The sequence below is a fragment of the Aphelocoma coerulescens genome, chromosome 3 (genome assembly GCF_041296385.1).
Source record: "Aphelocoma coerulescens isolate FSJ_1873_10779 chromosome 3, UR_Acoe_1.0, whole genome shotgun sequence".
Taxonomy (NCBI): Eukaryota; Metazoa; Chordata; class Aves; order Passeriformes; family Corvidae; genus Aphelocoma; species Aphelocoma coerulescens.
Window position 1 is genome coordinate 101,452,708 of NC_091016.1, and position 113,478 is coordinate 101,566,185.

The 113,478-nt window shown below is 42.7% G+C and overlaps 7 protein-coding genes and 2 long non-coding RNA genes across 19 annotated transcripts in view; 7 read left to right on the plus strand and 2 right to left on the minus strand.

Moving 5' to 3' along the window:
• LOC138108579 (glutathione S-transferase 3) overlaps positions 1 to 7,922 on the plus strand; it is a 9,027-nt gene extending 1,105 nt beyond the window's left edge. Inside the window, exons 1-8 of one of the 2 annotated variants that reach the window (XM_069011452.1) lie at positions 14 to 489; positions 772 to 875; positions 1,345 to 1,451; positions 3,266 to 3,317; positions 4,057 to 4,189; positions 5,326 to 5,467; positions 6,472 to 6,603; positions 7,153 to 7,922. In XM_069011452.1, the coding sequence (XP_068867553.1) occupies positions 1,365 to 1,451; positions 3,266 to 3,317; positions 4,057 to 4,189; positions 5,326 to 5,467; positions 6,472 to 6,603; positions 7,153 to 7,296 (690 nt within the window). In that variant the 5' untranslated portion in view covers positions 14 to 489; positions 772 to 875; positions 1,345 to 1,364 and the 3' untranslated portion in view covers positions 7,297 to 7,922. Of the gene's footprint in view, positions 1 to 13; positions 490 to 771; positions 876 to 1,344; positions 1,452 to 3,265; positions 3,318 to 4,056; positions 4,190 to 5,325; positions 5,468 to 6,471; positions 6,604 to 7,152 lie in introns of those variants that run through there. The other variant, XM_069011451.1, reaches the window with a different exon arrangement.
• Positions 7,923 to 19,314: 11,392 nt separating this feature from the next.
• LOC138108581 (glutathione S-transferase A4-like) lies at positions 19,315 to 30,525 on the plus strand. Its single transcript, XM_069011457.1, has 7 exons — positions 19,315 to 19,398; positions 23,607 to 23,713; positions 24,404 to 24,455; positions 28,319 to 28,451; positions 28,779 to 28,920; positions 29,948 to 30,079; positions 30,213 to 30,525. The coding sequence occupies exons 2-7, from the start codon at positions 23,627 to 23,629 to the stop codon at positions 30,333 to 30,335; spliced, it is 669 nt and encodes a 222-aa protein (XP_068867558.1). The 5' UTR covers positions 19,315 to 19,398; positions 23,607 to 23,626; the 3' UTR covers positions 30,336 to 30,525.
• Positions 30,526 to 30,620: 95 nt separating this feature from the next.
• On the plus strand, positions 30,621 to 42,561 carry LOC138108583 (glutathione S-transferase-like). 4 transcript variants are annotated; one of them, XM_069011461.1, is made up of 7 exons: positions 30,621 to 32,978; positions 34,786 to 34,899; positions 35,559 to 35,610; positions 39,705 to 39,837; positions 40,617 to 40,758; positions 41,720 to 41,851; positions 42,171 to 42,561. In XM_069011461.1, exons 2-7 carry the CDS (start codon positions 34,813 to 34,815, stop codon positions 42,291 to 42,293), a joined length of 669 nt encoding a protein of 222 aa, XP_068867562.1. In that variant the 5' UTR covers positions 30,621 to 32,978; positions 34,786 to 34,812; the 3' UTR covers positions 42,294 to 42,561. The 4 variants fall into 4 exon arrangements, with proteins under 4 accessions (XP_068867562.1, XP_068867561.1, XP_068867563.1 ...); XM_069011460.1 differs by lacking the exon at positions 30,621 to 32,978 and adding an exon at positions 33,643 to 33,725; XM_069011462.1 differs by lacking the exon at positions 30,621 to 32,978 and adding an exon at positions 33,647 to 33,725 and having other exon boundaries at positions 42,152 to 42,561.
• A 97-nt stretch (positions 42,562 to 42,658) lies between these two features.
• Positions 42,659 to 44,776, minus strand: LOC138108584 (uncharacterized). Its single transcript, XR_011150015.1, has 3 exons — positions 44,643 to 44,776; positions 44,368 to 44,466; positions 42,659 to 43,606 (listed from the first exon to the last, which is right to left on the minus strand). It is a non-coding gene; the product is annotated as an uncharacterized lncRNA (long non-coding RNA).
• A 58-nt stretch (positions 44,777 to 44,834) lies between these two features.
• LOC138108580 (glutathione S-transferase-like) lies at positions 44,835 to 51,767 on the plus strand. Of its 3 annotated transcripts, none has more exons than XM_069011453.1 (7): positions 44,835 to 44,901; positions 45,962 to 46,075; positions 46,735 to 46,786; positions 48,848 to 48,980; positions 49,763 to 49,904; positions 50,926 to 51,057; positions 51,358 to 51,767. In XM_069011453.1, exons 2-7 carry the CDS (start codon positions 45,989 to 45,991, stop codon positions 51,652 to 51,654), a joined length of 843 nt encoding a protein of 280 aa, XP_068867554.1. In that variant the 5' UTR covers positions 44,835 to 44,901; positions 45,962 to 45,988; the 3' UTR covers positions 51,655 to 51,767. The 3 variants fall into 3 exon arrangements, with proteins under 3 accessions (XP_068867554.1, XP_068867556.1, XP_068867555.1); XM_069011455.1 differs by having other exon boundaries at positions 51,377 to 51,588; XM_069011454.1 differs by lacking the exons at positions 44,835 to 44,901; positions 45,962 to 46,075 and adding an exon at positions 46,123 to 46,462.
• Positions 51,768 to 53,575: 1,808 nt separating this feature from the next.
• LOC138108582 (glutathione S-transferase-like) lies at positions 53,576 to 60,093 on the plus strand. 2 transcript variants are annotated; one of them, XM_069011458.1, is made up of 7 exons: positions 53,576 to 53,642; positions 54,702 to 54,815; positions 55,475 to 55,526; positions 57,588 to 57,720; positions 58,500 to 58,641; positions 59,252 to 59,383; positions 59,703 to 60,093. In XM_069011458.1, exons 2-7 carry the CDS (start codon positions 54,729 to 54,731, stop codon positions 59,823 to 59,825), a joined length of 669 nt encoding a protein of 222 aa, XP_068867559.1. In that variant the 5' UTR covers positions 53,576 to 53,642; positions 54,702 to 54,728; the 3' UTR covers positions 59,826 to 60,093. The 2 variants fall into 2 exon arrangements, with proteins under 2 accessions (XP_068867559.1, XP_068867560.1); XM_069011459.1 differs by lacking the exons at positions 53,576 to 53,642; positions 54,702 to 54,815 and adding an exon at positions 54,885 to 55,202.
• Positions 60,094 to 62,317: 2,224 nt separating this feature from the next.
• Positions 62,318 to 72,287, plus strand: LOC138108585 (glutathione S-transferase). Of its 2 annotated transcripts, XM_069011465.1 has the most exons (8): positions 62,318 to 62,374; positions 62,417 to 62,472; positions 65,613 to 65,719; positions 67,110 to 67,161; positions 67,378 to 67,510; positions 68,077 to 68,218; positions 71,058 to 71,189; positions 71,946 to 72,287. In XM_069011465.1, exons 3-8 carry the CDS (start codon positions 65,633 to 65,635, stop codon positions 72,066 to 72,068), a joined length of 669 nt encoding a protein of 222 aa, XP_068867566.1. In that variant the 5' UTR covers positions 62,318 to 62,374; positions 62,417 to 62,472; positions 65,613 to 65,632; the 3' UTR covers positions 72,069 to 72,287. The 2 variants fall into 2 exon arrangements, with proteins under 2 accessions (XP_068867566.1, XP_068867567.1); XM_069011466.1 differs by lacking the exons at positions 62,318 to 62,374; positions 62,417 to 62,472 and adding an exon at positions 62,509 to 62,690.
• A 1,816-nt stretch (positions 72,288 to 74,103) lies between these two features.
• On the minus strand, positions 74,104 to 82,326 carry TMEM14A (transmembrane protein 14A). 3 transcript variants are annotated; one of them, XM_069011468.1, is made up of 5 exons: positions 82,243 to 82,326; positions 80,916 to 81,001; positions 79,156 to 79,257; positions 75,667 to 75,754; positions 74,104 to 74,686 (listed from the first exon to the last, which is right to left on the minus strand). In XM_069011468.1, exons 2-5 carry the CDS (start codon positions 80,989 to 80,991, stop codon positions 74,647 to 74,649), a joined length of 306 nt encoding a protein of 101 aa, XP_068867569.1. In that variant the 5' UTR covers positions 80,992 to 81,001; positions 82,243 to 82,326; the 3' UTR covers positions 74,104 to 74,646. The 3 variants fall into 3 exon arrangements, with proteins under 3 accessions (XP_068867569.1, XP_068867570.1, XP_068867568.1); XM_069011469.1 differs by lacking the exon at positions 82,243 to 82,326 and adding an exon at positions 81,933 to 82,050; XM_069011467.1 differs by lacking the exon at positions 82,243 to 82,326 and having other exon boundaries at positions 80,916 to 81,021.
• A 267-nt stretch (positions 82,327 to 82,593) lies between these two features.
• Positions 82,594 to 85,940, plus strand: LOC138108587 (uncharacterized). The gene is made up of 2 exons (XR_011150016.1): positions 82,594 to 82,682; positions 83,982 to 85,940. It is a non-coding gene; the product is annotated as an uncharacterized lncRNA (long non-coding RNA).
• Positions 85,941 to 113,478: the final 27,538 nt, after the last annotated feature.

Genomic DNA, 113,478 nt, shown 5'->3' on the forward strand with positions numbered 1-113,478 from the left:
AGCTATATTACAAGAAGCTCCTGTTTCATTCTGTTCTTTTGTGTAGTTCACAGTGATACTTTTCTTCAGTCTTTTTGTATGTTTCTAATTCACTGGTATATTTATCACCGGTAGAGATACTACTTGGCAGTGTTTTAGTTCCCTGTGACTTACCTAAGAGCAGTCGGAGGCCCCTGAGCATGCGGGGGTGGAATAGCCTGGCTCGTTTGAATTCCCATGTTCTGATGCCATCTCGTATTTTGTGTGCTTTTTTCATGCCTGTTGGCTAACAAGCAGATCACTCTGTGCGTGCTCAAGGTCTTTTTTGCCTCTGCTTATGAAGGAGCTCTTGGAACATTGGAAACTGCAGATCATTGTTCGCATGCCAACAGCCTCTTTTTCAGAATTACTTGAATTGTGGATTGAAGTGACAAACCACCTTACAGAGGGAAAACAGCTCTCAGTTGCAGCAAGGACTTGCTGTTATGGAATTCTGCATGTGAAATGCCAGTATGATTAAATTTGGTTGCTCTCTTGGCTTATGGCTCTACAGTGGAATCCAGTTCCTGCTGAGGCCTAAACAACAGTCTATTCAAAAAATAACAATTAATAGCCTCATTTATTAAGTCATTAAAGAACTAAAATGCTGCTTGCAAAGCAGCATTTGATCATCTGAAAAGTCTCTAAGGCTTTGCATAGCAACAGGGTTTATTAATAGAAAGAAATGTGGCCTGTAGAAGGGTAAGTAGTTCAACACTCTGAAACTCTGTATTTTAATCTGGATTATTACAGAAGAAACAGGCCATTCTTCTGAAGTTTCTGCTGATCCTGGATCACATATTGTGATACTTTTGAAGTTTCTACTGACTGCTGGATCACCACAGCTAGAAAAAAAAGTGAGTGGCTTAAAAATACATTCCCATGCTTCACCTAAACATGTGTAGAATTACTGTTTAGATACTTTTGGCATTCCTTGATACAAGGTCTGCCAGTGTTGCGAACCTGGTCTACTGCCTCTTCTCTTTGGTCATGACTTTTAGTGGTGTCTGTGTAACTTTAATTCTAAAACATAAATTTTCTAAAAGTTTTAAGGATTTTCTTAGTGGTGTTTTTTTTTATTTTTTCTGTTATCTCCTGCTTAGCAACTTGATGCCTACTTTTCCTGAATTTCAGGGGGATGAAAAGTCTATGAAATCATTTGACTTTACCGTGCAGCAATAAAATCAAATCAGTTTAGACTGAAACTTTGCTGAAGTATTTTGTCAAAAATTGACTTTAATTTTTGTTCTGTAGGTGAACCATTATTCTAGCTGCCATCAGATATTTGGATTATTATTAACTTACTATCTCTTACAACTGTTTTAGGTAACAGGAAGTTTGAAGTCATGTCTGGAAAACCGAAACTTTACTACTTTGATGGAAGAGGCAAGATGGAGTCGATTCGTTGGTTGTTGGCTGCAGCCGGGGTCGAGGTTTGTTTTAGAGTTTTTAACTTCTAGCTGCACATTGGTAAGCTTGTCTTTGAGGCAGATCACATGTTATTAGTCAAAAAAGAAAAGGCATCCTGAGATGCAATAGCAAATGAATATTGTCTGTTTAGTGTAATTAAATACTTCAGGCACACAAAAGCATGGCTTCAAGTTACGTGTCTTCTGAGCAGTGACACTGTAAACCAGGTTCTTGCTTAACACAAGAATGTCTAATCCTTAATTAAGCCCTTGATTACTGACCCAGAGCTGCTGAGCTGATAGATGTGTTCCTGGCATAAAAAGTGTTATCTGTGCCAAGTAAAACAGTAATTTACTTTCTCTAGTCTTTCTGTTTTCAGTTGAACGCTCACACAGAGATTTTTGTTTTATTTTTCACTCCACTGCCTGCATCCTGCATAATAAGCTGTAACACAAAATACATTGTGTCTTGCATCATTTAGATGAAGCTTAGCAGGGTGAAATGGGCAAATTGACCCACATGTGTAGGGAAATTAGAAATCTCTGCACTTGGGTAAAACAGAGAAGGAAGATACCACTTTAAAGTATTTTTTTCTGATGGTGTGTAATTTACTTATTCATTCACTATCCATCTTGGTGGTAAACTGGTAAATACAGTTTGAGGACACAAAGGACAAATACTTCCTCTGAGTGTCCTCTTTTATACAATAAGCTGTTACAGTACATACAGTTATTTGTGTACTTAGACAAGGAATGCAAGTTTTTTAAAAAGACCACCAGTCTTTATTTGAAGGCCTTGCAGAAGACAGAACTGTCTGCTTCCCTCCATCATTTGGTCCTATGTTTCAAGTCCCTCTCTCTTCTTTTTTTTTTAAATTAAAAAAAACACTGTTGATGAGTACCAATTACTACATTTTTCCTTGGAATATTCTTTTCTCAGCTTCTCATCAGCAGAAGCCTGGGTTCTGAATTTAAGACTGTGATCACACTTGCTGTGGTTGAACATTGGCAGTATATTAATATGCCTGATCATCTGGGGTTTCCCTAGTATAGCAAGTCTTAATTACTGACATGAGTGGCACAGATGTCATGAGAGAGGCTGACTGAGCAAGGCACTTAGGGATTGGTAACATCAATCATTTTCTAGTCTCCATGTTCTGCACTGACCATAGCCATGTATGGCACATGCAAATACATACATGTAGATGTCTAACTTTGGTGTCTTAATCTTGAACTCAGTTTCTCTGTAAGTAACACTGACTGGACCAGCCATCCTCAGCTGTATTGAATATAACTACATCCATCTGATCGCCAGCAATTCTGTATCTTTTTGTTTCTCATCTTGTGAATAATTCATCTTCAGGTGTCTGAAACATGCATCTGTACTAAACTTCCTGCAGGCTTGCTACTTGTACATTATTTTGTAAAAGCTTTGTTTTAACTGCCAAAGAATTTGTTCCTGTCTAGCTCCCAAATCAAAATATCCCACAGCAGAGCTTTTTTCCACATTCCAGAAAGCATTTTAAGGACAGCCTAGACTGTATTGTTGATTGTTTCACATTAAGTTGACTGTTCAATATCAAACAAACCATCCTCACTCCAGTTCTTATTGCCTGTTCTTCTGCTAGGGTTGCCCTTAGCAGCATTTATCAAGTGTGACAATCCAGGAGATTTTGCCAGCACCTCTGTTCTTGGTGTGTTCTCCCTTAGAGCCATATCTGGAATGGCAGGAACCATGATGTATATTCTTTTCCTTTTATGGTGCTTAAAAAGTTTATCTCTTCTAGAAATGTGAAAAGATTCTTATTTCCTCTTCTTCCTCACTCTCCCTTTGACAGTTTGAAGAAGAGTTTTTGGAAACTCGAGAGCAGTATGAGAAGCTCCTGCAAGGTGAGTCCATGTGAAACCTCAAGAAAAGTGTAACCAGACATAGAGAAGATGTGTGAAGTCTTTGAAGACTGTATGTGACTTCCTTTCCACACAGAAGAGTACAGCTGAGAGCTGTGAGCAGCTGCAGAAGCGGATTTTTTCCATATGTGGACAGATGAAATTTCAAACTGAGTATCTTTCCAACCTGGAGGGTTTGACAGGCCTCTGGATTCTTCTACTCTCCATCTGTCTATGCATCCCACCTTGTCCCACAAACTTAACCATGGGCTTCAGTAACTAGAAAATATGTATCCCAAATTTTCATTTTATGTCCTGATAAAGCTTAAAGATTGGTCATAAGAGAGAAATCTGTGAATCTAACATTTGCTTCAAATACTGTTTGAATAATGGAACAGAACTTTTTTACATTGTTTAGAACTAGACACTTTTTACTCAGTTGATATGTTTAGTGTGCTTGTCTCCACTGCGCTTCAATTTCATTTTAAAAGCTGCTGTACACAGTCCTGACTGCAACTATAGTGAAATTTTTTTAAAGGAAGGATGGTAACCCACAATAACTGTGTTTTTCAATTTAATTTGTCTGCATCACTGTAATTTATTCTTTGCATGGAAGAACTCCATTTTAATATAATAACTGCCCACAGCAAGCTCACCATAAAAGCAGTGGTCCTCTGAAGACAGCAAGAAATCTGACGTGGACTTACTAGATCAGTCAAATAATGTGTGTCTTTCCTTTTAGGTGGATCCCTGCTGTTTCAGCAGGTGCCCATGGTGGAGATTGATGGGATGAGGATGGTGCAGACCAGAGCCATCCTCAGCTACATTGCAGCAAAGTACAACCTCTATGGGAAGGACCTGAAGGAAAGAGCCTTGTATGTAACAGTATTACTCTTCCTGAATTTAGTATAGTAGTTCAGATGCATCAAAAAGTAATTGCATAGTCACACACACACACAGAATCATCTGTGGGCCTCAGTGATACGCAACTTGCAGTGAGCGTGAGAGGCCACAGTTAGATGTAAGCCAGCTGATTTGTTCTAACTCAGTTACTTTTCACATAAAAATATTTGAGTCAGGGGTTTATTGTGCCTTAGTGAAAGCTTAATACAGGTATTCGAGAGGTAACTGGCATGTAGATGCTGAACTACTTTTGTAACCAGAAAACTCTGGAAAGAAATGGTTAATTTCTAACTTCTGGCTGCAAAATAAGAGCTATCATTGACATTATCTGTGGTTGCATGATGTCCCACTGCACTGTAAAAAGTGCATGGTTTAGATCTTTGGGAGCTGGGGAAAAAACAGCTAAAAGCTGTTGAAAAACTATTGGTTTAATCTGAAATTACATCCATATGAAATTACATCTTGATGTTATGTCTGTGAAAGAAAAATACAATTGGGCTGTCTCAGTATGTAGCATTTTAAATGTCCATCTACAGTATGAAACCTGCACTCATAGCTCTGGAAAAGGGACAATCTGAAGAACTGCTGTACTGATAATTTAGCTGGATGAAGAGCCTGGTATGCTTCAGACTTCCAACCTCATTATTTATCTATTTGGCACTACTTGGACTTTGGATTAAATTCTGAAGGTGGGATACATCCAGACAATTCAGTCAGCTGGGAGTGAGTCCTTGTGGTGCTGTGTTTCTTTGGTGATTGTGATCTGTAGCACCAAAGTTACACTCTTAACCTCTGTGCAATCCTGTTTAAACCTGCACAGTGACACAAGTAAAGAGCCCAAACCACTACAAATACCAGTAAACTCAGACTGTGACATGTTTTTTTAATTGCAGAAATAATTTCTATGAGGGGGTGTCAGAATGAGTGTGTTTGAGATCACTTAAAAAAACATTTTTCAGATCACACTGCAGCCTGGAAAGGAGGTAGGGGGAATACACCACCACAGGGGGATGGGAAATACAATTTTTAGTATCCTAAAACAAATATAAGGTAATTCTGCTTGTGAAGGTGCCTTCTATTTAAGGTTTTTGTTGGCTTTGGTTTTAAGGATTGATATGTATGTTGGAGGAACAGATGACCTTATGGGCTTCATTTTGATGTTCCCTTTCTTATCTGCGGAGGATAAAGAGAAGCAACGTGCTTTTATAGTTCAAAAGGCAACAAGCAGGTATTTCCCAGTATATGAAAAGGTATGTAGGAGGATCATTCTCTTCCCTGATTCTGTAGGGATAACAGTGGGAACACTGGTATTGAAATACCACAACCAGAAGCTAAAGTGTCAGTGCAGTACTTTACACCAGGACATCCATACTGTCTGTTGGCTGGAGATGGGTCAGAGCAGTATCAGAAAAGTTGGGGCAGGTCAACCCAAGAGCCTTTCATTGAATTTTCTTCCCCATGCCCAGGTGAGGAAGGGAGTGATAGAGCAGCTTTGATGGGCACCTGGTGCCCAGCCCGGATCAACCCACCACAGTAATTTGCATTGCAAAAGCAGTGCTAATTATCTTCTTTGTTTAACATTTCAAATACATCTTGTTGGGTTTTTTTTAAACACAGTAATACACAGCTATCACTGCTGACTTCTAGCCATACTGGAATCTTGGTGTTTTTCTGACTATAGTTTGAGAGATAGGACCCAAGAGGTACTCACAATGGAAATTAATATGCATGGACAGGATGATCTGGCAGGAATAGATCCTTCTCAATTTTAAAGACTAAAGAAAAGACAGTTTTCCACTCTGCCAGGTCTCCCATACATGGTTGCCAGGGTGCATTCTGCCCTATATTCCACTTCTTGTTCCACTTGTCTTAGCCCCAGTGCTTTAGGCTGATCACCTCTCTTTCATACTCTCTTATTTTCCCATTGAAGGTGTAACAATGTATAGAAAAATTCCATATAAATTAGACTTGAAAGATGTGAATACCAAGAAGGTATCTACTGTACTCCAGTACACAGGGTTACCTAGGGCTATAGGAAGGACGGACTAATAAGAGAAACCCTGGGATTCTAGATTTCTGCTGTAAAATCATCAGTGACTGCTGGCACATCCCCTGTTCCCTGTGTTAGCTGCGTGGGAGAGAAGGGTGAAAATGAGACAGTAGTATTGTCAAAGAAGGTGTGCCTGTGCATTTTGAAAACATGAACCTCAGCTGGCTATCCACACCTGAGTGTTTTCATTTATGACATTTCTAGGTTTTGAAAGACCATGGGCAGGACTTCCTTGTTGGCAACAATTTTAGCTGGGCTGATGTTCATCTTCTTGAAGCCATTTTAATGGTAGAAGAGAAAAAGTCAGATGTGCTCTCAGGCTTTCCTCAGTTACAGGTACCTTGCACTAACAAGATGCTCATACGGCTGTAATTGTGATAAGTGATATTTCAAAGTCTGTTATGTGTAAATAATTCCACAAAACATTTGTTACTTTTTCATTCCAGTCTTGCTCTTCTTGCTTTAGGAAGAGCCTTGTAAGATGTTTCATTTAAAGAAACTTATTTTCTGGAGTAACCCCTGTACACATCTGAAGAAACGTACCCTCTCTTTTTTTGCCTCTCCTCACCAGTTCTGTGGTACCGTTAAGTGGAAGATAGTTTTGGATCACAAGAACTGATCTGAGTAACGTACATATCAGAAACCACAGATAACTGTTAACACTTCATCCCCTATCAATACAAGACAGAGGGCTGATTTGTTACTGTGGAATATAGAAGGGTTGAAGTGAGTGGAAGTAAAATTCATCCATGGTTAAAACCATATTTCCTGTCTCATCTCCACATGCAGCTTGTTAAAGGATGTTACATAAACCAGTAAAATAGGGGGTTTTCTTGTGTTATTTTCTGTTCTTTAAATACCATCTACTTACTGTTTACCTTTTAGGCATTTAAAGCAAGGATAAGCAGCATCCCCACAATCAAGAAGTTTCTTGAGCCAGGAAGCCAGAGGAAACCTGTTCCTGATGATAAATATGTGGAGACTGTCCGGAGAGTTCTCCGCATGTATTATGATCTAAAAGCAAATTAGTTTGCCTGGCAACAGGCTGTAAGAGAACTGCCAGATGGCACGTGGCCAGTTATGCTGTGAAGGAAGGCAAAGGGGTGTTTGGGAGGTGTTTCAATGGGCAGGAAGTCGTGCCCTCACACAAAATACAGTAGGCAGGTATCTTTTACAACACTTCAGTACTAGCCTATTTTCTCTTTCATTCATCTTGAGGTTTTTCCTGGTAATTTTAAGCAAGTGAAATAGCAGCAAGCACACTGTCTTCCTAGAGACTTTGTGGAATAGCAAAAAAGAGAAATGTGAATTGCTGACTGATAGCTTCAGCATGTCATGCTATTTCTAAGGACTTTTTTCTAGATCTAGATGAGATTTTTATATGATGATTGCTCCCAATGTAGGTCTTTACTGTTCTTTAATACCACTGTTGTCAAATGAAACAAGTGGTTTTTAAAGACAGTAGGAGTGAGGTCTTTCTCCTGCCAGTTTTACTGGACATTAGTGACTTGTCTGAAATGTCAACACTGTGCCTTTATAACTATGCTGCACTTTTATTAATGAAGTAGGAAATAAACTGACTGCCAAATGACATTTTTGTTTAACTGCTGCATCTAGAGGACGTGTACTAAACAAATAAACTTTTTATGTAGTCACATTGTCCTGCTGGTCTCGTGAATGAAGGTTGGGGCTTGCAAACATAATTTTTACTTTTCTTGTAGCTTAAATTCTTTGTATTTGATACGAGGAGGGTCCTTGTTAACCCATGCGCCTCATGGGAAGGCATATTTTGTTTGTGTTTATAAACAAGAGAATGGAGATGTGAGAGGTAACAAACCATCACACAAACCTGATACAGCTCCTGTCTAGTACCAACCAAACTCAAAATGTTGTTTGTTCTCCTCTTTTTTTTTAACTCGATGGTTTCCACAGACAACTACACAAAGGAATTTAAAGTTTTAATCACTTCAACAAATGGCACTTGGGTTTTGAAAAGCTGCTCTGCAGGATGTTATCTTGGGGTTTCATATTTGTTATTTATAGTTCTACATTAATGACATATCTTACAAGAAAAGACTTGTGCTCAATCGCTAATGGCAGTGGTTTATTCCTGTGTTGAGAAATATGATGCTGCTTGACACTGGGATGTAGTAAGTACACTCATCTGATACTTGATGAACAAGTTGCCCACTTGAGAGCTCGTCAGGCTCCCCAGCTTCAGTACGATCGAAGTTCTCAGTGCTACAAACACTTTTCCCTCATTGCCAGGTATACAAAGTTTGTATTGACCTACCGTAGTTCATTAGCTACTGTAATGTCAATTGCAATTACAGTTCAGTCCTTGGTTTAATCTCAGATTAGTTTAACAGAAAAGTCTGGAAGACCCTGTAGCTGTTCATTGTAATTCCTTGCTCAGTGAACTTTTTCTCCACAATATGAGGAAAATTGTGGCGTAATGCTGTTCAAGAGGTCCATAAGCAAAGATGCAGCAGATGTAGGAGGTGCCTCTGTCAGTACTTGTTGGTAATAAGCCTAAGAGCTGCTGGTTATGCCTTTTAGTAAATAGAGTGGTACAGCAGCAATGAATGTGAGCAGGAGAACAGTTGGTACTGAAGCCTTGTCATCAACACTGTTTGGCACAGGGTTACTTCAGCATAGCTCAAGAGGGGTTGTGTGGAGTGAATGCCACTTAAACAGCATTTGGTGCACTCTCGGAGCACATTTTTCAGTTTAATTTCATCCAGAAACAATCCAGTTTGTACACTCCAAGATCACTCTGTGATGGGAGCCAAAGTACAGTTAAGAAATTAAATTTTAAATCATCATCCTGTTTCAGACCACTAATGTAGATAGACCCTGCAATGCTCCACGTCTGGCCCAACTGATGGTTCATTTCCTGATATTTTAGTAAATTGTTGATGAGAAGTTCTATTTTGTTTCATTATTTTTTACTTATCTTCTTGATTTGCTTTGAAATGTAGACACCTTAAAAGTGTTTATACATCATGTGGACTTCTCCATATAAAATCTACAGCCGTGTTTGCTTATGCTGCGGTGGCAGAGCTGTATGGTGTGACAGTGCTGTGGGTTAACCCTGCCTGATAACCTTATTTTGATATTCCCATGCAGGTTTGTCAGTTTACTTTCTAACCTGTAAAGAGCAGCAGGTTTACAGACTATTACTGTGATCTTCCATATTCTGGGCAAACTAGGGATGAAATCAGCTGAAATCTAAGTATCTTACAAAACACTTTTTTTACTGAGCAACCTTGAGTCCTGGTAAGTGTTGTAAACGAGGCTCAGACTTTTGAAAGGAAAAGTCAACTCGTTTACTTATTAACTGCTGAGAGCGGGAACTCAGGATAAGCCCAGGCTCTGCGTGACAAGCCACAATAAAACAATACACAAACAAGACAGTGAGACCCACTGGGTGCGTCCTTGAACCCCAAGTTCCGCAGGAGGACCCCTCCCCCCCCGGGTGCAGGTAGCTTTTAAAGTCTCTGGTGCCACCGGACTGGTGCATTTCTCAATTCTCGTGCTGATTGGTCCCTTTCCTGTTCGCTGGTTGGTCTGTACCTCCGTGCATTCCTCACCAATCATTTTCAAACAAGTCCACGTCATTGGTTGGCTCGTTCTCCAATCACAGTCTAGGGTGTCGTCCTCCTCGTACCCTATGAAGCAATGTACTAGAAAGTTCCTTCCATTAAACCCATTGGGTCCTTGTTATATCCCCATCCAGTGGTTACATTCCAGCATTACACCCGTACAGTCTCACAACTTCCCTTCAATTAACGTGTCTATCTATTCCACCCTCAACTCCCCTCTTTTATATCTCATCTAAACAGTAATAACCAACATCCTGAAACCAATTCATTTATTACAGTAAGCACTCTAGCAGTAATTATTTAGGGGGGTACCTTACTTCAGTATTGCTTTTACAACACATCAGAGCTTCTCAGTTCTGTTACCAGCCTTCAAGACAGTGGTAAACAAGTAAAATGTGCAGATGCTGTTTGTCCTATGTCTCTCAATGTTGCCAGCCCAATAATTCCTGGCTAAAAATTAGTTAAGAACACATAATAACCTCAGGATTTGTTTCACTCTTAACTGTCACGAAGTACTTAGGTGTTAAACAGGCAGTTTTGATGTGCTTTCAGGAAGGACTTGGAGTTTTCTTCAACTTTTGCTCTGGTAGGACCTATTTATGTACAAATCAGCCTGGAGCATCATTCTGCTAGCCAAGTAAATTATGCTTAGTGGAGGTAAGGGTTGTGATCCTAGGTAACCATTTTTGGTTTAAAACACTCTCTGGTAATGGAATGACAAGTTCATTTCCATTGAAAACACTAGGATAATTTGTTGAAAAAGTTCTTGGACTTAGGCAGGGGAAGACATTGCAGAACAACCAATATGATTTATAAAAGCAAGCTCCGTTTATTAGCAATCCAGAGGCACTTATATAGTATACCAGCTTGTTAACTCTTAAGTGGCTTAAACCTATCCAAGTGCATTTCTGCTTCTACCTAATTAGACTACATTGGCAAGCTTCTACTAGTTATGTATGATTAAAAGAATTCAGAGTTCACCTCCCTTCTGTCCTGGTTAGCACATCTTATCAGGACAGCTGCATCATTTCAAAACTCCCTCTTTGTTTTCCAGGCCTTTTCTCAGACAAGAATTTTCTCATGGAAGTGTTTTTCTCACACAGGCCTTTTGCTTGCAGGCTTCTGCTACAGTTCTTTTATTGATCCCAATAATTCTATTTCCCAACAATAATTCTCACTGATTTAATAGCGAGTACAGGACATTTGCTTTAGTACATGTTATGGTTTCTGATGACTGTATGGGATCTTTACTCTGCATTGTGCTTGTTGATGTTTTGGTATATTGCAGTTAATTCCAGTGGAACTCTACTATTCGGATGAGCACATCTGAACGTGCAAAAGAAGAACCAGCTATTCAAAGGAATTTTTCAAGTCGCCTGCATGCTTCCTGGGGCACTTCTAACTAAAAAAAAAAAAAAAAAAAAAAAAAAAAAAAGCAAGATGCCAAATTTAGGGAAAACTAGCCAGGTCAACTGACTGAAGGATTCCTAACATTGCTTCTAGCAGGCACTTAACAGATATTCCAATGCTTAATATCACTTGCCAATTGCCACCATAGGAAAAACAGACTTGATTTGGGGGAAATGTCTTTATTACCAATTAATTTAGTTGGTGAGAAAGAAAAACAAAAACTTGAACACCTTCGCTCCCACTCCTCTTCTTCCCAAGCTCAACCTCTCTCCTTTGTTCCCAACTTCTCTGCCTTCTCCCTTCCTTCTCCTCGTGTGCAGGGCATTTTCTTCGCTGTTTTTCCCCGGCACTCTGCCATGCAGTGTTTTAGCCCTTCTTAAACGCATTCCGCAGTGCCACCCCGGTCGTGGGCTCAGCTATGCCCTGCGGTGGGTGGTTGGATCCGGCTGGAACCGGCTGTTTCCGGCTGGGGCAGCCCGGCCTCCCCTCACGGAGCCCCCGCTGAAGCCAACGCCCCGTACAGCTGTGTCTGGTTTAATAAGCGGGTCCCTCCGCAGGTTTCCAAATGGGTCGTGGGGATCACTGGGATCTGCTGGTGGTGGCCCACAGCCTTGCGGCCCAAGAGGGGAAAAGTTCGCGTTCCAGAGGCGTGTAGGACCTGGACACCAGGGCGCCTGGGCACTGCTGGTGCAGAGGAGTTCTCAGGAGGCTTCACTCGGAATCCGAAATTCAGAATTTGCATTAAAGCCCACATCCTGCTCCTAGGAAAGGCTATTTTATTTGCTGCTGGGGAAAATTTGAGACGTAGGCAACTCCTCGGCATGTCCGCGGGCTCCCTTTTAACAACTCGGGAGCTCTCGGCATGGAATTAGCCTGACAGTACTTTTCCTGCCCCCAGGTGGAGCCCTGCGCTTTCGGCAGGTGCCCTCGGTGGGGGCTGGTGGGAGGGAGGCGGTGCATCCTGCAGCCATCTTCAGCCACAGAGCCCGAAAAGTACACCCTCCGTGGGAAGCACCTGAAGGACAGACCCTGGTGCAGTAACTGCAAACCTCGAAGCACGAGATGCTCCTTTTTAACATGTGATTATTTTTGGAGTCAGTGGCAACAAATAATATTATCAGAATGCAATTTATCTGTAAAGCATGGTCAACCTCTGAGCAGCTGACTGGAAGCATGTCTACAAGCCACCTTGGAGTGCAGAGCAGAGAAAAGCATATATATACACATTTCCAGCAGCCCTTTCCAGGCTTTGTTTCAGTGCTGATGTCTTGTTGGAATTTCCCGTGCTACAGCCTGTGCCTGTTGTCTCTTCTACTTTCAATATGGTCCTCCAAGGACAGCCTGGTCCTGGCCCCTCTGCAGCTACATATTAGATAGGTGAAGAGAGTAACTAGATCCTTGGCACTTCACTGTTTCACATTTTTATCAAAGGGCTAAAAGAAAAATTAGCATGTTTCACGGTAAATAAAATAAGGTGCCAATAGGTAGGCAAGTTGAAACTCAGTGATCTGAATCAGTATGCAAACTGGGAATTAATAAACCAGAGGCATTTAGTCTTGTTAAATGCACTTTGCCAAAATTCCCACTGATGTGAGAAGCAGGAACTCAAAGGAGGAGGAGCTGAAGAACACAGTGGATAATTAGCCATATGCCATCTTCCAGCACACCACTGGCATCTGAAAATGCTGATGTGACCTTGGTGTATAGTGGAAATTTTCAAATAGCATTGTACGTCTGACTCTGACATTGACCCAAAAACTACCCAGTGGGTATCACTTAATCCTAATCCCGAACTGGGGACAATTTTCTAGTTATGCTGCAGATTTGTGCTGCTTACCCTACAACTACTACTTTCCATTTAAGACCAATTTCAACACTGCAGCAGTAGCATTTAATCTCACACCTGTAAATGTTATCCAAGAGAAGATGGAATGGAATGTTAGCCTTTCTGGCAAGAGAAAAGGAGCTTCACCTCATGGTTCAGCCTCGGATGCCAGAGCTTAGTACATATGACCCTAGCCTTGCCAGCCTGCTTGGATAAACTTTAGTTCAAGCAGGGAGTATCTTTCCACTCGCTTTCTCAAGGAAGTAGTTACCTTATTTAACTCTTGCTATTATTCAGCAGGGTGGTTTTGCTGCAGAATGTCAGTCAAGGGGTGATCTGGGAGACAACTCTTCTGGATTCCTTTGAAAATCTAATTTGAACAACTATTTCTGAGAAAGTTCAGAACGGGTTTGTTGGGGTTTTAGCTCTCCTCCTGTTTTTTTTTTTTTTTTTTTTTTCTCTTAAAGGAATTTTCCCCATACGTGTTACCAGGGGGACAAATTACTGGGTGCGTAAGAAAAACAGAGGACCTGGCCACAGAAGGAGGGGTTCATCTCTTTCACCTGGGTTTGTGGGCAGTCAGTTCCTGGCGTTTGGACAGAGAGAGACAGGCTGCTTCTTCAGCTGCTTCTTCAGCTGCCTTCCTTCTACTAGAGAAACCCCGGGACCCCAAGTCTGCCTTCCCTGCCCCGCTGGGAGCCGGGCTGTGGGCGCCCTGCCCCTGCCATTGCTTCAAGCCTTCGCTACTCTGTAGCCCTGCTTGCCCTGCCTGCCGAGACCGGGGCGGGGGGCGAGGGGGGGGGGGGGGGTCCCTCCACAGCTCCTGAGTTTGGATACATCTCGTCTGCTACCCGGGATTTTTGCTCATCCCTGCCATTCCAGTCTGCCATTCCAGCCTGCTGTTCCCGAGGGTCCGGCCGGACACCGGGATCGGCTGCCCAGCGGTTTGTGAAGCCTTTGTTCCACCCTTCCCCGGGATCCCAGGTGACCGGTGCCGCGTGCTCCCCGAGCTCGCTCCGGAGCGCCCCCTGCAGCCGCGGGGGAACCATCGCACCTGCCCTGCTCACCGGGAGCCGCCAGCGCCCCTGCCGGCTGCGAGCGGAACTGCACCCGAGGGGAAAGGGCCTGACAGCCGAGAAGGCTGGGACTGGGTTTGTGTTTGCTGTTACTGCCATAGTTATTGTTGTTTGTTTGACTGGTTATACACATGTAGATATATAATAGTAAAGAACTGTTATTCCTGTTCCTCATATCTTTGCCTGAAAGCCCCTTAATTTCAAAATTATAATAATTTGGAGGGAAGGGGGTTGCAATTTTTTTTCTCTTCCATCCCAAGGGAGACTCCTGCCTTCCTTGGCAGACACCAGTCTTTCAAACCTTGGCAGACACCTGTCTTTCAAACCAAGACAGGGTTGCACAGAGACAGCTTTGAAATAAGCAGTGTGACTCTCATACTTTTCAGAGTATTTTGTTGTTCTGCATTCTCCCGAAATGTGCCCACAAAACAAAACAGAGGTGTAACAGAAGTGTGTATGTTTTAATTAAACAAGCACACTATTTTTCTAGTACCGTGGTGCTTTTTTGCTAATAGTAGCAGTTGCTAAAATGAAGACGGTGTAGGGCTGAGGCTGGAGAACGTGTATCTCCAGGATTTGGGGGTAATTTTTACCCTACAAGACAGACAGAGTAAGACTTCACTAGTTGGATAGTGTCCTGGCTCTCCTTGAAGCAACAGGGATGTCTCTTCAAAACAGACAACTGAACTGTAGAGGTTTGGGCCCCAAAGATTGTTGTGTCTTTTCTGCTCATTCCAGTATAGAAGATTAGGAATCTCCGCATTCAGCAGTGAAACATATCCCCATTAACACTTTTCTAACATGAGTGTATGTATGGTATTTTATTACTACAACTTTATTACCTTGTGTATAGAGACCTTACACAGTTTCAGCATGGTTCTCAAGCACACCAAAGTCATCTTTCAGTATTTGTGATATGGTAAGGACACTTCAGGTCTCTGTGTACATACATGCAGTTTAACCTGTCACCATGCCTGTTCACCAGGCTGATGAAAAGAGGCTTATGTATGTGTAAGGGAGCTCTTGCCTTTGTGAACTGGGCGCTGAGGTCTATAGTGCTACTAACTAGCTGGGCAGGATGGGCCAGATTCCTATTCCATTATCAAACTTGCATTGAGAACTTCCCCTTGAGAGCAAAGGAACAAAAGCATATGAAGGTTTGTCTCTGACCCAATGCACTTATCTTTCCCCTCACTTTTTATGTATCTTGTACAATATTTACAGTTTCTTCTGATATTTTTCATTTTTCATTTTTATGGAAATGTAACAACTGTTGTATATGTGCAGCTTACAGAACTGACTAAGGATGCAGAAATAAACCTGAAATGAAGGTTTAGATTGTTAATAACTTCATCAACTCTTTTCTGGAGCAAAACTCAGAAAAGTCATTAGTTTTTTAATTCCTGTAAACATTTTTCTTCTTGAATCAAGCTGGTTACAATCTTTCATACCTGTCAAACTTCTGTGGACAGAAGTCCAGCAACTGATGGAAGCTATCCTGATGGTAGAAGAGAAAGTGCCCTCCATTCTCTCCATGTTTCCTTTTCTGTGGGAAATTAAATTGAATAGTTATACACACATATACATTTCAAGTTTTGGGGAAGACAAAATGCTTGGCAGCTTCTTGCACTCTTACAGAATGCAGATGTAATCAAGAGAGAATTGGGAAATAGAGCCAACAGAGTAAAATACAAAGAATAGAAGACAAAAAAGCAGAGATGAGAAATGCATGTGAGAAGTGAATTACAGCTCAATTAGTTACAAAAATTACTAGATAAATTATTTTTATACATGTGATTTCAGTAAGAGAGACAGAGAAGGGCTTTCATCTCCCCTATCTTATAATACAAGCAATGAAAAGCAACATTTTCACAATAAGACAGTGGATCTCGTTGTTAGAGGATGTCATTGAGACCAGGAATTTAATTGGATGAAAGTAGTATGAAGGATAATAAACGTGGTGAAATCTTGAAAGATATTGAACATTTCAGAGCTAATCAGCTCTCTCGTGCAAAAAGATTAAACTTGGAAAGGCAGGTTATCCCAGCATTGATCACTGTATGGTTTTATACCTTGCCTCGTAGGCTTGTACCATCTGACTTGCATCTGCTTTTCTCTGAAGTTGTACCATCTGCTCTTAGGAAATTGCCTCCTCCCTCATGATCAGCCTCGAGCCACCATCTGATGAAGCTGATTTCACAGGCTTTTGTTGGCTTGATTAAAGCTTTCCCCACCCCTATTCTTAGTAGTAGAAAATAAAAAGATTCTTTAAACCTAAGTTTAGATTATTAGTAGTTTTAGTTGTAATAATGCACATAAAGTGAGAGTCCTAGAAAGACTCCAAGAACATAAGAGATACCAAATAGAGGAAACATACACTCATACAAGTTTCTATGAAAATATGAAGTAATTATAATACATGATCTATTTAAGTTAAATATTTCTCAATGAAATTTGTACTGCTAAAGGTATGTTTCATTTGCCTTTGAAACCTTGATCTTGCCTACCACATGCCTTGATAAATCAGCCCTTTGACCATGTTGAGATCATGAGATCAATAAAGACTTAACAATCCAAACAACAATGTAGTCTCCATTTAAACTCTCCTCACAGCACTACAGCAGGTCTAAACCAGAATTAGGGTTATTGTTTTCAGACTTTCCTGTGCCAGTGGTCCGGCTGAGAGCCAAAGAGCTCAGAGAAATATGTGTGAGTGTGACTAGAGACTTGGTTAACCTTGCTTTGGGCATTCAGTAAAACTTCCTGCACAAAACCAGAGCAGTCACTGAAGGTTTGCAGCAAGTCTAGGCTTAAGAGATGCATGACTTGTTGTACCTACTCATGTGGACTCTAATTTATCACAGTGGTGTTGCGCTTCAGTTTAGGAGTGCAGTAAGCATCGTGGGGAGAATCCTCCTACCCTTTTGTGTTTAATTCTTTGGTGGCAGTTTGTGATGTACCCTGTGCCCACCTCTGAGAGGATGCTGCAATCAGGCATTGTTCCCCAAGCCAACTGCTTAGTGTTTTGTGAGGATTGCAGGTAGATACATTTTGAGAAGACTTTGAACTTGCCTCATCTGCAGCACAAGGAAGTGTGTCCACAGAGCAGAGTGGAAAGGTGACATGCCAGGACATGGTATACTCAGTAGTTAAAATCTGCCTCTGCCCAACCCCAGATCACTTCAATGGCACCTGGGCCCCATGCCTGCTGCCTGAATACTCGTGGGTGTGGCTTAACAAATAATGTGTAAAAGAAACTTAGTTTCTTTTCTGCTCTAGAGGTTTACAGAACACCTATTCAAGTTATAGATAGCAGCAACCTCATTGATATGATTACCTTCAGATTCCAAAGGAGCTTTGTAATTACGTTATGAAAGGCTGTGCTGGAAGCAAAATAAAAAAAGAACAAGGGGGAAAGTCTTCAAACAGGAATGTGTAGAAGGGGAACAACAGTCAAATCTGGATGTGGCTATATTCAGCAAATCCAAAAAGCATCAGAATGCTTTGCTTGACCACTCAGTCATCCCTGAGCCTTAAATTAGGGACCTCTCCCTCCCATTCTTCTTTGCCACCAAGCCTACTGCTGTCCTTGGTGGCATCCAAGACTGCAGAGACGACAAAGAGACTTCAGTTACATGCATGCCCTTCAGTGTTCTCTGTTCCTGAACAAACTCTTGCACTCAGGTGCATGCTGATACCAAAGGCCTCAAAAGCAGGAATAGATTCATCTTGATTCAATACTGCCATCACGGGTAGGTATAAAGAAATGCTCCTTTCTTACTCAGCCATCTGTGTATGTGCCACATTCCTACTGTAGCCACATCTGCATTGCTGGTTTAGGCTCATGGGGATCATCATGCCCATGCTTGGTACGGCATGCATTTACACATTGCTCAGACCTTCCAAAGTAGGGTATGTATGCTGCTAGCTGGGAACCGTTCTGGGCCTCTGCTGTACTTCTGACCCACATTTAGGAATTTTCTGTACGGTAGCCTGGTAGTAACTAGGTTTGACATAGAAAAAATACAGAAACATGCATTTAATGTTACCCTTCATTCAGTACATCATGAACTTAAGAGAGAGTTAGAATTAGGCAAAGTGCAAAGAAACACCATACAGTTTTGCTGACAGCATCAATCTCTGTAGCACATAAATTACAAATTTGCAGAAAGCCTCTAGGGGAAGTGCATCCTCTAGAAGAGACTGCCAGCAATTTCCAGGCAGAAAAACAAAACTCCAGCTGCGAGGAAAAAGTTACTTGGAGATTTTTGTCCTGAGATTCCCCATAGTGAGGTGCTATGTTAGTACAGTCATAGCTTTAGACAGACAAATACAATTTTGATAGCAGTGTGGGTTCTGTGAACAGATCTTCAGATTAGTTGTACTAATGTCTGCTGCAGGTATGTAAAGCAATGCCCAACATCACATGTGGGTCTGTGCCAGAGTAGAGAACCTTATCTTAGCACCCAAATCCCGTTTTCCATTTGCTATGCTGTCTTTGTGTCTGTTCACATCCACTTTCAGTTTTGGGATTTTTAGCTGAAATACAGATAGAAAAGCTGAAACAGTTACTTCTCGTGGGTAAGAAAATCACAGTTTATTTCATCTCTGAATATTAGCAATGTACACTCAATTAAAAAAATTAATGCTATTGCGTTGAGGCATAGGGTGAGTTGTGACATAAACGGTCATCTATTTTTTATATCAAGTAGGCTTGATACTGTATTTCAAAGTAATTGAGCCCTGCTATCCCATACTCTGGATAACTTTTCCATCCGATACAGCAGCAAAAATAAAAACCTGCTAAATAATTAAATAAGCCTAGAAACTTAAGTGGTTTTTCTATAAATGATTACTATTACCTTAAATATGACCCAGAAAAAAATCTAGAATTTTCTCAGTGTTTTTAAATGTCTTACTGTTGTATTTGGGTAAAATGCCCCCAAAATTCCAAGAGAACAGTTTGAATAGATGGCTACCATAGAAACTATGAGGTTACCATCATGATATAGTCAAAGCAGCAAACGAAGACTGTCTCTGCCTTGGGTGTCAGTTTTCAGAGCCATACGTCTTTAAGCTGGATAGCGTCAGTTTAAGAGCATTGGGATTTTTTTTTCTCTAATTGGGCACAGCTGGAAACTCCCCCAAGCTGCAGAGTTTAAACAGCCCTGGGGAACCTGCCTGTGCTGGGTGGAGTCCGAGTTAAGGTCAGAAGGTAAGTAAGAACTTACAAATTCGTTTTTATTAAAGTGTTTGCTTGACTTTTTAAAAGCGAAACTACTTCTAAGTTTTTTAGGGCATCTGCTGGTGTAATGTAAATTCTTTTTTCTCTTTAGTCTGTCCGTGTGCCAGGTACCCTAAAAATGGCTCAATAGTTATTCACCAGCTGGAAGCTGCAGAAAAGAAAATGCCAGAAAAAGATGTGTTTTAACCAGGAAATTAATTCTGCGGTGCAGTCCAGAGCTGACCGGGATGGCCATGAAACAGCTGAGGGGACAAAGTGCAAGCCTCTAGCACTGTGTTGGTTTCTTCTAGGTTGAAGCAGGAAAGCTGACCCGTGGGATATGCTGGACTCTGATCGCAGCTCCAGGGCTAAAGAGCACTTCATGCTGAGTGCTGCTGTTTCTGGAAGATGATGATCTCTTAAATTGTTCTTGCATCCCTGAGATGCATGCTCAGAGAAATTCCAGACAGGTGTGTTACTAAGGCTCACAAGGAAATAGGATAGAAATACGGACTTTGGACAAAAACAATTTAAAAAAATGTATATAGTCAAATTTTGTATTGAGGTCTTTGCTAGATATCAGGGTAGTGTATGCGAGATGCAGTCACTTATTTGGCTGCAGCATAAATTCATGACATGAATCAGTTCTTCAGCAGTGTCTGGGTTAGTGCAGTAGTCCCCAAATGCCCGGAGTAGTGAGGTATTTTGGCTATGGGAATCAAGTATTACTTAAGTAAAATCAGAAGGTTTTCCATGTCTGCTCTCCACATTCCCTGGACATTTGGCTGTTTGTACCTTTTGCAAGAGTCAATTTTCTTCAGCAGGAGCAGTCAGACAGCTTTTCAGGAGCAAGCAACACCAGGTCAGATCATTGGACTGCTTGTAAGCCCAGTAGTTTGTACTGCTGTTGTGCAATATATGTTAGACCATTTCCTATCTCTTTTTTGTCCTTCTGCTGTATGGTCTGGCTGAAGAATGATAGCACAATTCTCTGGCAATTGTACAGCTTTAACAGTTCAGTAATTCATGGAGCATTTGATATTTTACTTCCACTAGAAGTCATAAGTCCACACAGCTTCCATAACTGGCCAGTGGCAGGGCATATGCCAAATGCATATTAAGAATCAGCATAAATATTTACAGTCTCTTCTTGGAACAGCTGATAGACCTTTGTTAATGCAATTAATTCAGCTGCTTCTGTGCTCAGCTTTGGACTGAGTGGTGAAGCTTCCACTACTTCGTACACAGTAGTCATTCAGTAACCTGTATTCCAGTTGCTGCTCAGATAATATGACCACCCACAAATAACAATTCCAGACTGGGATTTAGAAACAGTGCATCTGTTAAATCTGCTTGAGCCTTTTAGGCTTCATAGATGGTTTCTACACAGCTGTGATGTCGTTCGTTCCCTGGGTGAAAGGAGTAATGTAATGGGATTCAGCATATTAGTTACTATCCCAGAGGCTATTCCTTGCCCTTCTTGTTCAAACAAGGTAAAAGGTTTACCACAGTCTGGCAGTCCCAGGGCAGGTGCAGCTAGCTTCAAAATATTGAATATCTACCTTGTGTGTTGCCCAGTGAATGGGTTCTTCATCATCTTAGGTTATCAGTATTGGGTTTTTCTGTTCCTTGAAAGAGCTGTCTGGGGGTAGCAGAATCCTACAGCTCCTGAAAAGTATTTGTTTTGAGTAGCTGGTCTTGGAAGATTTTGAATTATTTTAATATCATTTTCAGATAATCGCTACTCCTCTTTCTGAAGAATGTAACACAGATATATTCTGATATATTTCTCTTACACAAAGTGTAACTTATATAGAAAGGTCCAATGATGATTTTTAATTAAAGCAAACAGTAAGGAATGGGTGACAGCTATACAAGATTACTTGGCTACTAATACAGATCAACATATTCTATCAAAAATGGATCAACTTTTTTAAACAGTACATCCTGAAAGTCTTTTATTAGAACTAGAAAAATAGTGGAGGTCTGAGCAAAATCCTTAGGCCTTGGCTCTGTAGGATGTATCTTTCCCCAAATATATGCAAAAAGATGTTGAGAGTCTGGATGAATAGGTTTGCTTTCTTAAGGTAGAAGTTGCCCAGTTTCGAATAAGTTGAAGGTTGTAGCTTCTGATCTTTAGGAAATCTCAGGTGTCAGTACTCACAGGGGAATGAGTAACTAAAATGAGCCCACTGGACAAGGTCCAGACCCACTAACTGAAAGTAGCTGCCTGTATGTGAGCTACAGGTGTCAGGTCCTTGTATAGTCAGTGGAGATGCATTCAGTGGATCTAAAGATTGAGGCAACTTTTAACCAAAACCCAAGAGGGTTGTTTTTTTGTTTGTTTGTTTGTTTGTTTTGGTTTTGTTGGTTTTTTTTGTTTTTTTTCTGTGTTGGAAGCTTAAGGTAATTAAAATCCACTCAGAGCTGATAGTGTTATTTTTAATTTTAAAAAATGATCTTATGACAAGTTTTAATTCTATGTTTGTCATTCCTCTTCTTGCATAATTTAATGCCACATAGAATCTCTTGTTCGTGTAAAATAATAAAATGATACCTGAGGCTTCTTACTCTTTCTACTCTTCTTCTGCAAACGAAAGATAATGTTTCCAAGAGGATTAAGTTTCATATACTTGATATTTCAGTCGTTGGCTTTTTTACTTAAAGGAAAAGTCTTACTGTAAGTTTCTGTGCATTACAAGTTGGGGCAATGTGTGTTGAAATGATACAGAAGCAACGTAGCTGAAAAGTGTGATAATGAAAGAAGCACTAGCTAATTGTTGTGAACTATGTTGAAAAGCTGCCCTGCAGTGAAAGCTAGTCACACAAGGTGCAGAAACTAATAAAACACTGTCCTTTAAGCCAAACATTGTAATTAGGAACAGCTATTCACACTTTAAAACTGAACATACTTTTTTCCTTAATGTGTATTTGGATTATATTTACTAAATTACCCAAAATATCCCTATATATTCTAGTAGCATGACTCAGTTCTTACTGGAATTCTCAAGTGAGAACCCTCAACCTTGTTTTTTCAAGTCAAATTTTGGCAAAATATGTTCCAAATGTACTTTAAGTACACCTACAAAGCACTGTGACTTGAAGAAAACATATCACTAGAGTGTACTGAGCCCGATTCAAATAAGAAATATCAAGTGGATGCTAGGTGTGACAGATGTCATGTTGCAGCTTTGGCTTTTAACTGGGAAAACTGGAGTCATCTGGAAATTCTTTTAAGTGAGGCACTCTGAGCTTTAGGATATCTGTTTTAAAGGGTCTTTTCCCTTCTGATCATTAGTGTATGATACAAACATCTTTATGAAGGGGAGTGCTAGTCATAATCTTTTAGTAATTAGGGCATAAGCACAGAGGAATTAAGGCCTGGATGCAGAAATCCTGCTCGTGTGTGAGCACTGCCAGTCCAGCTGGGTGTCCCTTCGTATGAAACAGCCCAGTACAAACGCGCTCTGGGAGAGGCACAGTTACAGCAAAGCATTGACAGCCTCGATGTGCCAGTCCCCTGGACATGCAGGGCCCCTGTGCCCGAGGGGGTACTTCTGAGGGCACCTGAAGCCAGTGCAGCTAGGTTCCACATCTGGCTTCAAGGGACACCTCAAGGCTGCCATAAGCAGCAAGGAAATGGGCTGTAGCCATGCAGAATGGCTAAAGAAGCTCATTCTGTTTCACGGAATAAAGGGAATATCAACAATTCATTTGCCCCTATTTGAGGAAAGAAATGGACTGCATGTGAAGCTGCAAAATGCACATATGGCAAACAAAGCAAGACGAATTTCAGCTTACTGGTAAAACGTGTTTTCCTTCTTTTAATCTTTTCAATGATGGTGACAATGAGGCTAAGTGAGTAGTTTCCCTGAGATGTGGTGGCATTTTCAGTGGCTTTGTATAATTGTCTTCATGGGCAGCAGTGTTCCCCCTGTAGCTAGGGACTCATACCATTTGTTTAAACATGTCTGTATTTGCTTTCAATCATAAGAAACCCTCCCTGGCAGCACTGGGTAGGCTTTACAGATTCACACATCTTTCCTTTCCTAGCACTGGCTGTCTCTCATTTTATGTTTTGAACCAAATAAGTTTAAACTTGAACAGGCACAGTGAGAATAAAAGGTGCTGTCTCCCCTCAAAATAATGGTGCTTACACCAGTTTTATGAGATATTGTTTTCTGCTTAATATCTTTCAGGGAACCAGGAGCTCAGGAACATGTCGGGGAAGCCCAGGCTTACCTACTTGAATGGAAGGGGCCGGATGGAGCCCATACGATGGCTGTTGGCAGCAGCTGGTGTAGAGGTTGGGTGACATTTTCAGTAGAGTGTTACAGACCGGTGTTCGCAACTTTCCTCAGTGAGGGACAATTTAACGTGCGTGTGGACGATAAAAGCTGCACGAGAGTGGCTAAATTCATGTGTCCAATAGCACTGCATGTTTGTAACTACATTGTTCGGTGGTTGATACGTGGGATGCAAAACTCATTGGCATTTAGAGTTTATTAGCAGTAGTATCAATCTCCTGAAGTAATTAACCCTAACGGGACAAAATGGGGATTTATTTAAAGGACCTTTATTAATCGTAAGTTTTGTAGCTGTGCTAAACCTCCTTAACTCAGTCTTATTAAATGTGCGGTTATGATGTGTGTAAGCTGGGGTGGGGTTAGAAATATTTGATGTGCCTTTTTTCCCTTGGCACTGGCCCCAGCCTGTCTTGTTTCTGTAGATGCCTGCACTCTGTTTCTGCTTGGTCTTGATTTATTTCTGTATTAGTGCACTGATGCAGAAGTGGCCAGGCCCTCCTCCTGTTCCCCATCAGCTGTCAGGGAGTGTGGGATCCTCAGGACATCTGTACCCAAACAGTGTGATTGAAGATCTGGCCCATTACCTTTTGCTTGACTCAGTAGTTCTGTGCATGGTTATGTGCTATCACTTAATAGAAGAAAGTTAACAGAAGAATAGCAGTGTGACACTATTCTCACTCCTTTTTCAGTTTGAAGAGGTGTATTTGGAAACAAAAGAGCAGTATGACAAGTTAATCAAAGGTAAGAATCCTGACACATGAGGTGTAGTCCTTCAAAATATTTGTCCAGCCTAGCTAAATTTGTGTTCAAAAATAGTTTATTTAAACGAGGGGAAACTTCTAGGTGCACACCTTGAATAGTGCAATACTAGTTTTGAATAACCTGTTATTTCCAGTGCCAAATAACTGCTATAAGCTAAAAGCCAGAGCATCTGTGATTGTGTTTATTGTAGTACATTAAGCAGGCAAACACTTCTATTTAGTACAACTTACTTAACTATGCTGTTGAATTGTTAGCATGGTACCTGGCACAGTTTTCATCCAGGACAAATAGAACTCCCTGAGCCTGAGATATGAAGCTTCCCCTAGTTAAAAAGCATGGAGCCAGCAGGGAGACCTGTGGAAAGCCTGACATAGTCCAAGCAGCATGCCACAAAGGCTTCATGCCAACCTTGGGCAAGCAAGACCAGTTCTTCCCACACACCAGTACAGACCCCTAGCCACTGCCCTTGATATCTGGTCAGAAGAAATCCAGCAGTGAACCCCTCTACGGACACCCTGGAAGGAGAAGACCTTCCTGCCAGGGTGGGGAAGGAGTTGGGACTGTGAGGAGCAGTAGAGAGTGCACATGCCCCACAGTTTACCTGCTGCCCAAGACACGTGAGAGAAACCTCAGAGCAGGCTGAGCATGCCAAGCTCAGGAGACTTGGAAGAGGGCTTGCATGTATTGTGGCTGAACTCAGAAAGGAAAAGCTGTGTCTAAAGAAATTCCGTCAGGGAAAGCTAAAGTGAACAAAAATAAAACAGAAGTGGTATTAACTAGATCAGAATTAAATTTGCAGGTCCAGTTGGCTGGGACTCTTACAATGTGGGAGGACAGTGCAGTGTACACAAACCAATTATAGCTCTAAATGTAAGAGCACAGGTCGTGAAAGCCCAAGTCTGTAAATCCTTCACAAGAACAGGTTATCTAGAAAGAGTGATACTGTAACCAGGATTGTATCTGAGCTTATTGATATCCAGAGAGAATTAAATTATGGTGAAAAGGACAGGGAAGTTTTATAAAGAAGATGAAGTGTTCTGTGTCTATATATTGAGCTTAAGACAGTGAGAACACAAAGAAAAAAAAGGTGTGGTTTAATAGAATGGGTTGAAGAAAGATAGATAAATTAGTCATCCTGATAAAGGGACCTCTGGAATGTTGCCAGTTGTGCAGGGCAGGACTCAACAGGAGTAACTCCACGTTACTTCTCCCTTAAACTTTTTTTCTCTCCCTACCAATATGCTTTTTGACAGAGTTTCCTGTGTTTAGACACTACCACATCGTTAGACTGGCCCAGGCATGATTTTGGTGTGTACCAGCTGATGATCCTCCAAGCAATGCCCCAGCAGTGTCAGGATGATGCCTGGGCCGGGGGCTCTTCCCAGCAGGCAGCTTGCAGACAGACAGCTGTTTCAGAGGCAAAGAGAGTTAAATAACTTTGGCCTGGGCAGACCTGTACCTATTGGCCTGAGGGATAACTAACCTGGCACAGTCTGTGCAGCCAAATGTTGGCCAAGTGCTACCTGGGTATTGACGAGCTCTGCTGGTTGGTTACAAATAACAGGTTGTTGAGCTTTTCATGGGGTACCCTTCCTTCCTGGACCAGGGTAAGAGAGTAGAGGAGGCTGATGTTCTGCTAAGTTCAATAAAGAACTAATATAGTCTCATAGCTTTCTTGAAGGCAGAGTTCGAAGGGGGTTACATGATAAAGGCAAGCAGCAACAGCAAACAGCTTCTTCTTCTTCTATATGCTCTATACTCTATATGCTCTATATTTTTTCTTACAGAAGTGTGGATTATATTTGTTAGCTGACCAATAAGATTAACACACAATTCTAGTTTTCTTTTTCTTATCCTTGTCTAATTTTAACAGTCGTAAGTCTTACACAAGTGTTACACATGTATTACACAGATTTGCATATACAGTTTCTATCAGTTCTTGTTGTTTATGTGAACACTCCATCTAAAATATGTGAACAGTATCATTCTATCTATATTTTGTCCTAAAGTAAAGAATTCTGTGAAAAGGTACCACTGCTGCAGCAAGAACTGTGTTTAAGGTCTCTGCTACAGATTTTTAATGTTTAAGGCACTTAGCATATATTTCTACTAAAAGTTAAAAATCTGTATTTCTATTTCACTTTGGTGTGGCTTCATGTATCTCAGCTTGTCCAAAGGTTTTAATTCAACCCCTGTGCTTTGGCTTCCCTCTGAGCCTGAGTCCAGAGGAGCTTTCACTCCAACAACAGGTGATTGATTTTTTAATGTGTACTCCACAGACCACCTTTGGGCAGCACAATCCAATCCCTGAAATTACTGGCAAATTCCTTTTAATCCTGCATATGTGTTCTGTGCTGTGGTTATGTGAAGTGGTTCTCCCTGCAAAAAAAGGGAGGAGAGGCAGTCCACTACGGAGTTTAAGAGGGACTCCTCTTTTCTGTAGATAAGAAACAAATGGTGTATTTAGTTCAGTCATATTTGCTACACTGCTTTTTGTCAAGGGCCAGAAAGACAAATTTCATTTTTCACTTCACATCTTTCTGCTGAAAAATATTCTTCCCAATCTATTAGTTTTCCCATTCTGTTGTTTCTGCTAGATAGATACCAAGTAATGTTTCTTCCTTAAGATGCAGAAATGTGTTCTGGAAAGGCAAGAACACGCACGATCTTTCTGTGAATGTTTAAAAGAAACAAATCCAGGCTATTTGTTGCTGCAGAGAGAACTAATTTCTGAATTTTATATGTAAATTAATAATATAGAACAAGCGAAGAATCTTTGTTAATTCTAGCCTAGCAAGGTATTTTAACAGCTGTATTTTAACAGCTCTGGAGAAAGAGGCAGGCAGACCTGCCCGTTAGAATGAACCTTTATATCTGAAAGAAGGATTCACCAAACAGATAAAAATTGAGCAATTAAAAGAAATCATTAACTTTGAGCAATGCGAGTGGCAGCTGCCTGTTTGGACTTGGAGTTCTGCTGTGGTTATAAACAAGGCAGGATTGTTCTCTGGATGCCCTTAGTGTGTAAATGGAGGTGGGAGTGTCTCTAAAAACAGTGAATTAGTCCAGCAGAAAACTGGTCTAGAATAGACTGACTTTGCAATGCTAAATCTCTGTGTCTACTTAGCTCTCAGAGCTCCCTCACTGAAAACTCAGACAATTGCTATGACCATCACCAGCAGAAAATGGGACTACAAAGTTGTTTCTAAATAGGCGTGAATTGTTGTAGAATGACACTAAGGCTAGGCCTGTAAAATCTATGGGGACTCTCAAACTTGTCCTGGAGTGACTGTGTGAAACTTATTCAAACACCAACAGCTGTCACAGGCTCTGCCTCTGGCTCTGTGGCTTCAGGATGTTCAAAGTGGCCTGACCCCTTCCTGTATTCTATCAGCTTGGCCTTGCTGCAGTACTACTCATGTGTATGTCCCTGACAGGGAATTGAGCTGCATTCTAAAGAACTGGAATTTTTTAAAGTTCAGATTTACCACATATCTTTATTCTCCTCCTATTCCTTGGGCTGGAAGTGCTGCTTCAGGCTTTTCCTGCCAGCATGAGGCAGGCTCCAGAAGTACAAGCAGGGCCAGCTCTCACCAGCCGGTGAAGCTCCGGCAATGCTGTCAAGCCCAGGCCTCAGCTGCACCGTGGTGACCTCACTACAGGAGTGTGATGCAGGCTTTGATCTTCCCCACAATGTTAGCTGGGTGCAGTGAGTCTTACAGTTAGAGCAAGACATCAGTGGTCTCCTACACTGCAAGAGAAATGTGCTCAGTGCCTTGATCTCCTGTACAGCTTGCAGTCTAGGAGGAGCTAAAAGGCTTTCCTTCACCTCTCCACCCTAGATGGATTCCTGCTCTTCCAGCAAGTGCCCCTGGTCGAGATCGATGGGATGAAGATGGTGCAGACCAGAGCCATCCTGAGCTACATAGCAGGGAAATACAATCTGTATGGGAAAGACCTGAAGGAGAGAGCCCTGTATGTAACACTTCCTATCACTTACGGAGCAGTTTGTTATTTGATAGCTATTTGATATTATATAAACCAAATTCAATCCTGTAAATCCAGTATAAAGGCATCAAAAAGACTAACAGTAAGTTTTAACCACTGCTTCTGAAATGTTCCTAAACAGAAACAGGCTTTTATTCCTTTTGAAAAATATTCATGTTTATTTCATGCTTGGTTTTGGCTCTGAAAATTGGCGCTGTGTTGGTGATATAAAATTCCTATAAATTGCCTTAGTTAATTGGAAAACAGATGAAATAACTTCTGTGCTTTTTTCTACCATCTTCCCCTGACCAACAGGATTGACATGTATGTGGAGGGAATAGCAGATCTGATGCAGATGATTTTGATGTTTCCTTTCTCTCCACCTGATGCAAAGGAGAAAAATCTTGACTCAATTAAGGAGAGGGCAACTAACAGGTACTTTCCAGTCTTTGAAAAGGTAAGTGACAGCAAGTATGTGTCTATCAAACTTGCAATTATCCAAAAAGTTTCTGCAAAATAAGAATGCACTTGTGTAGGTCAGTTCCCAATCCTCAGCTTTCTTGGCTGTCTCAAAGAAGGAGAAATACAGCAGCACATTTTCCTCTATTTGATGGCTTGTGTTGTCAGGGCTGTGGTATTTGAACATCTGCATAGCAATGTGTTCTCAGCTGTACAGAAAAACTTTTCACTAAAGTGAAAGCAAGCACATGAGATTATTTTTGTTGAAGGAACACTCCTATACTTACATTTGTTTAGAGCCCATCTCTCTGCCATGCTTAATTTCATTTGGAAAAGTTTCACTGGAGGAATGCAAAAATCCCTTGCAAATAAATCAGATAGAGAGATTAGGAGTACTTTGGTAAAACAACAGTCATAGATTTATAAAACAACAAACCCAACCCATATGATTCATGCATCTGGCAATATTTCCCACTTTTGTAATATTTGTCTAGTTTTGGTGGAAAACAATAATAAAGGCTGAACATCACAGAACTTTTTAACACTAAAATAAAATAACCTGTTCCCAAAGGCAGGGATTTTCATTACTTAGCTGTTGCAACTCTGCATTTCTAAGTTTGCTTCCTGATATCAACATTGGACATCACTTTACATGAAGCATCTAAATGGGAGTTCTATGAATTCCTTAAATTGCTTGTTACTTCTTCCATTATCCCTATTTCTAATTCTAGGACTGTTACTAGTCTACTTAAGCACGTGGTTTTGTTTCTGTTCCCAGTGCCAATCATCGTTCATCATTACTGAGTGACCAAAGTTTGTAGTCTATGTACTAGAACATGAAATGAATAAAACTTCATTTGTTTTCCAGCAACAGTGAAATGATGTAGGCTCAGCTTCAGCTGAAAAGTCCACCCTGAAATTTCAGATAGAATTGCTGCTCAGCTCTGCAGCTGTGCTGTGAGGCTTAGCTGCCAAGGATGCCCACATGCCCCACTCTCATCTGCAGCCCATGTTTTCTTCTCCAGGTTTTGAAACAACATGGCCAAGACTTTCTTGTGGGCAACAAATTCAGCTGGGCAGATGTTCAGCTAATGGAAGCCATTTTAGCAGTGGAGGAGAAAATTCCTGCTGTGCTGTCAGGGTTTCCTCAGCTGCAGGTAATTTTATTACTGAGCATGCTGTATTCAGGAGCTGGAGGTCAGTCCTGAAGTAATCATCCCCCCAGGCTGTCTAAATCACATTTTTGTGGCCAGAATTTCTCTCTGATTCTGTTTTTTAATTTTTTTTTAGGCGTTTAAAACCAAAATGAGCAATATGCCTACAATTAAGAAGTTCCTGCAGCCTGGCAGCCCAAGGAAGCCGCCACCAGATGCCCATTATGTAGAAACTGTGTTGAAGGTTTTTAAGAAATGAAAGCCTTGCCACCTTTGGTGAGACCCAAAATGCTGGGAGAGCAGGGGAGAGCAGAGCAGCAACTCCAAACCCTAAACCAAAGGAGAAGGAAGCTCAGTAAATTAGTATTGTTTTAGTTAAAACCAGTGCTAGAAAAACAAAGCAACCCATACCAGAAATAAAGCATTCTATTACTCTGGCAATGTGACAACAGCTTTGTCTTTATTGATATTAAATGCTTGGCAAAACATGAAAACATAGGCATATGGAGGCAAAGAACTATTTGTAGGGTAGGGAATTTATTAATTTAGAGAAAGAACAATGCATTGTTCGTATTGTCAGAATGTAACTTGTTGAAGAAGATACTTTCTACATGAAAAGAAGCTCAGAGTAAGACCTGTGGAAAAGAAGAAAGAGAAGACTATTGGCACCACTTACCCTTTAAAGAAGTAGACTTGTTTCAAGTTTCCATTCTTAAATTTAAGCTTGTGGGTGAATTGGATTTTTAAGGTCTCTCAACAAAGTTTTTGCAAAACTGATTATTTTTCTCTATAAATCAAGTATTTCAAACCTTTTGTATGATCATACCAGCTACTCACAAGCATGTTACAAATACATTACCTCTTGAGAGCAAAGTGTCATCAAAGAAAGGTGCAGTCTGTTTTGCAGACTCTGGCAAGGCAGAGGGGGTTTATTTCTACACATTTAGGACAGAACACAGAGCAACAGATACTTAGGCTTCATTGAATTTCAAATAAAAATATTTACAGCAGACAATAACAGCCTTGTGAAGTGGCCTGATGCAACAGAGAAGCATCTGCCTAGAAGGAAACTTGTGTTCCAACAACTGTCAGTAACCAGATCTGATGCTTAATATTCTATGACATGAGTGAAGAAAAAAAGAAATTAGAAAAAAATATAGGAAAATGAACCTGAGGGAGAAAACAGAGGAATACTGTTTCCCAAACTAGCTCATTGAAGTGACATTTCCAAAAGTCAAGTTAGGAGATAGACTTATTTGGACTTATTTGCCTGAAATCTCAATGGATATTCGTGACTGTCCTGGGGTGACTGTAGGATGCTGTATTCCCTATCGTCTGCCCTATGCCAGACATGAATCCTGTGCCTTCCTGTGTCTTTAAGCTGTTTCGCAGGAGAGCGGGGAGAAAAGCCAGGCGAATTTTTCAGAGTAGTAAGTGCTCATGCACACACACTCCCTTGCATTCCTGCTGCTACAGAGCCGAGGAAAGCACCTTCCTGGTTTTCGCCAGCTTTCAGCTCTGTTCCTCAGGAGAGAGACAGAGAGTTAAAATTCTTTGCTTTTCAGCTAGCCTGAGGCAAGAAAGTTTGTCCCTGGGACTTTGGCTTCTTCTTTTATTCTGGAGTGTTCAGCAACACCAGAACATCACCAGCAGGCCTTACACTGCAGCGGGGGGGGCCATGCCGAACCCCAGCTCCGGAGAGAGAGAGCGAGCCACACCCACAGAAAGGACTTGGAATCTTCTCAGGTCTTCTCCACGGCGAGAGGTTTTATTATTTAGCGTTATTCTTTTTCTGTGCCTGCGTGCACTTTGCTTGTTAAATCAGTAGGGTTTTTTTCACTTACTTCTAAGGCATTTCTTTCTGAACCTGGTGGGGGAGGGGCTGCTGAAATCTGCCTTCTAACAGAGGGACGTTCATTTTGGACGTTTTCCTCCAAATTTGTCTCAAACCAAGACAGTGACAGGACAAGAAATGTCAGTGTTGGGATAAATCACCCTCTGAAGAGTTGTGGTCCTCTCCCCTACTTCTAAGGGAAGGCCGAAGGGACTGGCTTTATCTAAACTTTTAACTACCTCAGTTGAGACAGAATCATTTTGAGTAGTTTAGCTTTAACTCAAGAGCATGCTGAGGGATTCCTCCTGAATTTCAGCCTGTTGGAAGGAGACTAGACAGCTAGACCAGATGTAGGTGTCTACAAAACTAGGTGAGATGAGTTTTCCTAAGTTTCCTACACTAGCTACGCTATTTCTACATTATTAACTTTCAGGCTCGAACTCGTGTTTTCCTACAGTGCAGTGCAGACCCAGGATGTCTCCTAGAGTTTATTATGGCCAGGCCTACAAATGGTAAATCCAGACAGCCTACCTATAAGAGCGAGTTTGGGTTTGTGAAACACCACCAGATGCACCTTGGTGCACATGTCGATGTATTCCACATTATCCTAGATTCTGCATCATAAGTCATATATGTCCAAAAACATGGGAAACACTCTCCAGCAGGTCAGAGGCTGGACAGGAGACCTGCCCAAAATATAAGGAGGGGATAGAGGGACATAGAGCCCTAACCAGAAGGGGGAGCTACAGGAGGTGCTCTCGGTAAGGGGTCTCCTTTTGTGAAGCCTGGCTGTCCTTATGTGCCATATGGGGTACAGAGTATTCCACCTGGGGACTAGGCACCTCCTAAAATACAATACATTGCAGTGGTGACGCTTTTGATGCCTTGTCCTTCTGTGGTTCTAGTTCTAAATAAATTATTGAGCTTATTTTATTGTCAGGCATGGAACACATCGATGTAACAGGTACCAAGAGTGATGGCTGATGAGGATCATTTTCAGCTACCAAGCAATGAAGTATGTGTACAGGAAGGACCTGAAGGAGACAGCTACCTCTACTGTAACTGCAGGTGATGCCTCCATCACTATTAACCACGTAGATTAGATAGGCAGGATGGTGCATGGGAATGCATGCTGTATTGACTTTTTGAAATCAATACAGTTGTCCAAAGAAAGCAGTCAAGAGTGCAGAGGGCAGTTTGCCTTCTGATACCACACTTCACTCACTGTCTCTTAAGTTGTCTTTGGTGTGTATTTTCACTGAGCCAAATTCAGGGAAGCATTTTGATTGTAAAAAAAAAAAAAAAAAAAAAAAAAGTCCAACCCAGAAGTCCAGAGATGAAATTCAGCAGAAGTGTCTTGAAGGAATACACCCTAAGCAAGGCTTAGAAGGCTTGTGAAAGATTTGAGCTGAATTAGTTGATGTGTTAAAAAACCATAAAATATTAGAATAAAAGTGTGATTGGCATTGCACTATTCATTTAAACTGAGTGAGCTTTTCGGCTGTTATAATTACTTTTAACTAGCATGTTGCCAAGCAATGAAAATGGGAGGCATATTACCATTTTGTGCTGGCACAGATGTTCCAATGATCATGATCTCTCATCTATCTTACATTTGTCCGTAGTCAGCATGAGGCAGGAATTTATTTTCTGTAGCTGAGAAGTGGCTAAGCAGAGCTAATTGGTTTTGTTTGCTTAAGAGAGAAGTTTCCGGTTTGCAGAGAACTGTTTATAACTCTCTGTGTAGGAGGGGCTACAGAATTACGTAATTGCAAGGCAGGGCTGCTGGGAGCTTAGAGTTACACTGTGCCCAAGGTAAGTGGGGTTTTTTCTTTATTTTGGACATGCAGGGAATTGTTGTACGTGAAACTCTGTGAATGGGTTTTATAGATTAAATGTGTGTGTGTGCTTTCTTTATTAACATGGTTTTGTGCACCAAATGTTAGATTCTTAATCAGCTGCTTTTGAGGTGTACAGAATTAAGAAAAAGAAATGTAGATCTCAGAAGTGGGGCATGTTTCCTCTCACCTCCTTCTTTCTTCCTACAGTAGAGAAGCTGCTGACATGTTATTTACAGGTGGAATGTGGTGGGGGTTTGGGCGTTTTCCTTTTGCTCCTGTTAATGCTTTAGCTTTGTTGTGGACAGGGTGTCAGTAGATGTGAGGCTGGCATAAGCTGGGCACTGTTTGTGTGTGTTTGTTGCTGATGTGCAGCGGGGTTGTGAGTTGGGTGGGTGGCCTGTCTGCCTAGAAACTGTTGTTGCTTAAAATTCTGGCAGAGTTGGAACTGGACCAAGCAAGCAGTGCCCTGTGGCTCTGCCTGTGGTAAAGGCAAATCTGATGTTACCAGAGGCAAAAGTAACTTCCATGTCTTTGGAGGCTTGTCTAAAGAAATTACAGAAGCAGGGAGTGTTGTAGAAGAGGTTGCCTGGGGGAAAGAATTCTTTCCTGGCTGGTTATAATGGAGCATAATGGCTGCTGGAGGAAGTACAGCAATTGCTGAGTTTATAGCATGTATCTGGTTAAACAGTAAACTGTATTCTGAGATAATGCCAAATTACAGAGAGAGCACACTCTGCTTTTTAGTCAGAACAGAACACTTTGGATGCAAATGGTTTTGATTCATTTGTTCTCTGACTGGGCCAACTGCCCTAAGTACAGGGTTCTCTTTAACTATCCTGCATGTGTAAGAAATATTTTAAGGCAGAATGATACAAGGCAGCCTCTCAATATAGTCTTTTACCTCCTCTATTAATTTGGTGAAAGTCTTGGACCATAAATCATCGGTTTCAAACAAGACAACTTTGAGAGCCACTCAGAGACTCAAAACCCGGATTCTGAATCTTTATTGTGTGAAGCTTATTTTTTTATTGCAGATACTAGGAAATCAGGCACGTGGAAACATGTCTGGAAAACCCAAGCTGCACTACTTCAATGGACGAGGCCGAATGGAATCAATACGGTGGCTACTGGCAGCAGCTGGGGTTGAGGTTTGCCTGTGGTTTTTTGTACTGAGAGCATGTGACAAATATGTACTTTTACTGTTCCTTATGAAAAGTGTGACTGAACAGCAGTTTCTGCACTTAGTGCATTGCTGAGCAAGCCAACGGTGACCACGAGCTTACCCGAGGCAGGGGGCAAGTTCCTGTCTCACTTGCACACATCATGTGCCAAGCCTGCTGGTAGCACCACAAATGCCTCTCCCCTGTAGCCAGTGAAAGAAAAAATTTAAACCCCAGCAGCGCAGCAGAACCTGGCTTCTTATCTTCTGATCACCGAGGTCAAGCACTTGCAATTCTGAATACCTTCAGATCAATTCCAATGTCCAAAATAGCAAGAGATTATTATTGCTACCGTGATGTAGTTTACCATTGAAGGTACTGTATACTGTAAAGCATAGTAGAATTTTTTTTACCTCTAACAGGTTCTGATATTAAACCAGAGATGGAGTGTTTCAAGATCTGTGTGTTTCAAGAGCCATGGGTTTCTGTCACAGTGACGGCCAATGTGCCCGAAAGCTTTCAAATATGATTTATGTTTTAGAAAATAGAATTCCCTCAAACACAGCCCTTTTGTGCCTTCTTTACCTAAATGAAGAGAAACTGAAACATGGAATGACAACAGAACTTTTCTTCTCTATTTCCTGCAGTTTGAAGAATCTTATCTGGAAAAAAAGGAAGATCTGACAAAGTTACAGCAGGGTGAGTTTCCTTCACTTTTAAATATCAACAACAGCAATAGCGATAATAGTAGTAATAATAATAATTAGATTTAGAATTACTTGTCTGAAAACACTTAGGAAGTCTAAGTCTTAGTCTCTGAGGAAGAAAACCTCTTAACTGGATTGTACATGAGGTTTCAGAGATGCACACTGCAGTGTGTTAAGTGGTATCATCCCCCCAGTTTCTTCAATCTTCACTGATTCACAGAAGTGCTGAGGTCAGAAGGGACCTCTCAAGATCATCTACTCCACCTCCCCTCTTCAAGCAAGGCCACCTACAACCAGTTACCCAGGACCATGTCCAGCTGGGCTTTAAGCATCTCCAAGGATGGAGAAGTTACAGCTGCTCTGGACAACCCACAGTCAAAGAGCCTTGTTACAGTGGGGAAACTGCAACACGCGTATCAAACAACGAGGCCCGTGGAAAAGAAATATATATAGACCAATTCTTGATAGATGTTTCAGAGATGTTTATTTCTCCAGCCGCATGGCCGGGGCTCTGCCGAGGAACTGCTGCAGTCACAGGACCCGAGGGTCCTTGCCTGTGCAGGGGAACACAAAACAACCAACGGGGAATGAGGCTGAGCAGGGGCAGGGAAACCCCGTGCCTCCCCTCAGGGCCCCTCTCCCAGGACCACATGGCAGGGGGGGAGGGCCCCAACATTTCACCCGTTTATTTTTAACAAAAAGAGATTTAAAACTTAACATTGAAAACAAGTGGATAAACATGCGATAACAAGGACAGTTTCAAAATAAAACAAGCCACCCTCCTGAGTCTTTAAATGTCCAAACAGATTCCCTAGAACATCTTAAGGCTGACAGAAGGGAGACAGGACTCTCTGGGCATGCTTTGTGGGGAAACTGAGGCATGAGAGGGTTTCTTCCATTTGTACCTGTTGGAACTCTAAACAACAATAGTTAATTTCTTCCCTCCCCCTCTTCATCCCCCACTTGGCTTTGGAAAGGGATTTTTGGGGAAACAATTGGCAAAGGCATGGTTTTGTGAGGGAAACCATGGGTGAAAAAACGGATTGGGAATACACTGGGGGTAACAGGATATAGGGTAAAAAGGGAAAGGTGGGATTAGGAAAGGGAGACTGTAGGGAGGGCCTACAATGGAGATATTGTCTAACATGACTATGATTTTTAGCATATATACTGCCTTTTACAGGAACACCATCAGGCCCAGTGACCTGCGATGCTTGTAACCCTTTTCTACCTAGTGCAATTTTGAATTCTACTACTTCTCTATCTCCTAAACTTGGGATGTATTTTTCAGGGTTATTCTTTTTAATAGCAGTTCTATGAACGAATATGTCTTCTTGGTTGTCACATCTTGTTATAAAACCATAATTTTGTTTAACATTATGCCATTTTACTATTCCTAAAACCTTAGCTATGGTGATTTTTTTCCTTTTTTTGAGTGGTTGCTGTTTTCTGTATCACTGCGTTTTTGCTTTCTCTTTTGCTTTCACTCGCTCCTGTGTTGGAATTGCCGGGGTTGTCAGTGCTGCCGGGGCTGTCGGGGCTGCTCATGCCTGCGCGCTCTTCCCAGGGTCGCATTCGGGGCCACGTGGGCTGGGCTGCACCGCTCAGCTCCCCGTGTGCTGCCGCTGCCTCTGCTCTCAGCTGCGCTGCCGCGCGTCGCACCCACCTCTCAGCCGGGCCCCCAAGCGGCGGCCCCCCTGTGCCCTGCTCCAGCAGGCGTTTCGGCTGGGTGCGGCTCCGCTCCGCCGCCACCAGCCACCGCCCGCACGCTGCTCCTCTCAGTCGGGCATTCACGGGGCTCGCTCCACCACGCCCTGCGTGGGGCCGGGCGGGCACTGCCGGGTCGCGCCGCTCCAACTGCACCTCGCTCCGCCATGGACACTGCAGCTCGCGTGGCTCTGCCCACACGTGGGAACTGCCTTGCTGCTGCTTGCAGAGTGCTCGGTGCACGTGGCCTGGGTCGCACAGTCCCTGAAGTAGTTTTAATTTTGCCAGGACACAGCTGACATTGTTCAACAGTCTCAGTAATTTAATAATATTCAGGAAAATATTCTTCCATTGGCATGTATTTTGACTCAGAAATTAACTGTGTCCAAATGGTCTTCCAAAAGTCTTTGGTAAGAATTAAATCCCAAGAAACGTAGAAAAAGTTCTTAAACAACCATGCCAGAAAGTGTTTCAGTTGCTTTTGAGCTTGAATTAAGCTAAAATTTACAAATCGTTGTTCAAGAATCTTTTCAAGTTTAAGATAAATGTCCATATGCGGCTCTGAGAGCCAAGAGTCTTTCCACGGTCCCTCCATAATTTAGAGATGGAACAGCAAAACAAAAACCAGAAGAGAAATCCAGAGTTTACTCACAAATCAGTCACTGTCCTTAGGGATCGGGGATCGTTCTGCTCACATTACCCACCATTTGTTACAGTGGGGAAACTGCAACACGCTTATCAAACAACGAGGCCAGTGGAAAAGAAATATCTATGGACCAATTCTTGATAGATGTTTCAGAGAAATGTTTCTTTTCCCAGCCACATGGCTGAGGATCTGCCAAGGAACTGAGGCAATCACGGGTCCCGAGGGTCCTTGCCTGTGCAGGGGAACACAAACCAACCACTGGGGAATGAGGCTGACCAGGGGCAGGGAAACCCCGTGCCTCCCCTCAGGACCCCTCTCCCAGGCCTACATGGCAGGGGGGGAGGGACCCCGACAGAGCCTTTCTTTAAGTTCAGATGGTTGACTCTCCTTTGATTCAGCTGGTGTCCATTGCCTCCCGTCCTAGGACATACAGGCTTTTGTCCTCAGATCATCTTGAAATTCACTAGCATTTCAGGTTGCCTACAACATTGTTGTTTTATAATCCATATGCAAACAGAGTTCCAGATTTCCGAGTCTGACTGTACCTCTGCTGTGTTCCTGCCTCCCAAGGCTACCACCCACTGTGCTAGCTTCAGCTTCCATCTTCCTCAACATGATGTTCACGTTTCCTCCAAACCAAAGTACACGTCTGTGCTTTTCACTAGGCCTGTCAAAAGAAATCTGAGCTAGGGGTAGCATGTGCAGTCCTGCTCTCCTTTAGGAATAATGACTTGATCCCCCTGCCACAGGCTGCCTTTCAAAAAGTGTTTTGAGACACAAGTATAAATGTAAACGCACCCCTACTAGCAGAGACTTTCTCTGCATGACTGTCTTACAATGGATACAAAGAGGGACATAGCTGATCAGTTATCTGAGTCAAGAGATAGGATTCCCTAGAGCAAAACCTCTCACTTGCTCCTCTGATCTGATACCTCTCTTTCCGCAGGTAGTTTTCCTTCTTTCGTTCTAGGACAAGGCTTCTGCAGGCTAGGAAAAGGGTTACGTGGCTCCAGCCTCACTCCAGGTGATATTTGGGTCTTGCAGGAATCTCATGGAACTCACTCATTTTTCCCACTTCATGCCCGTACAGATGAGATGCCATTTGTAAAGTCAATAAAGTAGACAGAAAGATATTTTATGCTTTTATACTCACTATTATTTATATTCATTATTATTCAAGTTATATGTTGGCTGGTGCTTAGAAAGTCCAGACATATTTAGCAAAGCATGAAAGACCTTCAAGTCCTTCTCATCTGTGTTAATCTCCATGAAAATCACCTGACTTAGGGCCATGCAGTGCATGTAGTTTTCAGTGTACGACAGGTAAAAGTTCTGCATTTGGGTGCTTCCTCAAATCTGAAATTTCCACAGTTCATTGCTTTAATATTAAGTTATTAACGTGTCACTAAGAAATGGTTGTTGCATGCTGAGCATTTTCCATGTGTTGTAAGAATGAGGAAGATTGCCACCAAAAGGGTTGTCAAACACTGCAACAGGCTGCCCATGGAAGTGGTTGAGTCACTGTGTGTAGACGTGCACTTGGGGACAGGGTTTAGTGGTGAAATTGGGCATTGTTGGGTTTACGGTTGGATTTGATGATCTTAGGATATTTTTTCCAGCCTAAATGATTCAGATTCTAAATAAAAAATAGTACATGTGGTTACGTTGCCTAACACACGGTTGTGGTTCTCATTCAGGGACTGAATGTGTCCTTGTTATTCCCTTTCCCCTAGATGGATCCCTGCTCTTTCAGCAAGTGCCAATGGTAGAGATTGACGGGATGAAGCTGGTGCAGACCAGAGCCATTGCCAACTACATAGCAACGAAGTACAACCTCTATGGGAAGGACCTGAAGGAGAGAGCCCTGTACTGTCACAGTAGCACCTTTGCTTGTTAGACCCCAGCTCACACCGTAGCTCTGTGTAACACAAGGATATCCCAGCTCACAGCTAGGTTCAGTGGGAGCGAGCAGCGCTTCATGCAGCATGTGGTGACTGTGACTGCAGGTGATGTCTACAGCAGTGACAGCCAGCTAGATGAGATAGGGCAAGCGAGCCCATGAATCACCAATCAGAGGTCAATGCAGTTATGAGAGGAAAGCAGTCAGGGGGCAGACTGTCTTACTGATGCTGCTTTTCATTTTCTCCTGCACTTGTCAGCAGCATCATTTTCACCTCATCCAATTCAGGGCAATGTTTTCTAAGGAAACAAATGAACTTCTCTCTCTTATACCCAGGAATTAGTATAGAGTTAGAGTGAATAACTGGTTGTCAAAGGATAGGACTCTTAAGGGCACGTGTTCTGACCTGAGGTATTTTTGAATGTTTCAAATTAATAAGCACTGGTAAACACATGTCAAGATATTTGCTAGATATTGTACAGACCTGCTGTTCAACTTACCCTGTCTGACGGGGTTTTTAGCACAAGTTTGGGTGACACATCCAATAGTTTTGCTCAGGAATTTTGCATTTGTTTTTCACCCAAGCTCCCCTGCTGCCTGCCCCCAATGAAACTTTTCCAGACTATGTGTGTGTGTGATAGAAGAGGCAGCGATTTCCCACCATCTCAGTGAGGTTATGCCAGTAGCTTTTGTGCTGTTCATACCTGCTGTGTTTGACCTGACCAAGTGGATCCATTCCTTTCAGAATCGATATGTATGTGGAAGGAATGTTCGATCTGAATGACTTACTCATGACACATGAGATCCAACCAGCGGACAAAAAGGATCAACATTTCGCTAATATGATGGACAAGACTGAAAACAGATATTTCCCAGTCTTTGAGAAGGTATGTGGCAAAGAGGTTGTAGCTTAATTGATGCTGGTATCTTGAACCCCCATCCTGGATCCACACAAGTTTTGTGAAGGAAAGCAGAAGAAAAATTACCACTTGAACATAAATGCTCTGGTTTTGGTGGTGCTGGGAGTAAGATGGAGGCAGGACACTAGAGAGGGGACAGAAGGCACTACAGATCTGGGAGAGATGTAAAGCTGCAAAAACCTAGCACACGCTGAGCTCCCCAAATGTCCGTGTTTGCATCTGTGTGTTGTTTCAGACAAAAGACACTACAGCATCAGCTTTGACATAAAGTTTCCTCCTGAACTGCAGATTCCCCTCTCCCACAGATGCTATATAAAAGCATTACAGTTCCTTCTATATCTAAAACTGTTGTAACCGCTAGATTTTGTTTAGCAGGCTGTAGCTCCCTGAGAGCTCAGCGTGGGTTTCCTAGGGCAGTGCGACAATCCCACAGTCCATTTCGGATGGTCCTGCAGTCTTGCTCCGGTCAGCTCTCAGCGTCACAGCCAGTGATGATGAAGGAAGTGAGAAGCGTGTCTCATGAGGGTTGAGATGGCTTTTATCATTTGTCAGGAGTCCAGGGGCGGTCCCTGGGCAGGGTTGGGGTACGGGAACCAATAGGGAGAGCCTGAGGGAGTGGCATGGCTAAGGCAGGAACGGGGGCGGGGAACAATCTCGGATAGGAAAAAGCATGCGTAAACAGGTTGCCAGATGAAACAGCTTAGCCTTCAATGCAGCTACAGCAGCCAAGGCCAGATGAGCACAGCTGAGCTGCCAGACAGCAATGTAGAAGAGAAAGGGCTGATAGATCATGCTTAGGATGGCAGTGCCATCAGACCATTGTTTGTACTACAGGTGTTTGAAGAACAATGGATGACCCTGCTTTGAAGATATCCTATTAAGTAACACTGAGAAAAGACATCATCTCCTTCTGTTTCTCTGTTTTTAGGTTTTGAAAGAGCATGGAAAAGACTTCCTGGTTGGCAACCAGCTGAGCAGGGCAGATGTGCAATTACTTGAAATCATTTTAATGGCAGAGGAGTTCAAACCTGATATACTTGCCAAATTTCCTCTCTTGCAGGTAAATGAATGGGCAGTTTGAATGGACAATGAATTGGAAAGGAGCACTGATTTAAACTGGCTGAGAAGTATGGGAGAGTGGGAGGGTGAGATGTGACATGCAAAATAATCAGATACCCTAAGTACTTCTAGCTGGCCTCACATACTCACTGATACTGCTACCTCCTGTCACCACAACCCCAAGAGTATAAGAGGGGCACGCATATAGTTTCTTCTGCAGCATCAAGCCATAGTGTGACTTTCAGAGTATGGATAACATTGAAATGTCTGACAGTTGCAATGATTCTTAAGCACAGTGCAGTTTTGGTTTTGTTTTGTAGAGCTTCAAAGCAAGAATAAGCAATATCCCCACAATAAAGAAATTCCTGCAGCCTGGCAGCCAGAGAAAACCACCATCAGATGAGGAAGTTGTGGACAAAGTGATGAAAATTTTCTACTCCTGAGCAGCACCCTAAAGCCACAGAAAGTCAATTTCATTGTGTTTGCTGATAGTGAGAAATTAATGAAAACACTGAAAACCAAGGTTTTAGATCTCTCTTTCCTTAGCTACAGAACTGGTTTTAGCCCAGTGCAAACACTTCAAGGTAAAGCTACATGAGCCTACCAGCAAAGGAAAGAGTTCACTGATTTGGGGGTATAGTGGACAACACAGGATGCCTTAAATAACTAAAGAGAATACCTGAAATAAAGTCTTACTATTGATACTCAAAACCCAGCTGTTCATTGATTTCTTGCTTCTGCTTCTATGCCTAAGATCTCTCTGGTTCTGTTTTTCCGGCGCTCCCAAGAATAGTTGGAAGATTAGGAGAGTTTATCCCAAACAGTAGGTCATGTATTTTTTCTGGGAAATGCCAGGAAAAGCCTGCAGGTTGTGGTTAGATGGGGATGAAAGGCTTGGATTCTGCTTTCCTCTGAGCTTAACTTGGAATATCCTTGGACCAGAAGTCCTACTGCACCTCTGGTTTAGACACTTAAACTCTTGTACTGCAGCTTCACCAATGTTTCCCTTATCAGAAGGTCTATTGTAGCAGCTAAAAGCACTTTGCAGACTCTGAGAAAGGAATGCTTGTCACCAGCTGTGAAGTTTCAAACCTATTGTTTGAGGAAGGAGGAGTCAGGATGGTGTCAGGTGTTAGTGGGACCTTGGAATGGAGGACTCCGTGCTGACTTACATCACTTTTTATTAAACCAAGTTTTATACAAGTTGTACTGGAGTTGTTCATTACCATCGCTGAAATCAAGCTCCACTACTGAGGTTAGCAAGACTGTTGAACTGATGAATATGTGCATTTATGTAGTGAAAGGTGTTCCTGCCCAGGGCAGGAGGGTTGGAACGAGATGATCTTTAAGGTCCCTTCTAACCCAAACCATTCTATGATTCTGTGAAATTATTTGAACACCAAATAAACCAAGCAAATGGAGGAGCCAGTGCTCTAAATCCAGCTAAAACTAGAGCACTGGCAGTTTTCATCTGGGTAAACTGAGGGCAATGTAGCTCTTGCTAAACCCAACAGTTTCTTTATAAGAAATGTCATGCAGCTGGAACCAGTTTTTGTCATCAAAAAAGGAAATAAACCCGTTTTTCAGCAGCAAAGCATGTATTAAAGAGAGTTGCTGCAGGAGCTGTTTCCATCCTGCCTCACTGAAGCATTCAGACTTGCAGATGGAGTACAGGAAGGATGTGCAGGAGACAGCCCCTCGTACTGTAAAAGCTAATCTGTTTGGTGTGACACACTGCAATTTATACAACCTCCGTCTGCAACATAAGAAGAACAACCCAAGTCACAGTTATGTCCAGGGCAATTCAGCAAAATTTTACATATATATTGACCTTGAGTGCAGGTAATGCCTCCATCACTATTAACCACATAGATTAGATAGGCAGGATGGCGAATGGGAATGCATGCTGTATTGACTTTTTGAAATCAATACAGTTGTCCAAAGAAAGCAGTCAGGAGTGCAGAGGGCAGTTTGCCTTCTGATCCCACATTTCACTCACTGTCTCTTAAGTTGTCTTTGGTGTGTATTTTCACTGAGCCAAATTCAGGGAAGCATTTTTGGCAGAAGTAACAAAAAAAGTCCAATCTATTGGAGAATAGTTAGAGGAGCAGGGACATGGCTCATTGATAGAATTATTGGATCAATAATCCAACTGTACAAGTAAAAAGGCCTGTGTGAGAAAAATTCTACATGAGACAAATCCCTGTGTGAGAAACCAACCTGGGAACCAGAAGGGAGTTTTTGAGAGGTGCAGCTGTGCTGATAAGATGGATCATCTCTAAGAAGGGAGGAAGATCTTTGATCTCTCAAGACAAAACATAAACAATAAGAAGCTTGCCAAATGTAGTCTTTTATCTAACCCAATTATGTAGAAGTCAGAATGTGCTTTTATAAGTTTTAACTAATTAAAGAACTGATAAGCTTGTATTCAATACTCTATATAAGTGCCTTTGTAGTGCTAATAAACGGAGCTTGCATATATCAATCGTATCGGTTGCCTGCAATGTCTCTCCTCACCTAAGTCGTCGATTCATTTTGCAACACCAACCCAGACGTCCAGAGATGAAATTCAGCAGAAGTGTCTTGAAGGAATACACCCTAAGCACGGCTTAGAAGCTAGTGAAAGATTTGAGCTGAATTAGTTGATGTGTTAAAATTTTTTAAAAAATAAAATATTAGAATAAAAGTGCGATTGGCATTGCACTATTCATTTAAACTGAGTGAGCTTTTCAGTTGTTATAATTACTTTTAACTAGCATGGTGCCAAGCAATGAAAATGGGAGGCATATTACCATTTTGTGCTGGCACAGATGTTCCGATGATCATGATCTCTCATCTATCTTACATTTGTCCGTAGTCAGCATGAGGCAGGAATTTATTTTCTGTAGCTGAGAAGTAACTAAACAGAACAAATTGATTTTGCTTGCTTGAGAGAGAGAGAGGTTTCCTATTTGCAGAGAATTGTTTGCAATTCTCTATGTAGGAGGGGCTACAGATTTAAATAATCTCAAGGCAGGGCTGCTGGGAGCTTAGAGTTACACTGTGCCCAAGGTAAGTGGGGTTTTTTCTTTATTTTGGACATGCAGGGAATTGTTGTACGTGAAACTCTGTGAATGGGTTTTATAGATTAAATGTGTGTGTGTGCTTTCTTTATTAACATGGGTTTGTGCACCAAATGTTAGATTCTTAATCAGCTGCTTTTGAGGTGTACAGAATTAAGAAAAAGAAATGTAGATCTCAGAAGTGGGGCATGTTTCCTCTCACCTCCTTCTTTCTTCCTACAGTAGAGAAGCTGCTGACATGTTATTTACAGGTGGAATGTGGTGGGGGTTTGGGCGTTTTCCTTTTGCTCCTGTTAATGCTTTAGCTTTGTTGTGGACAGGGTGTCAGTAGATGTGAGGCTGGCATAAGCTGGGCACTGTTTGTGTGTGTTTGTTGCTGATGTGCAGCGGGGTTGTGAGTTGGGTGGGTGGCCTGTCTGCCTAGAAACTGTTGTTGCTTGAAATTCTGGCAGAGTTGGAACTGGACCAAGCAAGCAGTGCCCTGTGGCTCTGCCTGTGGTAAAGGCAAATCTGATGTTACCAGAGGCAAAAGTAACTTCCATGTCTTTGGAGGCTTGTCTAAAGAAATTACAGAAGCAGGGAGTGTTGTAGAAGAGGTTGCCTGGGGGAAAGAATTCTTTCCTGGCTGGTTATAATGGAGCATAATGGCTGCTGGAGGAAGTACAGCAATTGCTGAGTTTATAGCATGTATCTGGTTAAACAGTAAACTGTATTCTGAGATAATGCCAAATTACAGAGAGAGCACACTCTGCTTTTTGGTCAGAACAGAACACTTTGGATGCAAATGGTTTTGATTCATTTGTTCTCTGACTGGGCCAATTGCCCTAAGTACAGGGTTCTCTTTAACTATCCTGCATGTGTAAGGAGTATTTTAGGGCAGAATGATACAAGGCAGCCTCTCAATATAGTCTTTTACCTCCTCTATTAATTTGGTGAAAGTCTTGGACCATAAATCATCGGTTTCAAACAAGACAACTTTGAGAGCCACTCAGAGACTCAAAACCCGGATTCTGAATCTTTATTGTGTGAAGCTTATTTTTTTATTGCAGATACTAGGAAATCAGGCACGTGGAAACATGTCTGGAAAACCCAAGCTGCACTACTTCAATGGACGAGGCCGAATGGAACCAATACGGTGGCTACTGGCAGCAGCTGGGGTTGAGGTTTGCCTGTGTTTTTTTATACTGAGAGCATGTGACAAATATGTACTTTTACTGTTCCTTATGAAAAGTGTGACTGAACAGCAGTTTCTGCACTTAGTGCATTGCTGAGCAAGCCAACGGTGACCACGAGCTTACCCGAGGCAGGGGGCAAGTTCCTGTCTCACTTGCACACATCATGTGCCAAGCCTGCTGGTAGCACCACAAATGCCTCTCCCCTGTAGCCAGTGAAAGAAAAAATTTAAACCCCAGCAGCGCAGCAGAACCTGGCTTCTTATCTTCTGATCACCGAGGTCAAGCACTTGCAATTCTGAATACCTTCAGATCAATTCCAATGTCCAAAATAGCAAGAGATTATTATTGCTACCGTGATGTAGTTTACCATTGAAGGTACTGTATACTGTAAAGCATAGTAGAATTTTTTTTACCTCTAACAGGTTCTGATATTAAACCAGAGATGGAGTGTTTCAAGATCTGTGTGTTTCAAGAGCCATGGGTTTCTGTCACAGTGACGGCCAATGTGCCCGAAAGCTTTCAAATATGATTTATGTTTTAGAAAATAGAATTCCCTCAAACACAGCCCTTTTGTGCCTTCTTTACCTAAATGAAGAGAAACTGAAACATGGAATGACAACAGAACTTTTCTTCTCTATTTCCTGCAGTTTGAAGAATCTTATCTGGAAAAAAAGGAAGATCTGACAAAGTTACAGCAGGGTGAGTTTCCTTCACTTTTAAATATCAACAACAGCAATAGCGATAATAGTAGTAATAATAATAATTAGATTTAGAATTACTTGTCTGAAAACACTTAGGAAGTCTAAGTCTTAGTCTCTGAGGAAGAAAACCTCTTAACTGGATTGTACATGAGGTTTCAGAGATGCACACTGCAGTGTGTTAAGTGGTATCATCCCCCCAGTTTCTTCAATCTTCACTGATTCACAGAAGTGCTGAGGTCAGAAGGGACCTCTCAAGATCATCTACTCCACCTCCCCTCTTCAAGCAAGGCCACCTACAACCAGTTACCCAGGACCATGTCCAGCTGGGCTTTAAGCATCTCCAAGGATGGAGAAGTTACAGCTGCTCTGGACAACCCACAGTCAAAGAGCCTTGTTACAGTGGGGAAACTGCAACACGCGTATCAAACAACGAGGCCCGTGGAAAAGAAATATATATAGACCAATTCTTGATAGATGTTTCAGAGATGTTTATTTCTCCAGCCGCATGGCCGGGGCTCTGCTGAGGAACTGCTGCAGTCACAGGACCCGAGGGTCCTTGCCTGTGCAGGGGAACACAAAACAACCAACGGGGAATGAGGCTGAGCAGGGGCAGGGAAACCCCGTGCCTCCCCTCAGGGCCCCTCTCCCAGGACCACATGGCAGGGGGGAAGGGACCCCGACAGTCTTTCTTTAAGTTCAGATGGTTGACTCTCCTTTGATTCAGCTGGTGTCCATTGCCTCCCGTCCTAGGACATACAGGCTTTTGTCCTCAGATCATCTTGAAATTCACTAGCATTTCAGGTTGCCTACAACATTGTTGTTTTATAATCCATATGCAAACAGAGTTCCAGATTTCTGAGTCTGACTGTACCTCTGCTGTGTTCCTGCCTCTCAAGGCTACCACCCACTGTGCTAGCTTCAGCTTCCATCTTCCTCAACATGATGTTCACGTTTCCTCCAAACCAAAGTACACGTCTGTGCTTTTCACTAGGCCTGTCAAAAGAAATCTGAGCTAGGGGTAGCATGTGCAGTCCTGCTCTCCTTTAGGAATAATGACTTGATCCCCCTGCCACAGGCTGCCTTTCAAAAAGTGTTTTGAGACACAAGTATAAATGTAAACGCACCCCTACTAGCAGAGACTTTCTCTGCATGACTGTCTTACAATGGATACAAAGAGGGACATAGCTGATCAGTTATCTGAGTCAAGAGATAGGATTCCCTAGAGCAAAACCTCTCACTTGCTCCTCTGATCTGATACCTCTCTTTCCGCAGGTAGTTTTCCTTCTTTCGTTCTAGGACAAGGCTTCTGCAGGCTAGGAAAAGGGTTACGTGGCTCCAGCCTCACTCCAGGTGATATTTGGGTCTTGCAGGAATCTCATGGAACTCACTCATTTTTCCCACTTCATGCCCGTACAGATGAGATGCCATTTGTAAAGTCAATAAAGTAGACAGAAAGATATTTTATGCTTTTATACTCACTATTATTTATATTCATTATTATTCAAGTTATATGTTGGCTGGTGCTTAGAAAGTCCAGACATATTTAGCAAAGCATGAAAGACCTTCAAGTCCTTCTCATCTGTGTTAATCTCCATGAAAATCACCTGACTTAGGGCCATGCAGTGCATGTAGTTTTCAGTGTACGACAGGTAAAAGTTCTGCATTTGGGTGCTTCCTCAAATCTGAAATTTCCACAGTTCATTGCTTTAATATTAAGTTATTAACGTGTCACTAAGAAATGGTTGTTGCATGCTGAGCATTTTCCATGTGTTGTAAGAATGAGGAAGATTGCCACCAAAAGGGTTGTCAAACACTGCAACAGGCTGCCCATGGAAGTGGTTGAGTCACTGTGTGTAGACGTGCACTTGGGGACAGGGTTTAGTGGTGAAATTGGGCATTGTTGGGTTTACGGTTGGATTTGATGATCTTAGGATATTTTTTCCAGCCTAAATGATTCAGATTCTAAATAAAAAATAGTACATGTGGTTACGTTGCCTAACACACGGTTGTGGTTCTCATTCAGGGACTGAATGTGTCCTTGTTATTCCCTTTCCCCTAGATGGATCCCTGCTCTTTCAGCAAGTGCCAATGGTAGAGATTGACGGGATGAAGCTGGTGCAGACCAGAGCCATTGCCAACTACATAGCAACGAAGTACAACCTCTATGGGAAGGACCTGAAGGAGAGAGCCCTGTACTGTCACAGTAGCACCTTTGCTTGTTAGACCCCAGCTCACACCGTAGCTCTGTGTAACACAAGGATATCCCAGCTCACAGCTAGGTTCAGTGGGAGCGAGCAGCGCTTCATGCAGCATGTGGTGACTGTGACTGCAGGTGATGTCTACAGCAGTGACAGCCAGCTAGATGAGATAGGGCAAGCGAGCCCATGAATCACCAATCAGAGGTCAATGCAGTTATGAGAGGAAAGCAGTCAGGGGGCAGACTGTCTTACTGATGCTGCTTTTCATTTTCTCCTGCACTTGTCAGCAGCATCATTTTCACCTCATCCAATTCAGGGCAATGTTTTCTAAGGAAACAAATGAACTTCTCTCTCTTATACCCAGGAATTAGTATAGAGTTAGAGTGAATAACTGGTTGTCAAAGGATAGGACTCTTAAGGGCACGTGTTCTGACCTGAGGTATTTTTGAATGTTTCAAATTAATAAGCACTGGTAAACACATGTCAAGATATTTGCTAGATATTGTACAGACCCGCTGTTCAACTTACCCTGTCTGACGGGGTTTTTAGCACAAGTTTGGGTGACACATCCAATAGTTTTGCTCAGGAATTTTGCATTTGTTTTTCACCCAAGCTCCCCTGCTGCCTGCCCCCAATGAAACTTTTCCAGACTATGTGTGTGTGTGATAGAAGAGGCAGCGATTTCCCACCATCTCAGTGAGTCATTATTCATCTCATCTTTTGTGCTGTTCATACCTGCTGTGTTTGACCTGACCAAGTGGATCCATTCCTTTCAGAATCGATATGTATGTGGAAGGAATGTTCGATCTGAATGAGTTACTCATGTCCTGCGTTTTCCAGCCAGCGGACAAAAAGGAGCAACATTTCACTAATATGATGGACAAGACTGAAAACAGATATTTCCCAGTCTTTGAGAAGGTATGTGGCAAAGAGGTTGTAGCTTAATTGATGCTGGTATCTTGAACCTCCATCCTGGATCCACACAAGTTTTATGAAGGAAAGCAGAAGAAAAATTACCACTTGAACATAAATGCTCTGGTTTTGGTGGTGCTGGGAGTAAGATGGAGGCAGGACACTAGAGAGGGGACAGAAGGCACTACAGATCTGGGAGAGATGTAAAGCTGCAAAAACCTAGCACACGCTGAGCTCCCCAAATGTCCGTGTTTGCATCTGTGTGTTGTTTCAGACAAAAGACACTACAGCATCAGCTTTGACATAAAGTTTCCTCCTGAACTGCAGATTCCCCTCTCCCACAGATGCTATATAAAAGCATTACAGTTCCTTCTATATCTAAAACTGTTGTAACCGCTAGATTTTGTTTAGCAGGCTGTAGCTCCCTGAGAGCTCAGCGTGGGTTTCCTAGGGCAGTGCGACAATCCCACAGTCCATTTCGGATGGTCCTGCAGTCTTGCTCCGGTCAGCTCTCAGCGTCACAGCCAGTGATGATGAAGGAAGTGAGAAGGGTGTCTCATGAGGGCTGAGATGGCTTTTATCACATCTCTCCCTGCTATCTCCAGAAGCAGAGAAAGACCTGGTGGGCTGGGTACAGGGGGGTTTTGTCAGGAGTCCAGGGGCGGTCCCTGGGCAGGGTTTGGGTACGGGAACCAATAGGGAGAGCCTGAGGGAGTGGCATGGCTAAGGCAGGAACGGGGGCGGGGAACAATCTCGGATAGGAAAAAGCATGCGTAAACAGGTTGCCAGATGAAACAGCTTAGCCTTCAATGCAGCTACAGCAGCCAAGGCCAGATGAGCACAGCTGAGCTGCCAGACAGCAATGTAGAAGAGAAAGGGCTGATAGATCATGCTTAGGATGGCAGTGCCATCAGACCATTGTTTGTACTACAGGTGTTTGAAGAACAATGGATGACCCTGCTTTGAAGATATCCTATTAAGTAACACTGAGAAAAGACATCATCTCCTTCTGTTTCTCTGTTTTTAGGTTTTGAAAGAGCATGGAAAAGACTTCCTGGTTGGCAACCAGCTGAGCAGGGCAGATGTGCAATTACTTGAAATCATTTTAATGGCAGAGGAGTTCAAACCTGATATACTTGCCAAATTTCCTCTCTTGCAGGTAAATGAATGGGCAGTTTGAATGGACAATGAATTGGAAAGGAGCACTGATTTAAACTGGCTGAGAAGTATGGGAGAGTGGGAGGGTGAGATGTGACATGCAAAATAATCAGATACCCTAAGTACTTCTAGCTGGCCTCACATACTCACTGATACTGCTACCTCCTGTCACCACAACCCCAAGAGTATAAGAGGGGCACGCATATAGTTTCTTCTGCAGCATCAAGCCATAGTGTGACTTTCAGAGTATGGATAACATTGAAATGTCTGACAGTTGCAATGATTCTTAAGCACAGTGCAGTTTTGGTTTTGTTTTGTAGAGCTTCAAAGCAAGAATAAGCAATATCCCCACAATAAAGAAATTCCTGCAGCCTGGCAGCCAGAGAAAACCACCAACACAAGAGGAAGATGTATCCAAAGTGCTGAAAATTTTCTACTCCTGAGCAGCATCCTAAAGCCACAGAAAGTCAATTTCATTGTGTTTGCTGATAGTGAGAAATTAATGAAAACACTGAAAACCAAGGTTTTAGATCTCTCTTTCCTTAGCTACAGAACTGGTTTTAGCCCAGTGCAAACACTTCAAGGTAAAGCTGCATGAGCCTACCAGCAAAGGAAAGAGTTCACTGATTTGGGGGTATAGTGGACAACACAGGATGCCTTAAATAACTAAAGAGAATACCTGAAATAAAGTCTTACTATTGATACTCAAAACCCAGCTGTTCATTGATTTCTTGCTTCTGCTTCTATGCCTAAGATCTCTCTGGTTCTGTTTTTCCGGCGCTCCCAAGAATAGTTGGAAGATTAGGAGAGTTTATCCCAAACAGTAGGTCATGTATTTTTTCTGGGAAATGCCAGGAAAAGCCTGCAGGTTGTGGTTAGATGGGGATGAAAGGCTTGGATTCTGCTTTCCTCTGAGCTTAACTTGGAATATCCTTGGACCAGAAGTCCTACTGCACCTCTGGTTTAGACACTTAAACTCTTGTACTGCAGCTTCACCAATGTTTCCCTTATCAGAAGGTCTATTGTAGCAGCTAAAAGCACTTTGCAGACTCTGAGAAAGGAATGCTTGTCACCAGCTGTGAAGTTTCAAACCTATTGTTTGAGGAAGGAGGAGTCAGGATGGTGTCAGGTGTTAGTGGGACCTTGGAATGGAGGACTCCGTGCTGACTTACATCACTTTTTATTAAACCAAGTTTTATACAAGTTGTACTGGAGTTGTTCATTACCATCGCTGAAATCAAGCTCCACTACTGAGGTTAGCAAGACTGTTGAACTGATGAATATGTGCATTTATGTAGTGAAAGGTGTTCCTGCCCAGGGCAGGAGGGTTGGAACGAGATGATCTTTAAGGTCCCTTCTAACCCAAACCATTCTATGATTCTGTGAAATTATTTGAACACCAAATAAACCAAGCAAATGGAGGAGCCAGTGCTCTAAATCCAGCTAAAACTAGAGCACTGGCAGTTTTCATCTGGGTAAACTGAGGGCAATGTAGCTCTTGCTAAACCCAACAGTTTCTTTATAAGAAATGTCATGCAGCTGGAACCAGTTTTTGTCATCAAAAAAGGAAATAAACCCGTTTTTCAGCAGCAAAGCATGTATTAAAGAGAGTTGCTGCAGGAGCTGTTTCCATCCTGCCTCACTGAAGCATTCAGACTTGCAGATGGAGTACAGGAAGGATGTGCAGGAGACAGCCCCTCGTACTGTAAAAGCTAATCTGTTTGGTGTGACACACTGCAATTTATACAACCTCCGTCTGCCACATAAGAAGAACAACCCAAGTCACAGTTATGTCCAGGGCAATTCAGCAAAATTTTACATATATATTGACCTTGAGTGCAGGTAATGCCTCCATCACTATTAACCACATAGATTAGATAGGCAGGATGGTGCATGGGAATGCATGCTGTATTGACTTTTTGAAATCAATACAGTTGTCCAAAGAAAGCAGTCAGGAGTGCAGAGGGCAGTTTGCCTTCTGATCCCACATTTCACTCACTGTCTCTTAAGTTGTCTTTGGTGTGTATTTTCACTGAGCCAAATTCAGGGAAGCATTTTTGGCAGAAGTAACAAAAAAAGTCCAGCCCAGATGTCCAGAGATGAAATTCAGCAGAAGTGTCTTGAAGGAATACACCCTAAGCACGGCTTAGAAGCTAGTGAAAGATTTGAGCTGAATTAGTTGATGTGTTAAAATTAAAAAAAACATAAAATATTAGAATAAAAGTGCGATTGGCATCGCACTATTCATTTAAACTGAGTGAGCTTTTCAGTTGTTATAATTACTTTTAACTAGCATGGTGCCAAGCAATGAAAATGGGAGGCATATTACCATTTTGTGCTGGCACAGATGTTCCGATGATCATGATCTCTCATCTATCTTACATTTGTCCGTAGTCAGCATGAGGCAGGAATTTATTTTCTGTAGCTGAGAAGTAACTAAACAGAACAAATTGATTTTGCTTGCTTGAGAGAGAGAGGTTTCCTATTTGCAGAGAATTGTTTGCAATTCTCTGTGTAGGAGGGGCTACAGATTTAAATAATCTCAAGGCAGGGCTGCTGGGAGCTTAGAGTTACACTGTGCCCAAGGTAAGTGGGGTTTTTTCTTTATTTTGGACATGCAGGGAATTGTTGTACGTGAAACTCTGCGAATGGGTTTTATAGATTAAATGTGTGTGTGTGCTTTCTTTACTAACATGGGTTTGTGCACCAAATGTTAGATTCTTAATCAGCTGCTTTTGAGGTGTACAGAATTAAGAAAAAGAAATGTAGATCTCAGAAGTGGGGCATGTTTCCTCTCACCTCCTTCTTTCTTCCTACAGTAGAGAAGCTGCTGACATGTTATTTACAGGTGGAATGTGGTGGGGGTTTGGGCGTTTTCCTTTTGCTCCTGTTAATGCTTTAGCTTTGTTGTGGACAGGGTGTCAGTAGATGTGAGGCTGGCATAAGCTGGGCACTGTTTGTGTGTGTTTGTTGCTGATGTGCAGCGGGGTTGTGAGTTGGGTGGGTGGCCTGTCTGCCTAGAAACTGTTGTTGCTTGAAATTCTGGCAGAGTTGGAACTGGACCAAGCAAGCAGTGCCCTGTGGCTCTGCCTGTGGTAAAGGCAAATCTGATGTTACCAGAGGCAAAAGTAACTTCCATGTCTTTGGAGGCTTGTCTAAAGAAATTACAGAAGCAGGGAGTGTTGTAGAAGAGGTTGCCTGGGGGAAAGAATTCCTTCTGGCTGGTTATAATGGAGCATAATGGCTGCTGGAGGAAGTACAGCAATTGCTGAGTTTATAGCATGTATCTGGTTAAAGAGTAAACTGTATTCTGAGATAATGCCAAATTACAGAGAGAGCACACTCTGCTTTTTGGTCAGAACAGAACACTTTGGATGCAAATGGTTTTGATTCATTTGTTCTCTGACTGGGCCAATTGCCCTAAGTACAGGGTTCTCTTTAACTATCCTGCATGTGTAAGGAATATTTTAGGGCAGAATGATACAAGGCAGCCTCTCAATATAGTCTTTTACCTCCTCTATTAATTTGGTGAAAGTCTTGGACCATAAATCATCGGTTTCAAACAAGACAACTTTGAGAGCCACTCAGAGACTCAAAACCCGGATTCTGAATCTTTATTGTGTGAAGCTTATTTTTTTATTGCAGATACTAGGAAATCAGGCACGTGGAAACATGTCTGGAAAACCCAAGCTGCACTACTTCAATGGACGAGGCCGAATGGAACCAATACGGTGGCTACTGGCAGCAGCTGGGGTTGAGGTTTGCCTGTGTTTTTTTATACTGAGAGCATGTGACAAATATGTACTTTTACTGTTCCTTATGAAAAGTGTGACTGAACAGCAGTTTCTGCACTTAGTGCATTGCTGAGCAAGCCAACGGTGACCACGAGCTTACCCGAGGCAGGGGGCAAGTTCCTGTCTCACTTGCACACATCATGTGCCAAGCCTGCTGGTAGCACCACAAATGCCTCTCCCCTGTAGCCAGTGAAAGAAAAAATTTAAACCCCAGCAGCGCAGCAGAACCTGGCTTCTTATCTTCTGATCACCGAGGTCAAGCACTTGCAATTCTGAATACCTTCAGATCAATTCCAATGTCCAAAATAGCAAGAGATTATTATTGCTACCGTGATGTAGTTTACCATTGAAGGTACTGTATACTGTAAAGCATAGTAGAATTTTTTTTACCTCTAACAGGTTCTGATATTAAACCAGAGATGGAGTGTTTCAAGATCTGTGTGTTTCAAGAGCCATGGGTTTCTGTCACAGTGACGGCCAATGTGCCTGAAAGCTTTCAAATATGATTTATGTTTTAGAAAATAGAATTCCCTCAAACACAGCCCTTTTGTGCCTTCTTTACCTAAATGAAGAGAAACTGAAACATGGAATGACAACAGAACTTTTCTTCTCTATTTCCTGCAGTTTGAAGAATCTTATCTGGAAAAAAAGGAAGATCTGACAAAGTTACAGCAGGGTGAGTTTCCTTCACTTTTAAATATCAACAACAGCAATAGCGATAATAGTAGTAATAATAATAATTAGATTTAGAATTACTTGTCTGAAAACACTTAGGAAGTCTAAGTCTTAGTCTCTGAGGAAGAAAACCTCTTAACTGGATTGTACATGAGGTTTCAGAGATGCACACTGCAGTGTGTTAAGTGGTATCATCCCCCCAGTTTCTTCAATCTTCACTGATTCACAGAAGTGCTGAGGTCAGAAGGGACCTCTCAAGATCATCTACTCCACCTCCCCTCTTCAAGCAAGGCCACCTACAACCAGTTACCCAGGACCATGTCCAGCTGGGCTTTAAGCATCTCCAAGGATGGAGAAGTTACAGCTGCTCTGGACAACCCACAGTCAAAGAGCCTTGTTACAGTGGGGAAACTGCAACACGCGTATCAAACAACGAGGCCCGTGGAAAAGAAATATATATAGACCAATTCTTGATAGATGTTTCAGAGATGTTTATTTCTCCAGCCGCATGGCCGGGGCTCTGCCGAGGAACTGCTGCAGTCACAGGACCCGAGGGTCCTTGCCTGTGCAGGGGAACACAAAACAACCAACGGGGAATGAGGCTGAGCAGGGGCAGGGAAACCCCGTGCCTCCCCTCAGGGCCCCTCTCCCAGGACCACATGGCAGGGGGGAAGGGACCCCGACAGTCTTTCTTTAAGTTCAGATGGTTGACTCTCCTTTGATTCAGCTGGTGTCCATTGCCTCCCGTCCTAGGACATACAGGCTTTTGTCCTCAGATCATCTTGAAATTCACTAGCATTTCAGGTTGCCTACAACATTGTTGTTTTATAATCCATATGCAAACAGAGTTCCAGATTTCTGAGTCTGACTGTACCTCTGCTGTGTTCCTGCCTCTCAAGGCTACCACCCACTGTGCTAGCTTCAGCTTCCATCTTCCTCAACATGATGTTCACGTTTCCTCCAAACCAAAGTACACGTCTGTGCTTTTCACTAGGCCTGTCAAAAGAAATCTGAGCTAGGGGTAGCATGTGCAGTCCTGCTCTCCTTTAGGAATAATGACTTGATCCCCCTGCCACAGGCTGCCTTTCAAAAAGTGTTTTGAGACACAAGTATAAATGTAAACGCACCCCTACTAGCAGAGACTTTCTCTGCATGACTGTCTTACAATGGATACAAAGAGGGACATAGCTGATCAGTTATCTGAGTCAAGAGATAGGATTCCCTAGAGCAAAACCTCTCACTTGCTCCTCTGATCTGATACCTCTCTTTCCGCAGGTAGTTTTCCTTCTTTCGTTCTAGGACAAGGCTTCTGCAGGCTAGGAAAAGGGTTACGTGGCTCCAGCCTCACTCCAGGTGATATTTGGGTCTTGCAGGAATCTCATGGAACTCACTCATTTTTCCCACTTCATGCCCGTACAGATGAGATGCCATTTGTAAAGTCAATAAAGTAGACAGAAAGATATTTTATGCTTTTATACTCACTATTATTTATATTCATTATTATTCAAGTTATATGTTGGCTGGTGCTTAGAAAGTCCAGACATATTTAGCAAAGCATGAAAGACCTTCAAGTCCTTCTCATCTGTGTTAATCTCCATGAAAATCACCTGACTTAGGGCCATGCAGTGCATGTAGTTTTCAGTGTACGACAGGTAAAAGTTCTGCATTTGGGTGCTTCCTCAAATCTGAAATTTCCACAGTTCATTGCTTTAATATTAAGTTATTAACGTGTCACTAAGAAATGGTTGTTGCATGCTGAGCATTTTCCATGTGTTGTAAGAATGAGGAAGATTGCCACCAAAAGGGTTGTCAAACACTGCAACAGGCTGCCCATGGAAGTGGTTGAGTCACTGTGTGTAGACGTGCACTTGGGGACAGGGTTTAGTGGTGAAATTGGGCATTGTTGGGTTTACGGTTGGATTTGATGATCTTAGGATATTTTTTCCAGCCTAAATGATTCAGATTCTAAATAAAAAATAGTACATGTGGTTACGTTGCCTAACACACGGTTGTGGTTCTCATTCAGGGACTGAATGTGTCCTTGTTATTCCCTTTCCCCTAGATGGATCCCTGCTCTTTCAGCAAGTGCCAATGGTAGAGATTGACGGGATGAAGCTGGTGCAGACCAGAGCCATTGCCAACTACATAGCAACGAAGTACAACCTCTATGGGAAGGACCTGAAGGAGAGAGCCCTGTACTGTCACAGTAGCACCTTTGCTTGTTAGACCCCAGCTCACACCGTAGCTCTGTGTAACACAAGGATATCCCAGCTCACAGCTAGGTTCAGTGGGAGCGAGCAGCGCTTCATGCAGCATGTGGTGACTGTGACTGCAGGTGATGTCTACAGCAGTGACAGCCAGCTAGATGAGATAGGGCAAGCGAGCCCATGAATCACCAATCAGAGGTCAATGCAGTTATGAGAGGAAAGCAGTCAGGGGGCAGACTGTCTTACTGATGCTGCTTTTCATTTTCTCCTGCACTTGTCAGCAGCATCATTTTCACCTCATCCAATTCAGGGCAATGTTTTCTAAGGAAACAAATGAACTTCTCTCTCTTATACCCAGGAATTAGTATAGAGTTAGAGTGAATAACTGGTTGTCAAAGGATAGGACTCTTAAGGGCACGTGTTCTGACCTGAGGTATTTTTGAATGTTTCAAATTAATAAGCACTGGTAAACACATGTCAAGATATTTGCTAGATATTGTACAGACCCGCTGTTCAACTTACCCTGTCTGACGGGGTTTTTAGCACAAGTTTGGGTGACACATCCAATAGTTTTGCTCAGGAATTTTGCATTTGTTTTTCACCCAAGCTCCCCTGCTGCCTGCCCCCAATGAAACTTTTCCAGACTATGTGTGTGTGTGATAGAAGAGGCAGCGATTTCCCACCATCTCAGTGAGGTTATGCCAGTAGCTTTTGTGCTGTTCATACCTGCTGTGTTTGACCTGACCAAGTGGATCCATTCCTTTCAGAATCGATATGTATGTGGAAGGAATGTTCGATCTGAATGAGTTACTCAAGTCCTGCGTTTTCCAGCCAGCGGACAAAAAGGAGCAACATTTCACTAATATGATGGACAAGACTGAAAACAGATATTTCCCAGTCTTTGAGAAGGTATGTGGCAAAGAGGTTGTAGCTTAATTGATGCTGGTATCTTGAACCTCCATCCTGGATCCACACAAGTTTTATGAAGGAAAACAGAAGAAAAATTACCACTTGAACATAAATGCTCTGGTTTTGGTGGTGCTGGGAGTAAGATGGAGGCAGGACACTAGAGAGGGGACAGAAGGCACTACAGATCTGGGAGAGATGTAAAGCTGCAAAAACCTAGCACACGCTGAGCTCCCCAAATGTCCGTGTTTGCATCTGTGTGTTGTTTCAGACAAAAGACACTACAGCATCAGCTTTGACATAAAGTTTCCTCCTGAACTGCAGATTCCCCTCTACCACAGATGCTATGTGAAAGTATTACAGGTCCTTCTGTATCTCATACAGCTTAGCCTTCAATGCAGCTACAGCAGCCAAGGCCAGATGAGCACAGCTGAGCTGCCAGACAGCAATGTAGAAGAGAAAGGGCTGATAGATCATGCTTAGGATGGCAGTGCCATCAGACCATTGTTTGTACTACAGGTGTTTGAAGAACAATGGATGACCCTGCTTTGAAGATATCCTATTAAGTAACACTGAGAAAAGACATCATCTCCTTCTGTTTCTCTGTTTTTAGGTTTTGAAAGAGCATGGAAAAGACTTCCTGGTTGGCAACCAGCTGAGCAGGGCAGATGTGCAATTACTTGAAATCATTTTAATGGCAGAGGAGTTCAAACCTGATATACTTGCCAAATTTCCTCTCTTGCAGGTAAATGAATGGGCAGTTTGAATGGACAATGAATTGGAAAGGAGCACTGATTTAAACTGGCTGAGAAGTATGGGAGAGTGGGAGGGTGAGATGTGACATGCAAAATAATCAGATACCCTAAGTACTTCTAGCTGGCCTCACATACTCACTGATACTGCTACCTCCTGTCACCACAACCCCAAGAGTATAAGAGGGGCACGCATATAGTTTCTTCTGCAGCATCAAGCCATAGTGTGACTTTCAGAGTATGGATAACATTGAAATGTCTGACAGTTGCAATGATTCTTAAGCACAGTGCAGTTTTGGTTTTGTTTTGTAGAGCTTCAAAGCAAGAATAAGCAATATCCCCACAATAAAGAAATTCCTGCAGCCTGGCAGCCAGAGAAAACCACCAACACAAGAGGAAGATGTATCCAAAATGCTGAAAATTTTCCACTCCTGAGCAGCACCCTAAAGCCACAGAAAGTCAATTTCATTGTGTTTGCTGATAGTGAGAAATTAATGAAAACATTGAAAACCAAGCTTTTAGATCTCTCTTTCCTTAGCTACAGAACTGGTTTTAGCCCAGTGCAAACACTTCAAGGTAAAGCTACATGAGCCTACCAGCAAAGGAAAGAGTTCACTGATTTGGGGGTATAGTGGACAACACAGGATGCCTTAAATAACTAAAGAGAATACCTGAAATAAAGTCTTACTATTGATACTCAAAACCCAGCTGTTCATTGATTTCTTGCTTCTGCTTCTATGCCTAAGATCTCTCTGGTTCTGTTTTTCCGGCGCTCCCAAGAATAGTTGGAAGATTAGGAGAGTTTATCCCAAACAGTAGGTCATGTATTTTTTCTGGGAAATGCCAGGAAAAGCCTGCAGGTTGTGGTTAGATGGGGATGAAAGGCTTGGATTCTGCTTTCCTCTGAGCTTAACTTGGAATATCCTTGGACCAGAGGTCCTACTGCACCTCTGGTTTAGACACTTAAACTCTTGTACTGCAGCTTCACCAATGTTTCCCTTATCAGAAGGTCTATTGTAGCAGCTAAAAGCACTTTGCAGACTCTGAGAAAGGAATGCTTGTCACCAGTTGTGAAGTTTCAAACTATTGTTTGAGGAAGGAGGAGTCAGGATGGTGTCAGGTGTTAGTGGGACCTTGGAATGGAGGACTCCGTGCTGACTTACATCACTTTTTATTAAACCAAGTTTTATACAAGTTGTACTGGAGTTGTTCATTACCATCGCTGAAATCAAGCTCCACTACTGAGGTTAGCAAGACTGTTGAACTGATGAATATGTGCATTTATGTAGTGAAAGGTGTTCCTGCCAGGGCAGGAGGGTTGGAACGAGATGATCTTTAAGGTCCCTTCTAACCCAAACCATTCTATGATTCTGTGAAATTATTTGAACATCAAATAAACCAAGCAAATGGAAGAGCCAGTGCTCTAAATCCAGCTAAAACTAGAGCACTGGCAGTTTTCATCTGGGTAAACTGAGGGCAATGTAGCTCTTGCTAAACCCAACAGTTTCTTTATAAGAAATGTCATGCAGCTGGAACCAGTTTTTGTCATCAAAAAAGGAAATAAACCCGTTTTTCAGCAGCAAAGCATGTATTAAAGAGAGTTGCTGCAGGAGCTGTTTCCATCCTGCCTCAATGAAGCATTTAGACAGCACTTGCAGCTGCTGTGTGCTGTCAGAAACTCAAGCCAGAAACTGGGGCTGTGTGTACTGACTCCATGCCAGGAGGAGCTCCAGGCACGGCTGTGTGGTTTCACGATCCCCCACACAGATCCCCCTCTTTGCCCACACAGAGCCAGAGCCTCTGGCACACGGAATGCTTGGCATCCCTTGCACAGGGGCTGCAGCCCCGGTGTCTCCCCTGGTCACACCATCACTGCTGCCCACTGCTGCCTCGGGGGTCTCCAAGCCTGTCCCCTGCCCACTCCTGTCCTAGCCATGTCCCTGAGGTGTGGCTGCCTCGGAGCCCACCCAGTGAAAATGTTGACCAGAAAACCCGGGCTTGTTACCCAGTGCACAACAAACCAATAATTACACACTTGAGAGAGACTTTGGCTCTTTATTTCAGAGTTGTGCAAGCCTGGTTGCTTGGTGGTATTCCAAAAATCAAGCACAACTTTTTACTATTTATTCATTTTAGCAAGCAAAAGCATTAATGTTCATTGATTACATGTTACCTAGTTCTCTTAATAATTACTATTCTATCTTCTATTGGTCAATTATTCTCCCTCTTCTCATGCTAGTTAGTCCACATGCTTGGTCTTTCTCTTCTTTTGAGTTGGGTTCCTTGAGTTGGCGGGCTGTGAGTCAGTGGTGGGGGAATCTCTCCCTGCCGGAATTACCTTTTACTCAGCCAGAGCTGATCTCAGCACAGTTGCTGAGTGGGCTTTCTTAGATTCTTCCTTATCTTGGGAGTTTTGCCAAATGCCCTCGTGGCCCGTAAATTTCTGCATTCTTTGTATCCACTATCAGAGGCACATCCTTCTTCCCAAGCCTTGTTAACTCCCCCTATGTCTGAGATCATTAAAACATGTTCAGCCCTTAACAAGGCAATTCTACTGACAAGCAATGACTCTTTCCAACAGCTGGACATCACTTAGACCTTGTTTGGTAGCTGCTCTCTGTTTTACGGATTAAAACTTCTTTCTTGTTGATTAAGCTTGAAAGTACACAAAGATCAAACATCAAAGCACATCCTTTCTCAAGAAAATGTTTACCTATTCTACATTTTGGAACAGAAACCCCGCAGGACTGCAGGGACAAGGCCGAGGTGGCTTTTCCCTGAGCTGCGGTGGCACGGTTTGGCGGCGGGGCGGGCGGTGGGCACGGCGAGGCCGCGGCGGCAGCCCGGGGAGGAGCGGCCGCCTGACGGGGTGGGAGGGCCGAGGGGCGGTGTCGGCGGGGCGAGGAGACGAGAGGAGCGTGTTGGCCGTGTGGCGGTGGGCCGGGTGCTGTGTCGGTGCTGAGCCGTGCTGTGGCGGTGCTGAGGCGGTGCTGAGCCGTGCTGTGGCGGTGCTGAGCCGTGCTGAGGCGGTGCTGAGCCGTGCTGTGGCGGTGCAGTGGCGGCGCAGCGGCCCGGGCGGACGGTACTGCAGCGGCGGGCGAGGGTCGCGGCGGGGGGCGGGCGGTGCCGGCTCGGTGGAGTGTGTGGATTTTGCCGGGATCAGGGCTCCTGCCTTGGAGGGCAAAGGGCGAGGTGCGTGACAGACCGGCTAGCCCTCGAGGAACGTCCTGCCGTGCTGCTCCAGGGAGTTTGTCCAGGGGTTATTCCCCAGCCTCTCTCCGGCAGCAGGGACTCAGGCGGGTGAGTGGGCCCAGAGGAGGGTTGTGTTTGGCTCTGGGTAGGATCAGCGGTGAAGCTGAAGAGGAACTGCTCTTTGGAGTGCAAATTTTGCAATCTCTGGGGGCACTTCACCTTTCCCCTCGTCCAGACACTCCTCCTAGCTCGGGCGGTGGAAGGAAGCGTTCCGGATCCAGGCTTGGCCCGAGCCCCGGTGGAAACCAGCCGCTGGTGAGCAGCAGCTGCAGCCTTAAGGTGGTCCGGAGGCCGAGCCGGGCGGTGCAGCGCGGTGCTGCTGCGAGGTACAACAGCCCCGTGCGGGACGGGTCCGAGCAACAGAGCGTTGCAGAGAACTGCTGTGAGACCCATATCCAATTAGGAAGAAAGTTTAAGATCTTGGATCAGGTTATGAGCTCGCTGCTAAATTCATTTACTTATTTCTCACTGAAAGGCTGGTGCCTGAATTGTTTTGTACAAAACAACGTGGGGAGTTTTTAACGCAGCGATGGCAGCACTATCTGTCTATCTGACGCCTGCGTGGCTGTGGTCCAAGGAAGGTCTGATGCACTAAAACATCAAGAAAGTTTGTGATTAATTTTCAGGTCCATTACTGCTATTCAAGAAAGACAATTTACCAATTTTGTGACTCTTTTATGACTCCTCACTATTTACAAAGGGATATTCACTACGGAGCCATAACAGGGTCACCAAAATACTTTGCAGCCCTATGTAGATGTTCAGCCTAAACCCCAAATTCAGACCTTTAGCAGTGCATTCCTGGGAAGATATTCGCAGCTGTTTTGAGTGGAGCACTGAGTTGAGACTGGCTCTGGGTGGATTGAATTTTATGAGCTCCAGCTCTGCTTTGAGGACAGGTCAAGTTTGTGCTTTCTGCTTATGCTAGTATTGCTGCAGGCCTGGGCCCTAAGGTATATCACCGTGTCCCGCAGCCATAGGGAGGAGGACGGGAGAAGATCCAACAGGCAGGAATTGTGCAGCAAGATTGATTATTTAATTATTTTACAAACTCTTTTATAGACTTTTTTCTTCATAGTCTAATTGCACCACCCCTTGGGGTGATTGGCTAAAATCCTAAAACACCCATTGTCAAAATATTTTTTTACTATACCATAAACAAGACTTTTCAAGGTTGCAGGTGTTTGGTTGTTTACATACTCTGCTACCTCTTCTGTGAGAGAGAAAAGTCTCTCATGGACTTAGAAAATAGCAAGAAAATCCTTGCTAGCAGCATTTTTGTATCTACAATGCTAGCCTGTCCTTATAGTGTATTTCCCAGCCTTGATCCCACGTGCTGGAGGTTAGAGTGTTTGTCCAGTCTGTGAGGGTTCTGGTGCTGTTCTTTGATGGAGTGGAGTTGAGACCTACTTTTTGAGCATCAGGGAATGAAGTATTTCTGAAGTATAGAAGATCAGGAGCTCTCTTACTTGGTATAGTGTAAGTCATACATGGGAAATAGAAATGAAGTGTAGGTCATGGTCTTAAGTGTGTAGGGCCTGGTAAGGAAGCTGTGCTAAGTCACTTCTCTGAGTGCCGTGTTGCTGTTCAGGTGTCAGGAATCTAGATGGGCATCCAGCAGTGCTAGATTAGATGCCAGTTCCAGTCAAGACATAATCTATTGACAAGTACATCTTTTTATATCAAGAGAACTTTGCTACTAGAGACTGAGGTGTCTGGGGACACAGACATGGCCAGGGCTAGGTGGAAGCTGAGCAGTGGTTTTGAAGACTTGCATTTTGGATGGGGGCACCTGTTTCTCCTGTGAGTCCCAGTTCCTAACAGAGTGATGGCTGTTTGCTGTGGAGCCTGTTGAAGATAGCACCCAACACAAAGGACTTAAGTAGAGAGGGCCAAGGATGCAATCTCCCCTGTCACTGTTCTATTTGTTTGTGCCTCTTTATTGATTGGGATTATGGCCAACACTTTGACTTTATGGCTCAGCTATGTATTGTGAAGTCAATGCAAGCATAAATAAGCCTGCCTGTGAACACATAAACCCTTATCTTAACAAAGAAGCATTCTGTTAGTCTGTGACTCTGTCTTCTCATGAAATCTGCTTCATTCTTCTGTGACCCATTAGTGATAAGAGTACAGCGTTAGCTTTGTTTCCAGCATCAGGCAAGCTCACATCAGCTGCCAGTGTCATACAGTGGCATGTGACTGCACATGGTAGGGAAATTTGAAAGGACAAAGTGTTTCATGCCAGTGCCATCATCTGATGGGCTGACTTGAGCCCCCTGCTGCTGAGGGCATTGCCCACGCCTTATCTGCGCAACAGAGGTCAGTCCCATTCATTTGGTTTTGATTTTAAAGTTAAGTTTTCAGGGCAGAAAGAATATAAATCCCTCTTAAGGCTTGATTGTAGCAGAACTAGCTAAATAGGGAATGCAGTAGGCCTGGTGAAATATGTTGCTTTTAAAAGCATATTTGTAAAGGCAGAGGAACACCGGGCTCTGAATTGTCATATAAGAAAGGTGAAAATAGTGCTGGTGTCACTAGTTTGGTGCTCTTTGGAGGCCGTTCATTTGATAGAGTACATTTTTCAGGTATGGTATGACATGTCACAAAGCCCAACACACTGAAGAGATTGCATCACTGCAAGGTTAAAAATGTATTAATTCAGGAATACCCTACAGTTCTGCTTTGGTTGTAAAACACCAGTAAGCTGTTAAAATGACATTAATATATGATTTAGGAGATGTTTATTGTCATGATGTGGTTGAATGGCTGCATGTTCTGATAGTGTGTAGTTTTTCTTTTATTCTATTACTCCACAGGAAACTTGGTTGCATCAAGCACAAGTGTGTAGGACTTGATTGTTCTTCTACTTTCACATTCATCCAACTGTATTTAGTAGTTTGGAGTGGGACATTCAAAATGCTAATTTAAAGCATGCTTCCTATAAGATCATCGCCTTGATTTTATCAGGAAACAAGAACTCTGACATCATGGCGGGGAAACCCAAGCTGCACTACACCAAGGGAAGGGGGAAGATGGAATCAATCCGATGGCTGTTAGCAGCAGCTGGAGTTGAGGTTTGTACCTTTTTTTTTATAAAGTGATTTGTGATTAAAACGTATTCTCTGGAAAGGTTTCCCAATTGCATCTGTGCTTAGGGATATGCACATCGTCACATATTGTGATGCAGAATGTTTAGATTGAGTGATACACTCCTGTGTTGTATTTCATGTATTCCTTGAGCAATAGTTGTACAGTAAAGAGATTTTAACATACAAAGAGAATTGATGGGTGTCATTTTTGAAACATACTTTAAACTGAGTAAATTGTTGCTACAGACAAAACTGTGGCTTTTTCACAATGCTCATAACTTCCCTGTATCTCATGAGTCTTCTCCACTGAAACATCATGCATACCACATGAAAACTTTTGAACATTCTCTCCAAACAAAGTGCCTTTTGTTGTTTGGGTCAGGACCTGAGTAGGATAAATCAGCAGATCTGCCCCAAAGGCAGTGTTAGAGGATCTGTTTAGATTCACATCAGGTGAAGACCATCCTAAGGCATCTTAATTTCTACAGAAAGTTTTTGTTTGAATATGGTTTTTTGAAACTATTTATACTCTGTGGGAAATAAAAGGCTTTTTTAATGGTGCTCACTTGAGAATGTTGCTGACAGAAAAGTCGCAGAGCATGAGTGCTGAGGAAACTAAGATCTTGTCCTCATTCAAATGTCCTCATTCAAAAAAAAAAAAATCCAGTGGATTAAAGAGGGAGATAAATGCTGTGTAAGAGAGGCACAATTTACAGAAAGTTTCTTAAATATATTCATGTGGCATCAGCTGCTTTTTAAGTGAATGATTTGGTGTTTGTTAATGGTTCATACAGGCAAGTAGTCTGGTCTTTATAATGAGGAAGTTCTTTCTGGAGCATAATGCATTGTACAGTCCTGTAGGGTTGGGGACACCATAGTCTTGGGTTATTTGCTGGAACAGAGATGAAGTAGGGGGTCTGTTAAGGAAACTTTCCTGTCTGACCATTCAGGAGCCTCTCCATCAGTCTTTAAATCGTGGTGCAACAACAGAGTAACAGCTCGAGCTGGTGCCGCTGGGGAAGGACCCGGAACAAAGGGAACCCCGGATCTTTTATACCCTTACAGTCTAAGTGAAGGCTTGGGGTCATCGGCTCCTGTTGTGTCTCACCTGGCCAGTGCCACAGGTCCCCGGGCCCTTTGTTGTGCAAAGGGAGGCAGTTCCCAGCTCTTGCCTTGGGCTCCCAGAACTCCAGGAGCAGCTGGAACTGCTGCTGCTCACCCAACTACTGGCACTGAATGGATTCCTCCACAGGGTCAACACAATGGGAAGAGTATGGAGAATAGTGTGGAGAGGTGGACTCTAACTGCCAGACTTCCTTCCACTTCTCCACTGCCTTTGGAGTGACACAGTGCTCTTTCTGTTGTTGCTTTTCAGTTTGAGGAAGAATTCATAGAAACAAAAGAAGACTTAGAAAAATTGCGCAGTGGTGAGTCTGTAAACTGTACCCTAAACATAAATTCACACGAATATAACAAAAAAACAACAGGTGGTATTTTTTTGAAGACCTGCAGTATAATGTGACCTGTAAAGATGAGCTGCTTCCTTGTAGATGCTTTCATCCCTGAGAATCAGAAATGTCCTGGTCTCTTACCACGTCTCTTCCTTCAGCAGCCTGAGTAGCTTGCTCCTCTTTCTTCCCTAGATGGAGTCCTGCTGTTTCAGCAGGTGCCCATGGTGGAGATCGATGGGATGAGGATGGTGCAGACCAGAGCCATCCTCAGCTACATTGCAGCAAAGTACAACCTCTATGGGAAGGACCTGAAGGAGAGAGCCTGGTATGGTAACAGTGTACCACTTACTAACACTCCTCCGTGATTGTTAATATTTACAGAGAGAATGTTGCTGTGAAGTATCTGCATGTAAAGGTGACAATGCCTAACAGACTGTCACTTACTATTGAGGGTTTATTTTGTGAGAATGGAAGGACAGCTCCAGAGATTGTGGAGATTATTTTGGACTGGCAATTGGTAGCCAGCATCCTCTCATGATTAGACCTCAAAATTATTTTTTTTTCCTAATGTGGTTTGCATATGCAGTCTTTCCTCCCACAGCATAAACGAATAGATTATCAGTGGAAAACAGCATGAATTCGACTTTAAATACATTAATTTCAGCCTTTTATCTTGCTTATTGCATACACTGTGAGCCTGTTTTAAAATTTGTGATTTGAAAAAAGCTGGAAGTTGTCTCAAAGTGGAAGAACCAAGAAAATAAACCAGTGCCTTATGTTACATCCACTAATAAGCATTTTACTCAGTGATCACTTCAGCACTGTATTTCAGGAAAATAATAAAAATGGAAAGTTTGAATGATATATGTTGAACAAAAATATTTGTTTCAGGATTGATATGTACGTGGAGGGGACTACAGACCTAATGGGAATGATCATGTATCTCCCTTTTCAACCAGCTGATGCAAAAGAAAAGAATCTTGCCTTAATCACTGAACGAGCTACAACCAGGTACTTTCCTGTTTATGAAAAGGTAAGTGGCAAATCACCAGCAGTTTACAAAGAGAGTGAGTTCCAGGCCCTCCCTCATACCCCACTCCCCTGTCCTCCCCACACATGTACTTTCTAGAAGGCAAGTGACAGTACAGCTCTAGAAATGTATGATGGAGCCAGTATTCAGCAATGTGAGAAGAGGGCCACAAAATAATTTTCAGCTGGTTTCAGTACTGGGTCTCTTTGCTGTCCTTCTTTTCTTAGTGGCTGATGGCTCCCAGCATTTTGCATAAATGCACCATTTCAGTACTTGTGCCAGCCTTCAGTACTTACTGCCTGGAAGTGTAATGTGTTGTCAGAATTGTTAAGGTTGGAAAAGACCTTCTAAGATGATCAAGTCCAGTTGTCAACCCAGCACCACGATCATAATTCACCATTAAACTGTGTGCTCCTGTGACGCATCCACATGTTTCTTGAACACTTTCAGGGACGGTGAGTCCACCAGTTCCCTGGACTGTGTGCTTTACAACCCTTTACGTGAACAAAAATTTCCTAAGATCTAATCTAAACCTCCCCTGGTGCAACTTGAGTCCATTTTCTCCTGTCCTATCAGTGGTTACCCAGGAGAAGAGGCTGACCCCCACCTCACTACAATCTCCTTTCAGGATGTTGTAGAGAGCAGTAAGGTCTCCCACTCAGCCTCCTTTATTCTCGCTATTCAGAGTTAAATATATTTGTGCTTTACAGCTAAGGATCCAATTCTATGATCTTCCTTAAATCCATTGCTTAAATGTATTATACTTAGAGACTATGATTGTTGTTCTCTGAGTTGCTAAGTGGCATCCTTAGGTGTGCACAGAGAGGCTCTGCAAACAGGATACATGTAGCTTAGAAAGCATAAAGCAATTATTTACTGGCTAGCATGCACTAAGGAGTTAGCCTGAGCTGTGAGGGAAGGCATTGGTATGCTTGCCATCCCCTTAGAGCACATGAAGAGGCTTTCTTGGCTAGGGAAGAGTGGGTCAGGAGGGGATGGATTGTTCTTTTCTTCTCCCTGGAACATTGCCTGCATGTTACTGAACTGCCATTTTCTACCAATTTGCTGTTTGTTCTGTTGTTTTATTTTTCCTGTAAGGATAGTTTAATTTTTTAATGTGTTAAAATTTTCCTGTTTGAATTGAGCCAGCTGTGACCCTCATGTCATGAGTTTGCTTCTGTTTGTAACTCTTCCTTTTGTGCCATATGTGGTTGTGCTGTACAGACCTTCTCACAGTGCTTTTTCAGGGCATAGTGGTCTCCTCAGAAATCTGCCAAGAGTACAAAGCTGTGTTGTTTCAGAGCTGAGCTGGGTTTCCAACTTGAATCCTTGGTTACCAGGCAGCTGAAGTCCAGGACTTGATGCAATTTCATGTCCTTCCACTTTATTAGAGCCTTAAATTACACAAACAAAACCCACAGAGGCTGCCCTGTAAAATAATGATGTAAATTACATAATCTAGCACTTCTTTAAGCAAAGTTCCCATCTATCCACTGCCATAGCAAGGGAGAGCTGTGCAGAGAGATATTGATTACTCACATCAATGTTTCAAAGACTAGAAGTCTGGTAAGTATTTTCAGTTATTAAACAATAAAAAATAATGCACCAGAATTCTCTAAGTGTGTGTCTAGGTGGCATAAACTCCTGTTGTGATATGTTTTAGTGTGTATGCTCCCTGTAGGAGAGTCTTTAAAGTAATCCTTGTTTGCTTGTGGTAAAGACACAGCTAAACTTTTCCATGATTTTAGCCTAGTTAATTTTGTTAGAATGGTTAATAGTTTTCTTTCTGTACCAGCTGTTTAAGATGTCCATTGATTCAGCTTATCAGGGTTTGCAGTCTATGTGTTATTCATTCAGCAAGCTGACAGGAAACATCCCTAGCTGTGAGTGTTCACTTTAAACCCTCGGCAGCCAGATGGAGCAGCAGAAGGCAGTGTAAAGCCCTGCAGGCAATCAGATTCTGATGCTGTTTTGGGAGTTTTTATACAGGTCGGATAAACAAGCTGTGGTGGACCCTGCTGGAGCAGTGTAGGAAATAACTTATGTGAAGGTATTAGCTGTGACTCTGCCGGTGATTGCTCCCTCTATGGTAAAATTGGCAGATGGGCCTGGAGAAGCACTTGCCTTCCAAAGTCACAGACCGATGTCTTACTGCAATTTGTTACTTGTTTAAGAGTAGCCTTAGTGTGACTTAGGCACAGACGCCCTTCTCTTGCTCCTGACAGGAGGGTGACAGTCTTCAGGACAGAGAGGTAGATAGTTAAGACAGATAGTCTTCAGCTGGAGAGCTAGTAACTGCTCTGAAGCTGTGCTGAAAGGTTCATCTCAACTCGTCTACTACAGCTGTTAGTAGCTTTGGCAGGCTGTGATTTCTGCATCAGCAGTTTGCCACAAAGGAATCCTTCCTTATAAGATAAAGGGTAAGAAGGCTGTATTCCTTCATTCTGGACCTATTTCAAACTGTAATCAGCACTCTCAAATTTTGCTGAAACAACTTAACCTTTTTCTTAAAAATTCCAGGTGTGCTTACACATAAACTGGCCTGACTACCTCTTCAAATTACTTTAATCCTGTTTGTGTGATTAAGTCTTTCTTATGGTACTGGACTTGGTATACAGCTACCTGGTGCAGTAGGTTAGACTGAGAGATAGGATCATGCACACTGAAACATGAATTCTGATTTAATTTTTTTGTTTAAAGAATATTTATAACTTTCTAACTTCATAGGTTCTTGCATGGCTTTGCTCTGCTGTATTTTTTTAGAAATCTGTCTGCAGTGAAATACCTAGATAAAATTGTTACATCCCATGTGAATTTTAAAAAATTTGTTCATATTTTATAGGCCTTAAAAGATCATGGACAGGATTATCTTGTTGGCAACAAATTAAGCTGGGCAGATGTCCATTTGCTGGAAGCCATTTTAATGGTAGAAGAATGTAAGCCTGATGCACTGTCTGCATTCCCTCTGCTACAGGTTAGTAATCATCTGGTCTCAATAGGAAAGGTAACAAACAAATTTCACTGACTGTTGTTAAAAGTTAATTGGTGTTTACATCTTTTGAGCCATTGTACTGACATTTCTCTGGTCTGTTTGACTACAAAAACCTGCACTCAGTACACTGCCTTGCCCCAGAGCTGCTGGGAACTCACCTTTCTCCCGCTCTACTTTTTCCAGCTGTTCTCAGCTGCCAGGAATTCACTCACTAGTGCTACCAATTTGGTTCTTTAACTGCTACTTTCATGTCTTCAAACACAGCAACAAGCATCAGGAAGGGAAGTCAGTGGCCTGGTGTGTCTGCAGTTCCTGTCCTTTTCTTTTTGCCAGCAAAATTAAATTTTTAAGAGATCATATAAAAAGAGCAGTTAAGTTTTGTATGTCTTGACTTCTGTAGTGCTTTGCACTGAGGTATTCCTGTCCTTGCCTTTTTTTTTTCTCAAATATATCTGCAGGACTTGGATTCAGGATATGGGGTTTTGTTTTTTCTTTTTTTCCTTCCACTTTTTACTAGATTAATCTTAACTCTTTAATATTAATTTCTCCCATTCCCATCTGGGAAACTAAGGTAAACTTTATTGCACCAGCATTATAGATCAGAAAAAGCTACTACCTTTCTCTGTTTATAATAAAGTATGTCTGACAAGTAAAAATCCAAGTCACCTGATCTTTAAGCTATAAAGGATGGAATTATAATTTCCTTACTCTCACTGGCTTTACTGTTGCTTCTTACAGGCTTTTAAAGGAAGAATCAGCAACATTCCAACAATCAAAAAATTCTTGCAGCCTGGCAGCCAGAGGAAGCCACCAACAGATGAGAAGTTTGTTGCTGTTGTGAGGAAAATATTCAATATCTAACCTGATGAAGATAACCCAACCGTAGTATATTACCAGAGCTTGCTTTGTAAGGTTAAATTGCATAGATATGCCGTGTAACTTGCATCATATGGCCAGTGTTGAAACAATACACTGTGAATACACTTTTAAATTAGAGTAAAAGGCTGATTTGGACCTGTTGAGTCCAGAAAGCAGTATTTCATGAAGCCATTATATGAAATAAAAAATGCTGATACTTTGTGTGTGTTTGATTACCGTGCATGCCTGGTAGGGTAAAATGTTTCAGCTGTAGCTTCCGGAGTACTGTAGAAAGCCACATGATCCCCAACCCCCCTTTCATAAACTGCAATAGAGAGGAGCCACACCATGAAAATTGAGAAGTCATTTAAATTCAGGGCTAGAATCTTTTGGGTTGGTTCTCTAGATGGTCTTCTAGAAAGTTCACTGTCGTCCTCCCCCCCCCGCTGTATTTCACTGCTGTCTCTGTGCTTAAAACTGCAATTTAAAAATTGAGTAAATAAAACCTTTAAAAATAAAATCAAAACTCATGATCCTTTTAAGTTTAGGGGCAGAAGTAAGAAACTTTTCTAATCCCCACATGAATCTCTTAGGAGTGATTTTTTTCAAGGAAAGATCAAAGTCCTTGTGTTTAATTGGCCTGATGGGGATTTCATCCACTGAAAGCACCTATTCCCTTGCTCTTTTTGCTGCTTGGCTGGCTGGTCAGTGAGGCAAATGCCCCTTGAGTGGTTTTTTTTTAAGGTTTTGCCTTTCTGCAGTCACTTTGCACAGTTATGAAGCAAAGTGCACTGGCTGCTTACCTTTTCAGTAAGTGAGTTTTACCTCAACAGTACTTAAAGCATGCACTATTATGTCAAATCCTTTACCCTAATTTCATGGGAACCATCACTATTTCCTTTATGAACATGGCCATAAACCATCCTTCTTTGCACTTAGCTGTTGCTCCTCAGTAGGACTCCCAACTGATTAGGCAACAGTCAACCCATGCATATAATGAATTACTGCCCAGCAAAGTTAACTCCTTTCCTGACTTGTGCCTAAGAAGAGCCACGTGCATCTCAGAGGTACAAACCACAAGTGCCCCACTTACCTGGGCACTGCTGAGTTCCAAACAGGTTTACATTAAAATTACCTCAGTAGCTGGAAGCAGTGCTTTGCCATGCCCACCACAGCACTCGTTTCACTGGGCTATTCCTCTCTTCCAAACAAGTGCTATGATTTAGGAACCATCACAAAGACTGGCACAGGACATTGCTATTGTGTTTTGTGAGTGCAGCTGCCGTTCCAGTCTGAAATCCGTAACATACCAGCTTAATCACCTGTAAGCCTGGCACCATCTGGAGGTGACCGATACCAACATTCACGAGCAAAAGATTCCAGAGCTGCAGGCTGTGGTTTGGGGTTGGTAAGAATCTTTTTGTGTCATGTTGTCCTGTCCCCCCTTTTATTTTTTGTCAGTTGTGCCTTAGACATCTAAGCTGCTCACAAGGCCTTGTCACCACCTAAGCCCCTGACAAGAATAATACGCTTGGTATTTTCCTCATGCATTTGTGCAGCACTGAGATCTGATACATGATAACCTTCATAAGCAACCTTTTGATGAAAAAAATGAAAAGCAGCAAAACTTCTCTTTGTCTTCAAGAGTGCACCCACCCATACTGCTTCCTAATGATTTTGCTTACATCCCCTGTACACCAGAAGACAGTCTTAGCCAAACTTTGAGACCCAGGCAATATTTATTTTGTACACAAATCAAAGCAACTTGAATCCCTGAATAGTTTATGGCTGAATATTCTCCTTTGCTTACGGGGGGGGACTTCAGCAACATAATCAGTTTAAGAGTGGAATGGCAAACCTGTTCCAGAGTGCTGGCAGTTTGGAACCTCTCTACGCAGTGACGAACCTCAGCCATGGTTCATGTCAGTGGCAATTTACAGCATGCTACATGTTTTAAACCACCACTGAGTACAAAGCAGAGCACCAGACTCTTCCATTGACAGAATGGCTCACTCGCCTGCTTAAAAAATTGATAAGCTTTGAACATTTTATGTTTTATTTGAATATTGATTATAGTTTTTACATTTAGAACCAGTGGAACAAAAATGTGTGTTGGAAAGGAAGTTGGTTTTCTAGTGCAACACAGTACAGGCCCAAGACATTTTTGATTTAAAACTGATTATTTAATCTCAGAAACTACAAAATTATACTCCAATACAAGATACCTTTTTAGCATAAACATGTATTTATATATATTCTTCTCTCAGAGACACAGTGCAAGAGTAATTAAATTTCCTGAGGTGCTCTGCACCCCTAAAACAGATCAAACTTAAAAAGAAAGGTCCCTTGAGTTAATAGACTGCTTAAATGAAAGTAGATCAAGATATACCAACAAAACACACTTGCTTTAGTTGTTAAAAAAAGCTTTTAAAATATCAGCACGTCAATAATCAAATAACAGGTACAGATCTTTTACAGAAAATATAAATGCAGTGTAAGACTTATGTTCAAACTTGTCTTTCAAGTATGGAGAGCATGTCTGTTTGGTGGGCATGGCAGTCATATTCAGTTCTAAATTCTCCTACAGCAGCATAAAAACAAGCCTCAAAATCATCAAAAGGCTGAAAAAACCCAAAACAAGAAAACATAAATATAGCTGTCATTAATAAAATCAGTGAAAGTCATCATTAAATAACAGTGCATTCATAAATAACTGACACTAGAGTCTCTATTAAGCTGTCTTTTCAAGTGTCTAAATCTACAATCTCAAGTGTCTGTTGAAAAACAAAGCCACCTAGGCTGGAAAAGCAATCCACAATGGACAATAACATTTTCCAGTGTAAGTCCTGATTCTTAAATTTTGCACCTTGACAATTTACTTCTGATTTTTTCCTCCCTGTATGTAACTGAAGTAAAACAGAATGGTATTATATTAAATCTGGTAACAATGAAGCAACAGTCATTATTCCTTCAGAAGATGGGGATTCTGATTTACAGTTCAAAAAACGTTTTGAGTTACAGACTCGTTGGGAAAAAAGTTTTGAACTTACTCCATAATTAATGCCAAAATAATAAGTTCAGAAAATTATATTTTCCAGAATGCCAAACAGCAGCAATAAAGCAGCTGGAACAGTTAGAAACATCATAATTTGCATTAATACTGACCACAGTTCTTAGCTCAGGTCAAAAATGTCCTGGTTTTCAGCAGTACTGTGGTTCCAGTTTTGAATGCAGCCAAAACTAAACCAAAGTGTTGGCCTTTTTTTTAAGATGACTGTGTTGTATGAAATTAGACTAATTTTATGTGAATGTGTTTGAAAACACTAAGGCTTATCCAGGTTCTTCCAAAAGCCTTACCAATATGCATTAATATTTAACTCCTGACCTCTCCTTTCTGTGCTGAGAAAGTCACTTCTTATCAGCTGTATCTGCCTAGTGAGAGAAAAAAGCTGTTCACTGGACCTCCAAACTAATTTCACTTAAGCTGTATAGTTGCTGAATGACAGTGACTTCCATCAATACTGCCTTGAATCAGGTGTGAAATGGCAACTATCTGAAAACCAGTGATATCTTTACATTAAGATCTGCAATATATCTTTACCTCAGGCATGCTATTAGTCCGGCTGGCATTAATTTCTTGGACCTCTTGAACCGCATTCCCATTATAATGGTCAAAAGAAAAGATGAAACTGGAAAAGACAATCCAATATATTTATGTTCTCACTTTTTGCAGTGGACCACTCAGAAACATGTGGAATTATCAAAGGTCATTGCTGTTTTCTTATGAACTGCAATTTAGTAAAACATTAGATCAGAGATAGAGTCTATAAAATCACTCTTGCTTTTCCAAAATACACCATCATGATTTCTTTTAGCTACAAATAAGGTGTCCATGTGCAGCAGAATGCTAAATCCTATTCCATGGAGACTAAGTTTGTCAGTCAGTCAATTCTACTCACCCATATCTACATTCATGGGGATACAAATAAAGTAGAAAGAATCTTGGCCATAGCAGTAACATGTATACTGAATTACAGGAATAGTGTCTCATAAATCACACCACCCTAGATCATTGCAGCTGTTTTCCAACTATTCAAGGAGCTAGAGCATTCAACTTCTTTTTGATTTTATTTTTAGAATATTAGCTCTTTATTTGCTGAGCCTTAAAAACCATATTAGAAGGTTTGCCACTTGTTTTTGCTACAGAATATGGCTATCTCTTTCTTCATGACCACGAGTTCCTTTGTAGCCTTTTGCTATGAGGGAACCATCCTTGCCTGTGACAAGAGCTGGGCAGCCCAAGAGGGCAATAAATGCAGCACAAGCAGCAGAGAACAAACATCATGACAGAAACTACATCTTCTTCCTGGAGCAGTCTTAACTAAAAATGGAGGCAACTATGAACTCATCAGGCATGGGGATTTCATCTTAAACTGTGGCTGCAGAGGGCTACATAAATGAGAAGGCTGAGGAGAACACATAAAACTGCAAAGATAGCTACCTTCATTAAAGAACTGTCACTTGAAACACTTCCTAGAAGTGGGCAGAGAGGCAGAACTTCTCAGGAGCAACGGGGCTTTATCACTCTCGCAGCCAAAGTAATGGCAGTTACACAGATCTCTTCCCTTAAATGGAGCATTTAAACCTTCTGGCTAATTCTCTTCAAATTCCACTGTCTAGTCCTGGGGCCAGTCCTGTGTTCATAGGTGTCAAAAATTTTAAACGCACTTCAGCGTTATAAAACAAGCCCTGACAGCTACAAGGATCTTACAGAACTCTACCAACTATGTGCACTCATTAAAGATACCTTGCAAAAAAAAAAAAAATTATGCTCCATTATCCATTGCTCTTATTTTCTAGTCACATAGCCTTGATCCTCTCAGGAATGTCTCAAGAGTAAACTATTCCACAGCATGTGTCTTGCCAGAGTCCTGAGTATATTTACAGTTTATGACAAGCTACAAAGCATGTTCACTCTGTAATGTTCTTTTTTTTTTACATCTGCTAGTATATGGCTGTTCACAGGTTCCAGTGACTTTTTAAGACATTCATGTTTTAGACCTGATTTTAGAAAGTTATATACATTCACTGTTTCACCTTAAACCAGGTCAAAGAAATTCAATAAATCAAGACAAATTCAATCCAGTGAATCATATTCAGATCAGGATCAGCTTGCACTGTGAATGCTACTAACTCTAGCATACTGAAATTTGAATTTCTACACCTACTTCAAACACCTAAAAATGCATTAAAGTATCCAAGAAAGCACAGCGCTAATTTCAGATGAAGGAGGAAAATGCCTGAAATAATAATTTATAAAACAACTGAGAGAATTTGCCAGCAGTATAGGCTACATACTCTTTGTATGTAGCACAAGTTACAATAACCTTCCTATCAAGGTCTTATACTAAAATATTACCTAAATTACTGTAGGAGACTCTTGCATAGGTGAAAAATACTGTCAATAGTCATGGTTTGGATGGATGGGTTGTTTTTAGATTTCCTAACCTTTTAAAGGTTTAGGTGCTTGCTTTATTTAACACTGTAATTTACTGTACTGGTTTCCAAGTTCAGAGTTGCTTTCTTCCATGCACTTAATTTCCATCTTTCATTTGTGCTCTTGCTGCTTTTCACACTTTGGCATGTTAAGACATAAGTGAAAACATTCTAGTTTTCCACAAAAGCAATATACATTTATAATAAAAAGCAATGAAAACATTTTTTTGTAAACATTCTAAACTAAGACTGCTTTAAAAAGTCTTTGTTCCTTTTACTCTATGTAAGAAGAACTTTCTAGGGCAGGTGTAGTGAACTCTATCTCATCTCATTGCTGTGACTTCTACCAAATAAGTAATATACATTTCTCCAGTTGAGAAAGTCCTCAGACACCTATAGCTACATGAAATGAAAAGCACTATTTTAGGTATCAGACATTCAAAAGCACATTAATGGAAAATTTTGCATTAGTCCCTTCAAAACCTGGGAATTGGGAAACAGGCAACATATATTAAGTTTTAATGAGTCTTCTCTTCCATAAATTCTGTATCTAACTTAGTGGCTTAATTAACCCATAGAAGTACAATACCATACACTACTTAAAATCATCTCACACTAATGATTATAAATTTACATATACTTAAGGCTATGTGTTCATTCCAAAAGAAGTTTTGGCATTTTTTTAAACAGTGGGACAACTTAATCTGAGCAAAGTCATGGTGGCAAAAGTGGAAATCCAATTTAAGGCCATCTAGGAGCAGATCAGATCCACCATTACCACCTTTTCTAAAGAACCTGGTGGGAACACTTCACTGACAATGCTACTCAACATTTTTTTGAAACGGAAATTTTTATAATTGTGACTGAGGCAAAGCACAAAGTCAGAATGAACAGTATACCACAAATTCTAAGTTGAGAAAAAACAATTGTGTACTCACATCATCTGGATTATATGTATTTTAAATGTATTTCTGCATGTGAAACCACCTTTGCTAAAACCATGAGTGAGACAAGCTCCCAACAGCTCTTATTGCAAATCACTTGGGCGAGGTCAATGTCCCCCTTAGAGAATGTAGGTTTTGCCTCCATGAGGCAAACTAGCTACCATGACAATTACTGCATAGTTTGTATCCTGTCTTTCTTAACAGCAAAGGAAAAACACAAAACTGTTTGATTCACTGGGAGTTGAGGATACGTTAAATTATGCAACACTGGATCCTACACCCACTTTACTGCTCAGATTGTGAAATTCTAATCTGTAGAGCTAGTGATTTTATTACAGTATTATCTCCTGTTTCTCAGCTGGACTTCACAATCTGTGCAATGTTGGGCAACCACCTCATAAAAGAGGTGCTGCCAGGTGGCTTGACACTAGTCAGTGTTTTGCATTCACACACCTGCTGGCTTTGTGTGAATGATCTGCCTTACCTTGCAAATGGCTCCTGAATTTTGCAAGCTAAGTTGAAGTGTTGACCTCTATTTAAAACATTTAAACCAAAGCAATACTCAAAATTTACTAAAAAGAGAATTTTACATGCAGTTAAGGATGCTGCTTGTTTGTTTGTTTGTTTGTTTACTGTAATGAAACACTTACACAATGATATCTTCACATTTCGTGGATCACATGTTACACAGTAAGCTCCATAACCAGCCACAGAGCCAAAGGTGAGTCCAGCAGCTAAAGAGATTTTACTACCTGCAAGAAATCATTCAAGTGTTATTTCTCAACACAAGGTCTTTAAACTCAATCTTTATACGGCAGTTGCCTCTCTACACAGTATTATCCAAATATATTAAAAATAAAATGGATTTTGCCACATTCCAGCTTACCTCACCCAGTGTGAATAGAGAGGTAGTATTTCTGTAACTGGGTCATTCTAATACGTGGCATTAGGGGCAAAGCCAACTAAGTTAGAGGGAGATGATCAGGATCCAGTAATACTTATACCTTGGGAAAAATACAACCCTAAATTTGGCTATTTTCTCTATCATACTTAATAAGGACTTTGGTAATTTCTCAGAACTGTCTGTTCGTTTCAACTATATCTTACTGCACTTGGGAGTCTCCAAAAACTGTAGAAATGTGTCAATATATATAGAGTAAATGGACATGTGTGGTCATAATGTCAGGCCTTTCAGTCTGACATCAGTCCTGGACAAAGAAATGCTATCACCAACATCCCATTTAATAAATAATGAAAAAACAAATAAATGGCAGTGAGGATGAAAATAGGGCTTCTAAAAGTAACTTGAAATTTTCTTGCAGTGCTATTGCAAAACTGGTTCATAAGTCCCAGATATATCCCTAATATATTTACATTTCTGAACAGACATTTGTCTTGGTACCATATGATAAAAGTATAGAATCTGCACAGCAGACATTATTCGGATTAAGCTGATCCCCAAATGTTTATAAATAAAGTATCCAAATCCCCTGATGTCGTTTAGCTCCCGATCCTTTTGAGTACTTTTAACCATGACTTTGCAAGAAATGGAAATCATAACCCCTAAAAAATAATCTAGATTTACCACGAGGACTGACCAACTAATAAAGAGTGAAAAGAATAGGTGAACGGGATAGTCAGTGAGCGCAGCTGGCTGCAAACACAAAAATACAGCATTTCCAGAAATTCAGATGCGAAGCCGTGTCTCCGAGAGCACAGCATGGGCACACTGCGAAGGGAGACAGTGACCCTAAATCACAGGAATCGTGACGGATAATGGCCTCAGGGACGGAGAGCGAAGCGCTGCCGAGGTCTGTGAACCCGCCTGCAGCCCCGCCTGCCCGTCCTCGGTACCGCTGCGACCTCTGCCGGGTGCAGGGCCCGGGCACGGCGCTGCCACCCGCGGGACGGAGAAAGTCCCTGCAACACCGGAACTGCGCTTTGCGGTACACTGCCCGCTAAAGCCTGCCTCGGTATCTTACTGTGACAAGGCACAGTTCTGACAGTACCAGAGAATTGACCACCAACTCAGAGCACATAAGTAAAGGGGTTTTTTTCACCGTGCATCTGGAAATGTCAGAATCAAGCCTGGATGTCTCTGTAGAAAATAAGCTTTAATCAAGGATCTACTGTGCTCAACACAGGAATGATTAAAAGGAGGTGAGAAAGCTCAAAATGCACTTAAGGTCAAAGATAACATGACAACCCCCACTCTTTGCCCTGAAAACAAACTCAAGCGCTTCAGCTGGCCCAAGTACATCTCATGAGACTCAGTGCATTTACAGCAGCATATGATGGATGTAAAATGCAGTTGTGTTACAGCAAAGTTACAGTTACAGCAAAGTTGTCATGTCTCACATTGCATAGAGGAAATTCAAATGCTTTGATTTCCTGCTATCCCAGTACTTACCTTTACGAGTGTAAGCTACAACACCTCCAAACATCAGCAATGAAGCATATGCAAAACCAATCCAGTCAACAGCCATGGTCCCAACTCTGGAAAAAAGCCAAAACATATTGCAACTGAAGGCAAACAAATTCCTTCCTCGTGGTAAAAAAGAAATCATTACTTAAAGGGTTCTAAGTAACACTACAATCTCCTAAGTTGTGTTTGACTACTGTGTCAAAACATTCAGAAGGTGAAGGTGTGTGTGCCTTTTGACTATTGTACCATCCTTTCACTAACTGCTGCCCTTCCTTACACCCCAGTATCTGGGTATACCGTATTTCCATTAGCAGATTTTTTGGGATGTACGTGGCATGCATTTTTCCCAGTCACAAATACATGTACACAGGCAAAAAGCTTGACACCATCCAAAGAACGTTTTGTCACACTTGTGCTACAGGGCTGAGCTGAGCGCACACTATGGATATGTACAGGTCTTCTGAGTGCTCAGCTCAGTGCTTTCATCTCCTTTCAACCACACTGCATCTGGTGCATTTCAAGTGGAATCTAACAAACCCTGCACCAGACAAAAATACCAATTTTCAGAGTCTGTTCAATGTTTCCAGACAGAAGCTTAGGCTGTTTTGGGAAGCTATACATACAGCTGCTTTGTCCTGTGTCTCTGCCCTTTTGTTCCACCTTTACATTTTGGTGCATTGTCTGAAGTTAGGCTTTGCCCCGCAGGAAGCATTTAAGGTTCTGTTGTGATGCTGATCCCTACTTCCCTGGCAGTGCTGTGTAAAGGCATGAATGGCAGTGTTCTGCAGCCAGAGAGCTCCTGAGCACCACGGCCTCTCTCCCATCAGCTGGTGGGACAGATCTTTTCCCTCCTTCTCCCAGATTAAGTGTACACTTAATTAAGCACGTCCTTCTTTATACCTCAGCGCGTGTGTCCTTAACCACAGTGTTAAAGGGCAGTAGCAAACAGTGCTCACTCAGCATTTCATGTCAAGCCTTTAGTATTAAAAGTAAGCAACTCACAGCGAGCCCCCTCCTCCCCAGGTCGTAGCCCCTCAGGACAAAAGCTGGATTTAGGGGGCCATGGCACCCCGGAGAACGAGGTTTGCAGGGGCCAGGGATGAAGGGGCCAGGGATCCCCAGGCCTTTGATGTGCCTGGCCTTCGCGGCCGGGCCCGCTGCCCGGACCCGCAGCCCGCGTCTCGCTTCCCAGCGCCGGGCGCAGCCCCCGACAAAGAGCAGGTGCCTGCGGGGGGCGGCCCCGCACCCCGCCCAGCCTCCCGCTCGCCCCCGGCCGCCCCCCCCGCGGCTCGGCCCCGCCGCCCCGCCGTACCTCGTCCCGCCGCGCCGCCCTCTGACCTGCCGCGGCCCCGGCCCCGCCTCCCGCCGGGCTCCGTGGGGCGCCGGGCCCGGCCGAGCTGCCGCGTCCCCGGCTCAGCCCCTCGGCGGCGGAAGGAGGGCGCCTGTCGCCGTCATGGCGCGGCCCGGCCCGCCCGTAGCGCCGCCGGAGGAGCGGCGGCTGTCGGCGCTTGGCGGAGCCGGGCCGCGGGAGACAAGCGGGTGACCATGAGCCGGCGGTGCCCTGGCGGCCAGGGGGGCAGTGGTATCCAGGCGTGCATCGGGAAGAGCGTGGCCAACGGGAGGGGATCCTCCTCCTCTACTCGGCCTTAGTGAGGCCACATCTGGAGTGCTGTGTCCAGTCCTGGGCTCCGCAGTAAAAGAGAGACGTGGAACCACTGGAGAGGGTCCAGCGGAGGCCACAAAGATGACTAGGTGTCTGGAAGATCTCTTTTGTAAAGAGAGACTGCAGGACTTGGGTCTGTTCTGTCTCGAGAAGAATGAGAGAGGGTCTCATTCATGCATATAAATATCTCAAAGCTGGGTGTCGGGAGGGTGGTGCCAGACGTTTTTGGTGGTATACAGTAACGGGACAGGGAGCGATGGCCATAAACTAAACCACACGAAATTTCAGCTCAGTTCAGGTGAGAACATGGTGCTAATAATGGACTAGATGGTCTGCAGGGGTCCCTTCCAGCCCTAACAGCTCTGTGATTCTCTGAGTCGTGGCTGTGCTGGTGCAGGGCAGCAGGGCAGCACACTCTCTTTGTTGGGGCCCCTCTATGACAGCGCCCTGCTCCGGGGTGGGCATCTGCTGGAGACTCCTTATCCAGCCTTTACACAGTGGAAAGGTCCGTGGATATTTTACTCTTTTAAGGCCAACCCCTCTTGCCTTGCCGTGTTTGGGATGGAAGAGATCATGAACGAGGGAGTCACGCCTGCAGATCCACCTGTCCCCAAAGCATGCCCATCCCACAGATGGGCAGGGGCAGGGTGAGGGTCTCCTTCCTGCAGCCCCCCCAGGCACCCTGTGACCCAGCAATGGGCACTCATTGCTGTGCCAGGCACCCTTCTGTCCCCTGCCTCTCTCCTAAGAAAGTTTCTCTCTGTCCTTGCTTCTGTTTTTTGAAAGTCTGAGGGCTGTTGCATGAAGTCAGGTGAGCAGGCACGTAGGCTGAATGCTGGTATGTGTTTGTCAGGGAAAACAGCAGGCACAAGCCCCAAGACTCTGATACTGAACACGTAGCTAATTTATGAAACTGCTTGAGGTGGTTATTTTAACACCCTGACTTCTTGTCTGCTAGCCCTGTTTGCTGGACCTATTCCACTACAAGCTATTTTTGTCCATATTTTGTCCCCCTCCACAGTGTTTCTTTAGCTTTTTGTCAATTGAGCGATTCTTGACCAGCACAGGATGTGTCCTTCAGGAGTGATTCAGGGGTGCCTGTGTGCAACATTCCCCACACTTCCCTTGTTCCCACAAACAGACTGAGCATAAACATGGCCACAACAGGGAGAGACTCACAATGCCATGTGATAGGACTTGGATACCTGCCTTCTTCAGGGGTCATTTGAAAATCTCTGCCAAAATCCTGTGTTTCCTTTAGATTTCTTTGCTTAAAGGTGTGGGAGTTTTCCGCTCCAAAGAGCTAGCTGGAAAGCAAATCAGCATTCTCATTAGGGTTAACATATCTAATTTCCACTCCTAACGTTCCATTTGTTTTTTTCTTGTAGTGTTTAACTGCTGCAACACAAACCCACTCCATGTGAGCTGTCCAAGTCTTCTGTCTGCTCAGTGGAAAACAGAACTGCTCTCCTTATCTCACCACAGTGTCTGTTGGAAGGAAGACTGAAGGTGCAGCAACTTTGGAAAACAAACATAGGACACTTGAGGGCAGGATGGCTCCAAAATGCAAACAAAAAGTGGATTCATAAGCTGAAATCCAGAAATCTTGGATTTCTTGATGAAGTATTATGAGACTTGCGGCTCTTGAAAAGTACAGTAAAATAAACAGGGAATTAAATGGAGCAGAACCATGCAACTCTATTTGAGGGGATTCCAAAGTGGAACACATACAGTATCTTTTGGCACCTCTAGAATAATGACCAGTTGTGATTACTGATTCAATGATACTCATCACTTAAGCAGACTGGGTAACCCTGAAGTCTGGATAAAATTTGAATTCACATAATTATATGCTGCTTGTTATGTTCCCTTCAATTTTCAATTACAAAAAGTATTTGGTACTGTTTTCCCTAAGGTTTTACTTAACTGTTGTCTGATGTGAAATGGTTGCTGTATTTTACAGCACAGATGGGAGGTTTTGAATAGGAGGAGAGTTAATTAAATTAGTTTGTTGGTAGCATGACAAATCAAACACCTCAGTCCTTACAGTGAAGTATAACAGCCCCAGCAGCATAGCTAGTGTTATTGTTGCTATGTGCTTTCTAGTATAGTTTTCACTTGCTTGTTACTGCCAATCTGAGCTGAAATTTCCCCTGCTGCGTGTCCACTTCCAGCTGTTTTATTTTAGTTTGTTTTGGTTATTTTGTTTTGTCTTATGATTTGTTTGCTTTGATTTTGGAAAGTTCCATTTACAACAATTGAACCAACTACAAGGATGAATTTAGGGGAGAATACATGGTTTTGTCCATTATAAACATAACCATTTCACTGAACAGCCCCTAGCATCTCTCTGCTTTGGAAAAACAAGCTTTCAAATCTGTCAAGCAAATTGCCTTAGTTTCAGGGATATATTTTTCCATGTTCAGGAAAATGTGACCTGAAGAGAAAAAGAATTTAAAATGGAGAGTGGAGGCTTCTTAAAATTGTACAGCCCTGTCCCCAGAAAGTTTCACCCATATCGATCATGTGTGACCTTGTGTTAGCCCTGGCTACATTCTCACCTGAATGTAGGCATTCTTCCCTGAGAAAGTCTGAGCTTGTGCCTTGCTTTGCTTATGTCCTGTCTAAAACAAGAAGCCTCTAAGGGGCTTGTATAACACAGTCCATCTCCCTCCCCTGGAACATTTTTTCTGGGGCTACCTGTTGTTAGGGAAGGTGTTGGCAGCATGAAGCACATAAAAGACCTCTCTCTGCTGTAAGCTGTTTGTGTTATTTGTTGGTTCTCCTGTATTAACTCTAAAGGATACTCATACTTGTAAGCACCAAGTAAGATTTAATGCCAATTGCTATCCCAGAACATAATGTGATACCAGAACGGATCTGTGGAATGGAAGAGTGCCTCTGAAATCCCACAGACAGAAGAAAAGGTCCTGAGATAGGGAAAAAAGAGCAGCTAAGCACCCTTACACAGTGTAGTTCTGGAATATTTTTGTGCAAAGATTGTTCTCCTCATCGGGTGGGATTATGGAAAAAGATTGATGTTTTCCAAATCCTGCAGAACTAGAAGTAGGGGCAGTCATTGAAACCAGGAGGAGATTGGTTTAGAAAAGATAAAAAGGAGTATACTTTTTTTTAATGTAGCAGATATAGTGAACTTGTGGAATTTACTGCCAGCAGAGGTTTTGGAAGCAAATAGGCCAGCAGATTTGGAAAGGAGACTAAACAATTAAATGGACTGCATATTCATAGAGACATGAAAGAAGAATTTAGTAGGGATATGCTTTCTAGCATCCCTAATACAGTGGTTGTGGCTGCTGGAGGAGAATAAAGGTAATGTATATGCCTGGCTTGCATGTTCTCTTTAAATAGTATCTCTTGTTATTAAATAAAGGATACTGGGGATAGCTGGATATTGGTCTAACCCTCCAGGACATCCATTATGGTTTTTTCAGGGCTCTGATTTTGTGTCCACAGGTATGTGAGAATAAATGCAATGTTAGTAGGAGTTTGTATTTTATTTTTTGAAGATGATGCCTCAGAGTTCTCTTACTTCAGTAAGACCTGAACCATAGGTCACTAACACTGCATTGTACCCTATTGAGGAAATGTACACTTTCCAATACATACACAATCCACATAATATTAGTGCTTGGATAGGGACTCAGACTGGGCTACAGCCCTCCTGATGTTGCATTTTCCCCAGAGATCCTTCTGCTCTGGCTGCATAGAACTTGATGAATACTCATGTCTGAGGAAAGATTTCATAAGCTGTGATAGAATTTCCCCCAGCATATCAGTGTATTTTGGGAATATTATTTGAGAGTCATCTGCTGGAAAACATCTAGTACAGCTGAAGGAGAGAGTGCCAGATTAGACAGATTACTAGGCATGAATCCCAGCCCCTATTTGTATGAGTACTCCTTCTGCCTTTAGATAATCACATTAACATCAGGAGGATTGCTTACACAAGTATTACTGAGAAAAAGTGGTGAACAGGCTTGGGCCCTCACAGCAGTGTTTTTGTTCCAGCACTTTCCTAGTGAGATTTTGATCTTTTCCTCATCAGAGCTCATTAAAGTTGGTATATTCACTAAGGAAGACCACCCACTACTCAGCAACCTCCTGTAATGATTACCAACCCATCTTTTACCTCTATCAGAAGTAATATTTTTAACAGTTCAGATATTGTTTTCCTTCCCCTTCCTAAGCTCTTCCCATGCTTAGAAATACACAAGTACTGTATTTCATGCTTGGTTGATTATGAAGCCAGATCTTTTGTCTCCTCTGAGGGTTTTTTTGCTGCTCCTCCACTACAGATGAGCCAGAAACCTTCCACAAGCATATACTAGAGGAGCCTCCAGTGGGTGGTGAGACTGGTATCTCATGGTGGTTGTCATCAGGCAGCGTGGGTTAGGATATGTCTCCTGCCAAGCCTGCCTGGAGAAGCGCAGCTCAGTGAGACCTTAGGGATCTTGACTAATAACAGCAGTAACCTAATTTGAAAAAAAGAAAAAAGCTGTATTCATTTTTTTTTTTTTTTGTGGCTGATGATACCCAAAGGAGTACCACTGTGAGTGCAAAGGGAAGATTATAAACATCAAATCATAGAAAGTGCTTACATGTCTACTATTGGGTGCAATTACTCAAGCTTGGAAAGGATGAAGTAATTTTTATTAGTACACCTAAAAGGAGAAGCCAAGTTAAAGTACTTATATAGATCAGCCTCCAAAAATTAAAGTGTGAGATAAACAATGCCAACAACACTGTAACAAAAAATCCAGATTTCAAGCCAAATATCTATGAAGGAAGAAGTATTCCGTGGAAAATATCATATTCCTGCAGTCTTTCTGACCACAGAGTTACACTCATTATGGTAAAGCTATAATTGCAGCCTTGTGAATACAATGCCGCAGACAATGGCCTGTCAGTGTTTTTCCACTATAAACTCTCATGTGAGGTTTGCAATTTTGTGAAATACAATTATCTTTGGCTGGAATATTCAGCTACATTCTCATCCCAGAAATTGACTTTTTTTGTGTGTGTGTTTGTTTCCTTTACCAAGTTGTTCAAAGTTCATTGTTTGGTAAGTGAGCCTTTCTGATTGCTTAGCTACTTGTGCCTTGTTCATACTGTGAGGATGCGTGGAGAGTTTGCTGTCACTGGTAATGCATCAATGCTTCACAATATTTAGGGCTGCCAGGCTGTTGCAGAGTCCACACTTTGGACCAAATTGCCTACATTTGTAGTGATGTGGTTTGGGAAAGTCAGGGCAGCAGGATTATAGCAAATTAGCACTGACTAGCATACCCAGGCATGCACAGCAACACATGCTTTAGGGAATACTAGACTATATTATTCCAGCTGTGGAAGGAAGGAGAATTGGCCAGGCCAGTTAAATGGGTAAAACTGTAAAGATTTGTCTGTCTTAAAGTAAAAGGAAATTCTGAATTGATGTTCCAAAAAAACCTCCCAAAACCTGTAGGATTAGTGAATCCCTGCAACATGCAAAAACCACTTCTACAGTTCTGGTTTTGATTCATTCTTTGGCTTAGCTAAGGGTCTTCTCTGTGAGATTGTGGTAATAGAGATTCAAATCCATCCCAGTTTGGTTTTTTCACAGATAACTCAAAGGGAAAATACGGTGCCAACAATGAATGCTGATTCCCCAGATGGAAGCATGTTTAGTTACAAATGCTAACCATGTAACACCTGTGTATGAACTCCTGGGAAATAGGAGATCTGAAATAACCATATGTGTAATGTCTTACTTAAAAATAATTATTTTGAGACAAATATTACATGCACTTAAGGGGTCTCACCTGTAGTTAGATATGGTTCACTAAGCATGAATTTATTCAGTGTCAATCAATGCTTTGGAAGAAAACATGAAATGTTTTGCTACAGAGATCTCTGGTTGCTTCAGCAACTTGTTACATGTTGCAGGGAAAAACTGCTGAGTTCACATAGTTTAAAATAAATATTAATCAAAGCAGTTTATTGCTTTATTGGCAGAGTGTAATTATCCAGCAATTAGTGAACTATGAAAACGAGATCAGTAATACAAATAGGCAAACCATGCTATAAATTTCTAAACAGTCTTCTGTAACTAATCCCAAAGCCTTCTTAGTGTACAATTATGCACACACAGAAACACTCAGGCACACGTATGCACAGAGTTGTATGCACCCCCTCACTCATGGGCAATATGGGTAACAAAAACACCCCCCCTTCCCAAAGATGGCAGATTTTCCTGTTTACATGTCTCCTGTGGGAGATGTGGATCCTCTACCTTTTTACAGATCCCTGCAATTCCCTACAAGTCATGGGCTGAACCACACACCCCTGAGACAGTTTCCTCTCCAAGGTGTGTCCTTTGTATTACAAGTTTTCGCACTTCTTTTATATTTCTCTTCAGTCTGGCTCCTGCTTTGTGTCAAGTCTTTTTGTAATTCCCCAGTAACTGTTTAATCTGGCTGATGATCATCTTCTGTAACATGATCAGTTTGGGCAGATGCTGACCAGGCAGTTGGGTGTGTTTCATCTGTGGACACACAGATACTCACTTCACACACATCTTTATCTTCAGGAGTGACATTATCTATGCAGTTTGTTGAGAGGGGTGCTGTGCATCCCTGCCAGATCCATAGTGAGGGAGAGCCCTCCTTGGGAGGCACGTGGGCCTGGGAGCAGGGAGAGTCAGGGGCACGGCCAAGCAGCTGCCTGCAACCATGTGGCTGACACTTCAAACAACCAGAGTGACTTGTGTTCTGGATGCATCCCACGCAGTTGAAGGTAATGCTAAGTGGGGAAGACAGCCTATTTCCAGACTCCCTTCATGCTCCAAAATCCAAAAATAAAGTTAACAGTTGCTTTACTAAATGTCTTCTGAACATCTATTATGATTCTCAGTAAAGGCATCATAAATGGGATGGAAACAGCAAATTGGATCATTGGAAAAACTGCAGAGAGACCATCTGGGCCTGGAGCTTTAATGGATGGTGAAGAATTTACATTTCACACTCCCACAGTTTACATTTTCTGAGGTGATAAAGACATTTGGATCATTTTATTTTTGGATGTTTTACATAAAATGAAGAGCCATGATTGAAACTGGAACTGGAGTCAGGAAATAACCAGATTGTGTACAATGTGGTAAAGTGCTAACAAATGCCCACGTGCTACATGATTAATTTAGTATAAATGCCAGTTGTGGATTTGGTTTGTCAGCAGTTGGCTTGGGTTTTGTGATTACTGGCCCATAATTGAACTGATGATTTGATCTGTAACAGAATCCTCAACTTTTGGGAATGAAAGAGAGTTGCAGCGATAGTGGAATGCATTAACTATATGCAGAGCTGTTAGCTGCTAGAATGGATACGGATACATTCTGGGGTCTTCATGCAACTGATGAATAGCCTTGTCTCACCACAGTATGATTTATGGTGGTAAATCAGGGCAGGGGATAGAACCAAGTGACTGTTACTTTTTCAATATGTCTTCAGACGGTGTTTTTGAATTGCAGATATAGAGGCAAAGAAAACTCTGGGTCTGACTATAAATACAGCTGCAAAGTATGGCACCGTTCTTGCCTCTGAGTCAATCTCTAATCACTGTTCTTGGCATATCAGCACTGGGCCATAGGGAAGGGCCATCTGTCAGAGGTAATTGAAAATGGAGGCACTGACCATCTGTAGGTATTTAAAGTCTCCTGACATTTTTTACGAGCTGAAGGATAATCCAGTGTTATAATTGATAGTGTGTCTACCTATTAGCCTCTACATTCTTCAAGGGAATACATTATTCTTGGTCTGTTGTCTTTCATTTCTGTGGCCTATGTCTTTATGTCACAAACTTATATTTTGCCCCTCTCTGCAGTTCACTCTTGACTGAAGTGACCCCTGTAAATCTTTGTAAGTTTGAGAATTTTTCAAAAAATGTGCCATGTAAATTACAGGTCACTGTTACTGCTGGGCCAAGGAAGAACCTTCCCATAAAGCCTTAGGATTTCACTAGGCTAAAATGGAATTCAGATCTGGTTTCTACTTTGCAAAAGTCAATCAATAATATATTACATTGCTTTCTCTTATCCATATGGTGTAAATGATTTAGCAAATGCAAATACCAGCTCTGTTCCATAGAAAAGATGCATAAATGTATAAAGGTGCCTGCAGACTTCACATATGTGCACAGCTATAGCTGTTAACAGTAAATAATAATGTACACTGCTTGTAGGATCAAACTCTTGATTTCAAGTGAGAAATTAAGAAAGATCTGGAATTCTTATTTTACATGTTGAACAGTTGAATTTTATTTAAACATTTGTTGGGTGTGTCAATGTGAACGAAACCAGCTGTGTCAGATACACACACACACACACGGAGTAAGTTTTCTTTCTTCCAAAAATAAGGTTGTTGGAATATTTTTGTTAATTATCCTTCTAATCCAGGCATTCAAATACTGTACATGTGCTGGGCTCACATGAAGAGAAGATACAGAGAATTTTTAATAAAAATGCACTCCCAGCAGGATTTGAAGTACACTGCTTCGAAATAAAAAGCCAGAACTTTGTTATCAAAGTTAAGCAAATTTTCTGAACGTATTCAAGGTGCTGTTATGGTAAGTGAAGGAATCCTGTGAAGTTGCTTGGAGTTGTTTGAGAATTAAAACACATTTATATTTCAGCAGATGGTTGGCAGAAATCAGAATGGAGCCCATTTTTCTGAGCAGGATCTACAGAGAGGGGAGACTAAAGGCTCATTTTCTGCACAGCCTTGTGCTCTTTCTAGGCAAACATTCCATCAGTGTTAGGCATTGGGGCCCTGAGTATGGGATGCAATATGGAGCACAGAGCAGCTGAGCATGAAAGCTATGTACTTGTGTCCCAGGGAAGGCAGGCAGGGAACATGCAAGGGTGTCCCACCCTTTCCCCGTAGCATCCTCCTCTCCCATTTGATCTTAATACTGCAGTGCCAGGAGAAGAGTGGAGGATATAGGAGTTGCAGAGTAGAGAATGTGGAGACTGCCTATGGCATGCTCACCCCTGACACCTTAGAGTAATGGTGATGTTGGCAGTCCTGGCCCCTGCAGCGTGCTGGGGCTGCAGTGCTCTGCACACCTGCATGGAGCAGTGTGATTTGGACCAGGAGACCTGAGACCATCTGCCTATTCATTTTCAGAGTTGGAAGCTGGCAGCTGGTTGTAGAGCTGGGAGGAAGGTGACTTTGTCACCTCCCTGTTCTTGCCACCTCCAGAGCCTGCCTCTAAAGGCCTGAAATGAGTTGCCAAAAAGTATCTCTGAAAGACTGACTCTTTCTTAGGGTGGAAGTTTTCTTCCCCACCACCAGAGAATATAGACCAACTGGCTTTGCTTTCCAACAGGAAAAAAAATCTACTTGGATTTGATTTTTTCCTTCCCTCAGACGCCTTTTGAGGTAGAAATGACTCTGTGAATCCTGTGTTAGAATAATTAGTCTGACACAAACTAGCTATCAAATTCATCACTGGAGTATCTGAGCTATTCTTGGGTACCATATTGCCTCACAGAAGCTACCACTGTCTGTTGCATTCCTACTGCTGTTTACTGTCTCCAAGGAAAGGAAGGAATTTGCACTTTTTTTAGAGTTGGTTTGGAGGCTTTATAGAGGGAGGAGGTAAAATTGGTTCACAGCCTTCAACCACAGACTCTACAAAATGCTTGTATTTCCAGCATGGACATAGTGCTCCTGGCCAGATTCACACTTCTAATACTACAGTGAAGGAGTGTCCTTCTGCAGCTTCTAATACTTTACCACTGTTATCTCTAAGTCACCATCATCTTCTGGGACTAGAAGTGTCCGACCTCAGCCCAGCCTGTTAAAACCTCTGGTGATTTGAATTCTCTTTTTGTGCCTTTGCATAGAGCAACATCTTAGCTGCCTTTGATGACAGTGGTTTTGAAAAATAAGGAAGCAAATTCTCACTCTTGTTTACGATTTCAGCCTCTTTTTGAGAAAGGGTTCAGTGCACATAACTTAGGGTTTTTCCTTCCTATTTTTGAAACTTACTGTGCATGTATATTATGGAAGATGGATGTTACTAGCACAAAACAGTGTGCTTATTATCTATTATACCATGATATATTTACTGAGAAAATTTTAATAAATAAACCACAGGCTTGAACCTCTGAACCCTTCTAAACTAGCTGATTCCCATGAGGGGTTCAGGAGTTTTTATGGATGGATACTGTGTTCTCATGAGAATTTTATTGGAGCTCATCGACTCAAAACTGACTAGCAAGAGAATTTATGAGGTTACATGGGAACGATCACATCTTTCATTCCAACACCCTATGAGTTTATAAAATGAACCCTTCCTTAAACTGTGTTATAAAATAGAAGAGTGTTAATGCAACTTTAATAAAATATCTAATGTTATCAGTGATTTCTCATCAGTCAGAACAGCTGGGTAGTTTTACCAGCTTTTCAGTTTTAAGTTAGCCTAGATTCGTGTTGGGTAAAGAGTTTTTGCTAAAAATTGTGAAAAAAAGAGAAAAAGCAAAGAAGGGGGAAGGTCATAAGTTACTAAAGGCATCAAAGAACCCTTGTCAAGATGGATAATAGAAGGGGTGAATAGTGTCCACTATGGATTTGCTTAGCTTCTATTCTGTTTACTCTCTTGAATACTCTCTAAAATTCCTCTTGTGATTTTGTTTAAATTTAGAAGTTCAACCATGTTGAAGTTCTGTAGCTGCTCATTACCCCACTTGAAATTTAACTTAAAATGTTATTTTGCATCATATAGTTGAGCTGGAAACTTGCCTAAGCCATGAATTGAGGTCTGTGGTAGTGAACTACAGAGGAAGTGGTCTAAGCAAGACTCCGTTCTGGGGATATTCCAACATTTTATTACATTGTGTGTACTAATGAGTAGAGAAAAGGACTGAGAGCCAGGAAGGGCAGAGTTTTAACCAAATGACTCATGATATGGCCTTCAGCAAAATACATGACCTTGTAATTCAGCCATCTTAGCTGTAACAGGGGGTAAAAATAGGGGCTCAGTGTAGTGTTCAGGCAGAGATACACATGTGCCTGTTTCAGCTGCACTCAAGGTCTGCAGTTTTTTCCTCCTGTGGAATAGACATGATGGGAAGACAGATCTCCTTTCAGCTGCTCCAGAGAGGCTCAAATCAAATTTGACATACGTTTTTCCTTGAACAAGAGCTTTTAAAAGCTGTGAGATGGAAGTCAGTCATTTGCTCAGTCTGATTCACCTGTGAGTGATCAAATTTGCTGGTCACAGTGGTGATCAGGTGCCAAGGAGACCAGGCACAAGGAGGATGAAGATGTACATTTTGAATGGTTGGTTCCAATCAGGTACATTCCTGGTGCAGTTTGTCCAACCAGACAGAGCTAGGAGGCTCTCTGGACTGCATAGTTTGGGACACTGACACCCAAAGGTTGTTCTTTAATTGGTACATGATTTCCAAGTGGCACTGGAAATGCCGGCTTGGCCATCATCCCAACAAACTGTGGTTGTTTAAGATGTCACAGGCCTTGTTTTAAATCAAAGGCAGATCTTTGGTACTTGGCTAACACTGCTCCAGTTAAGAGCAGCCTGTTTCTTCTGCTGCTTCCTTCAGCTCTGTGTGTTAGTCCTTATGGTTGTCTTGGATCATGGCCCCAGGACTCCACCTGGGAAGCTGCAGGCTCTCAGCAGTGTGTGAAAGCATTTGCCTGTCTCCAAGATCCTTTCGAATAGAAGGTGCCATACAGAAACATCAATGAAAGCTAGCTACTGTATGTTTAAATATTTCAGGTCCTAAAAAAGGAAAAGGACTGGCTCACTTTAGCAGGTTTGGAACCATTCATTTTATTGCAGTGTCACATTACACATTGCGTTCTCACTGTCCTTCAGAAATGTGAAGAAGAAAACTGGGAGAGATTTTACTGCTTACCTGATCTGCTTTCCTACCTTAAATACCTGTTGTGATGGCAAAACACAAGGAGTTGAAGTATCCTTGGTTCTTAGTCTACAGACTTAGCAGAGCTGCATTTTCATGATGATTGTTCAAGCACAGGGAAAACATAAATACATCCTATGTCTCTAATCTTTGCTGTCTCAGGACAGGAAGGAATGGGCAAGGTAGATACTGTAATGCCTTTTGTAAATCAACTGATCTGTGTATTTTCAGATGTTTATGCAAAACAGGTTGACTAAGCCTCTTGTGCTTCAGAGAGAAAGTATGCCTGAGCTAACATTTTACTGATCCTGTGAAGATTAAAATAGGAGGAAACTGCATACAAACAGGACTACAAATCATTGAAGTTATTTAATAAGAGAAAGGCACTTGGTTGGCTCAAAGCCAATCTGGAAAGGTTCTTTGTTGAAGTTATCAAGGTGACCACATCTGGCTTAATTTTTTTTTATATCTTATGTACTTTTATGAATTTGTTTGTCTTCTCTTTGACATTTCACATTCACTAGATTTTGGTTTTCTGGTTTTCTGGTTTGGTTCATGTGAGCACAGCAGTTTGGAGTTGGATCATTATTCCTCAAGTTCTGCAGCAGTTAAGAAGCAAATGCAGAAACACTGTTTTATTCTTTGATAAGATCTTTAAATTTTTCTCATGTTTATCAGCCCACAGCATAAGATGAACCAACAAAGAAGCTCATTTTGTATCTCTGAATGACTATCAGGTTCTCATGGAACTACATTGCGAGTAATGCAACTGTTAGGAATGTGGCAAAGACCAGTTTTGATATTTGCTGCCTCTGGCAAATAAAAAATTCTTCCCCTCATAACAGATAATCATTTTGATGGTTATCTGTATCCTTTTCCTGCCAGCCACTGCCCTAGCAGAGGGGGTTGCTACTGAGCCTGTTTCTCTACTAGAACTGCCCTACTTTGCTCTCTGAACAATTATTGCAGGCTGTAGCAAACGTGTACTTGCACAAACAGCTGGCCTGTGCAGTGTGCTAGCTGACACCAGCATGCTTTTATTGCCTTGTTCAGGTCAGCATCCTGCCCTGCTGCCTGTTTACCAGCTCTGGCTCTGCCAGCTCCTTATGCTTCAACAAGTGCTGCAAAACACACAGCTTACTGGTGGTTTAGAGTTAGTTTTAAATGTAGGAAAACAGATTTGATTGCTGTGACCTGGCCAGGAATTGTGGTTGCAACTTGTGCTTCCAAGTGGGCTTCACTGTTTTAGATATCTTCTAGTAAGAAATTATTTGACCTTTGTACTGTCAGTGATGAATTGTGCTAGCCTGTTAACCCCCTGATTCTGTGATACCATGTTCCCCCTGCTCCCTGCCCTAGCTCTGGCCACTCCCTTGGTTTCTCCCTATTTGCTCCTGTACCCCAACCCCGCCTAGGGACCGCCCCTGCGCCCCTGAGAAAACCACCCCACACCCAGACCACAAGGTCTCTCTGCCTCTGAGGGCACTGGGACAATATGTGAATAAAGCCATCTCAAACCCTCATGGGAGACCCTTCTCTTCCTCTTTTATCACCACTGCATTGTAACGCTGCTGGCTGCCAGAGCCAGATCGCGGGGCTTTCCGAAATGGACTCCGGGATGCGACTGGTTGCACGGCCCTAGGAAACCCTTGGTGAACTCACAGGGAGCTGCAGCCTGCTAGGCAGAGTCAAATGGATACAACAGTGAATCTCTGGTCTAATCTAGGATTGTGGTGCCCTATTCATCCACCCTGTTTATCTACTAGCAAGAAAAGCACTGGCTGTTCCCTACCCATCCACAAAGAAGAAAAAATGCAAAGGGCCTTCTCATTAGCAGAGTTCAGGCTGAGAGAAGGGATGATCTGAGCACCATTTCAATCTGGAGATCTTCAAATTAAAAAAAAAAAAAAAAGAGGAATGTCTAAAATAATGTTTTCTAATTATGTGTTTTTCAGTTGGAGCTTGGATTAAAAGAATGGGAGAAGGAACCTCTTTTTGTTGAGCTATTGATGTTGAGGAATAGCACAGAAACGTTTTGGAAATACTACTCAGCCATTTTCCTTCACAGCCAAAGAAAGAAAACCCAAGGGAACTGTTGCCTTCGTAATTGTGGAAAAGTGCAGGAGTGCAACTCAAACATGCTTTTCCCATCTTCATTTTAATTGTGCATCACAGCTTAAACTTATTTCCATAGTGTGGAAAGCAGTGGATAAATTTGAACTCTAGGTCATGAAAGAAATACACATGGATATTTGCAGAAAATATCTTCATTGGGTGTTGCTTCAGAGTATCATTTCCATTTTAAAAGTACACATCCTTAGGACAATTATACCGAAGAAAGATAATTTCAGCAAATATAATTAAAGTGTATAAAATGTTCTTTAGATATGTTTAAAAATATAGTCTGAGAAAATATCTTTCTAATGGCACTGCCTTTTTATTCATCCATCTTTCCAGGCATGTTTTTGTTGGCATTTTCATCTATGTTTGGCCTCATTTTTAATGAACTTTTAACTGCTTAATAGTGATTATCTGGGACACAAGAATCAAAAGTAGTTAAAGTTCTTCAGACCTAAGAAGAATAGACAGAAGTACTGCTCAGCATTTTATACAGTAAGCTATGGAACAATGAGCTATAATTATCTCCTGTTAAAACAGCAAAATAAGAAATATGCCAATTTAGATTTGAAATTGGCAGCAGTTCAGAAGCTTGAGACAATGAGAAATTGCGGAAATTCACTGCCTTATTTTTCCCTTCATGTGTCTTCTATGTCAGTTTTTTAGGTTGTGTATGGATGCTCAGAACTTAGTTGCTCTAGAAGCTCTGCATTCTATCCCCTCATTGTTAATAGTGGTAGCCTGAAGCCGTAGGGCTCAAAAAGATGTCAGTTGTCATTTTTCTAGACACCAGGCAAAACACCATTCAGCCTAACATAGTAGCTACATACAGTTCAAATAGATGGGAGAAACAAGGAAGCCGTAGAATCCTATTTACAGATAGAGAATTAAAATTAAAAGATGGCAAGTGCATGGCTCATCTTACTGACCTGAGCTGCACGCAAGTTAGACGTTTAATACTGAACTAGCTGCTTGAGCTCCTTCCCCAGTGGAGACAGATAGCCCTCAGTGATTTTTCCCATCTCTCTTAAAAATCTATATTAGAATGGATAGAATGGGTGATCCTGTGGTAAGGCTCTTGCTCTGTCTCTACACTGACTATAAGGGAAGCCAAAAGTGAAAGGTTTTGCTCCCAGTCCTCACACTGCAACTGGAAGAATTTGAGTAGAGGCTGCCAAGATGGTCAGGGCTGGAGTATATGTCTTGTGAGGAGAGACTGAGGGAGCTGGGCTGGTTTCAGCCTGCAGAAGGGGTGGCTCCTGTGCCTAACAGTGCCTCCCCAGTGCCTAACAGGGAGGGTGTCTATGAGATGGAGCCAGGCTCTTCACACTGGTGCATGGTGTGCAGGATGAAGGACAATGTCTCAAGTAGAAATGAGAGAGGTTCATACTCAGTATGAGGAGAAATCATTCCCCCACAGGAACAGCCCAGCTGTGGAATGGATTGGCCAGGGAGACTGTGCATTCTCCATCCTTGGAGAATTTCAAGCAACTGGTGTGACCCTGTAGCTCACCCTGCTTTGAAAGCAAGGTTAGGCTAGAGACCTCCTGGGGTCCCTTCTAACCTGAGCAAACTTGTGGCTCTGGCACGACCGTGCACTGACTTCTGTGTTATGTCAGATGTTATGTGGAGCTGAGAGCAAAACAACCCCATTGCATCACATTCCTAATCTATATTGTCTTTGGATTACTGAATGCTCTGCTTAGTTCCACTCACCAAACTACAGAATAGATGTAGGAGAACCAGGAAAGATACAGAAAGAGACTGAGGAAAGACTGAATAGGCTAAAAGACCAAATAGATAACTTGAAGAGAGGTGCTAGGTCTGGATGCCCTACAGACCTAGGAAGTGATGATTATTGAAGAGAATGATTAGTCATTGTTTCTTGGAAAACAAGAAGTCGAGAGCATTTCACAAAGTGGTCAGGCAGCAAGTTTAAAAACAGGCAAGATTTTTTCATGAATATATGACAGTACTGTGAAAGATTTTGAGGAGGCCAAAAGTACAAGTAGATTCAAGAAGTGGTTAGATGAGTTAATGGAGTACCCATTGGTACACAGGGATTTTGATGAAACTGTCACCTCAGGAAATTCCTAAATGGCTGTTTGCTGGAGGCCAAGAAAAAATGTCAGGAGAAAGTTCAGCCTGTGCATGACTTTAGTCGTGCCCCATCTGCAGCTGTTCACCACAGAGAAGAGTCCTTGGCTGGATTGACACTGGCCAGTCTGACAGCTCTCATTGCTACTTCACCAGCAGTGACTATAAGCTGCTCCTGCTCCCTGATGAGGATGGATGAAATGGGCAAGTAAAGGAAAAGGCACCACAAGTTCTGAAGGAAAAGAAAGCAATGTAAGAGCAAGGCTAGGATTTAGGAGACCCCTACCAGTCATGTTATTGTACTGGGGCTGCTGGATAGCTCCAGATTAGCAAATACCTTTTTTCTTTTTGTGCCACATGATCCCCATCTATACGATTTGTCTTTTTGAGTCTTCTGTGGGGGTCGTTAGCATTAAAACATTACTAAATATGAAACACAGGAGGTGCCATTGGAATACAAGGAAACACTTTTCTTCTGTGAGAGTGACTAAGCACTGGCACAGATTGCCCAGAGAGGCTGGGGAGTCTTCATCCTTGGAGATATTCAAAAGCCAGCTGGACGTGCTCCTGGGCAGCCAGTTCTAGGTCACCCTGCTTGAGCAAGCAGGTTGAACCATACCATCTTCAGAGGTCCCTTTGAACATCAAAACCTCTGTGATTCTGTGAAATAGCGATATTAGTAAATATAAAATACCATTAAAATTATAAGACTATTCATGTTAAACTACTGAACCTGCCAGGAAGTTCAACCACGTTTCTGAGAAAGGAGGAGGGTTGCTCTCTGTTCAAAGGGAGTTGTTAGCCATGTTTTTTGACATGACCAAGACTGCAGTGCTTTATGTAAACTACTCTTTTATGAGGATTGTCTTCCACTGGAATTGGACTCTTCTCGAGGTACAGATGGGTGAAATCATAGCTGCCATCCACCAACATTTTTTTGAAAATGTCTCAGCATGGCAGAATACTGAGCAAGTGTGTTAGGTGACTAGGCACCTACCTCATGTTCAAAGACAATTGCCTTGCTTATACAACTGTATCTTCTCATTCAGCTTTGATGCATTTATCTCGGCAGATACCCTTAGCTGAGTTCACAAACACAGCTGTATCCAGACAACATGAATTTTACCCCAAGGAGAAAACAAGTGTTTGGTGTGTCAGTAACAGCTGTGGACTCCTCAGTTTACACCTCTCCCTGACTGCTGCACTGCAAACACCTCGATGAACCATTGCCGTGGTACTCAAGCCATCAGTGCAATGTTGCTAATTTGTCTTTCTTTTTACATGAGCTTTGTGACCTCAGTACATGGAGCTATCACACCTGGTTGCACCTAAACCCCAGGTTTACATGGATACCTCTTTGTTACCCTGCAATCCATACAGGGGATTTCCCCAGGTGTGCATACAGCATGCCCTTGCTGCTGGCCAGGGTCGGCGTTCTGCAGTGAGTCTGCTTTGCAATTGAAAGAGTATGAGACACTGCTGGCTTATCCAAAATAACTAGATAGGAAGACAAACAATATTATTTATTGCTGCTCATTAACAGAATGAGCCCCGAAACACTGCCGTTTTCCATTGTCCCTTGTGTAAGATTTTCCATTGCCAGTTAACCTTTTAATTTTATTCTTCCCTAAAGAGAAAGGGTCAGGACAATGATGGGACAATTCACTTTTATCTTGGGCTTTGCCCCAAGGCAGTGTTGCCAAATAAAATAAATACCTTGTATACTAAGGCATAGAGACTTGGGTCCAGGCAAAAAGAAGACATAGACAAGATTTAGATGGGTCTGTGTGATTTAGATGGATCTGCAATTCTGAAAATTACTCTTTTTCTGCCCCCAAATTTGGAAGATTCAACAGGATTGTAGCTCTATTAATTTCAAGGCATTACCTATATACAGATATATACCTATATACAGATATATGTGCCTAGAAACACACATACATCTCTGTAAAGAGATACATGTACAGACTTTACAAACTTGACAGCATCACATTTAACTCAAAGTGAGAATAGAAAGTGAGGGTCCCTTTTCCTTCACCTCCAGTGTGGATTCTCGTAGCCTTCCTTGGCATGGAGTGGGCAGCTTGCACCAAACACAAGTTACCCTGAGAAACTCCTGTATTTGACACAAACACATTAAGGTTAGTTGGAATTTGTATATCCTATGTGAAATACATCCTTATTTAAAAGTAAAGTTTTGTCCTTCTGCCATTTTCAATTTTTAAGATATAAAACATAGCAGGCGTATGAGATGGCAAGCTGATGACAGTCTAACAAGACAACTTACAGACAGAGAGGGGAAAGGAGATATAAAGATGAAATGCTGAATTTCTGTGTGTTTGACTCCACGCTGAGTTCTAACATTTTGTTTCATGCTTTAATTTTTTCTTGGTAAGTCACTTGTTATTGTAACTTTGCCTAATTTTTCTCTCTTTTCTTTCTTTATGCTGTTTCTTCATATAAATACAAAAAGCACAGCAGTAAGCATTAAAAACAGAGAGATCAGAATGACTTCAGTTGGCTTACAGCAGGGATGAATTTTCTCCCTTGCCATAAGCCAAGCAAAGGAGAGAGAAGATGTGAGGAATGGATTTCTTTAATCAGATGCAGACTTCTCACATTCATGCCGTTTTAAAATCAACAAGGCCACACTGTTTATCTGTCCACTCTTCCTTATTGTCCTTTGCTCTCACAGTCAATGCTTTAGTTTTCTTGAGACATACTTTATGTCACATTGAAATGATTGAGAGATAGTTTTCTTAGTGCAATTCATTGACTAAGAAATGGATGTTAATGGCACAGCTCTCTATGGACTTACATGTTGATTTGGAAAGCAGACATGAAGCTTTACAAAGATGGCACAGTAGCATTACAAACCTACCTGGCAGCAGTAGTTTCCCAGCTTGAAATGAACAAGAGCAGTGAATGAGGCCCTGCAGTTTAATGATCTGAGTAGGCAAGGGAGAGCGAATGCCCTTTGTATGCTAGCCAGGAACTGGTTGCCTTGACAGTCAGTGCAAGTCAGATCAAAAGGCTGTTTGAAAACCATGGCTTTTAGAAGCAAAAAATGGGAAACAACACCTTTCTTTTCTCTCTGGAGTTGGGAGATAGAGGAAACAGTAGCTACTGTATAGATAGAGAGTTATTTGAATTCTCCCTGCTACCTCTGTGCACCTGATCAAACAGGCAGCGGTTGAAAGGCTGATGTACCATCAGGCTTCCTGTGTGATACAAACCTGATAAAAAATTTTGCAGCTGAAACACCTGAAAGCATGAAGCTTAGAAGAAAACAGATCCCAGGAAGGAAAAGTGAGGCAACAGAAAAAGGGTCCTAACCCAGGACCCTGTCATTCTGGCATGCATGGACTTCAGAGGAAGAAGAAGGGGAGGAGAGAAAATGTGTTTTCTCCAAATATGCCTTGGATGGGCTGCACAAAAATGCTGAAGAAGACATACTTCCAACCCCATCTTTTCTTTAATATAATCTTATATTTTCTTTAATATAATCTTATCCCACTGCACTAGTACGTAAACCCCATGTACCCCTCTCTTACTAGCAACCCCCACTCAGTCCAGGATCATAGTTTCCTACCTGCTACTCTGGAATTCCTAACATACCCCAACCTGCCTCCCTTGCTTCAGCAGCTGGAATTCCGTATCTTATCTCTCTCCACAGTAGCAGAGTAAAGAACAGAGAGGTCTGTCAGCTGCTGGCCTGCCTGCAGGGGCTCAGCAAGCACACCAAAGTGGTACACTAAACCCTAGCACCCCCTGAACCAGCCCTGGAGATTTTAAAAACCTGACTGGACAGGGTCCTGGGAAACCTGCTGTAGGTGACCCTGCTAGGTGATCCTGGACTTGGGCTGGATGATTTTCTGAGGCCCCTTCCCACCTCAGCCTTACTGTGATTATGTGAGCCCTGAGCTCCATGAGAGGCAAGAGGAATTATGAAACATAACTGCCCTGTTGAGAGTCATTGAGATAGAATTTGAAATGTATCACCAAGTGCCAAGCCTGGTTTTTAACTACTTGAGCACATTTGGTGCCTAAATGAAGCCTCTCTGCAAACCTTGGTCTCTTTTTCTGTTGAGAAAAGGCAGACAGGAGAAAACATTACCTTCCCTGATGCACTTGGCCAAGGACAGCACGCAGTGACCCTCTTGCTCCTGGGCAGCAGGAGCAAGATGCAGGGATCTATGGGCTGTGGCATGAGGAGTTATGTAAACTGATGGAAAGATGGGAAATGATGGGGACATGCATAACGATAGGTGAAAAGCTGGAAGCAAAATTCCAGTTTAGTCAGCACATACAATCCTGACAGCTTTAAACAAAAAAATATAAAACAATACTGCATCTCCAGGGCAGCATGGGAAAGTCAGGCTGCTGTCTGTGTTCATTAGGATTATTAACTCTTAAACATGCCTGCTATTAACAGTATATCCATTGTAAAGTGAAAAGGAGCAATTTATTTTAGAAAAAAAAGCTGGCAATTCTATTTAAGGGATGATGTATTCATATCCCCATTATATTCTGCTCTAGGTAAAAGAGGCAAAATTACTGCATTTTCACAGAGAATGTAGTCAAGGCAACTTTTAGTGCAGCTATTTTGAGAAATTTGTAATACCATGCAATTAAAAAAGACATGATTTAATATACTTCTACACTGTATCCAGTTCCACAGCTTTATCCACTTTTCAGCTTTGCAGCCATTTCAGTGTTGACAGCTGTTCTGATTTTGTGTTAGCAGCAATGTGAAATACAGAGTGTGATCCCTGATAGTTTCTGTCACCACTGGGAAGGGCTCTGCTCTGTACTTGCAGTAATCAGAGGCTGATGGAGACCTATGGCATGGCCAGCATCCACTGGGCTGGGTTGGGCCACCACAGGCTATTCAGCAGGTTGGCTTTGCAAAGTTAGTCCTACTGGGCCTGCCTCCTAGTTTATGTTGTTCTTTTGCTTTTGGTTTTATTTTGATTTCTAAACCATTGTGTTGGAGAGAGCTATTGAACACTTGAAAATTGTTCTTTGACTGGAGCCATCAGAACAGTGAGGGGATATGCTTATCCTGATGTCCTGGGGACTTTGAAGGGGCTTGGAATGACATGTGTCATTCAGGAGACTATGAACACATCTAATGGGAATTATATAGGATGGGGATGTTTGAGGTAGTAAAACACCGTGGCTGTATTAGCCTGGATTAAACACAACCTTTTATGGATGCATACTAATAAACTGGAATAGAAGCCTCACCCCACTTGCTGTCACGCTGCTGGCAGCGTTACCAGCCCTGCAAGCTCTGCCCTCAGGAAGGTGACTGAAACAACTGGCAGCCTGGCTCAGAGACTCACTGCTGTTAGGTCTGGTCCTTTAATTTTGATCTCACGTTTTTTCTTGCACAGTTTAGCAATTAAGCCACTGTCCTGCTGACCCAAGTGCAAGCCAAGGAATAAACTATGGCAATGGAAAGTGCTGCTGAGCTGTATAACTACCTCACACTAGAGACTGGGCTGGTAGCACTGTTTTCATAAATAAAAATAGTCGCCCTAGTTCCATTACTTCTCTGTCCTTAACAAATTATATCAGATTGTTTGAACAAAGGGAGAGATGTTCTTTGTGTTTCGTAGCCCAGAGACAAATATAGTGGGAAAAAGAAGAGCTCTCCATCACTGACAGAGAAAAAGGGAAATCAAATGACAAGGGAAAACAGTGATCAAATGTAGGTTGTATAATGTGAGTTTCCTCAGATATCTGTAGGCCAAAATTCACTTGGAATGTGGGACTGTGTCTAGTGGACAAATACATTGCTCTTCCATAAGAATGCTGGGAAGTAGTGCATGTGACCTGACCTTGCATTTACTTGGCTCTGGAAAGCTCAAGTGAGTTTATGGCATGCCCAGCCTGCTCACTGCAGTCATGCCAGCAGGTCTGCTCCTGCATCTAGCAGCTCCAGGCAGAGTTTTCCCTTTGCAACCCAGGAACATCTAACTTAAAGATTATTATAAGCTTTCTTTTCCTCATTTTACCACTTTGTACTATCTGGCTTCTGATCTCTTCCAAATTGGATTATCCTCTTATCCATTCCAGTTCCCCTGAAATCAATGAAGTCAATGTAGTATAAGTGGTGGTGAGATTGTACCAGATATTAAAGAAATGCTACGGGTTATATGTGCAAAAGTAAACATCCAGTCCAAGTAACAGCATGTAATCCAGGATACAAAAAAAACACAAGGGAAAAAATGATAGGGAAAAGAGCATCTCAAAGTGAAGAGAGGGAAAAGAGAGAGGGAAGGGCCAAGATAAAGTAACAGAAGTAGCAAGCATGCAAGAAAACAACACGCAAAGAGATACACGGTGTGTCCAGCTAAGAGAGCAGTGTTCCAGAAACCACAAAGAAGGGAACAAAAAGAGGGAAGACAGCACGAAGTAAGGATGATAGAAACCTTTAGGACAACTGAACAGAGAAATAAAGTTGAAAGCTGAGAATGTGGGGTGCTTTTCCATAAAAAAACCCCATAAGTACAGAAAAATATAATGAAATTGTGGGCTGAATTCATCCTGTGCAGGCTCATTTTCTCAGCAGCAGTGATTACTGCAGCAACCAGCAATGGGGGAGCTCTCAAGGTCATCTTGTCCGACTGCCTGCAGAGCAGAGAGCTTCTCCGAGCCAATAGTGTCTTTTATTTGGTTCCCCAGCTTTTAATAATAACTAAATATAAACCAAGCTGTTGGCAATATGAGTTATGTTCTCTGTGAGCAGTAAAAGCATGTGCTTGATCGTGATGGTAAGGGGAACACTGCAGAGGTGAGCAAAGTTGTAAGTTGCAGTGAGTATATTAGCAAGGACAGAAGTTAGAATGATGGCCTGCTTTGAGAGAGGCGATGCTGGTTTGTCTGTCCTTCCACAGTTCACTCAAGAAGACAGGCCCTGAGGAGCTCTGCAAAGCTCTGCTCTTGTAGAGCCCAGTCCTCTAATGTGCGACTAGACCAGTTCCTCCATTTTCTGCTCTTTGGTTCTCTTTGACTGTGGGCTGCACAGATAGAAACACACAGAGCTGCATATGGTGTGCTGTTGAATACACACCAGGATGCCTCGGACATTCTGGCTCTGCTGCAGGTATTTCATTACAGGAGTTTAAGAAACACTATTTTAATGGAATAAAATACAGCCCTGCTTTCATCACGCATCACTCTGCATGGAGAGTTAAACAACAGGAATGCTTAGGAGATCATTAGCACCACAGAGCAAGTGATCTTGCCTGAGAGGAGAAATAAAACTTGTAACAGTCCAGTGACATTAATGTAAGTTTGTTGAAAACCAGATAGGAGTAATTTACTCTGAACCTGATGGGGATGTGTCACAGCTGATCCATGCGCAGAGCCCACAACCCCAGCTCTGTCACTGTGCTGAGCTTTCAGTGTGAATAATGGGGTTAAGCTTCAAGGTTTGTCTCTTGATCATCCTCTAAGTGCACCACTGACTGCCTTGAAATGCATTTTAGAAGTTTCTGAAGTAAGGTAGGAATAGATCTAACCATGGTTTAGATTTTTCCTTCTAAAAGTAGGCACATAATTGCATTTTCTGGGCTTCCTGTTTGCTTGAGCAATAGAAATTTCTGGATCAGAGCATGGCACTTAGCCATGTAGTTCACTAGATGCAGTAAATCCAAGGCTGCCTAACAAGACTGATCTTTTGTATGGGAACATTGCTAAATATAACTCGGCTTCTGTTGGTCTCCACAGGACAAAACAAGTAGCTCCATATGAGCTGGATATCAAGAAAACAAGGAGGCAGAGAAAGCAGACCTGACAAGAGGGCAGATCTCTCCCCAGACCCATCCCCAAAAGGGAGGGGGGTGGGATACCCTGTGAGGGGACAAGCCAAACCACACACACATTGCTTTGGCAGCTCAGTTTTTAACAATGCCTGGGAGGGTGGCATCCCCATGTCAACCTCTGTGCCCAGGGGCAGAGGATGGTAGGAGGTGACCCCTCTACCCAGGAGTGGCTACACCACCTGCAGCCCTTCCCCCTGGGCTGCAGGTGTTGAGGCATCTCTGATGCCCCAGTGGAGGCAGAGGGACAGGGGCCAGCATCCACCTGGCTCAAGGTAGTCAACCTCCAGCAGGGGTGTCTGCACCTGAACTGCTCAGGCTGGGCTTTCTGTACAGACACACAGTCAATGTAAAGAATCAGCTCTGCTTACAGCCTGCACAAATACAGTCAATTTAATGAATCAGGCTAGGCTCCATTTCATCTTCTTCTGGAATCAATGTCTTAAATTTTTCAGATGAAGGGAACACTGGACATGCAATTCCCAAGTGACCGTACAGAGAAGTGAGAAGGGTCTGGACTCCTCTGTCTGCTATAAGGGAGTCCAGATCTGCTGTAGCTGTGTATATCATGGATGTCTCAAGTTATCTGAGACAAGTGTGATGCCAAATGTTTTGTCTGCACAGCTATAGCTTAGGGACCTGCTAATCACCACCCAAGGATTTAAATCAGACACCCTTTTTCTAGCTGGGACAGCCAAGAATTGAGCAAAGGAATGCAGAGGGCTTGGCACTGGATCCACAGGCAAAACAGTCTACACTAGGGACCCCTCAAAAATGAGGAGAAGTTCTTTTTTTCTGGAGGAGATGGAAGTCAAAGCACAGGGATCTCTCTTCTCTCTGTTTTTTGCAGCAGAATAGGAGATGAAGGAGGGGAAAGAAAGTAGTTTGTTCTGTGAGATTGGCTCATTTGGTCAGAGTATGGTGCTAACAATGCCAAGGTTGTGGGCTCAGTTCCTGTGTGGGCTGTTCTCTTAAGAGTTGGACTCAATGATTTTTGTGGGTCCCTTCCAACTCAGAATGTTTTGGTTAGCCAACGCCTGAAACCTGAGGCCCAGCTAACTAGGCTCTGCATGGGTAAACCACATGTGAAACACCCAGCGTTTGTTTGGATACTTTGTTTTCTGCGGGTGCTCAGTAAGCATCACTGGCTTTGCCTTGCCTTAGTCCTCAACCCTCTTCGATCTGGCTCAGATTGCAGCTCGCTGATCCCCCCACCACACCCCCCCGAGACAACTTCTGATTCATCATCAGGTCAGAGAGAATCTCAAATGTAGAAATTAGTCCGTGGTGCATTAAGTGAGTTTCCTACATAAAGCATGGTGCGTTAAGGCTTGTTACTCTGTCTCTGGTTTCTAAAAGCAGCTAAACTGAAGCTCAAAACTGCTTCCTGTATTTTCAGTAGGGAATCATAAATCTTCTCCATCATTTCGGCAGCTCTCTTCCTTCTCTACCCTCACATGAAATTCTGTTTTCTAAGCTGATTTTCTCAATTTCTACTGTGAACCTGTCTTTCTACTGTCCCTAGTTTCATCTATTTGACCATCCCACAGAGAAAGGATCAGGCGGGATCTTTTCTTCCTCCCTGCAAACAGAGTATTTATGCTAGGGTTGGAGGAGAAGCATCATGTCCTCTTGCAGCACCCTTCAGGACCGAGGGCTCCTTGGAAGGCAGGTCTCTAACTCAGGTTCTGTGGGCCTGGTGAGTGCAGAAGAGCTCAGGTCTGTCAGACCTTCTTGGGCCTGTCCTGGGCTGGGCACATATTGCACATCACCTGGGAATGAACTGTCCTGGGCTGGGCACATCGCCTGGGAATGAACCTGCTGCCGCCTTCCCTCATCCTTGGTCAATCCCGTTCAGTGAGCTCCTGGCCTCTCCTCTGCGCCGGGGGTCACAGGGGCAGCACTGGCTGCAAAACGCGAGGATCAGCTCTCTGCCCCCCTGCTTTGCTCTCGGTGGTGAGAACAGCCCGGCGCCGGGATCTTCTGGTTCGCCACGAGATGGTGGTAGATGCAAGCGCTGGGCTGGAGCTGCCTTCGAGCGCCCGCTGCCTTTCCCTCACCGAGCCGGCCGTGCCCAAGCCGGCTCCATCCCTTCCCTTCCCTCACCGAGCCGGCCGTGCCCAAGCCTTGCTCCATCCCTTCCCTTCCCTCACCGAGCCGGCCGTGCCCAAGCCTTGCTCCATCCCTTCCCTTCCCTCACCGAGCCGGCCGTGCCCAAGCCGGCTCCATCCCTTCCCTTCCATCCCAAGCGGCCGCGCTCCACGCCGTGCTCCATCCCATCCCTTCCCTTCCCAGCTGGCAGTACCCAAGCCGTTCTCCTTCCTTTCCCTTCCCTTCCCTTCCCTTCCCTTCCCTTCCCTTCCCTTCCCTTCCCTTCCCTTCCCTTCCCTTCCCTTCCCTTCCGAGCCTGCCGTGCCCAAGCCGTACCCCATCTCTACGGGCACCAGCAAATGCCGGCAAGCGCACTCTGTTCTCATTAGTGCTTAATTATCTCCCTTCCTGCCTTCTTTACCTTTTGGATTACAGTGCCTGCCCTGGATTTTCGGACTTGCCCTCCCTATTGACCACTATTCCCAGTGCTGCCAACTCTCCCTGCTGCGAGAGCCAAGGGGCTCGCTCCAGGGGCCCCTTCCAGCCGAGTTTCCCACAGGCGCTGTCTCACGCCGCGCAGGGAAGAAGAGATGGCAGCTCTGAACAGCGGCTGCACCTGGGGCTTGTTTGGGCAAAGCAGGATTATCTGCAAAGGGCAGGTGGAAAGAGTCCGTCTCACAGCCTGGGCTCCCCAGCGCTCTGGCACAGGACTCCTTAGGAAACATCTGCATCACAAAGGCTGTGCATGCAGGGCAGCTCAGGTTTGAAGCTTCGTTATAAACCACACAGAAAGATCTGGGATTGACTTCTTCACTGCAATGAAAACCAGTGTGTCCCTTCCGTATTTGTGGTTTAATGTGGGAAAACACTAGATAATGGAAAGAAAAAGCTACCTGTTCTTATTCCCAAACACCCGTGCATTCCCTGTGTGCTGGTGTCCTTGCTGTGGGCGCGTGAGGCACAGCCAGAGTGCCAGAGCAGATGCCAGGAAGGGCTCGGCCGCAGTCCCGGAGCGTGCTTGGCATCAGCATGTCCGTGCTTGGTGGATAATAACTACCCCTTACAGCTCTAGCCCCTTGGCTTACAAACTGTCATAGCTCTCTGGTCCTTCTGTGTAGCTAGCTCAGTGTGAGAGCTTCTCCTAGGATAGGAATTTGGTGTGAAATGATTCAAAAAGCTGAGTCATGTCACTGCAGGGGTACTGGGGATGGAATGTAGGATAAGATAGGGCATTCAGCCCCAGGCTCCTGCCTCCAAGGAGACTGAGTTTGCAGGGATGGGGTGTCACCTGCTGATGACTGTGGCTTGCTGAGAGGACAGGTGAGTTTGAGTTCATTTGAGTTCATTTTCAGGGAAAAAAGTAGCTGGTACCCCAGTGCTCATGGCTGCAGTTTGGTCAGTGATGACAGCAGAGGTAAAAAAGACAAAATACACAGAGGAGGGAGCCCCACAGGACTGTGGTAGATGAGTGCCTTGGGAGAGGATATGAGCAAGGGGAGGCTCATGTCAGACAACTGTAAGAGCATCCACACTGCATGTGTCAGCTGGGCCCAGATTCTGGGGTTTAATCCAAGATATTGGCTGAGCTGCTGCTGTTGTGAACAAATTACATCTTAACAAACACTGGACAAGCCTCTTGGCTCATACTTGCCTCTTGACTGAGATATCTGCTGTTCGTCTGAAAGCTGCTCCTTGGCTCTGTTCCTGTGCAAACTCAACAGAGTCACTGAGGTGGCAGGTGGTGTAAGAGGAACTCTTGGATGCAGAACAGAGAAGGATATGAGGCTTGGCAGAGTGCTAGGGTCTTACAGCCCTGCCTCTCACAACCAACTCGCACAGCATGAAGATGCAAACTCCAGCTGCCCTGGCAGGCCAGCTTGTCTGAGGGGCTAAAGAGGATGCTGAAACTCCCAAAAATGAACCCCATGAGCCTGAACATCCAAGGTATGTGGCTGTTGTTAACATGTAGTACTAGCATACTGTATGACTGAGGAACTGTGTGCTGTAGGGTCCTCTTCATGACAGGAATTGCTTCCCTTTTCAATTAAAGCCTGCATTCTTTCTTTCAGCCTTAATCTCATGTTTCCAATGTATTTTATAATCAAATGGTCAAAATTCTTTCAGGCACAAGTTAGTAATATCAGCCAGCCAGTTTGGTTATAGCAACACTGACCCCACCTGGGTGGCAGGACCGATTCTGAGTGCTTGAGACACATCAGTGCTGGATGATAATAGTACTCTCAGGAACAGTGTTAGAAACTGATACTCAGTGAGCAAAACACAGTATTTGCTTACACGAGGAAACAAAACACTTAGCTATTCTGCACATGGCTGAGCTACTCTGTGCTTCAGCCCTTTGGTTTAGTTAAACCTTTGTAACCTCATTTGTATAGCCAAGCTGTCTAGGCATATTACTGAGTTTGGCTCAAGTAACCAAACTTCATTACACAGAAAGCAAATCTAAGATATGTGCAGCCATAAAATGGCTTCACTGAAGACATCCAGTTAAAAACAAAGACCGATCCAAACCACAACCAATCCCACATCGATCCTTGAGTCCAAATTTTCTGAGTTTGAGGCTGAGGGAGGGAAAGTTGCAAGCTGCATACATGGCTGATAATGCAACCTAAGTTTTGGACTGCTCAATGCATCTTGCCTTCTCAATCCTGGGTTTATTTATCATTCATATATATTTATTATTATTTATTACTTTTCCCCAATTAGCAAATATTTAAGCCACACTTTTCTTGCAAGGTATGTGTTGAAGGCTGGATTTTCTTCAAAGTTTCAGCCAAAACAGTTCATGTTCCTGAGAGCACCTTTTTTTCTCAACCATAATCATGGCCAGGTTGAAGACAAACAAAAACCCACATCCCCCTCCCAGTACTCTGGCATTCCTTGAAAAGCTGTGGTGTTTTTTTTCTTACTGGAAGAGGGACTTGGAACTGGAAAAAATTTAACCTTACTGCTGAGATGGACTTTTTATACTCTCAGTGAAAATTTGGCCAATTCATAGAGCTTTGGATAAAAACCAAGCCAGCTGCAGTTCACATGTGCTTGCCAGAGGCCAGCTAGAGATTGCAGGCTTTGTTCTCTGGTGAGTTCATGAGCATGGGACATGCTCCAGGGCCTAGAGTGGGACTTCCCTAGAACTTGCAATTCCTAACTGCTTCAGGCCAAAGCAGCTTTAAATCCAGATACTTGAAAGTATAGATTTTTAGGTTTTTTTTTAAAAAAACTGTTTCCAGTCTACATGAAGAACATCAGTTGAACTGCATTCAGAGATGGTGAAACATGCAAGAGAAGGAGGTAATTTGGAAAAGTACACTTCGAATAGACAAAAGGAATCCTGGCAGAGAGCTGGGGGAACCTGAAGTGTGTGAACACTGAGGTGGAAATCAGGGGATGGAAAGAAGACTGAAGCACAACAAAGCATGGAGACAACTGGGAAGTGGTGTGTGGGAAAAGGATGTGAAGGATCTCATTTTGGCCTCTCTTTTCACATTATTCTGAGCTCACTTAAGAACACTTGAGCTCACTCAGATGGTCTTCCCATCCATTACTGACTCTTTGGTAAATAAACTTGGCTATGAAGACAGAATCACACATTTCTTTCTGATACTGTCATGATGAATATTATAAAAAACCCACCAAAACGTCACAAAATAAAGTGTTTGTTGAACACCCCTAAAACTCAAGGAGGAGCATTGCCATCATATTACAAACAGAAAACCAGAGCCTGGAAGTATTTCCTGATTATTCAGTCCAAGAAATACATTGGTTGTACCAGGTATAGTGATGTGTGCATGATCTTCATGTGTTGCCTTCTACAGCAAGTAGAAGCCCTCAATTTTTCTGCAAACTAGACTTAATTTAGGTCAGGCATCTAAGGAATAAGGGAAGCTCATAACTGCATATGGAAAGATTTGAGCTGAGAAAGAAGGGAGGGATGAGAACCTGCAGCCTAGAAAACCCTTATTCAATTATTCTCCAGCATCACTTGATCCCAAAATTACTCCAAACTTGGAGGGTTCAGGAGCACTCCTTCCTTTCCAGGATGTCATATAATTTGGAGAGGGCTTTTAAAAAAAACTTCAAATTTGTCCTACAATTAAAAAGGGAATATGAAGTCTCTGTTAACTTCAGCTGACCATGGTGTGGCCCCTGGAGACACTGCCACGCATGTGGCATAAACCCCATGGTGCTGCCAGTGCCCACCCTTGTGCTGAGATTCCCCCTTCAAACAGGCACACGGTTGTCACTGTGACTGCAGCTCCATGTTGGCTTGAGTTCCCATTCCTGGCTTCTGCAGGGCTAATTGATGGGCTGCCCAGGCTTTATCGCAGTGCCCAGCATCCCTGGTGATGGTGCGTGTCCCTGTTCACACCTCTGCTCTCATACGTGTTTGCACTGCCAAGAATAATTGTTAGTTCTAAACTGGCTCTGAAAGCAGCAGCCAGCATTCCAAAGGATACACAGGATGAGCTAGCGACAGCAGCCACTTGGCATTTCCAACCCTGAGCTGCAAAAGGGGATGTGTTCTAAGCATTGAGACTTCTTGAATCTCTTGTGATTTTGTCAGGAACACAACTGACAGTATCAGGATACGTACGCACAATCTCTTATTACTGTTTAAACTTAGAAAACAATACCATATCCTGTGCCAACAGGACTACTATGGGTTATGCAGAATTATTTGTCAGCTCTTTGGAATACCTTTCCTTTTCTGGACAATAAAAACACCATTTCTCCAGCAACCTCTATTTCTCTGTCTTTAAACAGCTGTGTGAACTAGGTTATTCACCTATG

Coding starts and splice junctions, on each gene's coding strand:
- LOC138108582 (XM_069011458.1), top strand. CDS start 54,729: ATGTCTGGAAAACCCAAGCTGCACTACTTCAATGGACGAGGCCGAATG. Junction 55,527..57,587: donor TCTGACAAAGTTACAGCAGG/GTGAGTTTCCTT, acceptor CCTTTCCCCTAG/ATGGATCCCTGCTCTTTCAG. Junction 58,642..59,251: donor ATTTCCCAGTCTTTGAGAAG/GTATGTGGCAAA, acceptor CTCTGTTTTTAG/GTTTTGAAAGAGCATGGAAA.
- LOC138108585 (XM_069011465.1), top strand. CDS start 65,633: ATGGCGGGGAAACCCAAGCTGCACTACACCAAGGGAAGGGGGAAGATG. Junction 67,511..68,076: donor GACCTGAAGGAGAGAGCCTG/GTATGGTAACAG, acceptor TATTTGTTTCAG/GATTGATATGTACGTGGAGG. Junction 68,219..71,057: donor ACTTTCCTGTTTATGAAAAG/GTAAGTGGCAAA, acceptor CATATTTTATAG/GCCTTAAAAGATCATGGACA.
- TMEM14A (XM_069011467.1), bottom strand. CDS start 81,021: ATGTTTTGGCTTTTTTCCAGAGTTGGGACCATGGCTGTTGACTGGATT. Junction 79,258..80,915: donor TGTAGCTTACACTCGTAAAG/GTAAGTACTGGG, acceptor GATTTCTTGCAG/GTAGTAAAATCTCTTTAGCT. Junction 74,687..75,666: donor GGACTAATAGCATGCCTGAG/GTAAAGATATAT, acceptor GGGTTTTTTCAG/CCTTTTGATGATTTTGAGGC.
- LOC138108583 (XM_069011461.1), top strand. CDS start 34,813: ATGTCTGGAAAACCCAAGCTGCACTACTTCAATGGACGAGGCCGAATG. Junction 34,900..35,558: donor TGGCAGCAGCTGGGGTTGAG/GTTTGCCTGTGG, acceptor TATTTCCTGCAG/TTTGAAGAATCTTATCTGGA. Junction 41,852..42,170: donor CCAAATTTCCTCTCTTGCAG/GTAAATGAATGG, acceptor TTTGTTTTGTAG/AGCTTCAAAGCAAGAATAAG.
- LOC138108580 (XM_069011453.1), top strand. CDS start 45,989: ATGTCTGGAAAACCCAAGCTGCACTACTTCAATGGACGAGGCCGAATG. Junction 46,076..46,734: donor TGGCAGCAGCTGGGGTTGAG/GTTTGCCTGTGT, acceptor TATTTCCTGCAG/TTTGAAGAATCTTATCTGGA. Junction 49,905..50,925: donor ATTTCCCAGTCTTTGAGAAG/GTATGTGGCAAA, acceptor CTCTGTTTTTAG/GTTTTGAAAGAGCATGGAAA.
- LOC138108581 (XM_069011457.1), top strand. CDS start 23,627: ATGTCGGGGAAGCCCAGGCTTACCTACTTGAATGGAAGGGGCCGGATG. Junction 24,456..28,318: donor GTATGACAAGTTAATCAAAG/GTAAGAATCCTG, acceptor TCTCCACCCTAG/ATGGATTCCTGCTCTTCCAG. Junction 30,080..30,212: donor CAGGGTTTCCTCAGCTGCAG/GTAATTTTATTA, acceptor ATTTTTTTTTAG/GCGTTTAAAACCAAAATGAG.